A 128,587-nucleotide genomic window follows, 5' to 3' on the forward strand; every position below is an offset into this window, starting at 1 on the left:
AGAATTTCGCGAACCCAATAGCTATGATTAACGCTTCCATCGATATGCTAGAACACCTCGGTCACCACTTCCATGCTGACCTGATAAGACGAGCTGTTAATAAGACAATCAACGTTGACAAGGTCCTCACCTCGGACGTGGGTGGTACAGCCTCATCGACGGAAGTGGTCAACCACATTATGGGTAATATTGGACGTTGCTAAGTATTTAATTGGTGTTTATCATGATAATTTATATTACATTTGGATTTTAAGTTTTAGAAGGAAATGACCAAATGTCTCTTCGTTCAATGCATAAACCAAATTGGATTATATTCAATAAATTTTATACATAAAAAGTAAATGTTTTAAGATTTCTGAACTGTAATATATATATATATACTAAAAAGGATTTATTATCATGATAATTATTATTATTTAATTGGCTTCCCCTGTTTTCTAAATACCCCGTAGCTAGTATCTATCGCAGAAATCAGTTATTATTGATAAAAATAAATTGAGAAGGAACTAATTGTTACATTTCTTTTTAAAATTTTAATTTATAAATGTAAATTTGATTTCAAAGAATGGATTTATAAAAAAAACAATATGTCAATTATGATTTTAAAAATGGAACCAATTTAAAAATTTAATGTAAAAACAGATGCACAATTAATTTTAATAACAGTTTCCTGATGATTAATATAATATATAAGGTTTATTCAGATATGAGCGCCAAAGCGATTGTCTTAAGCGATATTTCGCTAAACATTTTATTTAGTATGTACATTATATGAACATATATATATAGTATGTACATTATATGAACACTCAAATTTACTATTTATGACGTAATTAATGTTGCCATTATCATATGATTAAATAAATGAACGCAATCATATTGATTAGTGATATGTTAACCGCTTACATCTGAATCGTATCCGAGCGGCTGTCGATTAACATCGCTTATCTGAACCTACCTTTATATTGACATATTTACACTTCACTAAGACTTTAATTTTTGCTAAATCATATTGAAAAATGGTCTTACAAGTGTAAATAAATGAATTTATAGTATTATTTTAAATTTCAACCAAATAACTAGTTTTTTTTAATCTGTAATAATGTTATAGTCGCCAACTGTAGTCTGTCCGATTAGTATTTATAGTTTTCGTTGTTTAACCATAGATTATATAAAAGCTTTTTAAAGTCGATAAGTAATTGCAGTAGAATTGAAATTGAGATTTTATTTTTTTTATTAAATTGTATATTTAATGAATCGGACTCTTTCTAGCGCCGTTTAAATCATTAATGTACTTCATTTTACAATATGTATTATAATTAGACGAATTTTGTATATATTATCTGTAATTTTAAGTGTGATTTTTTTTTCTGTGCAAAAATATGTCGTAACAAAGTTACCCGAGTATTCTGTTAAATATTTATTTTAGTTTGTAAACAAATAAATACAAAAAATTTAGACGGTCGTTTTATTATTGTTGTCGTATTTTCGTATTTTTTCAATAGATTTTTATATAAATTCGATAAGTGTGTATTTGCCGTAATTAAAGTAAAACATTGGGCGTCTTTCGGGGACTATTGCGTCGCTATCGCTAAGCTTAGGGTATAGATGTAATTGCACGCGTTTTTTTACAAAGCTTTTTTTTAATTTCACTTGTTAGTATGTGTGACTCGCGCCTAACTAAATTTTAAGCTAGTTCCAGACAAGCGATTGGACGTAACCTTGCAAACACCTTTGTTACTTTTAATATCTTTTACATATATATTTAAAAATCTATTGAAATAAACGAAAAGCTATAAGCGAGTTATAACCGCTTCTGTAGTTATAATTTTTTTTTTTTTGTTACAATTGTTTTTAATTGTATGACTTGATAAAATAGTCGATTGTAAATAAATATAATAAATAGTGTGATGGTAAGTGTTCACCTCTTGAGTTATATTGGCAGTATGCTACCAAATGACTGCCTCGTTGGTATAGTGGCTAGATATGCCGCAGCCCCCGAGGTCTAACCCCAGGTAAGGCTGATAAAAAGTTACTGGACTTTATGTCGAAAAATCTCAGTAGCAGCCCGGAGTCTAGAAAATGGAATTGTGTACACTCCCGTGCCTCGGAAAGCACGTAAAGCCGTTGGATCTGCACCTGAACTCTTTCCGGTCGTGTCGGATTGTCGTCCCATCGGATTATGAGAGTGAGGAAATAGAGAGTGCACCTGTGTTTGTGCATACACTTGTGTCCTATAAAATGTCCCGCGCAGTTGGCTAATCTCTTAAGATCAATAAGAAAGTATATTATGTGTTCCATGAGCCGCTTAGTATAGGACCGTTTGAAACTGCGATATATGGCAGTGTAGCGTCAGAAGAACAATGATAAAAAATTTTTTTTTTATGAAACTTGGATTTGGTATTCGTTGATGTTCATACAGGACTTTGTAACCTCCATTACACGTCTGAATAGGGTTAGTATTTTTTTGTGAGATTGGTATGCGTTTTTAGAACAGGACCCTAAATAAAAAATTACAACTGGAATTAGAAAAAGTCCTATGTCAACCACATGAAATTAAATAAAATTTTTACTAGATTTAGACTTAGCAGTTTTGTGCAAACCCGTCTGGGTACCAAATAGCAATACTTATTATTATTGTGTTGAACTTAAAGAAAGGTTATTGCTTCTTACAGTACCAATATCTATATGGCGGTGGTGACCACTTACCGTCCGGTGGCAATTATATCTACTTCAAACACTCGCTTACAAGTCTTTCAGATAAATAAAGCAATGGCTTTACCGATGCAAAGCTACACCTGTTTGACCCTTTCGTGTATTTAGTTTATATGTGTGAAGAGTTCGAGCGTCAGATGACGTCAGCGTAAGATTTGTTATTGTGAGTGTGTTAATGTGTGCGTGAGATCGGTACACGAGCTCGCATGCTTACACATCAACTCTCGTGTACCTTGGCACTCCCACTATTTTTATTTTTTTATTTCTCTAGTTAAAGTAAATCCCGGCTTAAATAGTTCAAATTAAGCCCGATTTTCTCCAATTTTAAGATAGTGACGTAAAATTCTTAAGTTAATCTAGTAATAGTTTTAATTAAAGTACTTTTTTTCTATTTCCAGCCAACATTATACCCGTCGCTAAAGAAAGGGAAGCTATCGTATTATAAGCTATAAATTTTTTATCTGTTTTTGTTAAATGTATGGAAAATATTTAAATTTAGTTTAGTTTTAATGAAAATTGGTGGTTAATATATGGTGACTTCATAGACCATTAATATTCTGTGACGTCATAGTATTTTTGTTTTGTTTATTTAACTATCGACTATTTACGTATAGTCACAGAGTTATGATGGCTAGACCCCACTCACACGTAACCTTGTGACGTTCTGTCAATACTATATAAACAAAGATATTAAGATGACACCATAGACAATTAAAAATATAAATATAAATTTGGTACTTTTATATACATGTATGGACTATAATCTAACTTCTAGAAGTCAACAAGTGTTGGGATTATAACATAAAAATTATATATTATCTATGTGATTTTTAAAGAACTGCCTCTTTTTAAATTAATATAGCTATTTGTGAGTTACAAGCTATTTAAATATTTTATGTGTATAATTCAAATACGCATTGTGAAAGATGAAATGCAGATTTTGAAGAATTTTCGTCACAAACTGAATTCCAAGATGGCGAGGCCGCAGCTTCTGCTAGTATATAATAAATCCATATAAATCTGACGATCCGGTTGGCGTGATTAGTGGACGCTTGCCTTTCACGCCGAAGGTTGTGGGTTCGATTCCCACCCAGGACAAATATTTTTGCGCATGAACATGTCTGTTTGTCCTGAGTCTGGATGTAATTATATATACAAGTATGTATTTACAAAAGTTGTAGTATATCAGTTGTCTGGTTTCCATAGTACAAGTTCTGCTTAATTTGGGATCAGTTGACCGTGTGTGAAAAATGTTTCAGGATATTATTATTATATAAATCTTTATAGAGCTATTCTGGATGGAGAAATTCGTAAGTCACCGCAGAATATCGTGAAATGTCAGGTATACGACATCCTGTTATAATAATAATAATTTAAGTTATCCCTGTTAAAAGGGAAACATAAAAAATAGATTTAAAAAAATATATATTTTATTTATTTCTTCACAAAAAGTTTACAAATTGACATTTAACATTTAAATATCAATTATAAACGTGAAGACTGGTGCTTGCAATAGATAAGCTGTTCTACAAGACACCAGGCCGCCACTCCCGTTTATATGAATGAAACAATGAAAGAAAAATAAATGTATAAAGTAAGAAGTAAGAAATAATAAAAATAAAAAATGGAACAAATATGATGTCCATGGTTATGTATGCGTGCACGCAAGTATATGTGTGTGTGTTGAATTTTTTTTTATTAATGTGTAAATTTGTTTATTTTTTCAAGCTTGTTGAACGACTCCACCGATTGTCATTTATTAGATTTTGCATACACGTTGTCACGGGTATGACATATAGAAAAGGACGTAGGGTATCAACACCTACCAGAACCGCCCCCCCCCTCCCTATTCGGGCGGAAACTATTTGGCTATAATGATTATAACATTTAATTAAGCGTGTCCTACACGAGTGACGTACGTAGTGTCTTTTTAAAGAATAGTGTAGCTCTGTATTCGGTTATTATATAATTACGTATTTGTAGTCGTTCTTATGTAATAGAAAAAGCCGAGATGGCCCAGTGGTAAGAACGCGTGAATCTTAACCGATGATCGTGGGTTGAAACCCGGGCAAGCACCACTGAATTTTCATGTGCTTAATTTGTGATTATAATTCATCTCGTGCTTTACGGTGAAGGAAAACATCGTGAGGAAACCTGCATGTGTCTAATTTCACTGAAATTCTGCCACATGTGAATTCTACCAACCCGCATTGGAGCAGCGTGGTGGAATAAGCTCCAAACCTTCTCATCAAAAAGAGGAGAGGAGGCCTTTAGCCCAGCAGTGGGACATTCACAGGCTGTTACGGATACGGATTATGTAATAGTGTTTTATTATATTATGTATTAAATGTTTATCATTCATGTTGTTTTATTTATTATTATATTATTTATTATATTGGGTTGGTGAAATACACATGTGGCAGAATTTCAGTGAAATTAGACACATGCAGGTTTCCTCACGACGTTTTCCTTCACTGTCAAGTGCGAGATGAATTATAAACACAAATTAAGCATATGAAAATCAGTGCTGCTTGCCTGAGTTCCAACCCTTGATCATCGGTTAAGATTCTAACCACTGGGCCATCTCGGCGACAAATGTTGACATATCCCTAACAAATAGTTTTTGTCTTACATTACTTTATATTTAACGATCATATATTTTACGGTCCAGTGGACATACTTGTGGCAAATTACAATCGAAATCTTTATCAATTAATAAGATTTATTCGCTTATTTGGTCTTGCAAAATCGGGACCAAATACTGTGGATGCCATAAAACAGAGTTTTCACATGACCATGTATCGCAAAGTACCAATTTAAAATAATACAAATAAGTACTTACAAAACATGACAACAACAAAATATATAAACTAATGACAGCCGACGTCAGTTTAAATAACCCGTACAAGTACAATGGGAGTACTATATAATGTACTATTCTCAACACCGACTGCTTCCATAAGGCGTAACTTCTGTTCTCCATGTCTTCTTTTACGATATATTTTACAACTCCGTAACACCAAACTAAAACGAATTCCTTCATGTCTACAGATGAAATATCACAATTGTATATTACTTTGTCAGTTTCCGATAACTTGTTGTGTAGACTCAGAGTGTTCGCGTCGTGGAAGTTCCATTCATTGTTTGTGAAATACGCTAACGCCGACGAAAGGGATCGCACCAAATTGTGTACCTTAAATAACCTGAAAATTTAAAAAAAAACACATTATCTAAAATCGTTCCCCTAATTTGTATGACACAATCGCTCCGTTTTTGGTCTAGTGGTTAGCTTTTAAGATTCCAAAAGTATTTCTTGGGTTTTTCTGTCGAGAACTTCGCTTCACTTCTAATAGTTTGGAGTTAGCAGTGTGTACACTCCTGTATATAAATTTCGCTCTGCGTCTGAATGATTTCCGTTCGGATTTGCCGTCCCATCGGCTTATCACTCATAAGCCGATGGCACTTTGCGTACACATGCCTTTACTTTAATCTGTTCTGCTCAGTTGGCTAGTCCAACAAAATGTCCGTGTGGCCGAAATCATTCAAGAAACCATCAACAACAAAGGATCAAGCGATTTTTTTTTTTATCAATTTGGCTCTATGTTTAAAGTCTTACAAACGTATTAATAATACCTTGCTTTTTGTCCAATCAACAAACAGCATCCATCAATTATAACAGCAGGAATGTAATGTAATATCAATGTTAGTATTAAGTAGAGAAACTTATATGGGGTATCAAATGTGCCGCAGTACCATAATGCTTTTGTAGGTACAAGAGCCCTTGATTCATTTTTCATAATATTCACGAGTTCCCCTGTAATGCGGATATTATATTTTATACGATTTGGCTCAATTTTTTTTTATTATGTAGGCAGGTGGACGAGCATCTGGGACTTGGATGGAGCACTTACCTGATGGTAAGTGGTTATCACCGCTCATAGACATTGGCGATGTAAGAAATAATAACCATTCCTATTATCGCCAATGCGCTACCAACCTTGGGAACTGAGATATTCGGTCTGTCAGTTATATCATTATAAAATTTATATTGCTTACAAAAACTCAAATAAAATAAAATCTTAAGTACAAGTATTTCTAGCATGAGTAAATCATAGCAGTTCTATATAACTTTCAAAATTGGGGATAAAAAATATGTTACAGATCACAAAGATTTGGTACTTAGAAGAAATCCTTATAACACGAAAATAATTATTGGGCAATTCGCTTCATACAATACTTACCGAAAATCAGTGGATTTCTTTTGCCACTAACTGTATAAACAATTGGCTGTTGGTTTCCTGCTATAGATCTGTCGTGGGTCTCCACCGCTGCAGTTATCATTGTATTGGTTACGATATCCACAGGTACGAAATCGATTTTATTTTCAAATTATTCCAAAACACACGTACAACGCCTAGAGATACTCCAAGAATTACCTAAAAATTTAAAAGTAGTGTAACGATAGAACTTGCAATCAACTTCGGGCTCTAGGCAGTAGACGTGAAGAAGGAGGGAGAAGGTAAATGAGGAGAATTCCTTGTAATTTCATTACCAGTTTGGTAAACAATTTCTCAATATCTCAACATTTTTCGACATTTTTATATTACATAATATTTCGTTTTCGTAACGGTAGAAGTTAGCTCATCGGCTCTTCTCCAATATGAGTTTTATAATAGGATTAATTTTATGGTAATTACGGCTGCTCACAGAATGAAATCCAATGATCAATTCAAGGTCAAAGTTTATTTTAATTCCTGCCATTGGAATAGACTTGAGCGTGGCCACATGTCTATGGTACGGAGCCGACCGCCGTGTAACGGCACGCTGCCGCGCCGGAGGACGGAGATATTAACACATGCAAACTAAGCAACAGCAATAAATTGCGGTGCACCGTACACGGCACCGCGTTGCGGCACGACGCCGCGCCGTACTGTAGACATGGGGCCACGCCCTTAAGGTAGTTTCTGCAATTATTTTGTTGTGATTTCTTGGCTTTCTTATTGTTACGCATATTTTACCGATTGCTGGTCGAGAGATACAAATAGGCAAGCCTTCTCCCATGACTCTGACGAGCTCTTCAGCGACTGCTTTTGTGATTGCATAACTATTTGCCCATTGATCCATAAATCTTAAAAATGAAAAATAAAAATATGAATACTTATTATATTGATATATTTTATTTCACCATGGAAATCCTATAAGCTATATCTTTGCCTTTTGCCAAATTGGCAATGAGCATAACGACTAACGCTGATATTTAATAAATCGTTTCTTAAATATTGTAACCAGACATAAATCGAAACGACGTTAGACTATCGAAAGTGCTAAATAGAAGATGGAAAATACTTTTTGATACATTTGGACGCAGTAAATAGTAATTTTATACGATCTTGTACTCACGGTTCGATCATGGCATCAAGTTTATCATCATCCACACATTCTGCGAGTTGTATCATTGTTTGTTGGTATAGGACTCTGGTAAAAATCCTCTTTAACATCTCCTTTAATACGATTCTTTATGGCGTGGGAGTACGCTGTAGAGACGTGGACAACCGATCTACGAACATAGGTAATAATAAAAAAAATGTAATAATTGCAGCACAAAGTTATATTATAGTTTTTTATAAGACGAATTGACGAATTAAAGAAGTAGTTAAAAGCTCCTTCCTCAGTTTTGAAATTAATTATATTCAAAGTGATTTTAATTTTATTAGGTACATTTTCGATTTTGTTATTTATGTTCCAGAGAAATGACTCAATGAATAATTTGAAGTAAGCACTAATTCTAATATTTATTGAAAGGGTTAGTACAATTACTTTGTTTAACATTATAAAGTATATAATAGTATAAATATTAACTAACTTTAAGTGTTTGCAAACTTGAGCTAATTTAAGCATCTCTCTGCAACGTGAAATATTACGTTGACCTGAAATAATAGTATAAAATTAAACAAATAAAAATGTTGTATTATAACGGTTGGGTTGAAACATTTCTGTCCAACGCGGTCCATTTCACCTCTTACTCTGCGTTAAAGAAAAAAATATTTAGGAAACCTGCATATGTCAAAGCCACATATGCTTCTACCAACCAATAGTGCAGTAACCCTCAATCCTTATCCTCAAAAGGAGAGGAGATTTAAGAGCCTTAGATAAACAGTGTGAGATTCACAGGCTGTTAAGCCTTAATATTAACATGAAATGTACCCGTCCAAATATTCTTTATTTATTCAACAAAAAATGTCATCGTTACCTCATCACTCAGCCTCGCCCAAGTCTTCACATCAATACCGAGGTTATCTTCGCTAGAATCGCCTTCAACAATCTCGAGTTTATTAACAAAGTTCGGTTGTTCCATAAAAAGTTCCTCGAAAAGCTGAAATTAAAATATTTTACATAATAAATATAAAAAATACATTTTTAAAAATATAAATGAGAAAATATTTATAAATACTGCATAATATTAAGGGAATCGAACGAGTGATGCCGAGATGTTAGACGTTAAGAACGCCTGAATTTTAACCGCTGATATCGGGTTACCCAGCCTAGCATCACTGAATTTTTTTATGATTAATTTGTTTTTATAATTTATCTCGTGCTCGGCGGTGAAGGAAAACATCGTGAGGAAACCTGTATGTGTCTTATTTCAATGAAATTCTACCACATGTGGATCCTGTGGCATATCAACCCGAATTAGGGCAGCGTGGTGAAACAAGCTCCAAACGCTCTCCTCACGATGTTTTCTTTCGCCGTCAAGCACGAGATGAATTATAAACACAAATTAAGCACATGAAAATTCAGTGGTGCTTGCCCGGGTTTGAAGCCACGAGCATCGGTTAAGATTCACGCGTTCTAACCACTAAGCCATCTCGGCTATTTTCTTAGATAAATTTATTTTATTCTACGTAATCGATAAATTAAATCAATTCTACAGTTCCGAAAGGCATTTTGAAGTCGATTTTGCTTTTATAAAAAAAAATCTAACCAATATTTAGGCAAAGAGGGTACTGAATGAGAAACTTACCTTACGGATTCGATCCTCGAAGCTAAATAACGAATGCAATTGACGTTAACAATAAAACGAATATATTTTTCATTTCCTTTTATATCAGTAAAATACGAGGCAAGTTTAAGTTTACATATCAATATAATGTTCCGTGAGATTTTAAATCAACAAAAACCCAATACATTACAATACACCCAATCTTTCATGTTATTACATGAAAGATTTTGTACATCTGCGAAAACTGGATTTATTATGAATATGTCATATTAAAAAAGTATTTAACTTTCCAAATATCTTTGATAAGATCGAAGAAGAAGTGAGTACTTAAATAAGCAAGACAATCGGACAATTTCAGCCATGGCGGCCAATCTCAAAAGAGATTAGTCAACTACGAAGGAGATATTATAGTGCACAAGTTTGTGCGCAAACACAGGTGCACTTTCTATTCCCTTACTCTCATAATTCGATGGGATGGCATTACGACATGACCGGAAAGAGTTCAAGCGCAGGACCAACGGCTTTACGTGCTTTCCGGGCACGGGAGTGTATACACTTGAAACTTCCAGACTCCGGGCTGCTACTTAGAGACAGAAAAATTCAATAACTTTTTATTGGCCCGACCTGGGGTATATGGACCTGGGCTATGGGTAATCCAGGACCTCCGCGTCTGCGGCCTTATTTGTGACTACAAAATTAATATATAAATAGACCAACGAGGCTGTTAATCAATCTCTATAAAAATGCTTAAATAAAAAAAGACGCAAGTCAAATCTCCGAATCACCATTTTGTTTCTGGTTCTCAAACGATAAGTAGGTTATGTCGCGATTTGTGATTTGTTAAAATTTAAAATATATACTTTATTCATAGAGACTGTCGCAACTTTTGACTCGTCATTTTACAATTTTAATTTTATAATAAAGCTCTCTCTCCACTAATCTAATCTGACTAAGATTACCTCCTTCCCGACGTCGCGCCCTTAGGACACGCATATTCTAAGCCCTTGTGGACTCCCAACATCCAGCTGAGTATCTTAAAGACTTCATCTTTCTTCCAGATAATCAGAATTTCGATTACACTGGAAAATATATTCTTAAATTTGTACCGAGATGCCTAGCGGATGTGAAACATTGAAATTAACGGTCTTTGAAAGAATTTTAATTAAGGTTTGCTTAAATGCATTGCATTGCATTAAATGGGTCATAAAATTAATATATATTTCTTATTAAATTATAATAATATATTAGGAACGAAGTGAGTATGAGTATACATATATGCGTAACGCACACACAAGAGATTAGAGAGTGGTGGTGGAGAGTGGACATGAGGCAAGAAAGCAGTTTTAATTAATGACATTCAAGAAAATTGTAATACGTATGTAATATGCAGTACTTGAATTGAAGGGGTAGTTAGCCAGTGTAATTACAGGCACAAGGGACATAACATCTTAGTTCCCAAGGTTGGTGGCGCATTGGCCATGTAAACGATGGTTAACATTTCTTACAACGCCAATGTCTATGGCCGTTGGTGACCACTTACCATCAGGTGGCCCATATGCTCGTCCGCCTTCCTATACTATAAAAAAAAAAAAAATCACACGGAACTTTACACCCTCTACTTCCTTGTGTTGAAATAATGGTATCAACTAAAAAGAGAACCAGAAAAAAATCTAAAACGATAATATATGTATATAATCTTTCAAAAGTCAGATGGTCCGAAAGAAATTTAACCAAAAGAAGTACTTTCTTCTCGCTTGAAAAACGCCTTTCGCGTGTCCCCCATGAAGTGGGGGAGAGGTGGTCGTAAAACTCGAGCGTCACGGAATAGCTTGCGCCTCGACGGTTTGCTTCCTACCCGGTCTTTTTCAGCAAAGCGAGTCAGTTGAGGCACTCTCGTCGTGCACCTGGCCCGCAGCCTCCTTCGGCGACATGACGTTTCGAAGGAGACCATCCTCTTACAACACCTCTCGCTACCCAGCATATCTCCGCCCCTAACAATCTATGTCTGTTGTGAAAGCATTCTCCTATCTAGACGATAATATATATATATATAACATTGTATTGTGTTTTGGTCTATTTCAAATGTGACGGAACATTGTTTTCATAATTAAACTTAACTATATCGATATAAAAGGGGGCAAAAATTAAATTCGGTTTATTGTTAACGTCTCTCGCTTTCTAATTTCGAGAATCAAGTGCGACGTCGTTGGAAAGGTAAGAATGATATCCATTATTCTGTATTTGGCTAAATATTGATTAAAAGAAACGTTATGTTGGAACCGACTTCAACAACCTGCAGGGACCCTATAGACTTGACTTTTCCTTTGGACTCATTTCGAGAAAAAAACCGCGATATAATTTTGTAACCATACACGATTTCGCGGACGATTTAAGTTGAATCAATGGAATATCAGGGACCATGTCTGCGGTTGAGGCTTTATAGTCCAATATGAGAACGGCAACATCTTCTACACTTTGTGCACTTGTTTTTGCAACATGGCATTAATTCTTATGAAAAATATCATGATTAGATCATAGACAGTTTTAAGTACCTTTTTATAGTTTTGTGATATTTCAACAGGTAGTTAATAGGTAGTTTGAAAACACTCGTACTTAAGCATTTGTTTTCGATTTGTAAATAATTTTGTAAATAAAGTTTATAGGTTAGGTAGGTATTTCATTACGTCGCCTCATATATTTTATTCTCATTGTTTTGTTAAATTTATAATTAGTTAGTTACTTCATAATAAGTACTTTTTTTAATTCACAAATTTAACTTTAAGTTTTAAGAGGATACAATTTCCTGGGAAGGTATCGTTTGCAGTCACAGTAAATAAATCACAGAGACAGAAATTCAAGTATGTTGGAATAGGGACTAATGTTTTTCTCATGGCTAATTTTACAGCTAGTTATTATACAGTTAGTTATTATATCATAAATATTTTTGTCATATTATTGTTTTAGACAAGATGAGGATCATCGAAGCTATTCAAGAAGAAGCGCGAGCAACGAATGACGCAATTAAGAAGGCAATTTCAAGCGGAGACTCTTCAGTCCAAAAGTTTTACGACAACGCTGTGGTCTTTGTTACTGGCGGGTCAGGATTTGTTGGCAAACACATGATCGAGAAAATCTTTAGGTATTTAGAGTTTTAATTTCTTTTTTTGAATAATTCTATTTGTTTTAATGGTACTGCATAGTAAGGTCCTCCAGATCGATTTCGGCCACAACAGCCTAAAGAGAGATTAGCTAACTGCGCAGGAGATATTATAGTGCACAAGTGTGTGCGCAAACATAGGTGCACTCTCTATCTCTAGCTCTCATAATCCGATGGGAAGGCTATCCGACATAACCGGAAAGAGTTCAGGCGCTAGTCGTTCAGAAAGAGGTTTCCGAGGTACGGGCGTGTACACACTTCATAACCCCGGGCTGCGGACTGAAAATTTTCTAACAGAAAAACCAAATAATTTTTTACCAATAAAAATCCCAGGTCAAGTTGGCCCGATTGAACAAAGGACCTCCAGGTCAGCGGTCTTATATCTAGCCAGTAGACCAACGAGGCAGTCAACCTGCATAGTACAGTACATATATATAGTAACTTATTTGTGGGGCAATGACGGTTTTAGAACAGGATCCCTGCCTCTGTTGCTTGGCAATAAAATAAATGCCATTCATTCGTCAACTTTATACAATATGTATGTAATGTTTGCAAAGTTTGCCCTTATCCTGAGAGCAATTATTTTTTTCATTAGATCATCTAATGTTAGAAAAGTCTACATGTTGCTCCGAGTAAAGAAGGGGAAAGCTGTCCAAGAAAGACTTAAAGCTGTTTTGGATGATCCGGTATGTTGCGATGCGAATATGAATAGATATTATAAATGTTAAAGTTTGTATGTTTGTTATTCAATTACGGACAAAATCAGCTTGACGGATTTGGTTATAATTTGGAATAGCCTGCTATTGCTAACACACCCCCTCACCGTCTCACGAGGCGAAGCAGTGGGAAAAAACTAGTGTTAGTATAATCTCAGATCAGCATTGCTTAAAAGCAACATGCTGCGGAAAATTTGAAGCATGTCTTTTGGAGTTTGTGTAATTTAGACACACATACACACACATGCAAGAGAAACAGAAACACAGATAATCAGAGAGCCTCTGCTTGCTGTAAAGGTTTTAGTAGCACACTGAGCCCATTAATTTAATTTTAGTTTTAATTTTATTATAGTGATCCTTATTATGTGCGGCCGTAAATAGTTTTATTTTTATTAATAAATACGAATATAGACTATTAAGAGACTAGACACAGAGACTAATAAAACTCTGCTATTCAAGCTAGCCACTTGACTAACGACGCAGAAGACAATAGTATTTATTACGTAAAATGTTTTCATTTTAGCTTTTCGAAGAACTACTTAAGGAACAGCCAAACTTTGTTAACAAACTCGAGATTGTAGAAGGTGATTCTAGCGAAGATAACCTGGGTATTGATGATAAGACCTGGGCGAGGCTGAGTGATGAGGTAACGAGCGATTTTACTAAGGTTCTCTATCAGTCAGCCAATAACGTGAATTCCATGGACCATGGTAAAAAATCTAACTAATAGGCTAAGGTATCTTCGTTTTGAGGAAATGGTTAGGACCTTACTCTACCACACTACTCCAGGGTTGGTACACATGTAGCTCTGACACACGTAGGTTTCCTCAGATGGTTTTCTTTACCGGCTAGCACGATATTAATAGCAACGTGTTGTGCAGAAATGTGCCAACTGAAACAATATATATTATTTTAAAGACATTCCATAGTGTTATGTGACAACGTTCCTGTCTGTAAAAATGGATTCCACTTTAAAATCTTAATCACTTTTATTGGTATGTCTGTGTCAATTGTAGATTAATAACTGTTTATTTTTTTATTATTATTTCAGGTCAACATAATTTTTCACGTTGCAGCGTCCGTAAATTTTCGCGAATCTCTTAAAATAGCGACTTTCACCAACATTAAAGGGACCAGAGAGATTCTAAAATTAGCTAAGGCTTGCAAGCATTTAAAGTTAGTATTTAATATAATATTTTTATATTATTATCTACTCTATAATTTTCACACTTGAGTCGCTTGGGTCGCTGGGTGGAATGGAATCACGGCATACTCACATTCAGGGTGAAACATAATCGGGGGTTAAGGATTTTAAAACATCGTGAGTCAGTTGTTCATCAATTCCATCGCGAACAAAGAAATTTGGTAACTCCTTTCTTTGTCGCACTTCCGAAAAATGGAATTCCTTACCAGCTCACGTCTTCCCCTCCTCTTACAACCCGGGTTCCTTCAAACGAGGCGTGAAGCGGCATCTTGCGGGCCGGCAAGGCGAAAGCGGCTAGTGCAGAACGTTTTTCCCGTCTGTACTGACCGTCGTCGCGTTTGGACTCTACTACCACTTACCATCAGGTGGAGTAGAGTCATTTGCCCTCACGGCGAATATAAAAAATAAAATAAAAAACAATATATGACTTTGTAGTTCTATAGCTTTTAATCCAACGCATACGTTGCCACAATTCAGTTGAGGAAGAAGTTTGATTCAATGACGAACAATATTTATGCCACGAAATAGAATCAGCTTTTCGAATTTTTGTAGTTGAGATATTTTTTTTTTTGTAGAACATCGAGAATACTTGCTGGTGGGTTTTTTTCTAAAGTTAGTAAGAGACAGTCGACGTTCTGCAACTAATTTTGATAATTTACTATTCCAATATGGTTTCGGGGTAAAATTACGTGTTGGATTTTGATTTATGTAACTATTTGGAATATACGTATCCGCTGCTTCATTTAAATATGATATAAAAAATACGTAAGCCTGTTGAGGATTTTTTGGTAATCTTAGGTCGGAGAATATGCGATCAAGATATTCCCGATAACATGGCCAGTTCGCTTTTTTAAAATTTCGTTTTTTAAGAGGTTAATATGGCGTTAATAACAGTTGTCATTTTGATAATAAGGTGATCACTTCCTGATGTCTCATTAGTCACTTTCCAATGAAATTTCTCAAACACGTTAGATAATACTATTGATATATCCGGAGAAGACTCTTGTAGAATGCCGTTAACCAGTCTAACACGAGTTGGCGATGAATCGTTTAATGTTGCAAAATTACTATCTAATATAGATTTATATATTTGAATACCTCGTTGATCAACCCTATTAGACCAATTTTGAACTCCCAGAATTAGTGTGTTTTTATCAACTAAAGAAAATAAATGGTCCCAATCACTCTGACTAGTTCTTACGGAGGAAGGACAGTATACTACAATTATATTATTAATATGTGAACAATTATACATTTTTACAAAAATTATTTCAATGCCTAAATTAGGTCTAGAATTTAAATGTATCATTTGAGCTTTAACAGAACGATGAGTAAGAACTGCAACGCCTTCTCTTGTCTATCCACTCGATAATTGATATATTTATTAATTGTAAGGTTCGTTTCTGAGTCTAGCGACGTTTCACATACAGCAGCAATATGAATTTTCTCTTATGCTAAAAACTGACGGAATGCACCTAGCTGCCCTTTTATACTCTGAGCGATATTTCTAAAGCCTTTTTATACGTACAATTAAATTCAGTCATGATTTCACGTATTTTTCTTTCTTTTCTGAATATAGGGTAATCCCTGCTCAATGGTAGATGAGATCCTAAACAATTAACACATTTAAGATTTATTAACTCACAGTTAGCATGATTAGATCCAAACTTAGGACATATCATATAAGCATATATATATATATATATATATATATAAATATATATGGGGGTAAAGATGAATCTTTAATCCTAATCGAACTGCTTCACTCGTTAACCAGTCCGATTCGCCATTTCTCCGCATCAATCGTTTTACAGATAGTAAATCTCTGTCACTAGTAATATTTTCTTTGATATATTCTTCGCTTAACTCAATTTCTACATTCTTTATGAAACCATATAATATTCCTACTTCATATCTATTGTGCATTCTCCATCCTATTTCTATTAAGTTATTACATGACATTAATTTTTTTGCACTGTCTTCTTCAAATTGAATTAAAATTTCATACGGGCTTACATATTTTATTCGAGATATGTTTAATATATTTTCTTTCTTTAGTAGTTTTGCTAATTAAAATTGTTTAGGCATTATGTCTTTCGCATACACACGAATTTCTATTAAATCTTCTTCAAAGACAACTACAAAAAACACGACTGCACTACTAAGAAGTATCGTGCGAACTGTTATTAGCCTATTTTAATATAAGTTAATATAAGGGGGTAATTTGTTTATAGAAATGAGCATCAACGTTTAAATTCTTATTTTGTGAATACTTTTAGTGATGTTCAGATACAAATACTGTGTCGTGTGTGATAGTGTTGGTTTATTATAAATTATCGGTGACAATTCAAATAAAGCTTGCGAATAGATTTATTCGGTTCATTTAATTAGTGAATGCACAAATAGAAAACGAATAAAACTGATATATAACGAAATCCGTTTTTGTTTTTGCTTATAACTACTATATAAAATGTCTTTAATTAATAAATGTCATCAAATGCATTTCAGTTTGACCATAAATGACTGATTATTTTAATTTCTTGAAATCAATTCCTTTAACCGTTGCTAGGACTTTATGCTGGTAGACTGGGATATTGGATCGAATCGATCACGATTAATCTATTGTCAAATAACTCGTTGAGCCAGTGTAATAACAGACACAGTGGTGACATATTGGATCCCGTGATGAGCTTAAATCTTAATACCGAAATGATAATAGTCGAGATGGGTCAGTGGTCATATGATCTTTATACAATATCCTTATTAGTTAGCTAGCTTCATTATTAAAAATATGCTGCCAATGTTTTGGCCTAGTGGTTAGAACGCGTGAATCTTAACCGATAATCGTGGGATCAAACCCGGGCAAGCACTCCTAACTTCTCATGTGCTTATTTTGTGTTTATAATTCATATTGTGCTTGACGGTGAGGAAAAACATTCAAATTTCACTGAAATTCTGCTACATACGTATTGTACCAAACCGCATTTCTTGTGGATATTTTTAATCATTATTCATTAATTACAGCTGACTCAGAAAGGAACGTTTATGGATATTTAAGAAATAAACAAATTCTCGGATTAAAACAAAAGAATTTCAGAAATTATCTCCTTTTGAGGACAATTAATGAAGCGATATATATAGCATTAGAAGAGACGAAGATAGTAGACGCGATTAATCTAGCTAGAACTAGTTTAAAAGAGCAGGAATACGAGCAGAATATAGGAGATTATAGTGACCCACAGACGTGTGAAAGAACTTGCTCAGAAGTATGTTTTTATGGGCCTGGTTATTAGAATGAAAAAGGAAAATATTATACAGCCTAAAAATACATTTTAATTAAATTCTTGAATCGCTGCACTAACAGTTGCCCCGGAGTTAGTCTATATTGTTGTTAACATTATATAAATTGTCATAAAATAAATTATTGAGTAAAACTTTTAAAATAAAATATTTTGAAATACTTTCTTTTGTATTAAATTGTTCTTTTTTTCAAATTTAAGTACCTATTTTATTTATAATCAAAATAATCAATAGTCTCCCTAAATACAGGCTAAATAACCTAAAATGATTAATCATATAATATAAACATAATGTAAATATTTAATGTATAAAATATGTCTATCTAGAGAGTCGGTGCTGGGGAAATTAAACATTAAACCAACTTTCACAGACTATCTATAAATATGAAAAAGTGACTGCATCGTATAGTCGAGTGTCCGTAAATCTTCAGCTAAATAATATGTTCGTTAGAAGTGGTTTAAAAAGTTGCAATAAGCACACACATACTTGTGATTTTATTTTTAAAATTGGAATCATTGTAATTTAATCTTAGAACCGAATGGGAATAGTTTCCTAAATGATTTTCTATTCGAGATTATTATTTCATTTTAATTAAATTAAATTTAACAAGGATCACACGTGTATCACAAATGTACTCGCTTCGGCGGTACATATACTAAAACGTGTATCACAAATCTTCGTAAGGAGAACCGCGGACGTTGTAGAAATGATCACAAACCTGAATAAGAAACATACTGTTATATGTATATTGATAGGTACCTAGTAAATTAGCGGCTGTTTAGTTAAACAATTTATCTCTTTCTATCATTATTCTTTTGATATTCGAATGAAGAAGACAACATTGTTAATGTAATTACCAGCTGAGCAACATTTATAAGTAAGACCGTAAATATTCGTATTAAAGTAACGATGTACTACTAGAGCTTTAATAATAAATTTGGTTTTATTGTTTTTTTTTAGAATATATTTCTTGGTAATTTTTTAGTTAAACTAACAACCAAATTCAGTTAAAAAAATATATCTATTACAATTAGTTTTTGTCTAGCGGAGACAGTTAGTTGCCTAGAATTGGTACATATATCATTTTTTTTATAGAATAGGATGGCTGACGAGCATATGAACCACCTGATGGTAAGTGGTCACCATCACCCATAGACATTGTAAGAAATGTTAACCATCGCTTACATCACCAATGCGCCACCAACCTTGCGAACTAAGATGTTATGTCCCTTGTGCCTGTTATTTATATTATATTACACTGGCTCAATCACCCTTGAAACCGGAACACAACAATTCCAAGCACTGCTGTTTTGCGGTAGAATATCTGATGAGTGGGTGGTACCTACCCAGACGAGCTTGTACAAAGCTCTACCACCAGTATATATATTTCTTAATTGTTTCGAATTATCAAGTATTTTACATATGTACTGATGATGTGCCTTTTCAAACAAAATAAACTGTTTTCTTTACCTGAAACTGTTCATTGAACAGCGTTCCATTATGAAATGAATATATGAAATGAAATGCCTGGAATGATTCATTAATCGTATATAAAAAAAATGCACGTGACAGAATTGAAACTTAGAATATATATAATCTCTCACTTTCGACGTCATATCTTTCTTCTCTCTCATGTAACTATGTTCCTAAGAATTTTCACTTCAAAATGATATGACTTTTGCAAGTATTCTATGAGATGAGATGATGAAAAAGTTACTTAATCGAATGAACTATGCTATATGATATTGAAAAAAATGAGGTTGATTTCTTTTTCTATTTATTTCATTCTCTAGTTACCTGACAGCCGCTGTCAACCTTCGCAAGTAAGGTGCGTTGGTGGTGCCTTCTCGAACACGGGATGGAGTGGCGGGTCATGAGGTAGATGCAACATGTGGTAGTCTGAGTATTACCACATCTTGCATCTACCTCATCCTCCATCTTTGGGATGCTGACTAACGACGGCAGTTAACGCTGCAAAAGTACGTATTTTGTAAAATCAATCTGCAAATAGGCAACGAAGTTCCCACTGCATAGATTTGTAATAGTGTTTACAATAGAAATAAATAAAAATCATATGTAATAGCCGTGGACTTGCCATGTAAACGGTACGTAATAGTATCCTTACTTTTTTCTTTTACCCACCTACGACAATGTTAAATTATAACAAACTAGATTAAGAAATTACTAATACCCACTTGTTCCATAATTTTTGTATCTACTTATATTAATAACGTGTATTTCTCATATTAAGTGAATTGTATTCTTTTTTGAGAAATAAATGTCTTAAACCATAATATTAGGTTACATCATCAATGCGCAATCGACCTTGGGTGCTATGATGTTATGTTTTGTGCCTGTAATTATTAATAATAATAATTTTATTTAAAAACCATCATATCAGATCAGAAAAAAAATGTGAACGATAATTACTGCTATTGTGTACAATAACACTGGTTACCTCACCCTTTAAGCCGGAACACAACAATATTAAGTATTGATGTTTGGCGGTAGAATATATTTGTCTGTTAATCCTTAATTCTTATGGGTGTTTTTTATTGCGCCCTGGCGCGTAATCTTTAATACGCTACTGAAATATTGAACCGCTGTGGTTACTAAGCAACATATATTTTCCAATGTAATCATTCATATAATATTTCCAAATAAAATTAAAATTCACGGTATTTTTTTAATAAAAAAGGCAATACTGTGTATATATAAATGACAGAAGAGCACGGAGTAAGTTTTCGTTGATGTTTGTACTGTATAATAATAATAATATCCTGGGGCATTATTCACATACGGCCATCTGATCTCAAACTAGCAGAGCTTGTACTATCGAAACCAGACAACTGTTATACTACATATACTACTTTTCTTTTGTAAATACATAATGAAACAGACATGTTCATACACACGAATGTCTGTCCTGGGTGGTAATCGAACTCACAACCTTCGGCATAAACAGCAAGTATCTACCAACCACGCCAACCGGCCCGTCGAATATATAGATTCTAGTATATATAGATATAACTGTATATGATTGTTCCATGACATTTTTTGGCTGTTAAAAATACTAACTTTTAAGAGTTTCTTGCCGGTTCTTCTCGGTGAAAATTACGTTCTGAACCGGTGGTAGTTTTATATTAAAATTGTTTAATGACGATTCAAACGTGCTTCTCGAGCTTCTTGAATAAAGTATATTTTGATTTTGACCTTGACGAAGCAACAAAAAAGAGCCTTAAGAGATTAGTTATCTTTAGGTCTTTATATTGTAAGGTTCACTCATTCATACTCACATACTGGTGACTGTGAACTCATTTACGAAGTTCGTTTTCATAGAGACTTAAATGTGATAAAAGTATGAGGAAACTAGTTGTGCCCGCGGTTTCTCCCGCGTATTACGTAAAGAAATCACTAAAAGCAGACTAATCATATTTTAGTATAGGTACACAACATTTTTAGTTTTATTTTCGAAGGATATTAATATTTATTGGTTATTACCCGGATCTAGAAAGGACAACATAAGGTTGGCCTTGAAGAAACAGCATTCCCTTGAATCTATTCCGACATATTTGAATGTCCCTTCAATTTTCACAGAAAATTGTGTCTATTTAAACTGAGTATATTAAAACTGAAATTTAAATTTGTATATTTAAACAAGTTACTTAACCAGCTGTTGAAATATTTCAAAACTATAAAAGTACTAAAAACTGTCTATAATTTTACCTCGGTATATTTCGTAAGGATTAATGCTAGGTTTATTAAACTGACATCGCAAATAATGTATTATTTTTAAACAATCCTGATTACTATAGAAAAGGTAAGTTAACCTTAAAAGATAGACGTATGCTATCGCAGTTTTTTTTTAGAACAACTTCATTTAATTTTTTTCTTTCAAGAGTGTAACTGTTTACGCAGCGCACGCAACGCAAGCTCTTAAAATGTATACATTTTCTTGTTTTTGCAACATTTTTAATTGTGCTCCACTCCTATTGGTCGTAGCGTGATGTATGTAGATTTATTTTATTTTCCTATCTTCTTTGCCAGCTAGGTTTTCTAAATGATTTGTTTTGATGGTTGTTTTGTGTTGAGAATGTCATTCTTGCTCCGTTACATTTAGCAGCTGTCCATGCGGCACAGTAAATTATTGTCTGTAGAATGATAAAATCAGTATCAGTGTTTACAAATTTTGTCAGTATCATCGTATGTATTTCATTATTAATGAAAACTTTTTAGAAGTCATTTGTTTAGGAATGTATGGTCTGCTAGTTGGTTCAGTATCACGAAAATGTTCTAGAGCATGTACGAATGTGTTCTCTATTTCAGTGTTTACTTCTAAGGTAGTATTAAGCATTGATTGCGTGTTGTTGAGGTGCTCCATATCATGATCGTGGGTGATACTTTCTATGTTTTGTTCATCAATAGGGGTTGATATAACGGAATCAGTGCATGTAACTGTAGTGTTTTGCATTTTCTTAGCTTGTGAGTTTGTTTTTGAATTAGAATTGAATGCATCGTAGTGTGTCATATCACTTTGTTCTGTTGTTTGTAAATGTTCATTATCTGTGTCTTCCGTTAGTGTATGAAATACATTATAGTATTTCATCTGCTACTTGTTGTTTAATCAGTGTTAATCTATCTTGTTTAATATATTTATTATTTATTATTGCCCTTCGTTGATCCGCTAATCTTTGCTCTGTAATGTGTGTAAACTCTGGGTATAAGTTTATAAACTCTTCATACAAACGTTTTCTATAAGCGGTCTTATTAGTCTCTAATTGTGTCATTTTGAAATAAATACTAATAATTGCTTCATTGCATTCATTTGTCCATTTCATACGTTTTCCTGTTAGTGTGTTAAGGGATGTTTTAAGATTTGTAGCGTTTTGTTGTAACTGAGTTTGGATTACTTGCAATTCTGATCTAACTTCATCGTAAATCTGATCAATGGTTTCTTGTGATAATAATTTCTTTTGTATAATATAATATAATATAATAGCTCTACGTCAGTCAGCAATTCTCTGTCTGCTTACTTCCATATGTGGATATTTATCTATAAATTTTATATGTAATGAAGAAAGATATGAATTTGTGTCTGATTCTAAATTTGTAAGATATAGGTAGGTACGTAGGATGAACTTATTCATTTCCATACTCCACTTTTTACGTTTTTTTACACCACTGGCGGTGGGCACAGGTTCACTGACAAAATTTGTCTCCTGTGCAACATCTGCCAGTTGAGCACCGGTTAGTGATGAATTTGGTGAAGATGCATACAAAATTGGTGATGAAGAGGGTATTAATGGGAATAAAGATTTGGAGGATGAATTAGAAGTCTGCGTGGACTCTTCTTCTAACGATGGCACGTTAGCCTGTATATATTTTTTTGTTTTGGACCTAGTTATCATATTATTTCCACAAGTAGCTAGGGACATAAAAGTCAATCACAGCAGAGCCCTGCATTCACTGTGATAAGGGTAAATTAAATTAGAGGTCCCCTTGTCTCTAAAGTTCGCATACTAACGACTAAGCACCCCCTTAGTCATGGAGCCCTCGGCGTACGCTGTTCCACCTTGGCTTGGGTTGTATCTCTCTTGGTCTGTCTTCTCATCTTAGGCCAATCCAACATGAGTAGCTCTATTGGCATAGCCCTAAGAATCATTGAAGCGCAAAAGCCCCACCACGTCGGCAACGTAAAGATACGTCGGTGGGGATATTATTATTACATAACATCTCAGTTCCTAAGCTTAGTGACACATTAAAATTGTAAGGATTGATTAATATCTCTTACAGCAGGCAATGTCCATGGGCGTTGGTGATGTTTCACCATCAGCTGATCCATTTACGTGCCTACCATTTTTTGTTTACGTTGTACTATTTGCCTTTACTAAATAAACGTTTCTTGTTTCTCAATTATTCAGGTAACGACAGTTCACAAGGCGAATATTATGAAGCTCTCTGATGGCCTGTTCCTAGAAACCTCGCGTTGGCTCGCACAGGAGTATCCAGAGATTGAACACAACGACATGATTATCGACAACTGTTGTATGCAACTTGTTGCTAGGTAAGATTATAAAATAATATATAATACATGTAGCATACAGAAGTGAAACTGATTTTATAAAAACCTCGAATTGGTCTTTTTAAATATTGATATAAATAACTCACTAAATTACTTCGAACACATTCAACAAATCACAAGTCGCGCCAATGATGAATAATTTACCTCACTCTTTTGTCCCCAAACAAAATGGCGGTTTTAAATTAGCGTGCGTTTTTTTAGCGCTGTTGTAGAGATCAACTATTCTTATAACATATATATACATACATATCAGCAGTGAATCTTAACTGAAGGCTGTGGGCTTAATCCGAGCTCCGCTGGGCTTTATCTCCTGCTCATCTGTGAAGGAAAACCTACATGACTCTGATGATATTCCGCCTTCCTATTCTATAAAAAAAAATCCTAGCACCAAGAAGAGGTGTAGCCACTAAACCACATTAGAGCAGCATTTGACATTAACTAACTTTATATTTTTTGTTCTTTTGAATCTTTCCAGGCACAGCGATAGCTGGCAAGAATGTCGCGAACCCAATAGCTATGATTAACGCTTCCATCGATATGCTAGAACACCTCGGTCACCACTTCCATGCTGACCTGATAAGACGAGCTGTTAATAAGACAATCAACGTTGACAAGGTCCTCACCTCGGACGTGGGTGGTACAGCCTCATCGACGGAAGTGGTCAACAACATTATGGGTAATATTGGACGTTGCTAAATATTTAATTGGTAATTATCATGATAATTTATAATACATTTGGATTTTAAGTTTTATAAGGAAACGCCCAACGGCTTAACTCTTCGTTCAATGCATAAATCAAATTGGATTATATTCAATAAATTTTATATATAAAAAGTAAATGTTCTATGATTTCTGAACTGTTATATATAAAAATAATTATATACTAAAAAGAATTTATTATCATGATAATTATTATTATTTAATTGGCTGCCCCTGTTTTCTAAATACCCCGTAACTAGTATCTAGTATCTATCGCAGAAATCAGTTATTATTGATAAAAATAAATTGAGAAGGAACTAATTGTTACATTTCTTTTTAAAATTTTAATTTATAAATGTAAATTTGATTTCAAAGAATGGATTTATAAAAAATAAACAATATGTCAATTATGATTTTAAAAATGGAACCAATTTAATGTAAAAACAGATGCACAATTAATTTTAATAACAGTTTCCTGATGATTAAGTAATTTATATAAAACCTTATTTGTTTACAAATAAATGGTATTATCTGTAGTAATTATTTGTTGTTGTCAGTACATCGTTGCTATTTTAATTTATCTGTAGTTGTATAATATATAAGGTATATTCAGATATGAGTGACATTCGCTAATACCATAGCGATTGTTTAAGTGATATTTCGCTAAATATTGTATTTACAACTAACTCAAATTTACAACTATGGGACGTTTATGAGAGAGACTCAAGGTCGATTTTGACCCCATAGGCTATTGTGTTCAAGGCCTAGCACTAATTTGCCTAGCTATTCAGGGAAACCTGGATTAAAATTACATAAAGAATTGGCAAATGGTCATTTTAGTGAGTCCAACTACAAACTTATGGGATATATATAACATTTTGGATCACATAATTGAAAAAAAAAACATTTGTCAACACTGGCAATTAAATGTGAATACAGATAAGTGTATTTATTTTTATGATGTAATTATTGTTGCCAGTATCAAATGATTACATATATGAACGCAATCATATTGATTAGTGATATGTTAACCGCTTACATCTGAATCGTATCCGAGCGGCTGTCGATTAACATCGCTTATCTGAACCTACCTTTATATTGACATATTTACACTTCACGAAGACTTTAATTTTTGCTAAATCATATTGAAAAATGGTCTTACAAGTGTAAATAAATGAATTTATAGTATTATTTTAAATTTCAACCAAATAACTAGTTTTTTTTTTAATCTGTAATAATGTTATAGTCGCCAACTGTAGTCTGTCCGATTAGTATTTATTATCTGTCATTGTTGATAGTTTTCGTTATTTAACCATAGATTATATAAAAGCTTTTTAAAGTCGACAAGTAATTGCAGTAGAATTGAAATTGAGATTTAGTTTTTTTTTACTAAATTGTATATTTAATGAATCGGACTCTTTCTAGCGCCGTTTAAATCATTAATGTACTTCATTATACAATATGTATTAAAATTAGACGAATTTTGTATATATTATCTGTAATTTTAAGTGTGATTTTTTTTTTCTGTGCAAAAATATATCGTAACCAAGTTACCCGAGTATTCTGTTTAATATTTATTTTAGTTTGTAAACAAATAAATACGAAAAATTTAGACGGTCGTTTTATTATTGTTGTCGTATTTTCGTATTATTTCAATAGATTTTTATATAAATTCGATAAGTGTGTATTTGCCATAATTAAGTAAAACATTGGGCGTCTTTCGTGGACTATTGCGTCGCTATCGCTAAGCTTAGAGTATATAATTGCACGCGTTCTTTTTACAAGCTTTTTTTTAATTTCACTTGTTAATATGTGTGGCTCATGCCTAACTAAATTTTAAGCTAGTTCCAGACAAGCGATTGGACGTAACCTTCCAAACACTTTTGTTACTTTTAATATCTTTTACATATATATTTAAAAATCTTTTGAAATAAACGAAAAGCTATAAGCGAGTTATAACCGCTTCTGTAGTTATAATTTTTTTTTGTTCTTGTTACAATTGTTTTTAATTGTATAAGATTTGATAAAATAGTCGATTGTAAATAAATATAATAAATAGTGTGATGGTAAGTGTTCACCTCTTAAGTTATATTGGCAATATTGGTAGCACCAAATGACTGCCTCGTTGATACAGTGGCTAGATATGCCGCAGACCCAGGTTAAGCTGATAAAAAGTTACTGGACTTTATGTCAAAAAATCTCAGTAGCAGCCCGGAGTCTAGAAGTTGGAATTGTGTACACTCCCGTGCCTCGTAAAGCACGTAAAGCCGTTGGATCTGCGCCTGAACTCTTTCCGGTCGTGTCGGATTGTCGTCCCATCGGATTATGAGAGTGAGAGAATAGAGAGTGCACCTGTGTTTGTGCACACACTTGTGTCCTATAATAAGTTTCGCTCAGTTGGCTAATCTCTCTTAAGATCAATAAGAAAGTGTATTATGTGTTCCAGGAGCCGTTTAGTAAAGGACCGTTTGAAACTGCGATATACGGCAGTGTAGCGTCAGAAGAACAATGATAAAAAATTATATATTTTTTTGAAACTTGTATTTGCTATTCGTTGATGTTCATACAGGACTTTATAACCTCTATTACTCTTCTAAATAGGGTCAGTATTTTTTTGTGGGATTGGTATGCGTTTTTAGAACAGGATCCTAAATAACGCTTAAAAATTTTCAACTGGAATTAAAAAAAGTCCTATGTCAACCACATGAAATTAAATAAAATTTTTACTAGATTAAGACTTAGCAGCTTTGTGCAAACCCGTATGGGTAGGTGCCAAGTAGCAATAATTATTGTTATTGTGTTACAAGTTCAAGTATGAGTGAGCCAGTGTAACTACGTACACAAGGGACATAACATCTTAGTTACCAACGCGGCGCATTTGCGACTTAAAGAAAGGTTATTGTTTCTTACAGTGCCAATATCTATATGGCGGTGGTGACCACTTACCATCAGGTGGCAATTATACCTACCTACTTCAAACACACTTGCTTACAAGTAATTCTGTTAAATAATGCAATGGCTTTTTCGATGCAAAGCTACACCTTTTTGGCCCTTTCATGTATTTAGTTTTGATGTGTGAAGAGTTCGAGCGTTAGATGACGTCAGCGTAAGTTTTCGAGCGTCAGATGACGTCAGTGTAAGATGTGTGATGTGCGTGAGATCGGTACACAAGGTCGCGTGTTTACACATAAATTTTCGTGTACCTTGTCACTCCTACCATTTTTTTTATTTCTGTAGATAAAGTAAACCCCAGCTTATTAAGATCAAATTAAACACGATTTTCCCCAATTTAAAGATGGTGACATAAATTCTTAAGTTAAACTAGTAATAGTTTTAATTAAAGTACTTTTTTTCTATTTCCAACCAACATTATACCCGTCGCTAAAGAAAGGAAAGCTATCGTATTATAAGCTATAAATTTTGAATTTTTAAAAAAATTTATCTGTTTTTGTTAAATGTATGGAAAATATTTAAATTATTTTAATTTACTTTAGTTTTAATGAAAGTTGGTGGTTAATATACCATATATTAACAACTTCTTAGAAAATTAATATAAATATATATAGACAATTGGTTTCCATAGTACAATCTCTGTTTATTTTGGGATCAGATGGCCGTGTGTGAAAATTGTCCCAGGATTTTATTATTATTATTATTATATAAATTTTTATAGAGCTATTCTGGTTGGAGAAATTCGTAACTCACCGCAGAATATCGTGAAATGTCAGGTATACGACATCCTGTTATAATAATAATAAATTAAGTTATCCCTGTTAAAAGGGAAATATAAAAAATAGATTTAAAAAAAATTATAACATTTAATTAAGCGTGTCCTACACGAGTGACGTACGTAGTGTCTTTTAAAAGAATAGTGTAGCTCTGTATTCGATTATTATATAATTACGTATTTGTAGTCGTTCTTATGTAATAGTGTTTTATTATATTATGTATTAAATGTTTATCATTCATGTTGTTTTATTTATTTTTATATTATTTATTATATTGGGTTGGTGAAATACACATGTGGCAGAATTTCAGTGAAATTAGACACATGCAGGTTTCCTCACGATGTTTTCCTTCACCGTCAAGTGCGAGATGAATTATAAACACAAATTAAGCATAAGAAAATCAGTGGTGTTTGCCTGGGTTCCAACCCTTGATCATCGGTTAAGATTCTAACCACTGGGCCATCTCGGCGACAAATGTTGACACATTCCTAACAAATTGTTTTTGTCTTACATTACTTTATATTTAACGATCATATATTTTACGATCCAGTGGACATACTTGTGGCAAATTACAATTGAAATCTTTATCAATTAATAAGATTTATTCGCTTATTTGGTTTTGCAAAATCGAGACGAAATACTGAGGATGCCATAAAAACAGTTCGACAGAGTTTACACATGACCATGTATCGCAAAGTACCAATTTAAAATAATACAAATAAGTACTGACAACAAAAAATATATAAACTTAATGACAGCCGACGTCAGTTTAAATAACCCGTACAACTACAATGGGAGTACTATATAATGTACTATTCTCAACACCGACTGCTTCCATAAGGCGTAACTTCTGTTCTCCATGTCTTCTTTTACGATATATTTTAGAACTCCGTAACACCAAACTAAAACGAATTCCTTCATGTCTACTGATGAAATATCACAATTGTATATTACTTTGTCAGTTTCCGATAACTTGTTGTGTAGACTCAGAGTGTTCGCGTCGTGGAAATTCCATTCATTGTTTGTGAAATACGCTAACGCCGACGAAAGGGATCGCACCAAATTGTGTACCTTAAATAACCTGAAAATTAAAAAAAAAAACACATTATCTAAAATCGTTCTCCTAATTGGTATGACGCAATCGCTCCCTTTTTGGTCTAGTGGTTAGCTTTTAAGATTCCAAAAGTATTTCTTGGGTTTTTCTGTCGAGAACTTCGCTTCACTTCTAATAGTTTGGAGTTAGCAGTGTGTACACTCCTGTATATAAATTTTGCTCTGCGTCTGAATGATTTAAGTTCGGATTTGCCGTCCCATCGGCTTATCACTCATAAGCCGATGGCACTTTGCGTACACATGCCTTTACTTTAATATGTTCTGCTAAGTTGGCTAGTCCCACAAAATGTCCGTGTGGCCCAAATCATTCAAGAAACCATCAACAAGATAGCGTCGAGCGTTTTTCTTTACATAAAGCAGAATTTCATTGTTTATAGTACGGCACTCTTACAAAAGTAATAGTAATACCTTGCTTTTTGTCCAACCAACAAACAGCATCCATCAATTATAGTAGCAGGAATGTAATGTAAAATCAATGTTAATATTAAGTACAGAAACTTGTATGGGGTAACTTTCTCACTCGAGAACCTTTCTGCCCCAGCGACCGTCGGTTCTGCGAGCAATGTGCCCCGCCCACTGCCACTTCAATTTAGCAATTCTTCGGGCTATGTCGGTTACTTTGGTTCGCCTGCGGATTTCATCATTTCTGATTCGATCTCGCAGAGAAACTCCGAGCATAGCCCTTATTCCAGGTCGGGCCAACCCGACCTGGAATTTTTATGGGTAAAAAGTTATTGGGTTTTTCTGTCAGAAAATTCTAAGTAGCAGCCCGGAGTCTGAAAGTTGGAAGTGTATTTGCTCCCGTACCTCGGAAAGCACGTAAAGCCGTTAGTCCTGCACCTAAACTCTTTCCGGTCGTGTCGGATTGCCGGTGTCTAACAGTAATGTGTGTAAAATAATTATTCTAAGGAGTTCTTATACTAAATACATTATATATGTCAGAAGCTGTAGACTGACATTGTACATTTAAAAATAATAGTGTCAAATTTATTTTTTAATAAAGCGTGTCTTCTCCTCAAGTAAAGTGTGGTTTAATTTAACAAAACGCGTAATAGTAGTGAACAGCCGTCCTATCGGATCATGAAAGCTAGGGAATAGAGAGTGCACCTGTGTTTACGCACACACTAGTGCACTATAATATCTCCTGCGCAGTTAGCTAATCTTTCTTGAGATTGGCCGCTGGGGCCGAAATCGATGTGGAGGACCTTACGATACAGTACCATTAAATCAAATATAATTCTTGATAGACATTCTTTAAAAATAAATTAAAACTCTAAATACCTAAAGATTTTCTCGATCATGTGTTTGCCAACAAATCCTGACCCGCCAGTGACAAAGACCACAGCGTTGTCGTAAAACTTCTGCACGGAAGAGTCTCCGCTGGAAATTGCCTTCTTAATTGCGTCATTCGTTGCTTGCGCTTCTTCTTGAATATCTTCGATGCTCCTCATCTTGTCTAAAACAATAATATGACAAAACAATTTATTACCCGCGTATAACTTAAAGAAATCACTTATAATATTTGATTATTTACGATATTTTTACGATTTTTTTTTTCATGGGATGTTAGTATTTATTGGTTTATTTATATAACCGATAGGACAATATACAATTAGCCATGAAAAAAACATCAGTCCTTTAAAATTATTCCGACATACTTAAATTTCTTTCTCTGTGCTTATTTACTTTGACTGCAAACGACACCTTCCCAGGGTATTGTAACCTTTTAAAACTGAAAGTTAAATTTGGGTATTTACAAAGAAAGTACATATTATCAAGTAACCGACTAATTATAAATTTCACAAAACAATGAGAAAAAATTATATGCGGCGACGAAACGAAATACCTACCTAACCTACAAACTTTAATTTACAAACCGAAAACAAATGCTTAAGTACGAGTGTTTTCAAACCATCTATTAACTACCTGTTGAAATATCTCAAAACTATAAAAAGGTACTAAAAACTGTATGATCTTATCACGATATTTTTCATAAGAATTAATTTCTGTAATACAGGAGCCTAGCTCAGAAATCAGGAACTTCATTATAATTTGTAACTTTTAATGTCAATAAAGATTATTTATTATTATTATTATAATTAATGCCATGTTTATAAAAACGAAAAAATAATGCATTATTTTAGAACAAATTGCATACAATACAAAAAGTTTTTTTTTTTTTTTATAGAATAGGAAGGTGGACGAGCATATGGGCCACCTGATGGTAAGTGGTCACCAAACGCCCTTAGACATTGGCATTGTAAGAAATGTCAACCATCGCTTATAGCCAATGCGCCACCAACCTTGGGAACTAAGATTTTATGTCCCTTGATTATAGATTATAGTGAGTCAACCTCAAAAGATAGACACATGCTATCGCGTACTTCTTTTAGAACTTTTTAAGAGGAACAATTTCGTCACACATGATTGTCATGTAACTTTAACCGTTTACACAGCGCGTGCAACGGAAGCTCTCAAAAGGTATAAATTCCCATTTTTGCAACATTTTTCATTGATGTTCCGCTCGTATTGATTGCAGCGTGATGTTATATAACCTAAAACCTTTCTCGATAAATAGGCTATCCAACTGAAAAAAAAAACAATTCGAACTAGTAGTTCCTGAGATTAGCGGGATCAAACGAATAAACTCTTCCCCTTTATATACTAGTGTAGATTAGTGTAGACTTATATATACACATTACTGTGTGATAACATCGCAAGACTCGTGTGTTGTGTGTCTATAATTTATCTTTGATTAGTTTGTACTTTGCACACCTTGGGAATGAAACGATCGCCTCCAGTTTATTTTGTATGTTACTTACTAGCTGACCCGTGCCCACTTCGTTGGGCTGTAAACATTTTACTTGTGATCGATTGGCCGAACATTAATAAAATTGTCTCGCGTATTTGATATTTTAAATTATCTCTTAAACTATGCAACCAAAAAAAAACTGCAAAAATGAATTTTATTGAAACAAAATGTCCTTGGTAATAATTTGTTTCTAATTAAATTGACGTGTTGTATATGAAAAAACCGTCTAATAGAAATATCACTCAATAGATTACAACACGGTGGCTTTTCCATCAATCAATCAATCAACAGCCAATCATTGTCCACTGCTGAACATAGGCCTCTCCCAAGGTGCGCCAAAGCTCCCTGTCCTCCGCCTTCCGCATCCAGTTGGTGCCCGCCACCTTTTTAAGGTCATCGGTCCACCCGGCTGGAGGGCGCCCTACGCTGCGCTTGCCGATTCGCGGTCTCCACTCTAGGACTCGTCTGCTCCAACGACCATCGGTCCTACGATATACGTGACCAGCCCACTGCCACTTCAGCCTACTAATTTTGCAAGCTTTGTCGGTGACTCCGGTTCTTTTCATTTCTGATCTTATCCTTCAAAGATACTCCGAGCATAGCTCGCTCCATAGCACGCTGAGCGACTTTGAATTTGTGGACTAGTCCCGCAGTTAGTGTCCACGTTTCGGCACCGTATGTCATGGCAGGTAAGACGCATTGGTTGAAGACTTTCGTCTTCAAACATTGCGGTATAGACGACTTGAGGACTTGACGAAGGTTGCCAAATGCTGCCCATCCCAAGCGAATTCTTCGATCGGCTTCCTTCTCTAAGTTGTTCCTACCGACTTGTATTATCTGTCCTAGGTATATTCACTAACAACTTCGAGAGGTTTCCCCTCGACGTATATCGGTCCCGGCACGACATGCCTATTGAACATGACCTTGGTCTTGTCCAAGTTCATACCGAGACCGACACACCGGGAAGACTCGCCTAGGCTACGCAGCATTTCGGTGAGTTGTTCCAGCGACTCTGCTATGATGACGATATCATCGGCAAATCGAAGGTGTGAGATGTACTCGCCGTTTACATTAACTCCATACCCAGTCCAATCCAGCGTCTTGAAAACGTCTTCCAACGCGTTGGTGAACAGTTTCGGGGATATTACACCCCCTGTCTCACCCCTCTGCGCAGTTGGATCGCCTTTGTTTTACAGTCCTGGATGTGGACAGTCATTGTAGCAGCATTGTACAGACATCTCATTACCTCGATATATCTCCAGTCGATATGACATCTCTGCAATGAGTCGAGCACTGCCCAGGTTTCGATGGAGTCGAAGGCTTTCTTGTAGTCCACAAATGCCATAGACAGCGGCTGATTGTACTCTTCGGTCTTCTGCACAAACTGCCGAACAGTATGGATGTGGTCCACGGTGCTGTAGCCTGATCGAAGACCGGCTTGCTCTGGGGGCTGGAACTCGTCAAGTCGTCTGGCGAGACGGTTCGTGACGACTCTTGAGAACAGCTTATACACGTGACTCAGGAGAGAGATTGGTCTGTAGTTTTTCAAGAGGGTTTTATCACCTTTCTTGAAAAACAGTACCACCACACTCCCACTCCACGTTTCCGGGGTCTTGCCATGTTGGATGACGGAATTAAAGAGTCTTGCTAGCTCTTTCAGGACCGGAGTCCCGCCTGCCGTAAGCAACTCTGTTGTGATTCCGTCATCTCCCGGAGCTTTGTTGTTTTTAAGCTGTTCTAGAGCCGCCCTAATCTCTCCTTGGTCAACGACCGGGAGCTCCTCGGAGTAATGGCGCATAAGAGGGGCGCGCTGGTCATCAATACTGATTCCCACGGGTTTATCCGATCTTGAAGAGAACAACTGCCCATAAAACCTCTCTACTTCTCCGACAATCTCAGGCCTAGAGGTAACGACCCCACCATTTTCAGTTTTAAGTTTTGTCAGATGCGGCCTCCCAAACTTGCGAGCGAACACTTTCGATCCCCGATTTTGCTCAATCGCAGCCTTGATGGCACGGGTATTGGAGCATCGGAGATCGCGTCGCGTCCGCGTTTTTGTTGTTCGGTTTAAGGCCTTATATGACAAAAACGATGGTAGTTCTCGTCGTTTTCTCATGAGCTCGAGTGTCTCAGCAGAGAGTTTTGGTGCGTTGTCTCTTCTCTGTGGCGGAAAACACTTGCGGGATGTGTTTTGCAGTATTTTGACCAGCGTGTCGGTTTTCTCATCAATGCTGCTTACGGTTTCCAACGCAGTGAATTGATTTTGAAGTTCCATTTGGAACTTTTCGGAGCCTTGAGCAGTTTGGAGCATGGTAGGTCGGAGAGTAGACCTCGTCTTTCTCGATCTTTCGGCTTTGAAGTCGATATTTAGAGTGCCTCGAACCAAGCGGTGATCACTTACGGTATTAAACCTGTTGATCACTGAAACATCTCTAAATATGTGCCTTTTATTCGAAATGATAAAGTCTATCTCGTTCCTTGTCACGTTATCGGGGCTTCGCCAGGTCCACCTCTTCTGAGGCTTCTTTTGAAAAAAAGAATTCATCAAAAAGAGCCCCTGCGCTTCGAGAAAGTTTACCAGCATTTGCCCCCTGTGATTTCTGCAGCCCAAGCCGTAAGGTCCGACTTTCGATTCACCGCTGTCTTGTACTCCCACTTTAGCATTAAAGACGAGCAAAAAGATGTCGAACTTGATTCACGAAATTAGTAGAAATTAGAATGCGACAGACGTTAACAATAAACCGAATATATTTTTGCCTCCTTTTATATCGATATAGTTCAAGGCAAGTTTAAATTTAATTATGAAAACAATGTTCCGTGAGATTTAAAATAGACCAAAACACAATACAATACAATATATACGAGTATATAAATATCGGAATCAGTAAAAGTATTTATTTAAGTAGGCTTTTATCAGAAATAAAATTTGTCATTTTCCATGATTATATCAATGTTAAAACTCGGAGAAGATTCGACAACAAATTTCGTAGTTACTAATTTTCATCATCATATTGTATCCTATATGAAAATTACAGTACAGTACAGTAACAGCCTGTGAGTGTCTTTCTGCTGAGCTAAGGCCTCTCCTTTTCTAGAAGGTTATTCCACCACACTTGTCCAATGCGGGTTCGTGGAATACACCATTATCAATGAAAATTAATGAATATATGTTCTTAGAGAATTTGCAATAAAATAGTAGATGAAATGTATAGAGTGCCTCCACTGTCTCACTACGCTGAAGAAGACCGAGGTTGAGGCCAACCATATACGCAAGGCGCATACGCAAACTATTCAGTGACGCTCGAGTTCCACACCGCACTCCGCTGCCCCCCACACTTCATGGGCGACACGCAATAGGCGTTTTTCAAGCGAGAAAAAAGTACTTCTATTGGTTAAATTTCTTTCGGATCATCTATCTGACTTTTGAAAGATTATATATATATATATAATAGTTTTAGAATTTTTTCTGGTTCTCTTTTAAGTTGAGACGATTATTTCAACACAAGGAAGTAAAGGGTAGCGGGGGAGAGGGGGCATGAAGTGACTGTATAGGAGAGCGACACGCCGTTTGCCGTCACGGCTTACGAGTCGGTCTTGCCTCCCAAGTGCGCCAATTATATAAAACAAACTATTTGACTTATTGCTAGTAACGGAACGCTAACTATAATAAATATGTTAACGGAAGTTTTTATAGGTATGTAATGAAAATCTAGTTTTATTAAATACTGTATGCTTTGAAATGACATTGGGTCGTATTTCTATTTCCATCCGATTTTAATTTAAATATTTTATGTGCAATTCAAATGAGCATTATGTACACTAGCATTCTAGACTTAAAGGTTTTTCGTCACAATTTAATTTCACGCTTGTTTTGCTATTATTTTATAACATTGATATAATAGTACTTATGTTTAATTTTATGCAATCACAAAGAAATATATATAAATACAAAGGTTAATATTAATTTAGGTATCGTGCTAGGGAATCAAATTAGTAACTAGTGAGTTTGTTGTCAGTTCTCCTCGGAATTTTAATATTAATATAATCTTGGAAAATGACGAATTTAAGTTTTAATAAAATCCTTTTTTAATATATATTTCCGATATTATTTGTAGTTATTTAGTTTAAGTCGACCGAACGATATCGAACTCAATTCTCGAATCTAGATTATGACTGAAAGTGACGTTGATTGCAATAAATCAAATATGCCTTACCTTTTATATAAATAAAGTCTGGCAAGTTTATGATTAACATTTAAGATAATGTTCCGTGTGATTTTTTTTATAGAATAGGAAGGCGGACGAGCATATGGGCCACCTGATGGTAAGTGGTCACCAACACCCATAGACATTGGCATTGTAAGAAACGTTAACCATCGCTTACATCACCAATGCGATACCAACCTTGTGAACTAAGATGTTATGTCCCTTGTGCCTGTAATTACACTGGCTCACTACCCCTTCAAACCGGAACACAACAATACCAAGTACTGCTGTTTAGTACAAAACATATTATAGTGTTGTGTTGACAATGACATATTTTTTTATTTTATATATTTACTAAAAATTATATATACAAATTTTGAGGCATTTATTCACGCAGGCTTTTAATAATCATAATTATAATATTATGTTCAATTAAATTTATTTATTCTATATAGCTGAGATGGCCCAGTGGTAAGAATGCATGAATCTTAACCGATGATCGTGGGTTCAAACCCGGGCAAGCACCACTGAGTTTTCATGTGCTTAATTTGTGATTATAATTCATCTCGTGCTTAACGGTGAAGGAAAACGTCGTGAGGAAACCTGCATGTGTCTAATTTCATTGAAATTCTGCCACATGTGTATTCTACCAACCCGCATTGGTGCAGCGTGGTGGAATAAGCTCCATACCTTCTCCTCAAAAATGGAGAGGAGACCTTAGTCCAGCAGTGGGGCATTCACAGGCTGTTACTATACTATATGTAAATTAATTTACACTAAGTTTTCGGTCAGTCTATTTTATCATATTAAAATATTGTACAGATCAATATACCTTATTTATTATTCATTCTCAACATGAGCAACATAACATGATAAATGGAAATTATTTACGGGTTTTCGAGTGGGTCTTGCCCCCTAGGAAATAATATAAAACAGAATCCTATATGACTTATATATATTACATTTAGAACTCAACCCTAAATATTATAAATATTTTAAATTTCCTTACCGAAAATGGTAATAAGTATGTAACGAGAATTTAACATTGCTTTGTATGGTAATTAGCCATTGAAAGGACGTGAAGTCATAAACGTATATTAAATAATTATATTTATTATCATAAAGAAAAATAAAGATGTAAAAATTATATGATAGGTTATGTTTCAATCGAACTTGAAATATATGCGCGGCACACTCGTCATGTTGAATTTTAATTTCAAGTAATTCTCTGAGCAGGGGTTTAAGGATCACGTAAGATCACATAGGATGATTAAGGAGCATATGTCACAGCTAACTGAAACAATAAAGACAGTCACTTATATACAAAGTCGGACATGACGAAACACGATAACAAAAATGTCCTCCGGATCGAGTTCTACCACAGCGGCCAATCTCAAGAGAGATGAGCCAACTGCGCAGGATATTATAGTGCGCAAACACAGGTGCAGTATATTCCCGAACTCTCATAATCCGATGGGACCAATCGGACACAACCGGAAAGAGTTCAGGTGCAGAAACAACGGCCTTACGTGCTTTCCGAGACACGGGAGTCTACACACTTCCAACTTCCAGACTCCGGGCTGCTCCTGAGAATTTTATATAGAAAAACCCAATAACTTTTTATTAGCCTGACCTAGGATTTGAACCTAACCCCAAATTTTCACCCTCCTAACCCATCATCCCATTTTGTAATCACTATTTTAGTATTTTTGTATGAACAATATCAAAATAATTACTTTTAGTGAACCTCATTACCTCAAGCTTTCGTCTACGTCATTCACGAGAAGCGTCGCGTCGTTTTGACATTTAAAAATTTGCAAAATATTTAACGATTTATTTAATCGATAAGAAATACAAACAAGTTTTATGATATTGAAAAGGTTGGTAAAATACTAAAAGATTGAAGATTTGTATGTATGTGTTACAGTTAAAAATGCCAGCAAGACGCAAGGGGGCCCATTTGAGCCGACGAACTAATAAAGCATCAAGCATGCGTAATAATAGAGCAAAGCAAAATAACGAAAATGTGCGTGTGAGCATGTCACAATTGAACGGTTTGCTCATCGGCACTTATCCAGTAGCAAGGCTGTTCCTGAAGTCCATTCGCACACGAAAAAATATCGCAAAGGACTTCGTTCCTCCCCGGGTCTCTTCTTCCCCAACCTTTGTACATTGTTTTTTTGTTATCATTTTAATTTACACGGGACTATATTGTGTCTTCATCGCAATTATATGGAAGAAGTGCAAATAATGCCATCTTGAAAAATAAATGAAAAAATCATGTAAATTAATTCAAGTATACATACATTACATACATTCAATATAGACATAATTCGAGTGTTTACTATTGACAGTATAATCAGAGAAATGATAGTATAATCATAACTCAGCTCAGCCTCAAAAAAACTATTATTTATCTAGCTATTATAACAATATTTAATTTATAGTAGACTCTGTTTTGATTGTTTGAAACTTTTAAAGACACTTTTAATTTTTAATTTATTGTTAAAGGGTTTAAATTACTTTGACAACATTCAAAATAAAATCCTTTAGAAACAATATCATTATTCTGAGTCAAATTTAATTATTTAATGCAATAAGTTAAACTTAATTCGATTTGAATTCTATTAGCAGCGCCACCTTTGAAAAGACTATGTTTGTTTATATATAAATATGATTAAAGGCACTCGACAGTTTAATAATAGGCATAAGGAAAGTAAAAACTCAACACGACCCACCTGAAATTAGATGGACCTGCCAAACTAGTCTTCCTTTCTGAAAAGTTGACCCCGAATACCTATCGTATATACTATCTGGCCCTGGTTGTTTGCCCTTTGCAATTAATTATCTGTTACGTTTGATATGCCTTTTTAATGTTAAGCTTAATTTACTCATCACATTATGTCACTGTAACAACCCCTCTGTTTTTATTTTATATATACTGTTCCACAAAGTATCAGTACACATATTTCACTCACATGTACCTCGACTAACTTTTATACACATACACACAATAATATGTTTCACAAATAGCAATCTCAATACAGATTTATTACAATTAGCATTCCTAGTTCTTACAAAGCATGTATTCTTTAACATTCTATTTTGTACCAAATTAATACCCGTCATTTGCAATGATTGATTCAAATGATATTATCTCAACGGATATAGATAACATTAATGTAGCATCTGCGTATTTATGTGATACACAAACTTGCAACTTATTAAATATAGGTTCTGCTTAAATGTTTTGTCACCTTAAGATGTTTTGTCAAAATATTCGTAGTATATATAAAAATTTCGATCATTTAACACTTCAGTTGTCGCGCTTCAAGTTTGACAGTGACATTATAATATTAACGGAATGCTGGTTAAATAGTCACAAACCTAATCCTATAATTGCTAACTATGATTATTATTACTCGAGTAATTGCCTTAATCAAAACGATGGTATAGTCATATACGTGAAAAAAGACATAAAATGTTCTATAACGGAACCCGAAGCAATAGGAGGCAACTTTTTACTTATTAAAACTGAACCAGACATATTCATTTTGGCTATTTATAGATCCCCGTCCATACAATGCACAGACAGTTTTTTAAACTCTATTGATAATATTATTCGTCTTATTAACCCGAGAAATAACTTGATAGTTGCCGGAGATATAAACATAGATATTAAAGCCTGTTCTATTGATAGGAACTGTGCAGCTTACCTAAATGTAACCGCTGAACTGGAACTATTGCCTGGGCACACATATCTTACTAGGTTGCACAACTGTCTAGACCATATTATGCTAAAAACAGTATTTCGAGCATCAGTATTTGTAGTTGATTCTACCATAACGGACCATGACTCAGTACTGCTCAGCATTGACCTCGCCCCCTCTAAGTCTAAAAACCAACCTCTTACAAAGAATTAATTTTGATGCCTGCATTAAGTAGTAAGAGACAGTAGACTTCTCTTTTATCACTCCCTCTTGCGATGCTAATGAAACAGCATCAAGGTTTGTTGATATACTGTCTAGTTCTGTTAAGCGGAACTCTGAAATTAGCCGTATACCTAGTAAAAAAATAACACTTAAACCATGGATAACCACTGGACTTCTACGTTGTATCCGGAATAGAGATAAGCTACACAAAAATGAACCAAATAACGTAATTCTCGAGGTTACATATAAGCGATACCGGAACTTTTGTAACTCTCTGTTGAGAAAGCTTAAAAGAAACTTTGAGAAAACGCTTTTATGTAATGCAAAAACTAATAAAGAATCTTGGAATGCAATCAAATCAATTATAGATTATACAAAACAGAAAACGTCAGCTGAAAATCTTTTAAGTCCTAACAATAATATAAATAATAGCATAGACTCTGTAAATAATTAATTTTCTAGTATACGGAGGCAGCTTGCCGTAACTGCAACTGCGTATAATGAAAATAACACTAATTCATACAATTTCACGTTTCCTCCAGAGTGTAATTCGGCCTTTGACTGAAATTGAGGAGTTCTATGGTCAAGTTGAAACTATCTTGCAATATACCAAAAAACATTATTTAAATGTAATAATGGGCGACTTCAACGCTAAGGTTGGTTCCATGTCTGTACCAGGGGTGACAGGGGTGACAGGGCTGTCAACTGTGTAATAATCATAGTTAGCAATTATAGGATTAGGTTTGTGACTATTTAACCAGCATTCCGTTAATATTATAATGTCACTGTCAAACTTGAAGCGCGACAACTGAAGTGTTAAATGATCGAAATTTTTATATATACTACGAATATTTTGACAAAACATCTTAAGGTGACAAAACATTTAAGCAGAACCTATATTTAATAAGTTGCAAGTTTGTGTATCACATAAATACGCAGATGCTACATTAATGTTATCTATATCCGTTGAGATAATATCATTTGAATCAATCATTGCAAATGACGGGTATTAATTTGGTACAAAATAGAATGTTAAAGAATACATGCTTTGTAAGAACTAGGAATGCTAATTGTAATAAATCTGTATTGAGATTGCTATTTGTGAAACATATTATTGTGTGTATGTGTATAAAAGTTAGTCGAGGTACATGTGAGTGAAATATGTGTACTGATACTTTGTGGAACAGTATATATAAAATAAAAACAGAGGGGTTGTTACAGTGACATAATGTGATGAGTAAATTAAGCTTAACATTAAAAAGGCATATCAAACGTAACAGATAATTAATTGCAAAGGGCAAACAACCAGGGCCAGATAGTATATACGATAGGTATTCGGGGTCAACTTTTCAGAAAGGAAGACTGGTTTGGCAGGTCCATCTAATTTCAGGTGGGTCGTGTTGAGTTTTTACTTTCCTTATGCCTATTATTAAACTGTCGAGTGCCTTTAATCATATTTATATATAAACAAACATAGTCTTTTCAAAGGTGGCGCTGCTAATAGAATTCAAATCGAATTAAGTTTAACTTATTGCATTAAATAATTAAATTTGACTCAGAATAATGATATTGTTTCTAAAGGATTTTATTTTGAATGTTGTCAAAGTAATTTAAACCCTTTAACAATAAATTAAAAATTAAAAGTGTCTTTAAAAGTTTCAAACAATCAAAACAGAGTCTACTATAAATTAAATATTGTTATAATAGCTAGATAAATAATAGTTTTTTTGAGGCTGAGCTGAGTTATGATTATACTATCATTTCTCTGATTATACTGTCAATAGTAAACACTCGAATTATGTCTATATTGAATGTATGTAATGTATGTATACTTGAATTAATTTACATGATTTTTTCATTTATTTTTCAAGATGGCATTATTTGCACTTCTTCCATATAATTGCGATGAAGACACAATATAGTCCCGTGTAAATTAAAATGATAACAAAAAAACAATGTACAAAGGTTGGGGAAGAAGAGACCCGGGGAGGAACGAAGTCCTTTGCGATATTTTTTCGTGTGCGAATGGACTTCAGGAACAGCCTTGCTACTGGATAAGTGCCGATGAGCAAACCGTTCAATTGTGACATGCTCACACGCACATTTTCGTTATTTTGCTTTGCTCTATTATTACGCATGCTTGATGCTTTATTAGTTCGTCGGCTCAAATGGGCCCCCTTGCGTCTTGCTGGCATTTTTAACTGTAACACATACATACAAATCTTCAATCTTTTAGTATTTTACCAACCTTTTCAATATCATAAAACTTGTTTGTATTTCTTATCGATTAAATAAATCGTTAAATATTTTGCAAATTTTTAAATGTCAAAACGACGCGACGCTTCTCGTGAATGACGTAGACGAAAGCTTGAGGTAATGAGGTTCACTAAAAGTAATTATTTTGATATTGTTCATACAAAAATACTAAAATAGTGATTACAAAATGGGATGATGGGTTAGGAGGGTGAAAATTTGGGGTTAGGTTCAAATCCTAGGTCAGGCTAATAAAAAGTTATTGGGTTTTTCTATATAAAATTCTCAGGAGCAGCCCGGAGTCTGGAAGTTGGAAGTGTGTAGACTCCCGTGTCTCGGAAAGCACGTAAGGCCGTTGTTTCTGCACCTGAACTCTTTCCGGTTGTGTCCGATTGGTCCCATCGGATTATGAGAGTTCGGGAATATACTGCACCTGTGTTTGCGCACTATAATATCCTGCGCAGTTGGCTCATCTCTCTTGAGATTGGCCGCTGTGGTAGAACTCGATCCGGAGGACATTTTTGTTATCGTGTTTCGTCATGTCCGACTTTGTATATAAGTGACTGTCTTTATTGTTTCAGTTAGCTGTGACATATGCTCCTTAATCATCCTATGTGATCTTACGTGATCCTTAAACCCCTGCTCAGAGAATTACTTGAAATTAAAATTCAACATGACGAGTGTGCCGCGCATATATTTCAAGTTCGATTGAAACATAACCTATCATATAATTTTTACATCTTTATTTTTCTTTATGATAATAAATATAATTATTTAATATACGTTTATGACTTCACGTCCTTTCAATGGCTAATTACCATACAAAGCAATGTTAAATTCTCGTTACATACTTATTACCATTTTCGGTAAGGAAATTTAAAATATTTATAATATTTAGGGTTGAGTTCTAAATGTAATATATATAAGTCATATAGGATTCTGTTTTATATTATTTCCTAGGGGGCAAGACCCACTCGAAAACCCGTAAATAATTTCCATTTATCATGTTATGTTGCTCATGTTGAGAATGAATAATAAATAAGGTATATTGATCTGTACAATATTTTAATATGATAAAATAGACTGACCGAAAACTTAGTGTAAATTAATTTACATATAGTATAGTAACAGCCTGTGAATGCCCCACTGCTGGACTAAGGTCTCCTCTCCATTTTTGAGGAGAAGGTATGGAGCTTATTCCACCACGCTGCACCAATGCGGGTTGGTAGAATACACATGTGGCAGAATTTCAATGAAATTAGACACATGCAGGTTTCCTCACGACGTTTTCCTTCACCGTTAAGCACGAGATGAATTATAATCACAAATTAAGCACATGAAAACTCAGTGGTGCTTGCCCGGGTTTGAACCCACGATCATCGGTTAAGATTCATGCATTCTTACCACTGGGCCATCTCAGCTATATAGAATAAATAAATTTAATTGAACATAATATTATAATTATGATTATTAAAAGCCTGCGTGAATAAATGCCTCAAAATTTGTATATATAATTTTTAGTAAATATATAAAATAAAAAAATATGTCATTGTCAACACAACACTATAATATGTTTTGTACTAAACAGCAGTACTTGGTATTGTTGTGTTCCGGTTTGAAGGGGTAGTGAGCCAGTGTAATTACAGGCACAAGGGACATAACATCTTAGTTCACAAGGTTGGTATCGCATTGGTGATGTAAGCGATGGTTAACGTTTCTTACAATGCCAATGTCTATGGGTGTTGGTGACCACTTACCATCAGGTGGCCCATATGCTCGTCCGCCTTCCTATTCTATAAAAAAAATCACACGGAACATTATCTTAAATGTTAATCATAAACTTGCCAGACTTTATTTATATAAAAGGTAAGGCATATTTGATTTATTGCAATCAACGTCACTTTCAGTCATAATCTAGATTCGAGAATTGAGTTCGATATCGTTCGGTCGACTTAAACTAAATAACTACAAATAATATCGGAAATATATATTAAAAAAGGATTTTATTAAAACTTAAATTCGTCATTTTCCAAGATTATATTAATATTAAAATTCCGAGGAGAACTGACAACAAACTCACTAGTTACTAATTTGATTCCCTAGCACGATACCTAAATTAATATTAACCTTTGTATTTATATATATTTCTTTGTGATTGCATAAAATTAAACATAAGTACTATTATATCAATGTTATAAAATAATAGCAAAACAAGCGTGAAATTAAATTGTGACGAAAAACCTTTAAGTCTAGAATGCTAGTGTACATAATGCTCATTTGAATTGCACATAAAATATTTAAATTAAAATCGGATGGAAATAGAAATACGACCCAATGTCATTTCAAAGCATACAGTATTTAATAAAACTAGATTTTCATTACATACCTATAAAAACTTCCGTTAACATATTTATTATAGTTAGCGTTCCGTTACTAGCAATAAGTCAAATAGTTTGTTTTATATAATTGGCGCACTTGGGAGGCAAGACCGACTCGTAAGCCGTGACGGCAAACGGCGTGTCGCTCTCCTATACAGTCACTTCATGCCCCCTCTCCCCCGCTACCCTTTACTTCCTTGTGTTGAAATAATCGTCTCAACTTAAAAGAGAACCAGAAAAAATTCTAAAACTATTATATATATATATATAATCTTTCAAAAGTCAGATAGATGATCCGAAAGAAATTTAACCAATAGAAGTACTTTTTTCTCGCTTGAAAAACGCCTATTGCGTGTCGCCCATGAAGTGTGGGGGGCAGCGGAGTGCGGTGTGGAACTCGAGCGTCACTGAATAGTTTGCGTATGCGCCTTGCGTATATGGTTGGCCTCAACCTCGGTCTTCTTCAGCGTAGTGAGACAGTGGAGGCACTCTATACATTTCATCTACTATTTTATTGCAAATTCTCTAAGAACATATATTCATTAATTTTCATTGATAATGGTGTATTCCACGAACCCGCATTGGACAAGTGTGGTGGAATAACCTTCTAGAAAAGGAGAGGCCTTAGCTCAGCAGAAAGACACTCACAGGCTGTTACTGTACTGTACTGTAATTTTCATATAGGATACAATATGATGATGAAAATTAGTAACTACGAAATTTGTTGTCGAATCTTCTCCGAGTTTTAACATTGATATAATCATGGAAAATGACAAATTTTATTTCTGATAAAAGCCTACTTAAATAAATACTTTTACTGATTCCGATATTTATATACTCGTATATATTGTATTGTATTGTGTTTTGGTCTATTTTAAATCTCACGGAACATTGTTTTCATAATTAAATTTAAACTTGCCTTGAACTATATCGATATAAAAGGAGGCAAAAATATATTCGGTTTATTGTTAACGTCTGTCGCATTCTAATTTCTACTAATTTCGTGAATCAAGTTCGACATCTTTTTGCTCGTCTTTAATGCTAAAGTGGGAGTACAAGACAGCGGTGAATCGAAAGTCGGACCTTACGGCTTGGGCTGCAGAAATCACAGGGGGCAAATGCTGGTAAACTTTCTCGAAGCGCAGGGGCTCTTTTTGATGAATTCTTTTTTTCAAAAGAAGCCTCAGAAGAGGTGGACCTGGCGAAGCCCCGATAACGTGACAAGGAACGAGATAGACTTTATCATTTCGAATAAAAGGCACATATTTAGAGATGTTTCAGTGATCAACAGGTTTAATACCGTAAGTGATCACCGCTTGGTTCGAGGCACTCTAAATATCGACTTCAAAGCCGAAAGATCGAGAAAGACGAGGTCTACTCTCCGACCTACCATGCTCCAAACTGCTCAAGGCTCCGAAAAGTTCCAAATGGAACTTCAAAATCAATTCACTGCGTTGGAAACCGTAAGCAGCATTGATGAGAAAACCGACACGCTGGTCAAAATACTGCAAAACACATCCCGCAAGTGTTTTCCGCCACAGAGAAGAGACAACGCACCAAAACTCTCTGCTGAGACACTCGAGCTCATGAGAAAACGACGAGAACTACCATCGTTTTTGTCATATAAGGCCTTAAACCGAACAACAAAAACGCGGACGCGACGCGATCTCCGATGCTCCAATACCCGTGCCATCAAGGCTGCGATTGAGCAAAATCGGGGATCGAAAGTGTTCGCTCGCAAGTTTGGGAGGCCGCGTCTGACAAAACTTAAAACTGAAAATGGTGGGGTCGTTACCTCTAGGCCTGAGATTGTCGGAGAAGTAGAGAGGTTTTATGGGCAGTTGTTCTCTTCAAGATCGGATAAACCCGTGGGAATCAGTATTGATGACCAGCGCGCCCCTCTTATGCGCCATTACTCCGAGGAGCTCCCGGTCGTTGACCAAGGAGAGATTAGGGCGGCTCTAGAACAGCTTAAAAACAACAAAGCTCCGGGAGATGACGGAATCACAACAGAGTTGCTTACGGCAGGCGGGACTCCGGTCCTGAAAGAGCTAGCAAGACTCTTTAATTCCGTCATCCAACATGGCAAGACCCCGGAAACGTGGAGTGGGAGTGTGGTGGTACTGTTTTTCAAGAAAGGTGATAAAACCCTCTTGAAAAACTACAGACCAATCTCTCTCCTGAGTCACGTGTATAAGCTGTTCTCAAGAGTCGTCACGAACCGTCTCGCCAGACGACTTGACGAGTTCCAGCCCCCAGAGCAAGCCGGTCTTCGATCAGGCTACAGCACCGTGGACCACATCCATACTGTTCGGCAGTTTGTGCAGAAGATCGAAGAGTACAATCAGCCGCTGTCTATGGCATTTGTGGACTACAAGAAAGCCTTCGACTCCATCGAAACCTGGGCAGTGCTCGACTCATTGCAGAGATGTCATATCGACTGGAGATATATCGAGGTAATGAGATGTCTGTACAATGCTGATACAATGACTGTCCACATCCAGGACTGTAAAACAAAGGCGATCCAACTGCGCAGAGGGGTGAGACAGGGGGTGTAATATCCCCGAAACTGTTCACCAACGCGTTGGAAGACGTTTTCAAGACGCTGGATTGGACTGGGTATGGAGTTAATGTAAACGGCGAGTACATCTCACACCTTCGATTTGCCGATGATATCGTCATCATAGCAGAGTCGCTGGAACAACTCACCGAAATGCTGCGTAGCCTAGGCGAGTCTTCCCGGTGTGTCGGTCTCGGTATGAACTTGGACAAGACCAAGGTCATGTTCAATAGGCATGTCGTGCCGGGACCGATATACGTCGAGGGGAAACCTCTCGAAGTTATTAGTGAATATACCTAGGACAGATAATACAAGTCGGTAGGAACAACTTAGAGAAGGAAGCCGATCGAAGAATTCGCTTGGGATGGGCAGCATTTGGCAACCTTCGTCAAGTCCTCAAGTCGTCTATACCGCAATGTTTGAAGACGAAAGTCTTCAACCAATGCGTCTTACCTGCCATGACATACGGTGCCGAAACGTGGACACTAACTGCGGGACTAGTCCACAAATTCAAAGTCGCTCAGCGTGCTATGGAGCGAGCTATGCTCGGAGTATCTTTGAAGGATAAGATCAGAAATGAAAAGAACCGGAGTCACCGACAAAGCTTGCAAAATTAGTAGGCTGAAGTGGCAGTGGGCTGGTCACGTATATCGTAGGACCGATGGTCGTTGGAGCAGACGAGTCCTAGAGTGGAGACCGCGAATCGGCAAGCGCAGCGTAGGGCGCCCTCCAGCCGGGTGGACCGATGACCTTAAAAAGGTGGCGGGCACCAACTGGATGCGGAAGGCGGAGGACAGGGAGCTTTGGCGCACCTTGGGAGAGGCCTATGTTCAGCAGTGGACAATGATTGGCTGTTGATTGATTGATTGATGGAAAAGCCACCGTGTTGTAATCTATTGAGTGATATTTCTATTAGACGGTTTTTTCATATACAACACGTCAATTTAATTAGAAACAAATTATTACCAAGGACATTTTGTTTCAATAAAATTCATTTTTGCAGTTTTTTTTTGGTTGCATAGTTTAAGAGATAATTTAAAATATCAAATACGCGAGACAATTTTATTAATGTTCGGCCAATCGATCACAAGTAAAATGTTTACAGCCCAACGAAGTGGGCACGGGTCAGCTAGTAAGTAACATACAAAATAAACTGGAGGCGATCGTTTCATTCCCAAGGTGTGCAAAGTACAAACTAATCAAAGATAAATTATAGACACACAACACACGAGTCTTGCGATGTTATCACACAGTAATGTGTATATATAAGTCTACACTAATCTACACTAGTATATAAAGGGGAAGAGTTTATTCGTTTGATCCCGCTAATCTCAGGAACTACTAGTTCGAATTGTTTTTTTTTTCAGTTGGATAGCCTATTTATCGAGAAAGGTTTTAGGTTATATAACATCACGCTGCAATCAATACGAGCGGAACATCAATGAAAAATGTTGCAAAAATGGGAATTTATACCTTTTGAGAGCTTCCGTTGCACGCGCTGTGTAAACGGTTAAAGTTACATGACAATCATGTGTGACGAAATTGTTCCTCTTAAAAAGTTCTAAAAGAAGTACGCGATAGCATGTGTCTATCTTTTGAGGTTGACTCACTATAATCTATAATCAAGGGACATAAAATCTTAGTTCCCAAGGTTGGTGGCGCATTGGCTATAAGCGATGGTTGACATTTCTTACAATGCCAATGTCTAAGGGCGTTTGGTGACCACTTACCATCAGGTGGCCCATATGCTCGTCCACCTTCCTATTCTATAAAAAAAAAAAAAAACTTTTTGTATTGTATGCAATTTGTTCTAAAATAATGCATTATTTTTTCGTTTTTATAAACATGGCATTAATTATAATAATAATAATAAATAATCTTTATTGACATTAAAAGTTACAAATTATAATGAAGTTCCTGATTTCTGAGCTAGGCTCCTGTATTACAGAAATTAATTCTTATGAAAAATATCGTGATAAGATCATACAGTTTTTAGTACCTTTTTATAGTTTTGAGATATTTCAACAGGTAGTTAATAGATGGTTTGAAAACACTCGTACTTAAGCATTTGTTTTCGGTTTGTAAATTAAAGTTTGTAGGTTAGGTAGGTATTTCGTTTCGTCGCCGCATATAATTTTTTCTCATTGTTTTGTGAAATTTATAATTAGTCGGTTACTTGATAATATGTACTTTCTTTGTAAATACCCAAATTTAACTTTCAGTTTTAAAAGGTTACAATACCCTGGGAAGGTGTCGTTTGCAGTCAAAGTAAATAAGCACAGAGAAAGAAATTTAAGTATGTCGGAATAATTTTAAAGGACTGATGTTTTTTTCATGGCTAATTGTATATTGTCCTATCGGTTATATAAATAAACCAATAAATACTAACATCCCATGAAAAAAAAAATCGTAAAAATATCGTAAATAATCAAATATTATAAGTGATTTCTTTAAGTTATACGCGGGTAATAAATTGTTTTGTCATATTATTGTTTTAGACAAGATGAGGAGCATCGAAGATATTCAAGAAGAAGCGCAAGCAACGAATGACGCAATTAAGAAGGCAATTTCCAGCGGAGACTCTTCCGTGCAGAAGTTTTACGACAACGCTGTGGTCTTTGTCACTGGCGGGTCAGGATTTGTTGGCAAACACATGATCGAGAAAATCTTTAGGTATTTAGAGTTTTAATTTATTTTTAAAGAATGTCTATCAAGAATTATATTTGATTTAATGGTACTGTATCGTAAGGTCCTCCACATCGATTTCGGCCCCAGCGGCCAATCTCAAGAAAGATTAGCTAACTGCGCAGGAGATATTATAGTGCACTAGTGTGTGCGTAAACACAGGTGCACTCTCTATTCCCTAGCTTTCATGATCCGATAGGACGGCTGTTCACTACTATTACGCGTTTTGTTAAATTAAACCACACTTTACTTGAGGAGAAGACACGCTTTATTAAAAAATAAATTTGACACTATTATTTTTAAATGTACAATGTCAGTCTACAGCTTCTGGCATATATAATGTATTTAGTATAAGAACTCCTTAGAATAATTATTTTACACACATTACTGTTAGACACCGGCAATCCGACACGACCGGAAAGAGTTTAGGTGCAGGACTAACGGCTTTACGTGCTTTCCGAGGTACGGGAGCAAATACACTTCCAACTTTCAGACTCCGGGCTGCTACTTAGAATTTTCTGACAGAAAAACCCAATAACTTTTTACCCATAAAAATTCCAGGTCGGGTTGGCCCGACCTGGAATAAGGGCTATGCTCGGAGTTTCTCTGCGAGATCGAATCAGAAATGATGAAATCCGCAGGCGAACCAAAGTAACCGACATAGCCCGAAGAATTGCTAAATTGAAGTGGCAGTGGGCGGGGCACATTGCTCGCAGAACCGACGGTCGCTGGGGCAGAAAGGTTCTCGAGTGAGAAAGTTACCCCATACAAGTTTCTGTACTTAATATTAACATTGATTTTACATTACATTCCTGCTACTATAATTGATGGATGCTGTTTGTTGGTTGGACAAAAAGCAAGGTATTACTATTACTTTTGTAAGAGTGCCGTACTATAAACAATGAAATTCTGCTTTATGTAAAGAAAAACGCTCGACGCTATCTTGTTGATGGTTTCTTGAATGATTTGGGCCACACGGACATTTTGTGGGACTAGCCAACTTAGCAGAACATATTAAAGTAAAGGCATGTGTACGCAAAGTGCCATCGGCTTATGAGTGATAAGCCGATGGGACGGCAAATCCGAACTTAAATCATTCAGACGCAGAGCAAAATTTATATACAGGAGTGTACACACTGCTAACTCCAAACTATTAGAAGTGAAGCGAAGTTCTCGACAGAAAAACCCAAGAAATACTTTTGGAATCTTAAAAGCTAACCACTAGACCAAAAAGGGAGCGATTGCGTCATACCAATTAGGAGAACGATTTTAGATAATGTGTTTTTTTTTTTAATTTTCAGGTTATTTAAGGTACACAATTTGGTGCGATCCCTTTCGTCGGCGTTAGCGTATTTCACAAACAATGAATGGAATTTCCACGACGCGAACACTCTGAGTCTACACAACAAGTTATCGGAAACTGACAAAGTAATATACAATTGTGATATTTCATCAGTAGACATGAAGGAATTCGTTTTAGTTTGGTGTTACGGAGTTCTAAAATATATCGTAAAAGAAGACATGGAGAACAGAAGTTACGCCTTATGGAAGCAGTCGGTGTTGAGAATAGTACATTATATAGTACTCCCATTGTAGTTGTACGGGTTATTTAAACTGACGTCGGCTGTCATTAAGTTTATATATTTTTTGTTGTCAGTACTTATTTGTATTATTTTAAATTGGTACTTTGCGATACATGGTCATGTGTAAACTCTGTCGAACTGTTTTTATGGCATCCTCAGTATTTCGTCTCGATTTTGCAAAACCAAATAAGCGAATAAATCTTATTAATTGATAAAGATTTCAATTGTAATTTGCCACAAGTATGTCCACTGGATCGTAAAATATATGATCGTTAAATATAAAGTAATGTAAGACAAAAACAATTTGTTAGGAATGTGTCAACATTTGTCGCCGAGATGGCCCAGTGGTTAGAATCTTAACCGATGATCAAGGGTTGGAACCCAGGCAAACACCACTGATTTTCTTATGCTTAATTTGTGTTTATAATTCATCTCGCACTTGACGGTGAAGGAAAACATCGTGAGGAAACCTGCATGTGTCTAATTTCACTGAAATTCTGCCACATGTGTATTTCACCAACCCAATATAATAAATAATATAAAAATAAATAAAACAACATGAATGATAAACATTTAATACATAATATAATAAAACACTATTACATAAGAACGACTACAAATACGTAATTATATAATAATCGAATACAGAGCTACACTATTCTTTTAAAAGACACTACGTACGTCACTCGTGTAGGACACGCTTAATTAAATGTTATAATTTTTTTTAAATCTATTTTTTATATTTCCCTTTTAACAGGGATAACTTAATTTATTATTATTATAACAGGATGTCGTATACCTGACATTTCACGATATTCTGCGGTGAGTTACGAATTTCTCCAACCAGAATAGCTCTATAAAAATTTATATAATAATAATAATAATAAAATCCTGGGACAATTTTCACACACGGCCATCTGATCCCAAAATAAACAGAGATTGTACTATGGAAACCAATTGTCTATATATATTTATATTAATTTTCTAAGAAGTTGTTAATATATGGTATATTAACCACCAACTTTCATTAAAACTAAAGTAAATTAAAATAATTTAAATATTTTCCATACATTTAACAAAAACAGATAAATTTTTTTAAAAATTCAAAATTTATAGCTTATAATACGATAGCTTTCCTTTCTTTAGCGACGGGTATAATGTTGGTTGGAAATAGAAAAAAAGTACTTTAATTAAAACTATTACTAGTTTAACTTAAGAATTTATGTCACCATCTTTAAATTGGGGAAAATCGTGTTTAATTTGATCTTAATAAGCTGGGGTTTACTTTATCTACAGAAATAAAAAAAATGGTAGGAGTGACAAGGTACACGAAAATTTATGTGTAAACACGCGACCTTGTGTACCGATCTCACGCACATCACACATCTTACACTGACGTCATCTGACGCTCGAAAACTTACGCTGACGTCATCTAACGCTCGAACTCTTCACACATCAAAACTAAATACATGAAAGGGCCAAAAAGGTGTAGCTTTGCATCGAAAAAGCCATTGCATTATTTAACAGAATTACTTGTAAGCAAGTGTGTTTGAAGTAGGTAGGTATAATTGCCACCTGATGGTAAGTGGTCACCACCGCCATATAGATATTGGCACTGTAAGAAACAATAACCTTTCTTTAAGTCGCAAATGCGCCGCGTTGGTAACTAAGATGTTATGTCCCTTGTGTACGTAGTTACACTGGCTCACTCATACTTGAACTTGTAACACAATAACAATAATTATTGCTACTTGGCACCTACCCATACGGGTTTGCACAAAGCTGCTAAGTCTTAATCTAGTAAAAATTTTATTTAATTTCATGTGGTTGACATAGGACTTTTTTTAATTCCAGTTGAAAATTTTTAAGCGTTATTTAGGATCCTGTTCTAAAAACGCATACCAATCCCACAAAAAAATACTGACCCTATTTAGAAGAGTAATAGAGGTTATAAAGTCCTGTATGAACATCAACGAATAGCAAATACAAGTTTCAAAAAAATATATAATTTTTTATCATTGTTCTTCTGACGCTACACTGCCGTATATCGCAGTTTCAAACGGTCCTTTACTAAACGGCTCCTGGAACACATAATACACTTTCTTATTGATCTTAAGAGAGATTAGCCAACTGAGCGAAACTTATTATAGGACACAAGTGTGTGCACAAACACAGGTGCACTCTCTATTCTCTCACTCTCATAATCCGATGGGACGACAATCCGACACGACCGGAAAGAGTTCAGGCGCAGATCCAACGGCTTTACGTGCTTTACGAGGCACGGGAGTGTACACAATTCCAACTTCTAGACTCCGGGCTGCTACTGAGATTTTTTGACATAAAGTCCAGTAACTTTTTATCAGCTTAACCTGGGTCTGCGGCATATCTAGCCACTGTATCAACGAGGCAGTCATTTGGTGCTACCAATATTGCCAATATAACTTAAGAGGTGAACACTTACCATCACACTATTTATTATATTTATTTACAATCGACTATTTTATCAAATCTTATACAATTAAAAACAATTGTAACAAGAACAAAAAAAAATTATAACTACAGAAGCGGTTATAACTCGCTTATAGCTTTTCGTTTATTTCAAAAGATTTTTAAATATATATGTAAAAGATATTAAAAGTAACAAAAGTGTTTGGAAGGTTACGTCCAATCGCTTGTCTGGAACTAGCTTAAAATTTAGTTAGGCATGAGCCACACATATTAACAAGTGAAATTAAAAAAAAGCTTGTAAAAAGAACGCGTGCAATTATATACTCTAAGCTTAGCGATAGCGACGCAATAGTCCACGAAAGACGCCCAATGTTTTACTTAATTATGGCAAATACACACTTATCGAATTTATATAAAAATCTATTGAAATAATACGAAAATACGACAACAATAATAAAACGACCGTCTAAATTTTTCGTATTTATTTGTTTACAAACTAAAATAAATATTAAACAGAATACTCGGGTAACTTGGTTACGATATATTTTTGCACAGAAAAAAAAATCACACTTAAAATTACAGATAATATATACAAAATTCGTCTAATTTTAATACATATTGTATAATGAAGTACATTAATGATTTAAACGGCGCTAGAAAGAGTCCGATTCATTAAATATACAATTTAGTAAAAAAAAACTAAATCTCAATTTCAATTCTACTGCAATTACTTGTCGACTTTAAAAAGCTTTTATATAATCTATGGTTAAATAACGAAAACTATCAACAATGACAGATAATAAATACTAATCGGACAGACTACAGTTGGCGACTATAACATTATTACAGATTAAAAAAAAAACTAGTTATTTGGTTGAAATTTAAAATAATACTATAAATTCATTTATTTACACTTGTAAGACCATTTTTCAATATGATTTAGCAAAAATTAAAGTCTTCGTGAAGTGTAAATATGTCAATATAAAGGTAGGTTCAGATAAGCGATGTTAATCGACAGCCGCTCGGATACGATTCAGATGTAAGCGGTTAACATATCACTAATCAATATGATTGCGTTCATATATGTAATCATTTGATACTGGCAACAATAATTACATCATAAAAATAAATACACTTATCTGTATTCACATTTAATTGCCAGTGTTGACAAATGTTTTTTTTTTCAATTATGTGATCCAAAATGTTATATATATCCCATAAGTTTGTAGTTGGACTCACTAAAATGACCATTTGCCAATTCTTTATGTAATTTTAATCCAGGTTTCCCTGAATAGCTAGGCAAATTAGTGCTAGGCCTTGAACACAATAGCCTATGGGGTCAAAATCGACCTTGAGTCTCTCTCATAAACGTCCCATAGTTGTAAATTTGAGTTAGTTGTAAATACAATATTTAGCGAAATATCACTTAAACAATCGCTATGGTATTAGCGAATGTCACTCATATCTGAATATACCTTATATATTATACAACTACAGATAAATTAAAATAGCAACGATGTACTGGCAACAACAAATAATTACTACAGATAATACCATTTATTTGTAAACAAATAAGGTTTTATATAAATTACTTAATCATCAGGAAACTGTTATTAAAATTAATTGTGCATCTGTTTTTACATTAAATTGGTTCCATTTTTAAAATCATAATTGACATATTGTTTATTTTTTATAAATCCATTCTTTGAAATCAAATTTACATTTATAAATTAAAATTTTAAAAAGAAATGTAACAATTAGTTCCTTCTCAATTTATTTTTATCAATAATAACTGATTTCTGCGATAGATACTAGATACTAGTTACGGGGTATTTAGAAAACAGGGGCAGCCAATTAAATAATAATAATTATCATGATAATAAATTCTTTTTAGTATATAATTATTTTTATATATAACAGTTCAGAAATCATAGAACATTTACTTTTTATATATAAAATTTATTGAATATAATCCAATTTGATTTATGCATTGAACGAAGAGTTAAGCCGTTGGGCGTTTCCTTATAAAACTTAAAATCCAAATGTATTATAAATTATCATGATAATTACCAATTAAATATTTAGCAACGTCCAATATTACCCATAATGTTGTTGACCACTTCCGTCGATGAGGCTGTACCACCCACGTCCGAGGTGAGGACCTTGTCAACGTTGATTGTCTTATTAACAGCTCGTCTTATCAGGTCAGCATGGAAGTGGTGACCGAGGTGTTCTAGCATATCGATGGAAGCGTTAATCATAGCTATTGGGTTCGCGACATTCTTGCCAGCTATCGCTGTGCCTGGAAAGATTCAAAAGAACAAAAAATATAAAGTTAGTTAATGTCAAATGCTGCTCTAATGTGGTTTAGTGGCTACACCTCTTCTTGGTGCTAGGATTTTTTTTTATAGAATAGGAAGGCGGAATATCATCAGAGTCATGTAGGTTTTCCTTCACAGATGAGCAGGAGATAAAGCCCAGCGGAGCTCGGATTAAGCCCACAGCCTTCAGTTAAGATTCACTGCTGATATGTATGTATATATATGTTATAAGAATAGTTGATCTCTACAACAGCGCTAAAAAAACGCACGCTAATTTAAAACCGCCATTTTGTTTGGGGACAAAAGAGTGAGGTAAATTATTCATCATTGGCGCGACTTGTGATTTGTTGAATGTGTTCGAAGTAATTTAGTGAGTTATTTATATCAATATTTAAAAAGACCAATTCGAGGTTTTTATAAAATCAGTTTCACTTCTGTATGCTACATGTATTATATATTATTTTATAATCTTACCTAGCAACAAGTTGCATACAACAGTTGTCGATAATCATGTCGTTGTGTTCAATCTCTGGATACTCCTGTGCGAGCCAACGCGAGGTTTCTAGGAACAGGCCATCAGAGAGCTTCATAATATTCGCCTTGTGAACTGTCGTTACCTGAATAATTGAGAAACAAGAAACGTTTATTTAGTAAAGGCAAATAGTACAACGTAAACAAAAAATGGTAGGCACGTAAATGGATCAGCTGATGGTGAAACATCACCAACGCCCATGGACATTGCCTGCTGTAAGAGATATTAATCAATCCTTACAATTTTAATGTGTCACTAAGCTTAGGAACTGAGATGTTATGTAATAATAATATCCCCACCGACGTATCTTTACGTTGCCGACGTGGTGGGGCTTTTGCGCTTCAATGATTCTTAGGGCTATGCCAATAGAGCTACTCATGTTGGATTGGCCTAAGATGAGAAGACAGACCAAGAGAGATACAACCCAAGCCAAGGTGGAACAGCGTACGCCGAGGGCTCCATGACTAAGGGGGTGCTTAGTCGTTAGTATGCGAACTTTAGAGACAAGGGGACCTCTAATTTAATTTACCCTTATCACAGTGAATGCAGGGCTCTGCTGTGATTGACTTTTATGTCCCTAGCTACTTGTGGAAATAATATGATAACTAGGTCCAAAACAAAAAAATATATACAGGCTAACGTGCCATCGTTAGAAGAAGAGTCCACGCAGACTTCTAATTCATCCTCCAAATCTTTATTCCCATTAATACCCTCTTCATCACCAATTTTGTATGCATCTTCACCAAATTCATCACTAACCGGTGCTCAACTGGCAGATGTTGCACAGGAGACAAATTTTGTCAGTGAACCTGTGCCCACCGCCAGTGGTGTAAAAAAACGTAAAAAGTGGAGTATGGAAATGAATAAGTTCATCCTACGTACCTACCTATATCTTACAAATTTAGAATCAGACACAAATTCATATCTTTCTTCATTACATATAAAATTTATAGATAAATATCCACATATGGAAGTAAGCAGACAGAGAATTGCTGACTGACGTAGAGCTATTATATTATATTATATTATACAAAAGAAATTATTATCACAAGAAACCATTGATCAGATTTACGATGAAGTTAGATCAGAATTGCAAGTAATCCAAACTCAGTTACAACAAAACGCTACAAATCTTAAAACATCCCTTAACACACTAACAGGAAAACGTATGAAATGGACAAATGAATGCAATGAAGCAATTATTAGTATTTATTTCAAAATGACACAATTAGAGACTAATAAGACCGCTTATAGAAAACGTTTGTATGAAGAGTTTATAAACTTATACCCAGAGTTTACACACATTACAGAGCAAAGATTAGCGGATCAACGAAGGGCAATAATAAATAATAAATATATTAAACAAGATAGATTAACACTGATTAAACAACAAGTAGCAGATGAAATACTATAATGTATTTCATACACTAACGGAAGACACAGATAATGAACATTTACAAACAACAGAACAAAGTGATATGACACACTACGATGCATTCAATTCTAATTCAAAAACAAACTCACAAGCTAAGAAAATGCAAAACACTACAGTTACATGCACTGATTCCGTTATATCAACCCCTATTGATGAACAAAACATAGAAAGTATCACCCACGATCATGATATGGAGCACCTCAACAACACGCAATCAATGCTTAATACTACCTTAGAAGTAAACACTGAAATAGAGAACACATTCGTACATGCTCTAGAACATTTTCGTGATACTGAACCAACTAGCAGACCATACATTCCTAAACAAATGACTTCTAAAAAGTTTTCATTAATAATGAAATACATACGATGATACTGACAAAATTTGTAAACACTGATACTGATTTTATCATTCTACAGACAATAATTTACTGTGCCGCATGGACAGCTGCTAAATGTAACGGAGCAAGAATGACATTCTCAACACAAAACAACCATCAAAACAAATCATTTAGAAAACCTAGCTGGCAAAGAAGATAGGAAAATAAAATAAATCTACATACATCACGCTACGACCAATAGGAGTGGAGCACAATTAAAAATGTTGCAAAAACAAGAAAATGTATACACTTTAAGAGCTTGCGTTGCGTGCGCTGCGTAAACAGTTACACTCTTGAAAGAAAAAAATTAAATGAAGTTGTTCTAAAAAAAAACTGCGATAGCATACGTCTATCTTTTAAGGTTAACTTACCTTTTCTATAGTAATCAGGATTGTTTAAAAATAATACATTATTTGCGATGTCAGTTTAATAAACCTAGCATTAATCCTTACGAAATATACCGAGGTAAAATTATAGACAGTTTTTAGTACTTTTATAGTTTTGAAATATTTCAACAGCTGGTTAAGTAACTTGTTTAAATATACAAATTTAAATTTCAGTTTTAATATACTCAGTTTAAATAGACACAATTTTCTGTGAAAATTGAAGGGACATTCAAATATGTCGGAATAGATTCAAGGGAATGCTGTTTCTTCAAGGCCAACCTTATGTTGTCCTTTCTAGATCCGGGTAATAACCAATAAATATTAATATCCTTCGAAAATAAAACTAAAAATGTTGTGTACCTATACTAAAATATTATTAGTCTGCTTTTAGTGATTTCTTTACGTAATACGCGGGAGAAACCGCGGGCACAACTAGTTTCCTCATACTTTTATCACATTTAAGTCTCTATGAAAACGAACTTCGTAAATGAGTTCACAGTCACCAGTATGTGAGTATGAATGAGTGAACCTTACAATATAAAGACCTAAAGATAACTAATCTCTTAAGGCTCTTTTTTGTTGCTTCGTCAAGGTCAAAATCAAAATATACTTTATTCAAGAAGCTCGAGAAGCACGTTTGAATCGTCATTAAACAATTTTAATATAAAACTACCACCGGTTCAGAACGTAATTTTCACCGAGAAGAACCGGCAAGAAACTCTTAAAAGTTAGTATTTTTAACAGCCAAAAAATGTCATGGAACAATCATATACAGTTATATCTATATATACTAGAATCTATATATTCGACGGGCCGGTTGGCGTGGGTTGTCTGGTTTCGATAGTACAAGCTCTGCTAGTTTGAGATCAGATGGCCGTATGTGAATAATGCCCCAGGATATTATTATTATTATACAGTACAAACATCAACGAAAACTTACTCCGTGCTCTTCTGTCATTTATATATATACAGTATTGCCTTTTTTATTAAAAAAATACCGTGAATTTTAATTTTATTTGGAAATATTATATTAATGATTACATTGGAAAATATATGTTGCTTAGTAACCACAGCGGTTCAATATTTCAGTAGCGTATTAAAGATTACGCGCCAGGGCGCAATAAAAAACACCCATAAGAATTAAGGATTAACAGACAAACATATACCATATATTCTACCGCCAAACATCAATACTTAATATTGTTGTGTTCCGGCTTAAAGGGTGAGGTAACCAGTGTTATTGTACACAATAGCAGTAATTATCGTTCACATTTTTTTTCTGATCTGATATGATGGTTTTTAAATAAAATTATTATTATTAATAATTACAGGCACAAGACATAACATCATAGCACCCAAGGTCGATTGCGCATTGATGATGTAACCTAATATTATGGTTTAAGACATTTATTTCTCAAAAAAGAATACAATTCACTTAATATGAGAAATACACGTTATTAATATAAGTAGATACAAAAATTATGGAACAAGTGGGTATTAGTAATTTCTTAATCTAGTTTGTTATAATTTAACATTGTCGTAGGTGGGTAAAAGAAAAAAGTAAGGATACTATTACGTACCGTTTACATGGCAAGTCCACGGCTATTACATATGATTTTTATTTATTTCTATTGTAAACACTATTACAAATCTATGCAGTGGGAACTTCGTTGCCTATTTGCAGATTGATTTTACAAAATACGTACTTTTGCAGCGTTAACTGCCGTCGTTAGTCAGCATCCCAAAGATGGAGGATGAGGTAGATGCAAGATGTGGTAATACTCAGACTACCACATGTTGCATCTACCTCATGACCCGCCACTCCATCCCGTGTTCGAGAAGGCACCACCAACGCACCTTACTTGCGAAGGTTGACAGCGGCTGTCAGGTAACTAGAGAATGAAATAAATAGAAAAAGAAATCAACCTCATTTTTTTCAATATCATATAGCATAGTTCATTCGATTAAGTAACTTTTTCATCATCTCATCTCATAGAATACTTGCAAAAGTCATATCATTTTGAAGTGAAAATTCTTAGGAACATAGTTACATGAGAGAGAAGAAAGATATGACGTCGAAAGTGAGAGATTATATATATTCTAAGTTTCAATTCTGTCACGTGCATTTTTTTTATATACGATTAATGAATCATTCCAGGCATTTCATTTCATATATTCATTTCATAATGGAACGCTGTTCAATGAACAGTTTCAGGTAAAGAAAACAGTTTATTTTGTTTGAAAAGGCACATCATCAGTACATATGTAAAATACTTGATAATTCGAAACAATTAAGAAATATATATACTGGTGGTAGAGCTTTGTACAAGCTCGTCTGGGTAGGTACCACCCACTCATCAGATATTCTACCGCAAAACAGCAGTGCTTGGAATTGTTGTGTTCCGGTTTCAAGGGTGATTGAGCCAGTGTAATATAATATAAATAACAGGCACAAGGGACATAACATCTTAGTTCGCAAGGTTGGTGGCGCATTGGTGATGTAAGCGATGGTTAACATTTCTTACAATGTCTATGGGTGATGGTGACCACTTACCATCAGGTGGTTCATATGCTCGTCAGCCATCCTATTCTATAAAAAAAATGATATATGTACCAATTCTAGGCAACTAACTGTCTCCGCTAGACAAAAACTAATTGTAATAGATATATTTTTTTAACTGAATTTGGTTGTTAGTTTAACTAAAAAATTACCAAGAAATATATTCTAAAAAAAAACAATAAAACCAAATTTATTATTAAAGCTCTAGTAGTACATCGTTACTTTAATACGAATATTTACGGTCTTACTTATAAATGTTGCTCAGCTGGTAATTACATTAACAATGTTGTCTTCTTCATTCGAATATCAAAAGAATAATGATAGAAAGAGATAAATTGTTAATTTACTAGGTACCTATCAATATACATATAACAGTATGTTTCTTATTCAGGTTTGTGATCATTTCTACAACGTCCGCGGTTCTCCTTACGAAGATTTGTGATACACGTTTTAGTATATGTACCGCCGAAGCGAGTACATTTGTGATACACGTGTGATCCTTGTTAAATTTAATTTAATTAAAATGAAATAATAATCTCGAATAGAAAATCATTTAGGAAACTATTCCCATTCGGTTCTAAGATTAAATTACAATGATTCCAATTTTAAAAATAAAATCACAAGTATGTGTGTGCTTATTGCAACTTTTTAAACCACTTCTAACGAACATATTATTTAGCTGAAGATTTACGGACACTCGACTATACGATGCAGTCACTTTTTCATATTTATAGATAGTCTGTGAAAGTTGGTTTAATGTTTAATTTCCCCAGCACCGACTCTCTAGATAGACATATTTTATACATTAAATATTTACATTATGTTTATATTATATGATTAATCATTTTAGGTTATTTAGCCTGTATTTAGGGAGACTATTGATTATTTTGATTATAAATAAAATAGGTACTTAAATTTGAAAAAAAGAACAATCTAATACAAAAGAAAGTATTTCAAAATATTTTATTTTAAAAGTTTTACTCAATAATTTATTTTATGACAATTTATATAATGTTAACAACAATATAGACTAACTCCGGGGCAACTGTTAGTGCAGCGATTCAAGAATTTAATTAAAATGTATTTTTAGGCTGTATAATATTTTCCTTTTTCATTCTAATAACCAGGCCCATAAAAACATACTTCTGAGCAAGTTCTTTCACACGTCTGTGGGTCACTATAATCTCCTATATTCTGCTCGTATTCCTGCTCTTTTAAACTAGTTCTAGCTAGATTAATCGCGTCTACTATCTTCGTCTCTTCTAATGCTATATATATCGCTTCATTAATTGTCCTCAAAAGGAGATAATTTCTGAAATTCTTTTGTTTTAATCCGAGAATTTGTTTATTTCTTAAATATCCATAAACGTTCCTTTCTGAGTCAGCTGTAATTAATGAATAATGATTAAAAATATCCACAAGAAATGCGGTTTGGTACAATACGTATGTAGCAGAATTTCAGTGAAATTTGAATGTTTTTCCTCACCGTCAAGCACAATATGAATTATAAACACAAAATAAGCACATGAGAAGTTAGGAGTGCTTGCCCGGGTTTGATCCCACGATTATCGGTTAAGATTCACGCGTTCTAACCACTAGGCCAAAACATTGGCAGCATATTTTTAATAATGAAGCTAGCTAACTAATAAGGATATTGTATAAAGATCATATGACCACTGACCCATCTCGACTATTATCATTTCGGTATTAAGATTTAAGCTCATCACGGGATCCAATATGTCACCACTGTGTCTGTTATTACACTGGCTCAACGAGTTATTTGACAATAGATTAATCGTGATCGATTCGATCCAATATCCCAGTCTACCAGCATAAAGTCCTAGCAACGGTTAAAGGAATTGATTTCAAGAAATTAAAATAATCAGTCATTTATGGTCAAACTGAAATGCATTTGATGACATTTATTAATTAAAGACATTTTATATAGTAGTTATAAGCAAAAACAAAAACGGATTTCGTTATATATCAGTTTTATTCGTTTTCTATTTGTGCATTCACTAATTAAATGAACCGAATAAATCTATTCGCAAGCTTTATTTGAATTGTCACCGATAATTTATAATAAACCAACACTATCACACACGACACAGTATTTGTATCTGAACATCACTAAAAGTATTCACAAAATAAGAATTTAAACGTTGATGCTCATTTCTATAAACAAATTACCCCCTTATATTAACTTATATTAAAATAGGCTAATAACAGTTCGCACGATACTTCTTAGTAGTGCAGTCGTGGTTTTTTGTAGTTGTCTTTGAAGAAGATTTAATAGAAATTCGTGTGTATGCGAAAGACATAATGCCTAAACAATTTTAATTAGCAAAACTACTAAAGAAAGAAAATATATTAAACATATCTCGAATAAAATATGTAAGCCCGTATGAAATTTTAATTCAATTTGAAGAAGACAGTGCAAAAAAATTAATGTCATGTAATAACTTAATAGAAATAGGATGGAGAATGCACAATAGATATGAAGTAGGAATATTATATGGTTTCATAAAGAATGTAGAAATTGAGTTAAGCGAAGAATATATCAAAGAAAATATTACTAGTGACAGAGATTTACTATCTGTAAAACGATTGATGCGGAGAAATGGCGAATCGGACTGGTTAACGAGTGAAGCAGTTCGATTAGGATTAAAGATTCATCTTTACCCCCATATATATTTATATATATATATATATATATATATATATATATATATATATATATGCTTATATGATATGTCCTAAGTTTGGATCTAATCATGCTAACTGTGAGTTAATAAATCTTAAATGTGTTAATTGTTTAGGATCTCATCTACCATTGAGCAGGGATTACCCTATATTCAGAAAAGAAAGAAAAATACGTGAAATCATGACTGAATTTAATTGTACGTATAAAAAGGCTTTAGAAATATCGCTCAGAGTATAAAAGGGCAGCTAGGTGCATTCCGTCAGTTTTTAGCATAAGAGAAAATTCATATTGCTGCTGTATGTGAAACGTCGCTAGACTCAGAAACGAACCTTACAATTAATAAATATATCAATTATCGAGTGGATAGACAAGAGAAGGCGTTGCAGTTCTTACTCATCGTTCTGTTAAAGCTCAAATGATACATTTAAATTCTAGACCTAATTTAGGCATTGAAATAATTTTTGTAAAAATGTATAATTGTTCACATATTAATAATATAATTGTAGTATACTGTCCTTCCTCCGTAAGAACTAGTCAGAGTGATTGGGACCATTTATTTTCTTTAGTTGATAAAAACACACTAATTCTGGGAGTTCAAAATTGGTCTAATAGGGTTGATCAACGAGGTATTCAAATATACAAATCTATATTAGATAGTAATTTTGCAACATTAAACGATTCATCGCCAACTCGTGTTAGACTGGTTAACGGCATTCTACGAGAGTCTTCTCCGGATATATCAATAGTATTATCTAACGTGTTTGAGAAATTTCATTGGAAAGTGACTAATGAGACATCAGGAAGTGATCACCTTATTATCAAAATGACAACTGTTATTAACCCCATATTAACCTCTTAAAAAACGAAATTTTAAAAAAGCGAACTGGCCATGTTATCGGGAATATCTTGATCGCATATTCTCCGACCTAAGATTACCAAAAAATCCTCAACAGGCTTACGTATTTTTTATATCATATTTAAATGAAGCAGCGGATACGTATATTCCAAATAGTTACATAAATCAAAATCCAACACGTAATTTTACCCCGAAACCATATTGGAATAGTAAATTATCAAAATTAGTTGCAGAACGTCGACTGTCTCTTACTAACTTTAGAAAAAAACCCACCAGCAAGTAATCTCGATGTTCTACAAAAAAAAAAATATCTCAACTACAAAAATTCGAAAAGCTGATTCTATTTCGTGGCATAAATATTGTTCGTCATTGAATCAAACTTCTTCCTCAACTGAATTGTGGCAACGTATGCGTTGGATTAAAAGCTATAGAACTACAAAGTCATATATTGTTTTTTATTTTATTTTTTATATTCGCCGTGAGGGCAAATGACTCTACTCCACCTGATGGTAAGTGGTAGTAGAGTCCAAACGCGACGACGGTCAGTACAGACGGGAAAAACGTTCTGCACTAGCCGCTTTCGCCTTGCCGGCCCGCAAGATGCCGCTTCACGCCTCGTTTGAAGGAACCCGGGTTGTAAGAGGAGGGGAAGACGTGAGCTGGTAAGGAATTCCATTTTTCGGAAGTGCGACAAAGAAAGGAGTTACCAAATTTCTTTGTTCGCGATGGAATTGATGAACAACTGACTCACGATGTTTTAAAATCCTTAACCCCCGATTATGTTTTGCCACTCAAGCCCTATTTTGATATTCACAACAGCAGTTTAAAAATTCCTATCTCTATGCAAGAGATTTTATTAGCTATTAAGGCTACTGACACGGCTCCTGGTTGTGATGGTATATCATACACAATGTTAAAAAATTTACCAGAAAAAGGTATTCTCATTTTGCGCTATTTGAATTTCGTATTTTTAACAGACTCCAAGAGTGCTCTTCAGCATTTGACTAAATGACCACCAGTTATCGGGGTATTTCAATAGCCTACACTATCCTAGATCAAATTGATAAATTAAATAAAACCACAAAATCTGTGTCTTTTCAGTAGATACCATCACATATTGAAATAACTGGCAATGAGATAGCGGACCAACTGGCATTAAACTCAATTGCGTATTTACTTTAAAAACTACGTTAACTATTGATAAATGTATAACTTTTATGACATTTTCTAACAGCAATGAGGCGAAAATATTATACAAATTAACCAACAAATGTTTACAATTAAGGAAATAAGTGTATTGTATAACTAACAGCGTCATAGTCACAAATGGTGACTGATCTCTTAAAAAAAAGGCGAATAAGGCAACGCTTATATTAAAATACTAGCTAATCTGTTTAGCTTCACACGATAAGAAGAAAAAAGTATTACGGATAGGATTGGCGTAAAGTCCGTTCTTAATGAGCGTCTACGTCAAAGAGTAAATATGACAAATTTCAAAAAATATTTGTTTTTTTTTTTACTTTTTATTGTTTTTATAATAAACGTAATTGATCACTCCTCAATAATACATACTTATAATTAAAAGATTAAATCTACCTCACCATCGATATAACTGCCACCCACAATCAGATACACAGTCACGCTTAACAATGAACTTGTTCTGTAAAACATTTTACAAATAAATTACAACATAAAATGTGTTATAACCGCAAACGTCGTAAAGGTAAAGTGTTCTAAATATTACAAACGCGTAAACAATTGATAATGGTTCCAATTATAATATATATATATATATATCAGAGATAATAAATTTAAGCGGGAATACGACGTCACTTATTAGAATAGCAACACCACACAACGTGATGTATGTGATGATGATATGTGTCTTGTAGGTTGGTCGGTTGTCAGACGTCAAGTGTGAAAAATATAAGACTGGTGCCTATTTTATTATGTAGCCGACTGATGGAAATATAAAATATAAAGGAATATGTCAGTAGCGCGTGTAATCATTTTGTCGAGCGACCCCCTTGGTCTCTTGGTCTCTTGCTCTCAGGACTGCGCCAGCGCCGGACGTGCGCACTGACTGATTTAATAAATCCAAAAATTTAATAAATTATTGGACGACAATTGCGGCCATTAAATGGCGATCCATTTGAATCCGCGACACATATATATATATATATATATATATATATATATATATATATATATATATATACGTATATAAACAACTCATTATTATTAGAATTCAGTGGATCACTTAGTGGTTTAAAACCCAGTGTGGGTATCACCCACTTATGGCATGTTCTACCGCCTACAATACCGAATGAGTGAGATAGTGTACAGACACAAGGGATGTCACATAGTTCCTAAGATTGGTGACGCATTGGTGACGTAAGGGATTGTGAATATTTCGTACAATACCAATGTTTTTAGGCGGTGGGGACCACTAACCATCAGGTGGACCATATGTTCGTCCGCCTACATATTCTTTAAAAAAAACTTAAATATGTCTATTTAATTTTTAATTAATGATAAATAACTTGAACACGACGTTCAAAAATAACTTATTAATTTATAACGACATATTTAAAAAATATGTTCGGAAATCCTTATTACATCCTTACATAAATAACATAAAACGTAGCTAACCGTTAACGTTGTAGTTTTTAAAACAACAACTTTTTTTCTGCTGACAGTATATTTTGCATTTATAAGAACGAAACTTGAAATATGCATGTATAATACTCACGCTCATACGCAAGCACGAATTATCAATAAAAAAAAAACAGTTCGATTAATTCAAAACGATTTATCATCGATAAATATCGACAGTAAATCAAACATTGACAGTAAATCAAATGATATACTGTCAATAAGGACAATAGTAAACAATTAATTAGTAAACTTTTCTTTTTCCCATTAGTTACACACACGTTCGTATCATTCAATTGAGCACAATTTAATTCACTTTCAGAAACTGAAGGTTGAGCAGTAACAGATTCCGTATTTCTAACACCAGTACGTCCGCCATTTTGTTCAATCATGTCTAATCTTGCAAAAATTACGTCTAACGAGCGTTGTAGCTTTTCCGTTTTAGAACGCTTTTTACGCGACCTATGCACCACCGGTGCCCGTGACCTTGTTCGTGAACGGGGTTTATCACTATCACTGGACTTGTCACAAGAATTTCGGCGAGTTCGGCTACGAGAACGAAGACGCCGCGGTCTACTCGACATATTAAAACAAACACTGGTGCAAAACACGATACGTGTCAAGAATTACAAGGATAGGAACCAGAAGTGGATTTTAAAATAACGGAAATTAAAAGTTAAATAAAGAAACAAAGGAATTAAATTAGTAACGGAAAATGACTGTTTAACATTAACAGAGAAATATACCACTACGACACAGCTTAGGTGGGTGAAATTAGAGTTCCAATCTTCAGGAACAAAATAGGCCCATCATGGCGAGAGGGGTTCTTTTATAGCCCGGTGCCCCTTTGTTGCCGGTCTTTTCGACTGACTCTACAATATAATAATTTTGTACTAAATACTATTGTTAAGTATTTATGTAATTTGAACGCCAAGTTTATAACTTTGTAAAGTTTTGATTTGAAGTCTTAATTGTATTGTCGCAAATAATTAATATTTGGGACATGCTATATGCTAGCTATGACGGATGGAGATGATAAAATGACTTTAAAACCTTCTACTTCTAATGACTTAGTAGACTTGTCGACAGACTTGCAACAATTCTTTAATAAAACTTTATCTATGAGCAATTATAAACAACCTCGGGTTTATAGGTTCTTATATTCTAATAATTGGTCATGGATTGTGTTCATCTGGTATATTTTGTTTATCTAATATTAATTATGAACGAATTAATAGACGAAGTTTATTTTTAAATATAGTAATAATAACTTTTATACCTTCTATAAGTATATGATGATTTTATTTATATCTTCCAATATAGCAGCTCCTCCATCTTTGAATTTACTTGGTTTAATAAATAGTTTAGTAAGATGATCTTGGTTAAGAATATTTATGTTAATAGGAATTTCATTTTTTAGTGCAGCGTGCCTGGCCAAGTTACTTTCGTTTCATATCGAATCTCTTTCTACAATGGTTAGCGCCTCAGCGTAAGCGAATTTATAAAACGATAAGTGGTAGCCAAATTGACACGAGTAAGTCGATCGCTCACTCTACAATGAACTTAGAAAAAACCTACACTTTAGTCTATGGTGAGTGTTCCTACAAACGTCAAACTAACGTCAAAGTCGCAAATGTGTAGTTTGTGCGCGGGCTGAACTTTTGGTTTGAATTGAAGTTGGAAAAATATTTGTATTAAGTGATAAAATAGTAAGTAAATGAAATAAGGTTCTAGGTTCAGCACTATATATTAGAATGGAATAATTATATGTATTATTCAATATGTGATCCAGTAACGATCAGTATTGTTTCATAGGATTAAGTTATATTGTATATTAAGTATGATTCAATATCTGCATCCAGCATCGGGCAGTATTGTATCTTGGGATTAAGTTAAATATAATATTTAGTAATTAATTAAAGTGTTAGTAGAAACTTTGGTTTTTCTCAAATCCTCCGGCTATCGTAAACGTAATTTACATCAAAACATAGCCGGGTTATTAAATAAACTAGATTTGATTGAATTGTATTTAAATGAATTATAAAATAGCTATTTTCATGTCGATGCACTTTGTTTTACTGAAACGTTTATTAAAGAAGGTGAGGAACACAATATTAGTCTACGTAACTATAATATAGCATCAACTTATTGTAGAAAACTGGAAAAGCGTGGGGGAGTCTGTATACTATTAAATAAAAACTTAGAATGCAAACTAATACAACTATGCCGTGATATGTCAACAGAAAAAATATTTGAATGCTGTGGTGTAGATATACCTCTCCTGAAATATCAAATTATTTGCTTATACAGAACACCTAACTCAAACATAAATATATTCTTTAATAAACTTAACTCATTTTTAAGTAGGCTTACCAAACAAGATAAAAAATCTATAATTTTGGCAGGTGATTTTAACATTAATGTATTAAAAAACAATAAAATCACAGAAGAATTTAAAAACATTCTATTAGAATATAATCTTAGATTAAGCATAAATGAGCCAACACGACAAAAATCTTGCATAGATAATATTGCAACGAATATTACCAAAGCTGAAACAATCTCGAAACAGTCTAATCTTTCAGATCATGATACATGCCAAATAATACAAATATCTTTAAACAATCCAATTCAAAAAAATAATTCCTGGTACATATTTAGACGCAACAATTATTGTAAAGAAAATATTCAAAAATTCATTACAAAGTATGGCTTGGTCGGAAGTTTTTGAAGCAGATGATAATTTGAACTTAGCTTTTAATAATTTCCATGAAATATTTAGCATGTTTTACTTTCTCTGCTTTCCCTTACAAAAAATTAAAAATTAATTTTAACGTTGCAAAATTAAGATGGATAACAAAGGATATTAGGAATTCTTGAATATATAAAAGAAAGTTAAGATTCTTATCCTATAAATAAAAATCAGCAGGTCTAAAAAAGACATATGATAGTTATTCTAAAATACTAAAATCATGCATCAATTGTTCAAAAACTAAAGATAATAATAAATATATACAAACTGCAAATAACAAAAGTAAAGCGACATGGGACATAACAAAAAATAAAAAATATTGTAAAAATATTTGTATGAATTTACCGACATTATCTTTAATAACAAGAAAATTGATGACGCATTGGAAATCGCAAAAAATATTTAATGAGCACTTTATAGATATCACAAAAAATAGAAATTTAGCAAATAATAAACCAAAGCATTCTTTTGCAATAAACGACGTTAGTGCTAGCATATTCTTGTATCCAACATCAAATGTGGAATTAGTGAATATAATAGGTAAACTCAAAAACTCTTAATCTGTAGACTATGACTAGAATAGTGAATATATATATAATATAGTCGAATCAGTGTTGTCTTGGGTAGAATCAAATGATTTATGCGCCAACATATCAAAAACGCGATTTGTCCAATTTTCAAATTTTAAAACAAAAAAATAAAACTAAAAATTGGTTATTGTGGAAAACAATGATGTAAAATTCCTTGGTGTAAAATTGGATCATCATTGTGATTGGAAACTGCATATAAGTAATCTTACTTCTAGAATAAATAAGTTTGTATATGCTCTTCGCAAACTACAACGTACTGTTGGCAAAAATGCTGCTCTCACTGCATATTATGGATATGCTGTTTCTTTATTAAATTATGGCTTAATTTTATGGGACAATTCTACTAATTTTAATAATGTTTTTATCTGTCAGAAAAAGTGTGTACAGGCAATTTTTGGAATTCAACCTTTAGATTAATGTAGACCGATTTTTAAAGTTAACAAAATCTTAACACTAGCCGGATTGTATATAATGGATGTAGTCATGTTAGTAAAAAAATATCCACATTTATTCGAAAAAGCAGGTGAAAGAAGCAAGCTTGGATTAAGAGATCCTACTAGGTTATTGATACAACGTTGCCACTGTGCTCTTTCAAAAAAATTCCTACATAATGTGCATCAAAATATTTAATAATATACCAAAAAGCTTAAAAGAGTTACCATTAAAGTTACTCAGGTCTAAACTTAAAAAATGGTTAATAGATAAAAAAAAATTATGAATATTTAAAAATCCAAGAATGTATTGAATGAATGAATAATTAATGAATTTGATGATTCATTCAACATTAGTAAATGGATAATTTTGGGTAACTTTATTTTTTATTAAGTTAGAAATATCAGTGTTTACAAAAACTTTATCCCCAAAGTATGGTTAACTAGGGATGCTTTTAATATAAGTGAATTAATTTCCTTGTCGGTTCTCGATCGAAAATACAGTCTTAAGGGCGAAAGTTAGAGCTCATAAAGTCTCCGTTATACCTAATGCAGTTGATGCCTATACCTTTACACCAGACCCAAGCCAAAGAGACCCAAATGTCATAACCATTGTTATAATTTCAAGATTAGTTTATAGAAAAGGTGTGGATCTAATGGCTGCTGTCATTGCTGCATTGTGTCCAAAATATCCTAATATCAGGTTTATAGTTGGAGGTGATGGTCCAAAAATGTGGTTACTACAAGAAGTAAGAGAGCAAAAAGGTTTTCAACATTGTGTTACATTGCTAGGTAGTCTTAAGCATTCGGAATTCGGAAGTTAGGGATGTTTTAGTCAAAGGTGACATTTTTTTAAACACTTCTTTAACTGAGGCTTATTGTATGGCAATTGTGGAAGCAGCGTCATGTGGATTAAAAGTTGTGTCGACAAAAGTAGGGGGTATACCTGAGGTCTTACCTCAAAACATGATATACTTAACAGAACCTGATGTAACAAGCATTGTAGAAGGAATAGAAATGGCTATGAAAGATTTAAAGGATGGCAAAATTTTATGTCCCTATGAATGTAATAATTTGCCGTGGAGTACCGGCTTAGAATAGTACTCCCCCAATCTCATCCCGTGGGTGTCGTAAGAGGCGACTGAGGGACGGGGAAAAGGGGGGATGGGCATGGGGCGCGGTGAATTGATTTTGAAGTTCCATTTGGAACTTTTCGGAGCCTTGAGCAGCTTGGAGCATGGTAGGTCGGAGAGTAGACCTCATCATTCTCGATCTTTCGGCTTTTAAGTTGATATTTAGAGTGCCTCGAACCAAGCGGTGATCACTTCCGGTATTAAACCTGTTGATCACTGAAACATCTCTAAATATGTGCCTTTTATTCGAAATGATAAAGTCTATCTCGTTCCTTGTCACGTTATCGGGGCTTCGCCAGGTCCACCTCCTCTGAGGCTTCTTTTGAAAGAAAGAATTCATCAAAAAAAGCCCCTGCGCTTCGAGAAAGTTTACCAGCATTTGCCCCCTGTGATTTCTGCAGCCCAAGCCGTAAGGTCCGACTTTCGATTCACCGCTATCTTGTACTCCCACTTTAGCATTAAAGTCTCCCATAACAACATTGTAGTGGGCCTTCGAGGTGTCGTTGAGGGCCTTTGCGATGTCCTCGTACATCGCTTCGAACACCTCATCAGAGTATGTCGAAGTTTGCGCATATACCTGTACGACCTTCAGGGAGTACCTGTCGGAAAGTTTTAGGACAAGGTACGCTACCCAGTTCGACACACTACTGATTTCCACAATGCTGTTAATGAGATCCTTTTTGACTAGAAAACCAACACCACCCTGGGAGAGGTTATCACCTTCGCGGAAGTAGAGTAAGTTACCGGACTCTAGAGTTATCGTGTCCTCCCCCTGTCTTCGGACTTCAGATAACCCCAGTATATGCCAGTTTATATGACTTAACTCTACTTCTAATTCGGCGAGGTGATGGTCCAGCCTCATCGAGCGTCCATTATACGTTGCCATGTTCAGTCGTTTTATACGGTAGCCTGCCGTGAACCGGTGATTCTTAGCACCCCCTGCCCTGCCGATACCGCGACCGCTACCTTGGTCGGGCCTAGCGGGGTTGCCGGTAACTGGGGGCCTTTTTTTGGGCGCATCTGCCATTAATGGAGGGGTTTGCCCATACTCGCCGCGCTGGGCAGGCGTGTTGGCGAGCGCAGTAGGGGGGGTAAGATGTTTATGGGAGGGAAGGCATCTGTGCATACAGCGCAGCACAACTTTCCGGTGCAGGTATCTGTCTTGTGGCCTTCGACACCACACCGGTAACAAAGTCCCCCTCGTTCCGCCTTAGATGGGCAGAGCGCCTTAGTGTGACCAAGGCCCATGCATTTGAAGCAGCGCAAAGGGCGCTGCTCCAGCACGCACACCTTGACCGAGCTCCACCCAACCAGGAAGCGACCAGCTTCGGACAGCCTTTTCGCTGCTGTAATGGGGCACGTCACCCGGACCATCCCCATATAACCGGGACCACGTTGCATATCCCTACACCTAACCTCCTCTAGGGAGCAGTCCCCTGCGCGTGCTACTGCGGCCACCACCTTCTCTTTTGTGACGGAGTCATCGAGACCCGTCATCTTGAGGTCCACCCGCTTCACAGGCCGCACAACGTTGGCCACTCCATCCAGCACAGTGCGGAGCTTCACGGCTAGCTTCTCCGCCTGCTCTGTTTGTGCCTTCGGGAGTTCCAAGACCCTGGCTCCCGTTGCCGACCTTCTGACCTTGAGTCCACCGCAGATCCCTAGATCCTGGAGCTTAACGCCTTGCTCGGCCCGCTCCAGGATGTGGGCGTAAGTCACGCCCTTTTCCTGCGCCTCCGGCTTCAATGTGACGATTACTGCAGCCGTGCGAGGTGCTGCCAGCTTAGGTTTGACCACCTGTAGCACCTTGGACACTGTCGGTGTGGCTGAGGCGGTGACTTCTGCCGGAGTAGCAGTCTTCTTCCCCTTCTTTCCCTTTTTAACCACTGTGGACCAGGACGTCTCCTGGACCACTTGTGGCGGAATCCTTTTCGGCACAATCATAGCGCTCGATGGGGCAACGATCGATGCCTGCGTGGCGGCTGGAGTCACCCGCTTAGGTGCCGGTGCGGGTTTCAGCAGAGGGGCCAGGTGGACCGCCTGTGCGTAGGTTGGTGCTGTATTCTGCATCACAACAGGCCTTTTATCCGCCGCTAGAGGTGGACGAAGAATCTTTGCAGGGGGGAGGCGCTCCTCAATCCCTGCTAGCCGAGCGTTAAGCATAACCCCGATTGACGAAATAATCGAGGCTTTGAGCTCCTCCACAACCTGCGAGTCACTTAAATTACTTGCCGACCCATTTGCTGCTGCGTTAAACTCGCGGCGATGGGCCTTCAGTTCTGACCTAAGGCCCTCTAATTCCTTACGAAGACGGTTATTGTCGGCGCGAAGCCGACGGGTTTCCTCCGCCTCGGTTCTTAAAGCCAGAGCATCCACAATGCTCTGAAGAGAAGCTGCCGATTCCTTCAACTTCTTGATGAAGCCACCTATCAAATTGCGGCTGATACCTCAGTGTCGACATCCATTGCCGAAAACAACAAACAAAAATCGAAATCGAACGACGCAAAAAAAAAAAAAACAACCAACTATAACAAAAAACAAGGTCTATAAAGACCTAATTCAAAACAACAAAACCAATCAATACGCGAAACAAAAGTCCATATACCAAGCAAGAATGTCCATATGTGTCGCATTAGAGATAACAAAACCAGTTTACAAAGCCAGATGTCGTTTATTCATCAATTCGAACAATCTTATCGCAGAAAAAAACACAACCACGCTCAACGACGTCCGAAAGGCGAATCTAAGGATGTCTACCTATTTTAAATAAAGTAAATGTATATTTTATTATTAATTATGTAACTATGCACTTAAATGTATAAACTTAAGTAAATCATTTCATTTAATTAATTATTGTTAATATTAAACTAATTTTTATTTTATATACCTATCATTTTATACATATATTAATATAATTATTTTAATGAACAATTGGTATGATCTATGAATATTTTTGCGTGCCTATCGTGGGCGAAATGTATGAGATGAGAGATTCTTATAAAGAAATCAGAACATCTGTAAAACTATGTTTCATGCAAATAAATTACGATTATTATTATTATTATTTCTATTAAACTTTTAAAGTTTCTCTTCTTTCGAAGGGTTTAAACCTAAAACGCGGGCTGCAGACAAGCGTTATAAAGTGGATGATGATATAAACTTTCGGGTGATACGGCAGGTGTTAAGGATTACGGCTTTTTGAAGTATATGGAGGATATATGTTGGCATTTGTAAGGTGTTCAGACTTTCTGTCAAGGATTTTGGCACGATGGCTGTGGATGATAGGACTATTGGGACTATGTTTACTGTTTGTGCTTTCCATTGCGTTTTGCCAACATTTGTTTTTGTGTACTTATGATATGTTCGTTTACTTGAATGTTTTTGTCATGTAGGTTTAATGGTGTAAGCTTTTTGTTTATTTCTGTTGCGTGTCTATGTAGAGGTGAGTGCTCGGATTTATCATGGAAGTATGCTCTGAGTGAGAGTATCTGCTTATTGTGTAAATTTTGTATGTCTATTAATCCCCTTCCTCCTTCTTTGCGTGGTAGTGTGAGCCTTTGAATTAAAGATTTTGGATGATGTTTCCTATATTTAGTGAAGTGAGTGTTTATAGTTGGCTGCAATTTTTTTATGTCACTTTTTGACCATTGTATTATTCCGAAAGAGTACGTAAGTAAGGGTATGGCAAATGTGTTAATAGCTTTTATTGTGTTTTTAGAGTTAAGGTGTGTCTTTAATACGAGATTTAATCGGTGCAAGAATTTTGTAAGCAGTTCTTGTTTTGTCGTAGTTTGTAGTATATGCCTAGATTGTTTAAAACCAAGGTATTTATATGTGCTTAGTTCATCCATTGGTTCAATTTGTTCACCAGTTTCGAGTGTGTAGCTATCATTAAGGATTTTTCCTTTCGAGATTGACAGAATTTTGCACTTTTCGACTCCGAATTTCATATGAATATCTTTTGAGAACTGTTCCGTAATGCTTGCTTACTCAAGCAGCGTGTTTTTGTCAGTGGCGTAAAGTTTTATATTATCCATGTACATGAGGTGTGATAAGTTATATTGGGTGTTATTACCGTAAAGTGTGAATCCTGTATGGGTTTTATTTAACAAGAGTGAAAGAGGATTTAAGGCCAAGCAAAACCAGAGGGGGCTTAGAGCGTCTCCTTGAAAAATTCCTCGTTCGATACGGATTGGTTCAGTAGTTAGAGATTTCATGAACGATTGTTTTGCCAGTTTTGCATCGAATTTTGAAGAAATGATATGAGGGTTGGGTTTATTTTATACAATTTTAAGACATACAATAACCAGCTATGCGGGACTGAATCAAAGGTTTTTTGATAATCAATAAACATAGTATGGATATCTTTTTTTGATTTTACCGCACTAATTAAAATGATTGCATCAAAAGTAAGCTGCTCCTTACAACCTTGGCTATTTTTTCTACACCGCTTTTGCTGTTCGGCTAATATATTATGTTTAGTTGAATGATTGTATATTTCTTCACTTATGCAAGCTGATAAAATTTTATATATGGTTTGTAAGAAAGTTATTGGTCGGTATTTATCTGGATTTGTGTTATCATGTTTATCTTTAGGTACTAAGTATGTGATTCCATGTGTTATATATTTCGGTAGTAAATGTGGTGATTGAATGAATGTAAAGTACTTATGTATGTATGAGTGTATGCTACTAAATTTCTTGTACCAATAGTTGTGAATATTGTCTGAGCCTGGGGATTTCCAATTGTGTATTCGTTTGATGACATTTATAAATTTTTCTATTGGTATGAATTTGAACTCCATCTCTGGAATATGTATAGTTATTTCGTTATCCCAGTCTGCAAGTTCATTATGTTCTATGGGGTTTTCCCATGTCTTAGCCCAGAATTGTCGAAATATTTCAGAGGTAGGTATTTCTAGATTTTGCTCATTATCTTTGCATTAGATAATAAATTTCTATAGAAGATTTTTTCATTGTTAGCAAATGTTTTGTTTTCTATTTTACGGGCAGTACACCTCAAATATCTCTTAAGTCTACTGCTGCTGCTGCTGCATTGAGTTTCTATTTTAAGGTATCTAAGAAGTGTTCTATATGCGTGTTTGTATTTTCATATTGTGCGTATGATTGATATTGTGTCTTTATGAGTTCTACTGCAGCTACTACTTTTCGGTTTTTATTTCCTCTAATAAATTGCGTTAACCTGCCTATATTGACTCGAAATTTCCTTATTTTATTTTCTTATCTTCTTTGCCAGCTAGGTTTTCTAAATGATTTGTTTTGATGGTTGTTTTGTGTTGAGAATGTCATCCTTGCATTTCTAAATAATTTGTTTTGATGGTTGTTTTGTCTTGAGAATGTCATTCTTGCTCCATTACATTTAGCAGCTGTCCATGCGGCACAGTAAATTATTGTCTGTAGAATGATAAAATCAGTATCAGTGTTTACAAATTTTGTCAGTATCATCGTATCTATGTATTTCATTAATAATGAAAACTTTTTAGAAGTCCTTTGTTTTTTTTTTTATATGCGCCGGGATGGCAAATGACTCTACTCCACCTGATGGTAAGTGGTAGTAGAGTCTAAACGCGACGTCGGCCAGTACAGTCGGGAAGAATGCTCTGTACTAGCCGTCCCCGCCTTGCCGGCCCGCAAGATGCCTCTACACGCCTCGTTTGAAGGAGCCCGGGTTGTAAGAGGAGGGGAACACGTGAGCTGGTAAGGAATTCCATTTTTTGGAAGTGCGACAAAGAAAGGAGTTGCCAAATTTCTTTGTGCGCGATGGAATTGATGTCACAGTTAGGCGGTGACATCGAGAACCAGCTCGCGTGGACTTAAGAAGGAAGGGGGAAGCAGGAATTAGAGAGAATAATTCCTCAGAGCACTCGCCGTGATACTGTCGATAGAAAGCGCTCAGTGCTGCTATCTCGCGACGCAATTGTAAAGGTTCAAGGGTGTTTGTGACCTTTACGTCGCCAATAATGCGTACTGCACGTCACTGCAACCGGTCCAAGGCCTCCAGTAGGTACTTAGCGGAGCCATCCCAAAGGTGCGAGCAATATTCAATGCAAGACCGTACCTGTGTTTTGTATAACAGGCACAGTTGTTGTGGCGTGAAAAAACGCCGCACCTTGTTCAGAACTCCGAGTTTCCGTGAAGCTGTTTTTATAATAGCCTCGATGTAATCCCTTGGACTAAGGTCGCAGCGAACGTCCATCCCCAGCATGGCGATTTTGCTTTGTATCATCAGCGGTGTGCCACAGAGGGAGGGATGAGGGTAAAATGGTGACTTTTTCGCTGTGAGAGCGCATACCTGTGTTTTCTTGGCATTAAACTCAACAAGATTATCAGAACCCCATTTGGCGATGAGCTCTAACGTCCTATCGAGTTCAATGACAAGATTCTCCCGCCTCTCCTCAGTTTCCGCCCGCCCAGCCACTGCGCGTCCGTGGTATCCACCATGCACTGTACTATCATCTGCATAGCAATGTATGTTCCCAAGGGAGAGCATATCATTGATATGCAAAAGAAAGAGTGTGGGAGATAGCACAGATCCCTGGGGGACCCCAGCATTCACTACATAGAATTGTGAAGCGCAACCATCTACTAAAACTCGAAGGCTACGCTTGTGTAGGAAGCTGGCAATCCAGGTGCATAGCTGAACAGGCAGACCATATGCCGGTAGCTTGGAGAGAAGACTTCTGTGCCAGACCCTGTCGAAAGCCTTGGAGATATCGAGGCTGACAGCCAACGATTCTCCATGCTTGTCGATAGCTTCACCCCAGAGGTGTGTTACGTACGCTAGAAGATCACCTGTGGACCGTTTTGGTCGAAACCCGTACTGACGATCATTAATTAGACAGTGATCTTCTAGGTAATGGATCAGTTGGTTGTTTAAAATCCGTTCCATCACCTTACAAAGTACTGAGGTGATAGCTATTGGCCGATAATTTGCCGGGTCAGACCGATCCCCTTTTTTGGGAACCGCTTGCACATTAGCTCTTCTCCAAGCCTCCGGCACACTTCCCGAAGAGAGAGAAAGTTGGAACAGGCGCGTTAACACAGGAGACAGCTCCGCTGCGCACTTCTTCAGCACTATGGCTGGTATTCCATCGGGACCGCTAGCTTTCCGTACATCAAGTGATTGCAGCTCCGCACGCACATCACGTTGCCTGATTTTAATGTCAGGCATCGTATGGCCACATGCAGGTATTGTAGGTGGCAGTGCACTACAATCATCGATGACGGAATTGTCGGCAAAGAGTTTAGCCAGGAGATCAGCTTGCTCTTGCGGACTGTGAGCTAGCGATCCGTCCGGATTTCTGAGCGGTGGCAGCGAAGGTTGGCAGAAATTATTTTGCACAGACTTGGTCAGACGCCAGAAGCTACGGGAGCCCCTAGGATGCGAAACAAGGTCATGACCAATCTGTACAATGCGCTGTGCATCCGCTCTCGTGTATGCCTTTCTACAGGACTTGGAATTTTTATTATAGTTTGCTTTCAGTGAGTCAATGTTAGATGCCCCGCTAATGCAGCCGTTGATCCACTTGCGATATGCCGCCTGCTTAGCTGATACAGCATCGGCACATTCACGAGTGAACCAACGGTTACGCGTACTCCTACTGACGAGATCTGAGCTAGGAATGTAGTATTCCATTCCCAGCATGATCTCGCCAGCAACAGCAGCGGCACTAGCTGTCGGGTCATTCCCACTGAAGCAACGTTCCTTCCAAGGGACCGACGCATAGTAATCGCGCATACCGTCCCAATCCGCCGACCTATAGTGCCAAACGCGACGTTTGCATACCGCTAGTGGCGGCAGCTTGGCCTGTGGCACTCTGGTAGAAATAAGGCTGTGATCCGAAGAGCCAAGAGGAGCCTGAACCACAACCTGATATTCCACCGGGTGAGAAGTCAGCAGAAGGTCCAGTAGAGAAGGTGCTTGCCCATCAATGTCTGGGATCCTGGTGGGCTGATCAACCAGTTGGGTCAAGTCATGTGTGAGATCAAAAGCATGAGCAGTCCTTCCAGCATGGTCAGTTTTGAGGGATTTCAACCAGGATTCGTGGTGAGCATTAAAGTCCCCCAAAAACACCAATTCCGCGTTAGGAAATTGCTCTTGCGCAGCATCTGCCACCCGACTAAGATGGTCAAATAATCGGCTTGTCTCCAAGTCACCATTGTGGGATCTGTAGAGGCACACGTAGACTCGGCTCTGACGAACCAGGTCCACACGTACCACCAACATGGAGAAGGAGGGGTCCTCCAAGCAGCGCAGTCGGTGACAGCAAACATCCGTCCTGACGAACAAGCATACTCCGGCTTTCGCTTTGAAGGATTCTTCAAGCGTGTAGCCGGGATAATTAAGGTAGCTGGTATCGGCAGGACGGAGTATTTGTGTCTCCGTGAGAAACAACATTGCTGGCCGTGCTGTCTCGAGATGGTGGTGGACAGCGTTGAGGTTAGTGTGGAGTCCTCGGATGTTAGAGAACTCGACCTCAAACAGCGAGGGTATGGTGGGGGTGAGCACCGCTGTACGACCGTTATTTCTTTTTTGTTGCGCCATTTGGGAGAAATTAAATGGAAAAGAGACGTGAAGCGAGCGATGTATTGCCACGATAGGGATGGGCAAAGTGTGGAGGCGTGTTTCCCCAAGTGGTTGCCAAAAGGAAAAATACACTGACCCGCCGGACGGAAGGGCCCCCGAACCCCCTCGGAAGTGGCCGCCGGGACCCCACCTACCGGTCACCAACCGGCACGACGGTCCACCCCGAGATTATGCGTGGCCTGGTGGGGCAGCCTCACGAGCTGGTTAGGCACGCTCGGGCCCCTGTACTATGCCACGGGCGGCCAGCGGAACAGCCGTTTCTTCGGGTCTCCCTGACCGGCAGGTCAATACAGTTTCCCCCGGCATTGATTCAACAGCCGTCTCCAACCGGACCAACACCCATCGCGGCAATACTCGCTCGGGCTCTGGCTGTACGCTGGCTGACCTCGAAACGCGGCTGCAAGCCACTTCACGAGTTTTTCACCATGCGTACGGTGGTAACAAGCCAGGCGGATGTTAGCATCCTACCACCAGATGAGCAGATGGTCGCTCAGATATCCCTTAGTCGCCTCTTACGACACCCATGGGAAAGAGAGGGGCAGTGAAATGTATTCTTTCTCCGTCACTGCACTACGCGTCCGTGGTATCCACCATGCACTGTACTATCGTCTGCATAGCAATGTATGTTCCCAAGAGAGAGCATATCATTGATATGCAAAAGAAAGAGTGTGGGAGATAGCACAGATCCCTGGGGGACCCCAGCATTTACTACATAGAATTGTGAAGCGCAACCATCAACTAAAACACGAAGGCTACGCTTGTGTAGGAAGCTGGCAATCCAGGTGCATAGCTGAGCAGGCAGACCATATGCCGGCAGCTTGGAGAGAAGACTTCTGTGCCAGACCCTGTCGAAAGCCTTGGAGAAATCGAGGCTGACAGCCAACGATTCTCCATGCTTGTCGATAGCTTCACCCCAGAGGTGTGTTACGTACGCTAGGAGATCACCTGTGGACCGTTTTGGTCGAAACCCGTACTGAAGATCATTAATTAGACAGTAATCTTTTAGGTAATGGATCAGTTGATTGTTTAGAATCCGTTCCATCACCTTACAAAGTACTGAGGTGATAGCTATTGGTTGATAATTTGCCGGGTCAGACAGATCCCCTTTTTTAGGAACCGCTTGCATATTAGCTCTTCTCCAAGTCTCCACACATCCCGAAGAGAGAGAAAGTTGGAACAGGCGCGTTAACACAGGAGACAGCTCCGCCGCGCACTTCTTCAGCACTATGGCTGGTATTCCATCGGGACCGCTAGCTTTCCGTATATCAAGTGATTGCAGCTCCGCACGCACATCACGTTGCCTGATTTTGATGTCAGGCATCGTGTGGCCACATGAAGGTATTGTTGGTGGCAGCGCACTACAATCATCGATCACGGAGTTGTCGGCAAAGAGTTTAGCCAGGAGATCGGCTTTCTCCTGCGGACTGTGAGCTAGCGATCCGTCCGGATTTCTGAGTGGTGGCAGCAAAGGTTGGCCGAAATGTTTTGCACAGACTTGGTCAGACGCCAGAAGCTACGGGAGCCCCTAGGATGCGAAATAAGGTCATGACCAATCTGTACAATGCGCTGTGCATCCGCTCTAGTGTATGCCTTCCTACAGGACTTGGAATTTTTATTGTAGTTTGCTTTCAGTGAGTCAATGTTAGATACCCCGCTAACGCAGCCGTTGATCCAAACGCGCGATATTCCGCCTGCTTAGATGATACAGCGTCGGCACATTTACGAGTGAACCAACGGTTACGGGTACCCCTAATGATGAGATCTGAGCTAGGAATGTAGTATTCCATTCCTAACATGATCTCATCAGCAACAGCAGCGGCACTAGCTGTCGGGTCATTCCCACTGAAGCAACGTTCCTTCCAAGGGACTGACGCATAGTAATCGCGCATACCGTCCCAATCTGCCGACTTATACTGCCAAACGCGACGTTTGCATACCGCTGATGGCGGCAGCTTGGTCTGTGGCACTTTGGTAGATATAAGGCCGTGATCCGAAGAACCAAGTGGAGCTTGAACCACAACCTGATATTCCACCGAGTGAGAAGTCAGCAGAAGATCCAGTAGAGAAGGCGCTTGCCCATCAATGTCTGGGATCCTGGTGGGCTGATCAACCAGTTGGGTCAAGTCGTGTGTGAGAGCAAAAGCATGAGCAGTTTTTCCAGCATGATCAGTTTTGAGGGATTTCAACCATGATTCATGGTGAGCATTAAAATCCCCCAAAAACACCAACTCCGCGTTAGGAAACTGCTCTTGCGCAGCATCTGCCACCCGACTAAGATGGTCAAATAATCGGCTTGTCTCCAAGTCACCACTGTGGGATCTGTAGAGCCACACGTAGACTCGACTCTGACGAACCAGGTCCACACGTACCACCAACATGGAGAAGGAGGGGTCCTCCAAGCAGCACAATCGGTGACAACAAACATCCGCCCTGACGAACAAGCATACTCCGGCTTTCGCTTTGAAAGATTCTTCAAGCATGTAGCCGAGATAGTTAAGGTAGCTGGTGTCGGCAGGGCGGAGTATTTGCGTCTTCGTGAGAAACAACATTGCTGGCCGTGCTGTCTCGAGATGGTGGTGGACAGCGTTGAGGTTAGCGTGGAGTCCTCGGATGTTAGAGAACTCGACCTCAAACAGCGTGAGTATGGTGGGAGTGTGCACCGCTGAACGACCGTTATTTCTTAGTTGCGCTACCATTTCGAAAAATAAGGAAAAGAGACGTGAAGCAAGCGACGTATTGCCACGATAGGGGTGGGCAAAGTATGGAGGCGTGTTTCCCCAAATGGTCGCCAAAAGGGAAAATATACTGATCCTCCGGACGGAAGGGCCCCCGAACCCCCCCCCCCTCGGAAGTGGCCGCCGCGACCCCACCTTCCGGTCACCAACCGGCACGACGGTCCACCCCGAGATTATGCGTGGCCTGGTGGGGCAGCCTCGCGAGCTGGTTAGGCACGCTCGGGCCCCTGTACTATGCCACGGGCGGCCAGCGGAACAGCCGTTTCTTCAGGTCTCCCTGTCCGGCAGGTCAATACAGTTTCCCCCGGCATTGGTTCAACAGCCGTCTCCACTGGACCAACACCCATCGCTGCAATACTCGCTCGGGCACTGGCTTTACGAGTCGAGCCACTTTACGAGTTTTTCACCATGCGTACGGTGGTAACAAGCCAGGCGGATGTTAGCATCCTACCACCAGATGAGCAGATGGTCGCTCAGATATCCCTTAGTCGCCTCTTACGACACTCATGAGAAAGAGAGGGGCAGTGAAATGTATTCTTTCTCTATTTGTTATGTGTTTAATTTTAATTTTAAAAAGGTTTAAAGATAAATTTTTAAGTACGGATCGAAACCTTCAGAATCCAGATGTCTCTGATGGATTTCTTCCATATGAACTGCGTCAGACGCAAACAAGGTCGTGTCGTCGGCATAGCGCAAATTTGTAATCTTGCGCCCACCAACTGCAACACTGTCACTCCAGTCCTCAAGCGCAATGCGCATTACCAGTTCTGTGTAAGCATTGAACAAGAGCGGTGATATTATGCATCCTTGGCGGACTCCAGCGCTGGGATGAAAGTCTTCAGATAAAACATCACCGCCCGCACGGATGCAGTCCCATCTTCGTAAAAACGCCTAAGAAGATGAACTAAGTGTTTCGGTGTACCCATGTCCAGTAACACCCTACATAGCTTGGGCCATTTTACTGAGTCAAATGCCTTTGAGAAGTCAACAAAGCAAATATAAGTAGGCTTGTTAAACTCTCATGCCTTCTCTATTATCTGGCGAACAATGAGGATCTGCTCACGTGTACCCCTTCCTTTTACAAAACCAGCTTGTTCTGGTGCTATTTCTTTGGACAGAAAGTTCTTCAGTCGTTCATTGATTATGTGTAGCAGGATTTTACTAGCATGAGATATGAGGGCTATAAGGTGGTAGTTGCTACACTTCTTAGTTGAACCCTTCTTGTGCAAAGGAACGAAAACCGTGTGAGACCATTCTGTTGGCCATGTTCCTGAATACCATATCTTGTTGCATATGTTGTGGAAGATATTGACACCTATGTCGCCTAAGGATCTTATAGTTTCGATCGGTATAGCATCTCTTCCTGTGGCTTTCCCCTTCTTTAGATGCATAATGGCGGCTTTTACTTCCGATCGAAGAATGTCTGGCTCTTGGTTTTTATTTCCGGGCTCTGTATCAGGAAAGTTTTTCGACTGGTTGTCCTGGAACAAGGACTGGCAATATCTCTTCCAAACGTCAGTTATATGGTTTAGCTCATTGACTACTCTACCATTACTATCTTCAATGGCCCAGGTCTTGGAAGGAAGTGTCTTTGTGATGGATCGAATTTTATGGTAGAGATCTCTAGACTCATGTCTATTTGCATGAGCATCGATTTCCTGACATATTTTGCAAAGATTTTGCATTTTTCATTATAATCCTTTCTGCAACCTGCTTGAATTTGTGCCGACAGTTTGTTTAAGTCATTAACGCCTGCACCTGTTGACTTTAGCGTGCGTCTCCGTTCGACAAGTTTTAAGTTATTATCTGACATCCAGTGCTGTCGCTTGTATGTTGCAGCTGAAGATCCAGAGATCGAAGCAGACTCTATTATTAGTTTTTTGGTTCGGTTCCACAAGCTCTCATTGTTGTTGTTTCGACGTGTTTAACTAATAAAATAATAGGTAACGTTAAAATGTAGACAATATGTGTTTAATTCTAATTTTGTATCAATAAATTTACAATATATTTCAGACTATTTTATAATAATTATGTTCTACGTGATATATCGATATCGAAATTATCCGACAATAGTTTATTTTCTTTTTTCTATTCTTCCCTTGGGTAACAATTTTAGAGGATGATACTTCAGTACTTTTTCGTAATTAAGTAAACACTGGAAGAACACAAAGTATACTTACTATGATACTATTTATTTCATAATATCTGGAGCAATAGTTGGACGGGAATTAAGGATTATCAAAGGTATTATATTACGTATCTATTGCAGCAGCTATTAAATTTGACAATATGTCCATTTTAAATCAGTGACAGTGGTGCACTGTCAAATGTAGAGACTCGTAGACAGAGATTTGTTTCTTAGTCTACGAGAAAACTTATGAAAAAAAATAGGTAGGTACGATGATCCCATAGATAATTATTATTTTTTAACTGGTTCGAAATCTTCATAACAAGAATTTCAGAGGGACAGATTTTTTATTTTTCACACAATTTTCACAACACCATGTATCATCAAGTTACAATTTAAAATAATGCAAGTAGGTATTTACAAAATACAACAATAACAAAATATGTAAATATAATAACAGTCGACGTCAATTTAAATAACCCGTACAAGTACAATGGGAGTACTATATAATGTACAACTCTCAACACCGACTGCTTCCATAAGGCGTAACTTCTGTTCTCCATGTCTTCTTTTACGATATATTTTACAACTCCGTAAGACCAAACTAAAACGAATTCCTTCATGTCTACAGATGAAATATCACAATTGTATATTACTTTGTCAGTTTCCGATAACTTGTTGTGTAGACTCAAAGTGTTCGCGTCGTGGAAGTTCCATTCATTGTTTTTGTAAATTGTCAAAACCGAAGAAAGTGATTGCACCAAATTGTATACCTTAATTAACCTAAAAATTAAAAAACATATCATTTAACATCATTCTCCTAATTTATATGATATAATACGTAACAATACTGTACTCGTACATACGTATAAAAAGACAACAATTATACTTTGCAACAAGAATTTACAATAATCTCAATAATCTATGACTTCAATTACAAATAAATGAAAATAGTAAGAAATATTTGTATATTGTTTATGTTTGTGTCCGTATGAACAGTGATACATAGGAGACTATTATTGTACTATATATGCTTGGTAAAACAAAGCACATAGGTATAGTATGTTCTTTGTTTTGTTTATTTAACTATCCACTAGACTAGGCATTGACTACTTAAACGTAGACATTTTTTTAACGCTATTATTGTTACTATTGGTATGGTGGTATGGTAGCACCATGTGAATGTCCCACTACTGCGCTAAGGCCTCCTCTCCCTTTTTGAGGAGAAGGTTTGGAGCTTATTCCACAAGGCTGCTCCAATGCAGGTTGGTGGAATACACATGTGGCAGAATTTCAGTGAAATTAGGCACATGCAGGTTTCATCACGATGTTTTTCTTCACCGTAAAGCACGACATGAATTTTTATTACAAATTAAACACATGAAAATTCAGTGGTGCTTGCTCTGGTTTGAACCCACGGTCATCGGTTAAGATTCATGCATTTTTACTCTGGGCCATCTCGGCTTGATACTATTAGTTTTTTTGTTTTTTTTTTTTATTCCACTATATATTATTTACGTGATAATTGTGACTGACATAGACCCTACTCACACGTAGCCTTGTGGTGGACTGTAATCAACGATATTGGAATGAGACCATAGACAATTTAAATTTTTTATACTTTTGACATATTCCTCACAGAGATCTTTTTTTTTTATAGAATAGGAAGGTGGACGAGCATATGGACCACCTGATGGTAAGTGGTCACCAAACGCCCTTAGACATTGGCATTGTAAAAAATGTCAACCATCGCTTATAGCCAATGCGCAGCCAACCTTGGGAACTAAGATTTTATGTCCCTTGTGCCTGTAATTACACTGGCTCACTCACCCTTCAAACCGGAACACAACAATATCAAGTATTGCTGTTTTGCGGTAGAATATCTGATGAGTGGGTGGTACCTACCCAGACGAGCTTGCACAAAGCCCTACCACCAGTAAAAAGATAAAAAGATCATAGATAATTTGCTAATTTTTAAAGATTTTATATATCACTAACAAAATCGGTCAAGAAGAAAATCATAGCGTCAACGGATTTTTTCTTCATCGAGTCTTTTTTATTATAAGAATGACACTCGTACATTAGTAATAATAATACCTTGCTTTTTGTCCAACCAACAAACAGCATCCATCAATTATAGCAGCAGGAATGTAATGTAATATCAGTGTTAGTATTAAGTACAGAAACTTGTATGGGGTAATAAATGCGCCACAATACCATAATGCTTTTGTTGGTATAAGAGCTCTTCCTTCATTATTCACGACATCCACAAGTTCCCCTGTAATATGGAAAGTACTCTTTTTATGTTATAGGTAGGCGGACGAGGAAATGGGCCCCCTGATGTTAAGTGGTCACTACCGCCCATTGACATTGGCGATGTAAGAAATATTAATCATTCCTTACATCGTCAATTCGCCACCAACCTTGGGAACTAAGATGTTATGTCCCTTCTGCCTGTAATTACTCTGGCTCACTCACTCTTCAAACCGGAACACAACACTACCAAGTACTGCTGTTTTGCGGCAGAAGAAGAAAAACCCAGACGAGCATGCACAGAGCCCTACCACCAGTAAATATATAATAATAAGTGTTATCAATTTTAATAGGTATTTTTAAGTTAATTTTAAACATGGTCTTACAAAATTTACACAGTTAAAAATTTGATTACAAAATTTAATAAAAGAAAAAAAAATAGCAACAAGTCGTCATTCATTATTGCGATATAATTCGTTTTCCTAAAATACTCACAGAAAGTCAGTGGATTTCTTTTGCCACTAACTGTATAAATAATTGGCTGTTGGTTTCCTGCTATATATCTGTCGTGTGTCTCCAACGCTGCAGTTATCATTGTATTGGTGACGATATCCACGGGTACAAAGTCGATTTTTATGTTATCAGCCAATAAAGTCCGTATAACGCCTAGTCCAAGTCCAAGTATTATCTGAAAAATAGTTATTTTTTTTATGTCGTAGGTAGACGAACGGGCAAATAGGTCACCTTATGAAAAGTGGTCACCAACGCCCATAGACATTGGCGATATTAACCATTCCTTACATCGCCAATGCGCCACCAACCTTGGGACCAAGATGTTATGATATTATGTCCCGTGTGAATAGACTGGCTCACTCACCATTCACACTGAAACGCAACAATACTAAGTCGATATTTAGCGGTAGAATATCTGATGAGTGGGTGGTACCTACCCAGACGGGCTTACACAAAGTCCTACCACCTAGTAAAATTAAATAAGTAGAATAATGATAGAACTTCTAGGCATATATTTTTGGGCTTCGCAGGGCAGATGTGATCGTTATCACTAATAGGCTTTCATGGGTGGAGGAGGCAAATTGGGGAAATCCATCGTTAATAAAACTTATTCTCAGAATTGGTAAAAAAGATTGGTCTTAAATATTTTGAGGAAAAATTGAAGTTGAGATAAAATATCAGCAACCGACTATTATCTAGAAAATCGATGTGGACATAAGTTAAGCGTATTGATCAGAAATGGGTGCAATCTAGCGGCGTGTTATAACAATGTATAATATAGGAACTTTCTCAATAAAATTACAATAAATTAAATTAAATTTTATTAAATGGCAAGACAACTTGCCGGTGAGGAACAGTCCGGGTTATGGGGCAACTCCGAGGCCGGTACCCAGACTGGCCTAGGCCAGTCAGGAGGAACCAGCTCTCTCTCTCAATGAAAAATACATGTACATGCAATTTTTAAGTGACCATTAAAACGGTGTCGAAGTCTATTAATTTCAACAAGATGCACCAACATCTATTTATATAGATTTGTTTTTGGCACATCAGATCTAATCTAATATAAGCTTTAATTATAAGACTGTTAGTATATATAAACGGTGGCTGCTCACCCCGCTTGGTCCATACGCATTTTTAACGTCAACCCATCCAAGCTTTGGTTCCCTGTACGCAGATACCACTGGAAGAAAAAGGCATGTTTTTGTTAGGAATATTTGGTTAGTAAAATATTAAATAATTAATTGTCTGTGATAAATGAAGAGTTAGTATATAAACATATTTGGCAGTACGCTAGTTGTTTGTGTTAGTAGAGTCTATGCCGATTGCCTGATTGCATATATGAGGTAAAATATGAGCAAATAACTAAGAATTAAGTCATATTTTACCAAATTAATTATGTTAATTAAAATTCTCTGCTTTTGCGTATTAGAAAACCACAAAACAATAAAACAAATTCCGTATGATTCATGATGTACAGATGTACGTTTTAACTTGAAAACTAGTATATACGACTAAATTGAGTGTATATACGGATATTCTTTAACCTCTTACAAGGAATGTATCGTATTTCCTATCGGATAATACAGGATAACTAATGAAACAGAAGCTTCAAACGCTGATCAAATAATTTAATCAAATCCCAGTAATATGTGGAATGCAACAAGCTTTGGTAAATAACGTTGTTGTTAAGTTCGTTATCAGTAATTATAAAGGCTAAAGATAACAGAAAGCAATCGCTGAACTATTTGAATAAACATTCGGAAATATATATTGTGATGATAATTACGAAATATGCTTCTTATCCACTATGAGTATTTCGTTTACTATATTCCAATGCCAGGAGTATAAAAATTTAGATTTATATACTTCATGCGATTTGATAATTGTTCTACTATATTATGTACTGTAATCAGTTATTTATTAATATATTTTTATGTATAAAACAACACGATTTTAGGGAACTGTTTATATCTATTTTAATTCGAAAGTTCTGATAACAACGCTTATATTCAAAACGTCATTTATCCATAATGAATACCGCAGATAATCTTAGATCTTGGCCAATGATATCAAATGATCAATTCATGGTCAATGTTTATTTTAACTCCTGCCATTGGAATGGACTTGAGCGTGGCCACATGTCTATGGTACAGAGCCGACCGCCGTGTAACGGCACGCTGCCGCGCCGGAAGACGGAGATATTAACACATGCGAACTAAGCAACAGCAATAAATTGCGGTGCACCGTACACGGCACCGCGTTGCGGCACGACGCCGCGCCGTACTGTAGACATGGGGCCACGCCCTTAAGGTAGTTTCTGCAATTCTTTTGTTGTGATTACTTGGCTTTCTTATTGTTACGCATATTTTACCGATTGCTGGTCGAACGATGCAAATAGGCAAGCCTTCTCCCATGACTCTGACGAGCTCTTCAGCGACTGCTTTTGTGATTGCATAACTATTTGGCCATTGATCCATAAATCTTAAAAGTGAAAATAAAAATGTAAATAGTTGTTCTATTATTTATGAAACATCAAAACAAACCTTTAATTGGAAGGTCATGCCCAACTTATAATATAAACGCGTTTTAATTTAACCGAGCTGAAGCTAGTCATTTACGATCAATAGAAAATGGGACACAGTATTTTTGATACATATGACCACAGTAAATAGCAATTTTGTGCGATCATATACTCACGGTTCGATCATGGCATCAAGTTTATCGTCACCCACACTTTTAGCGAGTTGTATCATTGTTTCAGGAGGTATTGGACTCTGGTAGAAATCATCTTTAACATCTCCTTTAATACGATCCTTTGTGGCGTGGGAGTACGCTGTAGAAACGTGGACAACCGATCTAGGAGCATAGGTAATAATTAAATAAATATGGGAATTAAATAATTGCAATGCAAAAAATAAAACATGTATTTACATTACAATTATTTACATTTGGTACATAAATAAAATGCGTATATTCAAATAAAAAATAGCTACTGTAGAAATAATGACGGCGTGGTAGCAAAAATAACGGGGCATTTGCTCGTTGAATCGCAATTTTAATCCTCTCGCATGTGCTATATAAATGTGCTATTATTTAAAATCTTTAGCGCACAAACGTTCGTCCATTCATTATTTGTTCATGTTATAAACATATTTAATTTCAGCCATAAAACCAATAATAACGACAATAAATGATAAGTCATTTACATGACCTGATGGTAGGGCTTTGTACAGGCCCGTCTGGGTGGAGTAGTACTCCCCCACTCACTTATCAGATATTCTGCCACTAAGCAGCAATACTTAGTATTGTGGGGTACAGAGACCCCTAGCCCCGGCGGTGGCCACTTACGGCGGGAGGAGAAGTTGTTAATAGCGCCAACGTTTTCTCACGCTCCCGCTCCGCGGCCTCCTTCTGCGACATGACATATTCGCAGAAAGAGACCATCTCCTTCCAGCACCTCTCGCTACCGATCATGACGTTTATCACGCTCGTCAGCGAGAGGTCTCCACCTACAATGGCCGCCAGGGAATGGTGCAGAGGCCCTCATGTAGCACACTCAATCAGGGTGTGACGCGCTGTGTCCGAAGGCGGGCCGCTCTCGTAGCAGGAGGGTGTCACCTCCCGCCTCGCTATCCGGTGCAGGTAGCTACCGAAGCAATGCGTGTATGGTAAGTATCTACGTCACCCTGAATGTGAGTATGCCGTGATTCCATTCCACCCAGCGACTCAAGTGTGAAAATTATAGAGTAGATAATAATATAAAAATATTATATTAAATACTAACTTTAAATGCTTGCAAGCCTTAGCTAATTTTAGAATCTCTCTGGTCCCTTTAATGTTGGTGAAAGTCGCTATTTTAAGAGATTCGCGAAAATTTACGGACGCTGCAACGTGAAAAATTATGTTGACCTGAAATAATAATAAAAAAATAAACAGTTATTAATCTACAATTGACACAGACATACCAATAAAAGTGATTAAGATTTTAAAGTGGAATCCATTTTTACAGACAGGAACGTTGTCACATAACACTATGGAATGTCTTTAAAATAATATATATTGTTTCAGTTGGCACATTTCTGCACAACACGTTGCTATTAATATCGTGCTAGCCGGTAAAGAAAACCATCTGAGGAAACCTACGTGTGTCAGAGCTACATGTGTACCAACCCTGGAGTAGTGTGGTAGAGTAAGGTCCTAACCATTTCCTCAAAACGAAGATACCTTAGCCTATTAGTTAGATTTTTTACCATGGTCCATGGAATTCACGTTATTGGCTGACTGATAGAGAACCTTAGTAAAATCGCTCGTTACCTCATCACTCAGCCTCGCCCAGGTCTTATCATCAATACCCAGGTTATCTTCGCTAGAATCACCTTCTACAATCTCGAGTTTGTTAACAAAGTTTGGCTGTTCCTTAAGTAGTTCTTCGAAAAGCTAAAATGAAAACATTTTACGTAATAAATACTATTGTCTTCTGCGTCGTTAGTCAAGTGGCTAGCTTGAATAGCAGAGTTTTATTAGTCTCTGTGTCTAGTCTCTTAATAGTCTATATTCGTATTTATTAATAAAAATAAAACTATTTACGGCCGCACATAATAAGGATCACTATAATAAAATTAAAACTAAAATTAAATTAATGGGCTCAGTGTGCTACTAAAACCTTTACAGCAAGCAGAGGCTCTCTGATTATCTGTGTTTCTGTTTCTCTTGCATGTGTGTGTATGTGTGTCTAAATTACACAAACTCCAAAAGACATGCTTCAAATTTTCCGCAGCATGTTGCTTTTAAGCAATGCTGATCTGAGATTATACTAACACTAGTTTTTTCCCACTGCTTCGCCTCGTGAGACGGTGAGGGGGTGTGTTAGCAATAGCAGGCTATTCCAAATTATAACCAAATCCGTCAAGCTGATTTTGTCCGTAATTGAATAACAAACATACAAACTTTAACATTTATAATATCTATTCATATTCGCATCGCAACATACCGGATCATCCAAAACAGCTTTAAGTCTTTCTTGGACAGCTTTCCCCTTCTTTACTCGGAGCAACATGTAGACTTTTCTAACATTAGATGATCTAATGAAAAAAATAATTGCTCTCAGGATAAGGGCAAACTTTGCAAACATTACATATTGTATAAAGTTGACGAATGAATGGCATTTATTTTATTGCCAAGCAACAGAGGCAGGGATCCTGTTCTAAAACCGTCATTGCCCCACAAATAAGTTACTATATATATGTACTGTACTATGCAGGTTGACTGCCTCGTTGGTCTACTGGCTAGATATAAGACCGCTGACCTGGAGGTCCTTTGTTCAATCGGGCCAACTTGACCTGGGATTTTTATTGGTAAAAAATTATTTGGTTTTTCTGTTAGAAAATTTTCAGTCCGCAGCCCGGGGTTATGAAGTGTGTACACGCCCGTACCTCGGAAACCTCTTTCTGAACGACTAGCGCCTGAACTCTTTCCGGTTATGTCGGATAGCCTTCCCATCGGATTATGAGAGCTAGAGATAGAGAGTGCACCTATGTTTGCGCACACACTTGTGCACTATAATATCTCCTGCGCAGTTAGCTAATCTCTCTTTAGGCTGTTGTGGCCGAAATCGATCTGGAGGACCTTACTATGCAGTACCATTAAAACAAATAGAATTATTCAAAAAAAGAAATTAAAACTCTAAATACCTAAAGATTTTCTCGATCATGTGTTTGCCAACAAATCCTGACCCGCCAGTAACAAAGACCACAGCGTTGTCGTAAAACTTTTGGACTGAAGAGTCTCCGCTTGAAATTGCCTTCTTAATTGCGTCATTCGTTGCTCGCGCTTCTTCTTGAATAGCTTCGATGATCCTCATCTTGTCTAAAACAATAATATGACAAAAATATTTATGATATAATAACTAACTGTATAATAACTAGCTGTAAAATTGGCCATGAGAAAAACATTAGTCCCTATTCCGACATACTTGATTTTCTGTCTCTGTGATTTATTTACTGTGACTGCAAACGATACCTTCCCAGGAAATTGTATCCTCTTAAAACTTAAAGTTAAATTTGTGAATTAAAAAAAAGTACTTATTATGAAGTAACTAACTAATTATAAATTTAACAAAACAATGAGAATAAAATATATGAGGCGACGTAATGAAATACCTACCTAACCTATAAACTTTATTTACAAAATTATTTACAAATCGAAAACAAATGCTTAAGTACGAGTGTTTTCAAACTACCTATTAACTACCTGTTGAAATATCACAAAACTATAAAAAGGTACTTAAAACTGTCTATGATCTAATCACGATATTTTTCATAAGAATTAATGCCATGTTGCAAAAACAAGTGCACAAAGTGTAGAAGATGTTGCCGTTCTCATATTGGACTATAAAGCCTCAACCGCAGACATGGTCCCTGATATTCCATTGATTCAACTTAAATGGTCCGCGACACCGTGTATGGTTACAAAATTATTTCGCGGTTTTTTTCTCGAAATGAGTCCAAAGGAAAAGTCAAGTCTATAGGGTCCCTGCAGGTTGTTGAAGTCGGTTCCAACATAACGTTTCTTTTAATCAATATTTAGCCAAATACAGAATAATGGATATCATTCTTACCTTTCCAACGACGTCGCACTTGATTCTCGAAATTAGAAAGCGAGAGACGTTAACAATAAACCGAATTTATTTTTTGCCCCCTTTTATATCGATATAGTTAAAGGCAAGTTTAAGTTTAATTATGAAAACAATGTTCCGTCACATTTGAAATAGCAAAACACAATACAATGTTATATATATATATTATCGTCTAGGTAGGAGAATGCTTTCACAACAGACATAGATTGTTAGGGGCGGAGATATGCTGGGTAGCGAGAGGTGTTGTAAGAGATATATATATATATATATATATATATATAACTTTCCGATATTATTTGTAGTTATTTAGTTTATGTCGACCGAACGATATCGAACTCAATTCTCGAATCTAGATACTGAATGCAAGTGACGTTGATAAATATAGTCTGGCCAGTTTATGATTAACATTTAAGATAATGTTCCGTGTGATTTAATTTTTTTTTATAGTATAGGAAGGCGGACGAGCATATGGGCCACCTGATGGTAAGTGGTCACCAACGGCCATAGACATTGGCGTTGTAAGAAATGTTAACCATCGTTTACATGGCCAATGCACCACCAACCTTGGGAACTAAGATGTTATGTCCCTTGTGCCTGTAATTACACTGGCTAACTACCCCTTCAATTCAAGTACTGCATATTACATACGTATTACAATTTTCTTGAATGTCATTAATTGAAACTGCTTTCTTGCCTCATGTCCACTCTCCACCACCACTCTCTAATCTCTTGTGTGTGCGTTACGCATATATGTATACTCATACTCACTTCGTTCCTAATATATTATTATAATTTAATAAGAAATATATATTAATTTTATGACCCATTTAATGCGTTTGCTTAATTAAAATTCTTTCAAAGACCGTTAATTTCAATGTTTCACATTCGCTAGGCATCTCGGTACAAATTTAAGAATATATTTTCCAGTGTAATCGAAATTCTGATTATCTGGAAGAAAGATGAAGTCTTTAAGATACTCAGCTGGATGTAGGGAGTCCACAAGGGCTTAGAATATGCGTGTCCTAAGGGCGCGACGTCGGGAAGGAGGTAATCTTAATCAGATTAGATTAGTGGAGAGAGAGCTTTATTATAAAATTAAAATTGTAAAATGACGAGTCAAAAGTTGCGACAGTCTCTATGAATAAAGTATATATTTTAAATTTTAACAAATCACAAATCGCGACATAACCTACTTATCGTTTGAGAACCAGAAACAAAATGGTGATTCGGAGATTTGACTTGCGTCTTTTTTTATTTAAGCATTTTTATAGAGATTGATTAAAAGCCTCGTTGGTCTATTTATATATTAATTTTGTAGTCACAAATAAGGCCGCAGACGCGGAGGTCCTGGATTCCCCATAGCCCAGGTCCATATACCCCAGGTCGGGCCAATAAAAAGTTATTGAGTTTTTCTGTCTCTAAGTAGCAGCCCGGAGTCTAGAAGTTTCAAGTGTATATACATTCGCTTGCCCGGAAAGCACGTAAAGCCGTTGGTCCTGCGCTTGAACTCTTTCCGGTCATGTCGTAATGCCATCCCATCGAATTATGAGAGTAAGGGAATAGAAAGTGCACCTGTGTTTGCGCACAAACTTGTGCACTATAATATCTCCTTCGTAGTTGACTAATCTCTTTTGAGATTGGCCGCCGTGGCTGAAATTGTCCGATTGTCTTGCTTATTTAAGTACTCACTTCTTCTTCGATCTTATCAAAGATATTTGGAAAGTTAAATACTTTTTTAATATGACATATTCATAATAAATCCAGTTTTCGCAGATGTACAAAATCTTTCATGTAATAACATGAAAGATTGGGTGTATTGTAATGTATTGGGTTTTTGTTGATTTAAAATCTCACGGAACATTATATTGATATGTAAACTTAAACTTGCCTCGTATTTTACTGATATAAAAGGAAATGAAAAATATATTCGTTTTATTGTTAACGTCAATTGCATTCGTTATTTAGCTTCGAGGATCGAATCCGTAAGGTAAGTTTCTCATTCAGTACCCCGTTTGCCTCAATATTGGTTAGAATTTTTTTTATAAAAGCAAAATCGACTTCAAAATGCCTTTCAGAACTGTAGACTTGATTTAATTTAAATAACTTTAAATAATATTTATCAATTACGTAGAATAAAATAAATTTATCTAAGAAAATAGCCGAGATGGCTTAGTGTTTAGAACGCGTGAATCTTAACCGATGCTCGTGGGTTCAAACCCGGCAAGCACCACTGAATTTTCATGTGCTTAATTTGTGTTTATAATTCATCTCGTGCTTGACGGTGAAAGAAAACATCGTGAGGAGAGCGTTTGCAGCTTGTTTCACCACGCTGCCCTAATTCGGGTTGATATGCCACAGGATACACATGTGGTAGAATTTCATTGAAATAAGATACATACAGGTTTCCTCACGATGTTTTCCTTCACCGCCGAGCACGAGATAAATTATAAAAACAAATTAATCATAAAAAAATTCAGTGATGCTTGGCTGGGTAACCCGATATCAGCGGTTAAAATTCAGGCGTTCTTAACGTCTAACATCTCGGCATCACTCGTTCGATTCCCTTAATTATGCAGTATTTATAAATATTTTCTCATTTTATTGTATAGACAAGATGAGGAGCATCGAAGCTATACAAGAAGAAGCGCGAGCAACGAATGACGCAATTAAGAAGGCAATTTCAAGCGGAGACTCTTCCGTGCAGAAGTTTTACGACAACGTTGTGGTCTTTGTTATTGGTGGGTCAGGATTTATTGGAAAACACATGATCGAGAAAATCCTTAGGTATTTAGAGTTTTGATTTCTTTTTCTTTTCTTTTAAGTATTTCGTCTATTTATTTTAATGGTACTGATTTGATTCAGTAACTCTTCAGTGAGCCAATAACGTTTTTATAACAGTTTCCCAGAAATCGTTCAAATTGCCGGAATTGCTCAATTTAAAATAATCGCTGTGTATAATTATTACTTGATATGACTTTTGTCATATTTATTTATTTCATTAAGACTTCAACGTTATATATTTAGAAATATATTTTCTTATTCAGCATATAAAAATAGTGTTACAAAATCTATACCAATTATAGGCTAAATTAACATTAAAAAAACTACTAATTGACGTAAACGAATATATAATTGAATATTGACATTAACATGAAATAGTAAATAGCAATGTGATCTTAATTTATATAACAAAAGTAAGTAGATTATATTGGTACCTATCATCGTTCATATGTTTGGATATTTTCCATAATAGCCTGTCTCAGTTCAAACGCAACGTTTTGAATTTCATAAATAGTTGCCCTCTTTGAACTGTCTTTCAATCGACCCAATTTTACTTATTATTCACTAACTTATATAGAATTGACATTTTTTTTGTTTTTTTGTTCTTTAAAATTGATTTGTTTTTCTTTTGTTCTCATTTTTTTTTCTCTAAATTAATATGTAAGTTTATATAAATATTCAATCGTAAATTTAATAATAATTTCAAAATATTTTTAATAATTTTAATGATGTTAATGTATTTGTATTTTTATGGACTTGCAATTTTTAACTAAAAACTTTATTTAATGACTATGTATAATGTAATGTTTTTACGAATGATGTGATTACCTATAATTAGTAGAACATTTGTCAAAAAATCTTTTAAACCTCTATTTAAGTGCCTGTCTAATGTATCTATTGTTGGTTGTCCAAAATAAATAAATTTGTTTAACTTACGTGCTAATTATGACAAAGTTATTCGGCAAAAACCTTTCACCCTTCTCACGTAGTATATGGCGTTATATCAAAAACTGTCAAGCCATTTAAGCCTTATTTTTTTATTTAAGGAAGGTTGGGTCCGACTTCACCGGGTCTACTCGACTTTCTCTGTTACGTTTTGTGACTATTAGGACAGACAGACTAGAGTTTATAAACTAACTTATTATTTAAGACATCTAGCACCAACTAACTGATATTTTTGGAAACGTAGCAACGAATTCACCAGTTTGTCAATTTTATATTTATATAATGTCATCATTAGAGGAATGAGACTGAGAGGAATACGGTCCTATTTATTTGTAATTAAAATGTGACGTTTTTATTATTAGATCGTCTGTTACAAAAGTCTACATGTTGCTCGAGTTAAGAAGGGGAAAGCTGTTCAAGAAAGGCTTAAAGCTGGTTTAGAGGATCCGGTATGTTGCAATCTAATTTATAAATTTAACAATATTTTGTTTGTTATTCAATTGTGCTAAAACAGCGAGATGGAATTGGTTAAAATTTATAATAGGGACAGCTTATACCTTGTCTTAGTACATAAGCTAACTAACAGCTATCATAACGCCTCCATCCCTGAAACTTTTTCAGAAGCTACTGTAAGTATGATCTCAGAAATGACAGCTTTTAAGATTAAACAGATACAAATAACAGCTACTATTGATTATTTTAATTGGATGTTATTCCTTTTCATAATCACAGTAATTTATGAATGTATTGAATGCTTCTTTGGTCTCGCGGCTAATTATATGCTTGATCCCTAGGAACTGCTTCTTCGTGTCAATAAAAAGTATTTTTTATATTTATTATGTAAAATATTTTCATTTCAGCTTTTCGAGGAACTTTTTATGGAACAACCGAATTTTGTTAATAAACTCGAGATTGTTGAAGGCGATTCTAGCGAAGATAACCTCGGTATTGATGTGAAGAGTTCGTCGAGGCTGAGTGATGAGGTAACGATGACATTTTTTGTTGAATAAATAAAGAATATTTGGACGGGTACATTTCATGTTAATATTAAGGCTTAACAGCCTGTGAATCTCACACTGTTTATCTAAGGCTCTTAAATCTCCTCTCCTTTTGAGGATAAGGATTGAGGGTTACTGCACCATTGGTTGGTAGAAGCATATGTGGCTTTGACATATGCAGGTTTCCTAAATATTTTTTTCTTTAACGCAGAGTAAGAGGTGAAATGGACCGCGTTGGACAGAAATGTTTCAACCCAACCGTTATAATACAACATTTTTATTTGTTTAATTTTATACTATTATTTCAGGTCAACGTAATATTTCACGTTGCAGAGAGATGCTTAAATTAGCTCAAGTTTGCAAACACTTAAAGTTAGTTAATATTTATACTATTATATACTTTATAATGTTAAACAAAGTAATTGTACTAACCCTTTCAATAAATATTAGAATTAGTGCTTACTTCAAATTATTCATTGAGTCATTTCTCTGGAACATAAATAACAAAATCGAAAATGTACCTAATAAAATTAAAATCACTTTGAATATAATTAATTTCAAAACTGAGGAAGGAGCTTTTAACTACTTCTTTAAAACTTTGTGCTGCAATTATTACATTTTTTTTATTATTACCTATGTTCGTAGATCGGTTGTCCACGTCTCTACAGCGTACTCCCACGCCATAAAGAATCGTATTAAAGGAGATGTTAAAGAGGATTTTTACCAGAGTCCTATACCAACAAACAATGATACAACTCGCTGAATGTGTGGATGATGATAAACTTGATGCCATGATCGAACCGTGAGTACAAGATCGTATAAAATTACTATTTACTGCGTCCAAATGTATCAAAAAGTATTTTCCATCTTCTATTTAGCACTTTCGATAGTCTAACGTCGTTTCGATTTATGTCTGGTTACAATATTTAAGAAACGATTTATTAAATATCAGCGTTAGTCGTTATGCTCATTGCCAATTTGTTAAAGATATAGCTTATAGGATTTCCATGGTGAAATAAAATATATCAATATAATAAGTATTCATATTTTTATTTTTCATTTTTAAGATTTATGGATCAATGGGCAAATAGTTATGCAATCACAAAAGCAGTCGCTGAAGAGCTCGTCAGAGTCATGGGAGAAGGCTTGCCTATTTGTATCTCTCGACCAGCAATCGGTAAAATATGCGTAACAATAAGAAAGCCAAGAAATCACAACAAAATAATTGCAGAAACTACCTTAAGGGCGTGGCCCCATGTCTACAGTACGGCGCGGCGTCGTGCCGCAACGCGGTGCCGTGTACGGTGCACCGCAATTTATTGCTGTTGCTTAGTTCGCATGTGTTAATATCTCCGTCTCCCGGCGCGGCAGCGTGCCGTTACACGGCGGTCGGCTCCGTACCATAGACATGTGGCCACGCTCAAGTCTATTCCAATGGCAGGAATTAAAATAAACTTTGACCTTGAATTGATCATTGGATTTCATTGTGTGAGCAGCCGTAATTACTATAAAATTAATCACACAAGTCCCAGATGCTCGTCCACCTGCCTACATAATAAAAAAAAATTGAGCCAAATCGTATAAAATATAATATCCGCATTACAGGGGAACTCGTGAATATTATGAAAAATGAATCAAGGGCTCTTGTACCTACAAAAGCATTATGGTACTGCGGCACATTTGGTACCCCGTATAAGTTTCTCTACTTAATACTAACATTGATATTACATTACATTCCTGCTGTTATAATTGATGGATGCTGTTTGTTGATTGGACAAAAAGCAAGGTATTGTTAATACGTTTGTAAGACTTTAAACATAGAGCCAAATTGATAAAAAAAAAATCACTTGATCCTTTGTTGTTGATGGTTTCTTGAATGATTTCGGCCACACGGACATTTTGTTGGACTAGCCAACTGAGCAGAACATATTAAAGTAAAGGCATGTGTACGCAAAGTGCCATCGGCTTATGAGTGATAAGCCGATGGGACGGCAAATCCGAACGGAAATCATTCAGACGCAGAGCGAAATTTATATACAGGAGTGTACACACTGCTAACTCCAAACTATTAGAAGTGAAGCGAAGTTCTCGACAGAAAAACCCGAGAAATACTTTTGGAATCTTAAAAGCTAACCACTAGACCAAAAAGGGAGCGATTGCGTCATACAAATTAGGGGAACGATTTTAGATTATGTGTTTTTTTTTTTAATTTTCAGGTTATTTAAGGTACACAATTTGGTGCGATCCCTTTCGTCGGCGTTAGCGTATTTCACAAACAATGAATGGAACTTCCACGACGCGAACACTCTGAGTCTACACAACAAGTTATCGGAAACTGACAAAGTAATATACAATTGTGATATTTCATCTGTAGACATGAAGGAATTAGTTTTAGTTTGGTGTTACGGAGTTATAAAATATATCGTGAAAGAAGACATGGAGAACAGAAGTTACGCCTTATGGAAGCAGTCGGTGTTGAGAATAGTACATTATATAGTACTCCCATTGTACTTGTACGGGTTATTTAAACTGACGTCGGCTGTCATTAAGTTTATATATTTTGTTGTTGTCATGTTTTGTAAGTACTTATTTGTATTATTTTAAATTGGTACTTTGCGATACATGGTCATGTGAAAACTCTGTTTTTATGGCATCCACAGTATTAGGTCTCGATTTTGCAAGACCAAATAAGCGAATAAATCTTATTAATTGATAAAGATTTCAATTGTGATTTGCCACAAGTATGTCCACTGGACCGTAAAATATATGATCGTTAAATATAAAGTAATGTAAGACAAAAACTATTTGTTAGGGATATGTCAACATTTGTCGCCGAGATGGCCCAGTGGTTAGAATCTTAACCGATGATCAAGGGTTGGAACTCAGGCAAGCAGCACTGATTTTCATATGCTTAATTTGTGTTTATAATTCATCTCGCACTTGACAGTGAAGGAAAACGTCGTGAGGAAACCTGCATGTGTCTAATTTCACTGAAATTCTGCCACATGTGTATTTCACCAACCCAATATAATAAATAATATAAAAATAAATAAAACAACATGAATGATAAACATTTAATACATAATATAATAAAACACTATTACATAAGAACGACTACAAATACGTAATTATATAATAACCGAATACAGAGCTACACTATTCTTTAAAAAGACACTACGTACGTCACTCGTGTAGGACACGCTTAATTAAATGTTATAATCATTACCCCTGACAATGTGTATGCAAAACCTAATAAATGACAATGGGTGGAGTCGTTCAACAAGCTTGAAAAAATAAACAAATTTACACATTAATAAAAAAAAAGTTCAACACACACACATATACTTGAGTGCACGCATACATAACCATGGACATCATATTTGTTCCATTTTTTATTTTTATTATTTCTTACTTCTTACTTTATACATTTATTTTTCTTTCATTGTTTCATTCATATAAACGGGAGTGGCGGCCTGGTGTCTTGTAGAACAGCTTATCTATTGCAAGCACCAGTCTTCACGTTTATAATTGATATTTAAATGTTAAATGTCAATTTGTAAACTTTTTGTGAAGAAATAAATAAAATATATATTTTTTTAAATCTATTTTTTATATTTCCCTTTTAACAGGGATAACTTAAATTATTATTATTATAACAGGATGTCGTATACCTGACATTTCACGATATTCTGCGGTGAGTTACGAATTTCTCCATCCAGAATAGCTCTATAAAGATTTATATAATAATAATATCCTGGGACATTTTTCACACACGGTCAACTGATCCCAAATTAAGCAGAACTTGTACTATGGAAACCAGACAACTGATATACTACAGTAACAGCCTGTAAATGTCCCACTGCTGGGCTAAGGCCTCCTCTCCCTTTTTTTTTTTTTTTTGAGGAGAAGGTTTGGAACTTATTCCACCACGCTGCTCCAGTGCGGGTTGGTGGAATACACATGTGGCAGAATTTCAATGAAATTAGGCACATGCAGGTTTCCTCACGATGTTTTCCTTCACCGTAAAGCACGAGATGAATTATAATTACAAATTAAGCACATGAAAAGTCAGTGGTGCTTGCCCGGGCTTGAACCCACGATCATCGGTTAAGATTCACGCGTTCTTACCACTGGGCCATCTCGGCCCATATATGATATACTACAACTTTTGTAAATACATACTTGTATATATAATTACACCCAGACTCAGGACAAACAGACATGTTCATGCGCAAAAATATTTATCCTGGGTGGGAATCGAACCCACAACCTTCGGCGTGAAAGGCAAGCATCCACTCACCACGCCAACCGGATCGTCAGATTTATATGGATTTATTATATACTAGCAGAAGCTGCGGCCTCGCCATCTTGGAATTCAGTTTGTGACGAAAATTCTTCAAAATCTGCATTTCAACTTTCACAATGCCTATTTGAATTATACACACAAAATATTTAAATAGCTTGTAACTCACAAATAGCCTTATTAATTTAAAAAGAGGCAGTTCTTTAAAAATCACATACATAATATAATTTTTTTATGTTATAATCCCAACACTTGTTGACTTCTAGAAGTTAGATTATAGTCCATACATGTATAGTCGATAGTTAAATAAACGAAACAAAAATACTATGACGTCACAGAATATTAATGGTCTATGAAGTCACCATATATTAACCACCAATTTTCATTAAAACTAAACTAAATTTAAATATTTTCCATACATTTAACAAAAACAGAAAAAAAATTTTTGCTTATGATACGATAGCTTCCCTTTCTTTAGCGACGGGTATAATGTTGGCTGGAAATAGAAAAAAAAGCACTTTAATTAAAACTATTACTAGATTAACTTAAGAATTTTACGTCACTATCTTAAAATTGGAGAAAATCGGGTTTAATTTGAACTATTTAAGCCGGGATTTACTTTATCTAGAGAAATAAAAAAAATAAAAATAGTGGGAGTGCCAAGGTACACGAGAGTTGATGTGTAAGCATGCGAGCTCGTGTACCGATCTCACGCACGCATTAACACACTCACAATAACAAATCTTACGCTGACGTCATCTGACGCTCGAACTCTTCACACATATAAACTAAATACACGAAAGGGTCAAACAGGTGTAGCTTTGCATCGGTAAAGCCATTGCTTTATTTATCTGAAAGACTTGTAAGCGAGTGTTTGAAGTAGATATAATTGCCACCGGACGGTAAGTGGTCACCACCGCCATATAGATATTGGCACTGTAAGAAGCAATAACCTTTCTTTAAGTCGCAAATGCGCCGCGTTGGTAACTAAGATGTTATGTCCCTTGTGTACGTAGTTACACTGGCTCACTCATACTTGAACCTGTAACACAATAATAATAAGTATTGATATTTGGTACCCAGACGGGTTTGCACAAAACTGCTAAGTCTAAATCTAGTAAAAATTTTATTTAATTTCATGTGGTTGACATAGGACTTTTTCTAATTCCAGTTGTAATTTTTTATTTAGGGTCCTGTTCTAAAAACGCATACCAATCTCACAAAAAAATACTAACCCTATTCAGACGTGTTATAATATAATGGAGGTTACAAAGTCCTGTATGAACATCAACGAATACCAAATCCAAGTTTCAAAAAAAAAAAATTTTTTTTATCATTGTTCTTCTGACGCTACACTGCCATATATCGCAGTTTCAAACGGTCCTATACTAAGCGGCTCATGGAACACATAATATACTTTCTTATTGATCTTAAGAGAGATTAGCCAACTGCGCGGGACATTTTATAGGACACAAGTGTGTGCACAAACACAGGTGCACTCTCTATTCCCTCACTCTCATAATACGATGGGACGACAATCCGACACGACCGGAAAGAGTTCAGGCGCAGATCCAACGGCTTTACGTGCTTTCCGAGGCACGGGAGTGTACACAATTTCAACTTCTAGACTCCGGGCTGCTACTGAGATTTATCGACATAAAGTCCAGTAACTTTTTTCAGCCTTACCTGGGGTTAGACCTCGGGGTGTGCGGCATATCTAGCCACTATACCAACGAGGCAGTCATTTGGTAGCATATTGCCAATATAACTCAAGAGGTGAATACTTTTTTTTTTTTTTACGCTGGAAAAACGCATTACGCGTTTCCCCCACGGAAACAGTGGGGGGGTAGTGGGGCTTGCCGATGTCCGAGGCGCCGAGAGCGCCCCGAACAACGGAATACCCACTAAAAAACCAGCGGTACCCTTTCCGTCATAACGAGGAGCGCCACGGGATCGCTTGCGCATGCTACCGCGACGCTCTGACGGGTGGCCTGCGTATGCAGGCCGCCATTCTCTATGGGGTTTACCAGGGTACTGAGAACCCCCTAGTCCCAACGACGCCTATTGCGGCGGAGGGAGAAGGTGCGCATAGCGCCTCATTCTTCTCTCCAGTCTTCTTCGGCGGAAGAAGACTGGAGAGAAGAAAGAATGACCTCCTTCTGCGACATTACATTTTCACAGGAGACCATTTCCGACCAACACTCATCGCTTCCGAGCATCGCGTTGATGATGCTCGGCAAGGAGAGGTCTCCGCCGACAACTGCCGCCAGAGAAAGCCTCTGGGGCACCCACGCGACACACTCCGTCAGGGTGTGTTGCGCCGTGTCGGTTGGCGCACCACACTCGTGGCAGGAAGGTGACATTTCCCGCCGTGCTATCTTGTGCAGGTACTTACCGAAGCAGCCGTGTCCGGTAAGTACCTGCGTTAACCTAAACGAGAGCGTGCCTCGTTTTCTTTTGAGCCAGCGATTTAAGTGGGGACGTACCGTCTCCACTGTCGCCAGGCCCGCTGTGGGGGACCTCAGATCTTCCTCCCATCGGGCTATCAGGGCTTGCTGGGCTAGAGCCCTGATCCGCCTAACATCCGCCGACCCTGGACGGTCGCCGCGGTCTCTCGCCTCGGCCCGGAAGCGGTACACCTCTGCGAGTACCTCCGCCTGGAGTTCCCAGGGCGGATCGCCCGCGAGGAGCGTCGCCGCAGTCCAAGACACCGTACGATACCCTCTTATCGCTCTTACCGCTATGACCCTCTGTGGCCTTCGCAGGAGGGCCCGGTTGTGAGCAGTGAGCGCATCGACCCATATCGGGGCACCGTACAGTGCCATCGACCGCACTACGCCAGCATAGAGGCGCCGACATAGCGATCCCGGTCCTCCCACGTTGGGTAGGAGGCGACCCAAGGCGGCAGCTGTGTTGATGAGCTTCGGGCCGAGTTGCACGAAGTGCTGTCTGAAGCTCCATCGCCCGTCCAGGATCAAGCCCAGATACTTCATCTGGGCCTGCACCTTGATCACCGTCCGTCGTGGACGGTGATACTTGCCCCCCGAGGGGGGCCTCTCCGTGGACCGTGGAAGAGGAGAGCCTCCGTTTTGGATATGGAGACTCTCAGGCCCAGCATTTCCATTCGGTCCACGGTCAAAGTTGTTCCAACTTCGGCCAGGCGGGCCGCCTCCCCAAAGCTCCGTCCCATCGCGGTAATGAGGGTGTCGTCCGCGTACCAGAACACCCCCCTACCGGGAAGGACGGGTGCCTTCAGAAGCCAATTAAAACCGACGTTCCACAGAATTGGGCCGAGGACCGACCCCTGTGGAACGCCGCAGCCTACCCGACGCCGGACCAACTTTCCGTCGCCTCCTGCCCATACGACCTCCCTGTCCTGGAGGTACGCCTCCAACAGTCTCCTCAGATAGATCGGCACCCCTTGGTATCGGAGTGCCTCTGTGATCGTCTCGAATATTAAACTGTTGGAGACTGTTAAAGGCGTTTGCAACGTCTAACGACACCGCCAGGACCACTTGCCCCTGGGCCACTGCTTCCGTGGTCCGAGTCTTCAGGGCGTTCAAGGCGTCGATCGTTGAACGGCCCGCCCTGAACCCGAACTGAGCCTCCGAGAGACCCGGACCGGCCTGGTTGAGGTGTTGAACGAGACGAGCTGCAAGAATCTTCTCAAACAATTTGCCCGTCTCGTTCAGCAGCACTATCGGCCTATATGCCGAAGAGGAGCCTGGTGCCCGCCCCTCTTTTGGCAAGAGCACCAACTTCCCTTGCTTCCAAGGCTTCGGAAACTGCCCGCTGCGCAGACATTCGTTGAACTGCTCCCGAAGCCTTGTACCTAGGTATTCCAGGGCATCGCACAGAACATCGTCCGGACCCGGCGCCGTGTTTTTGGTCCTCAAGCGGCCGAGGGCCATCTCCATTTCTCGCATCGCAGACCTCTTTGAGGGCACGGCTAATGCGGCCCGCCAGCTCTTCCACGCTGGCACCCTCCCTCCGTCCCGCGGAACCCCACCGTTGCACAATGGCGGCCTCCTTGACTAGCTCGCGGTCTAACTGGCCAAGAGACCACCTCGGCAAAGTGGTCGGCACCCTCTGGAGTTCCGCCAGCCTGCGAGTGGTAGAGATCTCGAATCGGATGTAACGGTGGTCCGACAGAGTCTCCACCTCTTCCTCTACCCTCCATTCCGACACTCTGCGTGCTACGACAGGTGTGGCGAAGGAGACGTCCACCACGGACCCCTCGTTATGGCGCACGCAGGTGTGAGCCTGCCCCTTGTTCAGTAGGGATAGGCCGGAGAGTAGTGCCCACACTTGGACAGCCCTTCCTCGCAGGTTCGTGGCGGGGTTGCCCCAGGCGCGTGACTTCGCGTTTAAGTCGCCGAGAACCAGAATAGGTTTCATCGACTGTCTGGCCACCGCAGCTCTGAGCGATCCAAGATATGTCTCGAACTCTACCAAGCTGCGGTTAGGGGAGAAGTACGTTCCCACAACTACGTACTCTCCCCACTCCGCCACTACGTAGCCCGAGCCCCTCTCAATGAGTGAGAGGGGAGGACCTGTTCCGTTGCGAGTGAGGACCGCCACGGTGTCGTCCAAGTCGCCTGCCCAATGAGGTAGGGGAGGGACGTAGTAGGGCTCGCAGGCCACAGCCAGGTCGATCTCCCACTCCGCCATGGACTGCAGCAGTAGGTCTTGAGCCCCGGCGCAGTGGTTTAGGTTCGTCTGAAGGAAGCTGAGTTCTGCATGACGACATTGCAGCTTCCTTCTCGGCCTGGTGCCGTCCGACATTGGAGGTGGTCTGTGTGCCTAAGACCACCTTACCCTTCGTGATGGGTGGGATGCACTCCCTCGACCCCATCATGTGCCCGGAGGGCTTTCCAGCGTCCGCGCACACTGCGCAGCGCAGCTTCCCCGTGCAGCCCACCGATTTGAGGCCATCGACGCCGCACCGGAAGCAAAGTCCCGCACGTTCAGCCCTAGATGGGCAGAGTGCCTTGGTGTGGCCAAGACCCATGCACTTGAAGCAGCGCAAAGGACGCTGCTCCAAAACGTGTACCCTGGCTGAACTCCATCCAACCAGAAGACAACCGCTGTCAGACAGTTTTTTCGCCACCGCTATCGGACATGTCACACGAGCCATACCCATGTATCCGGGTCCGCGTGACATCTCTCCGCACTTAATCGCCTCAACGGGGCAACTCCCCTCACGAGCGACAGCGGCGATTAACTTTTCCCTAGTGACGGAGTCGTCTAGGCCCGTCACCCTTAAGTCCACCTTCATTGTAGGGCGGACAACGTTAGCCACCCCATCCAAAACAGTGCGGAGCTTCTCGGCAAGCTTTTCTGCTTGGTCCGACTGGGCCCTAGGCAGCTCCAGGACTCTGGCACCCGTCGCAGAACGACGGACTTTAAGTCCGCCACAGATACCGAGGTCCTGAAGCTTTACACCCTGCTCGGCTCGCTCCAGGACGTGGGCGTACGTGACACCCTTTACTTGCGCCTCCGGCTGCAATGTTACCACTGCAGCCGTGCGAGGGGTAGCCAACTTCGGTTTCGGAGCTTGAGGTGCTATTGGCTCCATTGGCGCAGCTGCAGTGGGTACAAAAGCTGTGGGGGAAGGTTTCTTTCCCTTCCTCCCCTTCTTTACTACGGTAAAGAAAAATAATAATAATAATAAAAGAATAGATAATAAGAGATGAATGATATGATAGAATGATAGATAATAATAAGAGGTGAATACTTACCATCACACTATTTATTATATTTATTTACAATCGACTATTTTATCAAATCTTATACAATTAAAAACAACTGTAACAAGAACAAAAAAAAATTATAACTACAGAAGCGGTTATAACTCGCTTATAGCTTTTCGTTTATTTCAATAGATTTTTAAATATATATGTAAAAGATATTAAAATTAAAAAAGGTGTTTGCAAGGTTACGTCCAATCGCTTGTCTGGAACTAGCTTAAAATTTAGTTAGCGCGAGTCACACATACTAACAAGTGAAATTAAAAAAAAGCTTGTAAAAAAACGCGTCCAATTATATACCCTAAGCTTAGCGATAGCGACGCAATAGTCTCCGAAAGACGCCCAATGTTTTATTTTAATTATGGCAAATACACACTTATCGAATTTATATAAAAATCTATTGAAAAAATTCGAAAATACGACAACAATAATAAAACGACCGTCTAAATTTTTCGTATTTATTTGTTTACAATCTAAATTAAATATTTAACAGAATACTCGGGTAATTTTGTTACGACATATTTTTGCACAGAAAAAAAAATCACACTTAAAATTACAGATAATATATACAAAATTCGTCTAATTATAATACATATTGTAAAATGAAGTACATTAAACTCACATTTAATGCACATATCAACCATGCTGTTGCAAAGGCTTATCGGGTGCTTGGATTTGTACTCAGGATTGGCAAAGACTTCAGAGGCTTGGAAACTTTAATTATTTTATATAATGCATATGTTCGCTCAATTCTCGAGTATGGGTCCGTGATCTGGAATCCTCAATATAATATCTACACTGACAAGTTAGAGAAAGTTCAAACAAAATTTGTTAAACACCTTGAGTTTAAAGTACAACAAAGTGCTTCCTATTCTTGTTCCTATAATTTATCACCTTTGGCCGACAGACGCATATTGAGAGATCAGGTTTTCTTATTTAAAGTTATAAGGAATCTAGTTGACTCCCCTTACCTTTTATACAACATAAATTTTAAATGTCCCAGACTAAGTTCTCGCCACCAGTGTCTATTTGATGTACCTACTACAAGAACCAAATTCACACAAAACAGTTTTATATTCCGATCTTGTAGGAACTATTGACTTATTTGTAACCTCACTAAATTATTTTAGAAAATTAATTAAAAATGTTTTAGATAATCGTAATTAGAGTTACTTTTAAAGAGGATGTAATTTGATGTATTTTTATTAATTTATTATTGTTAACATTATTTTATTTTAATTAAATGCTTTTCTCTTCAGATTTTATATTAGGTTAGATTAGTTAATTAATATATTTAATTAAATTCATATCATTGTATTCAAATTGCTCTAATTCTGTATTATTTGTAAGTGGAAACTTAATTGGTATCTGTATTATCTTTTTCAATCATATATTTGTGTATTATGTTACTGTTTGTTTCCCAAATAAAATAAATAAATAAAATAAAAAAAATTAATGATTTAAACGGCGCTAGAAAGAGTCCGATTCATTAAATATACAATTTAATAAAAAAAAATATCAAAATCTCAATTTCAATTCTACTGCAATTACTTATCGACTTTAAAAAGCTTTTATATAATATATGGTTAAACAACGAAAACTATCAACAATGACAGATAATAAATACCAATCGGACAGACTACAATTGGCAACTATAACATTATTACAGAATAAAAAAATATCTAGTTATTTGGTTGAAATTTTAAATAACACTATAAATTCATTTATTTACACTTATAAGACCATTTTTCAATATGATTTAGCAAAAATTATAGTCTTAGTGAAGTGTAAATATGTCAATATAAAGGTAGGTTCAGATAAGCGATATTAATCGACAGCCGATCCGATACGATTCAAATGTAAGCGGTTATCCTACCGACATATCACCAATCAATATGATTGCGTTCATATATTTAATCATATGATAATGGCAACATTCCGTAACAGCCTGTGAATGTCCCACTGCTGGGCTAAAGGCCTCCTCTCCTCTTTTTGAGGAGAAGGTTAATGGCAACATTAATTACGTCATAAATAGTAAATTTGAGTGTTCATATAATGTACAATTAAATACAATGTTTAGCGAAATATCGCTTAAGACAATCGCTTTGGTATTAGAGAATTTCGCTCATATCCGAATAAACCTTATATATTATATTAATCATCAGGAAACTGTTATTAAAATTAATTGTGCATCTGTTTTTACATTAAATTTTTAAATTGGTTCCATTTTTAAAATCATAATTGACATATTGTTTTTTTTATAAATCCATTCTTTGAAATCAAATTTACATTTATAAATTAAAATTTTAAAAAGAAATGTAACAATTAGTTCCTTCTCAATTTATTTTTATCAATAATAACTGATTTCTGCGATAGATACTAGCTACGGGGTATTTAGAAAACAGGGGAAGCCAATTAAATAATAATAATTATCATGATAATAAATCCTTTTTAGTATATATATATATATATATTACAGTTCAGAAATCTTAAAACATTTACTTTTTATGTATAAAATTTATTGAATATAATCCAATTTGATTTATGCATTGAACGAAGAGACATTTGGTCATTTCCTTCTAAAACTTAAAATCCAAATGTAATATAAATTATCATGATAAACACCAATTAAATACTTAGCAACGTCCAATATTACCCATAATGTGGTTGACCACTTCCGTCGATGAGGCTGTACCACCCACGTCCGAGGTGAGGACCTTGTCAACGTTGATTGTCTTATTAACAGCTCGTCTTATCAGGTCAGCATGGAAGTGGTGACCGAGGTGTTCTAGCATATCGATGGAAGCGTTAATCATAGCTATTGGGTTCGCGACATTCTTGTCAGCTATCGCTGTGCCTGGAAAGATTCAAAAGAACAAAAAATATAAAGTTAGTTAATGTCACATGCTGCTCTAATGTGGTTTAGTGGCTACACCTCTTCTTGGTGCTAGGATTTTTTTTATAGAATAGGAAGGCGGACGAGCATATGGGCCACCTAATGGGTAGTGGTACCCAAACGCCTTTAGACAATGGCATTGTAAGAAATGTCAACCATCGCTTACATAGCCAATGCGCCACCAACCTTGGGAACTAAGATAACCCCTCGTGCCTGTAATTACACTAAAGCTGGATAGTTGAAATGATTATGCTGTGTTGTGTGTGTCAGCTTATGCCACTATGCTAATCCAATGCATGTTATTGGATGTGACACATTTGACAGAATATCATCAGAGTCATGTAGGTTTTCCTTCACAGATGAGCAGGAGATAAAGCCCAGCGGAGCTCGGATTAAGCCCACAGCCTTCAGTTAAGATTCACTGCTGATATGTATGTATGTATATATATGTTATAAGAATAGTTGATCTCTACAACAGCGCTAAAAAAACGCACGCTAATTTAAAACCGCCATTTTGTTTGGGGACAAAAGAGTGAGGTAATTAATTCATTATCGGCGCGACTTGTGATTTGTTGAATGTGTTCGAAGTAATTTAGTGAGTTATTTATATCAATATTTAAAAAGACCAATTCGAGGTTTTTATAAAATCGGTTTCACTTCTGTATGCTAAATGTATTATATATTATTTTATAATCTTACCTAGCAACAAGTTGCATACAACAGTTGTCGATAATCATGTCGTTGTGTTCAATCTCTGGGTACTCCTGTGCGAGCCAACGCGAGGTTTCTAGGAACAGGCCATCAGAGAGCTTCATTATATTCGCCTTGTGAACTGTCGTTACCTGAATAATTGAGAAACAAGAAACGTTTATTTAGTAAAGGCAAATAGTACAACGTAAACAAAAAATGGTAGGCACGTAAATGGATCAGCTGATGGTGAGACATCACCAACGCCCATGGACATTGCCTGCTGTAAGAGATATTAACCAATCCTTACAATTTTAATGTGTCACTAAACTTAGGAACTGAGATGTTATATAATAATAATATCCCCACCGACGTATCTTTACGTTGCCGACATGGTGGGGCTTGTGCGCTTCAATGATTCTTAGGGCTATGCCAATAGAGCTACTCATGTTGGATTGGCCTAAGATGAGAAGACAGACCAAGAGAGATACAACCCAAGCCAAGGTGGAACAGCGTACGCCGAGGGCTCCATGACTAAGGGGGTGCTTAGTCGTTAGTATGCGAACTTTAGAGACAAGGGGACCTCTAATTTAATTTACCCTTATCACAGTGAATGCAGGGCTCTGCTGTGATTGACTTTTATGTCCCTAGCTACTTGTGGAAATAATATGATAACTAGGTCCAAAACAAAAAAATATATACAGGCTAACGTGCCATCGTTAGAAGAAGAGTCCACGCAGACTTCTAATTCATCCTCCAAATCTTTATTCCCATTAATACCCTCTTCATCACCAATTTTGTATGCATCTTCACCAAATTCATCACTAACCGGTGCTCAACTGGCAGATGTTGCACAGGAGACAAATTTTGTCAGTGAACCTGTGCCCACCGCCAGTGGTGTAAAAAAACGTAAAAAGTGGAGTATGGAAATGAATAAGTTCATCCTACGTACCTACCTATATCTTACAAATTTAGAATCAGACACAAATTCATATCTTTCTTCATTACATATAAAATTTATAGATAAATATCCACATATGGAAGTAAGCAGACAGAGAATTGGTGACCAACGTAGAGCTATTATACAAAAGAAATTATTATCACAAGAAACCATTGATCAGATTTACGATGAAGTTAGAACAGAATTACAAGTAATCCAAACTCAGATACAACAAAACGCCACAAATCTTAAAACATCCCTTAACACACTAACAGGAAAACGTATGAAATGGACAAATGAATGCAATGAAGCAATTATTAGGATTTATTTGAAAATAACACAATTAGAGACTAATAAGACCGCTTATAGAAAACGTTTGTATGAAGAGTTTATAAACTTATACCCAGAGTTTACACACATTACAGAGCAAAGATTAGCGGATCAACGAAGGGCAATAATAAATATATTAAACAAGATAGATTAACACTGATTAAACAACAAGTAGCAGATGAATTACATTATACACACACACTAACGGAAGACACAGATAATGAACATTTAAAAACAACAGAACAAAGTAATATGACACACTACGATGCATTCAAGTCTAATTCAAAAACAAACTCACAAGCTAGGAAAATGCAAAACACTACAGTTACATGCACTGATTTCGTTACATATCCCCGCACTAGCGAATGGCCACTCTCCGCTGCGAACTTTGGATCTTAGTCCTGCAGCGGCGGACGCCCGATAGTCTGTGACACCAAACGGGTGCCCCGTAGAGGGCCATCGATCGCACGACACCGGCATAGAGACGGCGAACTTCCTCCCTCGGTCCCTCGAGATTAGGCAGCAGTCTGTGCATGTCACCCACTACCATCTCGATCCGGGGGGCTAGGCGCTCGAAGTGCTCCTCGAAGCCCCAGCGACCATCCAGTGTGGAAAATGCGACCCGCCGCCGTGACTTTAACCATGGCGGAGAGAGGGCATCGAACCCAGACGACGCCAAGCAACATGGATGTTCGACGGATTTCACCAACGTTAACGTTCTCCGCCGAACATCCTCCCGCATCTACAACAGCCGACGCGACTTCTGTTGGTGTCGCGGCATCGTCGAGATCCAAGACTCTAAGCTTGCCCGTTTTCATTGGGCGAGCTATCCTAAACTCCGTGAGGACTTCACGCATCCGCGTTGCGAGGCGGTCGGCCTTCTCATGACAAAGAAACTAATCCTAAACCATCCCAACCTAAAAAAAATTCTAATTATATTAGGTCTAATAATTAATAAAATTATAGGAAAACTTATATATCTCTTTCTATTAAAAATAACAGAAGAAGAAATTAAAGAAACAAATATTATAAATAACAAAGATATTCAACCCAATAAAATTGAAATCACAATATTTATTGAATTAAAAGAAATAATCTCCCACTCTAAAAAAAATAACTATATTATTCATAAAAAAAAATTATAAAAAATTAATTAACATATAAAAAAAACATAAAGAATATTTATTAATGATTGATTGATGATGTAATGATTTAAATTTGATATATTTGTGTTATAATGTAACTAATTCTTTCATTAGTGGTAAGCGCTAGGTTACCATAAAGTGGTTTAAGAGACCAATACCTGCTTTCAGTTATCTAATGATAATTATTAATTCTATTAATAAAATTTTTAATTGAGATTCTTTCAATTACAATGGGTATTAAACTATGATTAGCACCACAAATTTCTGAGCATTGTCCATAAAAAATTCTGGTCGATTAATGGAAAATCTAGTTTGATTTAATCGACCAGGATTAGCATCAAATTTAATTCCTTATGATGGAACAGTTCATAAATGAATTACATCGGTTGCTGTAATTAAAATACGAATTTGATTATTTATTGGTAAAGTAATTCGATTATCTACATCTAATAATCGAAAATTATTAATATTTTCTCTTGAATTCATTATATATGAATCAAATTCGATATTATTAAAATCTGAATATTCAGAACTTCAGTATCATTGGTGTCCAATGGATTTTAATGTAATTAAAGGGTTATTAAGAAGAGATGGTAGAGCGATAAAAATTAAAGTAATTGCTGGTAAAATAGTTCAAATTAATTCAATTATTTGTCCTTCTAATAATAATCGATTAATGTATGAATTAAAAAATAAATTTAATATTAAGTATGATACTATAACGGTAATTAAAATAAAAAGTAATAAGAGTATGATCTTGAAGAAAAATAATTTGTTTTATTAATGGGGAAGCTCTATTTCGATAATTAAAGTTAGATCAAGTTGTCATTTCTTACCTTACCTTATTACCTTAGGGATAACTTAAAATTTTGATCTGTTCGATCATTAAAATCTTACATGATCTTAGTTCAAACCGGTGTAAGCCAGGTCGGTTTCTTTCTATAATAAAAATAAATATTTTAATACGAAAGGATCAAATATTTGAAACAATTTCAATTAAATGAATATTAATATAAATAATGTATTAGTTATTGGGGTAATAATAGCGGTTGCTTTTTTAACTTTATTGGAGCGTAAAGTTTTAGGTTATATTCAAATTCGAAAAGGACCTATTAAGATAGGTTGTATAGGTTATATAGGTTTATTACAGCCTTTTTGTGATGCAATTAAATTATTTTCTAAAGATCAGTTTATTTTAATTATTCTAATTATTTAGTTTGTTATTTTACTCCTATTATAAGATTTATTTTATCTTTAATAATTTGGATAGTAATTCCTTATATATTTAATATAATTTCGTTTAATTTAGGTATTTTTTTTATGTTGTACAAGAATTGGTGTTTATACTTTGAAAATTGCTGGTTGAACTTGTAATTCAAATTATTCATTATTATTTCTTATAAAGTAAGAATAACTTAAATTATAATGTCAAAAATTACTTTAATTATAGATTTTAATTTGATTTATTTTTATAATAATACCTTTAAGATTATGTTTTATATCTTCTTTAACAGCAGAAACTAATTGAACTCCCTATGATTTTGCTGAAGGTGAAAGAGAATTAGTTTCTGGATTTAATATTGAATATAGAAGAGGTGGATTTGCTATAATTTTTTTAGCTGAGTATTCTAGAACTTTATTTAAAAGATTATTATTTATTATTATTTATATTTTAGGGGTTATGATTTATCTTTATTTTTATGTAAAAATAGTTTTTATATCTTTTTATTTATTTGGGTTCGGGGAACTTTACCTCGTTATCGTTATGATAAATTAATATATTTATGTTGAAAAATATATTCACCTATTTATTTAAATTTTTTAATATTATATATAGGCTTAAAAATATTTTTAGGCTATTAAATCATTTTAGTATAATTTAATCAATTAATAGAATAATTATTTTTTCTTAAGTTTTCAAAACAAATGCTTAGTTAACAAGCTCATTAATTAATTTAAAAAAAAATATCTCAAAATTTATTTAAAATTGGATTAATAATAAAATATGAAAATATATAAAATAGTTAATATTTGTCCTGTAATAATATAAGGAGCTTCAACTGATCGTGCTCCAATTCAAGTTAATACAATAATAATTGAAATTAAAAATCAAAATAATATTTGATTAATAGGATAAAATTGAGTTCCTTGAGAGCCTAGATGGCCCAGTGGTAAGAATGCGTGGTAAAATTGCCCTGAATTTTCATGTGCTTAATTTGTGATTATAATTCATGTCGTGCTTTACGGTAAAGGAAAATATCGTGAAGAAACCTGCATGTGTCTAATTTCACTGAAATTCTGCCACATGTGTATTCTACCAACCCGCATTGGAGTAGCGTGGTTGAATAAGCTCCAAAACCTTCTCCTCAAAAAGGGAGAGGAGGTCTTTAGCCCAGCAGTGGGACATTCACAGGCTGTTACGGAATTCCTTGAATTTTTTTATTAAATGTAAAAGGTAAAATGATTAAAATTAAAATTGATATTACTAAAGCAATTACTCTCCTTAATTTATTAGGAATAGATCGTAAAATTGCATAAGTAAATATAAAATATCATTCAGGTTGAATATGGATTGGGGTAATTAATGGATGAGCTGGAATAAAATTATCTGGATCTCCTAGTAAATAAGGATTAATTAAAGATAATGGAGTTAATATTAAAATAAAAATAATAAATCCAATTAAGTCATTAAATGTAAAAATGGATGAAAAGGAATTTTATCTAAATTTCTATTAATCCCTAATGGGTTATTTGATCCTGTTTGATGTAAAAATAATAAATGGATTATAGTTAATAGTAAAATAATAAAAGGAAATAAAAAATGAAAAGTATAAAATCGAATTAAAGTGGCATTTTCTACAGCAAATACTCCTCAAATTCAATTTACTAATAAAGTTCCTAAATATGGGATTGCGGATAATAGTAAATTAGTAATTACTGTTTGCACCTCAAAAAGATATTTGACCTCAAGGTAATACATAGCTTATAAATGCTGTAGCTATTAATAAAAATAAAATAATAACTCCTACTATTCAAGTATATTTTAAGTTAAATGAGTCATAATAAATTCCTCGTCCAATATGTAAATAAATATAAATAAAGAAAAATGATTCTCCGTTAGCATGTAAAGTTCGAATTAGTCAACCATAATTTCAATTTCGGCAAATGTAATTTACTCTATAAATTGCTATATCAATATTAGCTGTATAATATATAGTTAAAAAAAATTATCATTTATTACGTATCATAAAGACAAGTGATATATAATTTGTCATGGCGATCAAACGATATACAAATTGACGTGTCGCAGCGCCATCTAGCGGCGAGATACAGCATTGTTAGTAATATAAAAATCACAATAAAAATTATAGACAGCCTTTGGGTCACTGAGACCCTGGCCCTTTGGGCCAGAATGAAATGACGCGACGGTCAAGACCGTCGAGGAGGAGCAGCCCGGGTAGGGGGGGCAACCCCGAGGCCCGTACCTTGACTGGCCTAGGCCAGCCAGGAGGACCGAACTCTCTCACAATAAAAAATTCTATATGTGTCAATTTTCATGGTCTCTCTCACACTCTCTTAAATCTGATATGTAATTTTGTATTTAAGTTAAATATTTAGCTTGTCCCCACATATATATTAATGTTGTATGAACTTGGTCTTCGCTTATCTGTGAACCCTTAAATTTTTGTTAAAAAAAAAAACTTATTTTACGTATGTGACAGTGCTCGAATATTATTGTAATGTAGTGTGTATTTATGTGTGTACAGGGATGTGTTAAGTTTATTTTATCTGTTAAAAAATACTTACAGCGTGGACATCCTTATTTTTGGCCGTCGCTCTTTCTAGATTCCTATTGGCTGCTTCATATGACTTCATAGACACCTAAAACAAATAAATATAGGCGTAATATATTATTCATTTGTTATTTACTATCTATTTTACAACTTAGAAAAAAGAAAAATTTTAAATCCAATTTTAAATCGGACTCTCGTAAAGACTGGTAGGACTCTCGTAAGGACGTTGTCACCGCCAATAGACATCGGCACTGTAAGATATCTAAATCATCCCTTATATCATCAAAGCGCCACCAACCATAGGAGCTGAGACGTAATGTCTTATTCGTTGAAATAAACAAAAGTATCCGAGTCTCCCACCTCAGTCTCTGCACGAGCACGGCCTTGGCTGCGTGCGCGTCCCGCATGTAATACCGGAGCGTGTCAGCCAACTTCAAATCCTGGTCCGAAGTCATTCGACCTTCGATTTTCTGAAAAGATTATTGATAGCTACTTAATCTTATTCATTTATTTATTCTTTACTAACAAAAATTAGTCTACGATATATATCTTAAAATAATCTATATATATCCAAATCTACATCTATATATATATATATATATATATATATAGATTTGGATTTGCACTTATATAATAAAATTATATAAGTGCGTATTATCAATTATTGTTGTGTTAAAAATACATATATATGTGTAATTCATTTGTGATAATGTTATCCAAACGGATTACCCAGAGATGACGACAAAAAGGGACGTTCAAATATACATATGACGTGACGAAGACTTAACAAAATCAAAAATTGATAATTAAATCGCTAAACCTTTGACCTTCCTAATGACATGAAAACGAACAGTTGAACCACACGTGAAGACGAGGGGAGGTGAAGGAATTAAATTAATAAGTACAATTGGTGTTGTTATAAAGGAGTGATAATAAATGTGTGGGTGGCCTGAACAGAACTTTATAAACTACCCAACGAATCATCAAGAGCTTAAAGATTCAATTGCTAAATTTCACAATGCCACCTAGTGCTGCGTTTATTCAACTGGAAAGAGTTCAACCCGAGCGGAACACAAACAGTTTAAAATTTCAAAACTTTGTTTGACATTTTAATAATTTCATTATATATATATATTATTTTTTAATTTAATATTTTAAAATGTAATTTTCACATTCAAAATCAATGATATTATTATAATATTGTAAAACATGAGTTTTCTAAGGTTAACATGTCCTCATTGCCCCAGTTCGGCGCGAACGTTTAACTCGCATGGGCTTAAAATACATAAAGGGCATAAACATAAGGATGTGGCTCGTTTCCCTGTCGGGACCGCTAGCGCGCAGCAGTCCCATCAACCCGACGACGACGGTATAAGTGCACCATCTCTGGGTTCACAGCCTCCTATCAATGTCCTTGATGGTCTAGCTTCACTCAGGAGATCTGTAAGGGTGTTAAGGCATGTTCCTAAGGGAGTGAGGAACCTAGCGGCCGGTAGACTGTGCGACATTATAAGAAGGTGTATTGAGACCAATGGAACAACCAGTTCATTTAAAAGAGCTGATCACGAATTTTGCAGGGGACAACGGGCAACATTTGCTTGAATCTTTGGTTGATTTGTGTAACTTCCTTCTTAGTGGGCAATTAAATCCGGAAGTTTGTCCATATATGTACGGGGCGAGTCTGTGCGCGCTGTCAAAAAAAGATGGGGGCATTAGACCAATTGCAATGGGGAGCATCTTTCGTCGTTTAGTGGCTAAGCTAGGGTGTCGTGCTATTAGAGAGGATATGGCCAAATACCTCCAGCCGCACTAGTTGGGGTTCGGAACCCAAATGGGGTGTGAGGGAGCAATACACGCAACACGTACATTTGTAGCAGAACCAGGGAACGCAGATTGTGTAGTGATAAAATTAGATCTTAAGAACGCGTTCAACTCAGTGGAAAGGGACGTACTCCTTGAAGAGGTCAGTAGAAACATTCCTTCTCTTTATCCATTTCTTTAACAGGTCTATCAGTTCCCTTCTAAGCTCTTCTTCGAGAATTCCCTAATACTTTCCCAAGTTGGTGCACAGCAGGGGGATCCGCTTGGACCACTTACTTTCAGCCTTGCAATCCATAAGGCAATCTTGTCCTTAAAATCTCCTCTTAATATATGGTTTATATGGAATATATGGTTTATATGGAATATATGGAATTATTATGGTATATATGGAATTAGAAGTAGAGTTAAGTCATATAAACTGGCATATACTGGGGTTATCTGAAGTCCGAAGACAGGGGGAGGACACGATAACTAGAGTCTGGTAACTTACTCTACTTCCGCGAAGGTGATAACCTCTCCCAGGGTGGTGTCGGTTTTCTAGTCAAAAAGGATCTCATTAGCAGCATTGTGGAAATCAGTAGTGTGTCGAACCGGGTAGCGTACCTTGTCCTAAAACTTTCCGACAGGTACTCCCTGAAGGTCGTACAGGTATATGCGCCAAGTTCGACATACTCTGATGATGTGGTCGAAGCGATGTACGAGGACATCGCAAAGGCCCTCAACGACACCTCGAGGGCCCACTACAATGTTGTTATGGGAGACTTTAATGCTAAAGTGGGAGTACAAGATAGCGGTGAATCGAAAGTCGGACCTTACGGCTTGGGCTGCAGAAATCACAGGGGGCAAATGCTGGTAAACTTTCTCGAAGCGCAGGGGCTCTTTTTGATGAATTCTTTCTTTCAAAAGAAGCCTCAGAGGAGGTGGACCTGGCGAAGCCCCGATAACGTGAGAAGGAACGAGATAGACTTTATAATTTCGAATAAAAGGCACATATTTAGAGATGTTTCAGTGTCCGGTTTAATACCGGAAGTGATCACCGCTTGGTTCGAGGCACTCTAAATATCGACTTCAAAGCCGAAAGATCGAGAATGATAAGGTCTACTCTCCGACCTACCATGCTCCAAGCTGCTCAAGGCTCTGAAAAGTTCCAAATGGAACTTCAAAATCAATTCACCGCGTTGGAAACCGTAAGCAGCATTGATGAGAAAACCGACACGCTGGTCAAAATACTGCAAAACACATCCCGCAAGTGTTTTCCGCCACAGAGAAGAAACAACGCACCAAAACTGTCTGCTGAGACACTCGAACTCATGAGAAAACGACGAGAACTACCATCGTTTTTATCAGATAAGGCCTTAAATCGAACTATAAAAACGCTGACGCGACACGATCTCCGACGCTCCAATACCCGTGCCATCAAGGCTGCGATCGAGCAAAATCGGGGATCGAAAGTGTTCGCTCGCAAGTTTGGGAGGCCGCATCTGACAAAACTTAAAACTGAAAATGGTGGGGTCGTTACCTCTAGGCCTGAGATTGTCGGAGAAGTAGAGATGTTTTATGGGCAGTTGTTCTCTTCAAGATCGGATAAACCCGTGGGAATCAGTATTGATGACCAGCGCGCCCGTCTTACGCGCTATTACTCCGAAGAGCTCCCGGTCGTTGACCAAGGCGAGATTAGGGCGGCTCTAGAACAGCTTAAAAACAACAAAGCTCCGGGAGATGACGGAATCACAACAGAGTTGCTTAAGGCAGGCGGGACTCCGGTCCTGAAAGAGCTAGCAAGCCTCTTTAATTCCGTCATTCAACATGGCAAGACCCCAGAAACGTGGAGCGGGAGTGAGGTGGTACTGTTTTTCAAGAAAGGTGATAAAACCCTCTTGAAAAACTACAGAACAATCTCCCTCCTGAGTCACGTGTATAAGCTGTTCTCAAGAGTCGTCACGAACCGTCTCGCCAGACGACTTGACGAGTTCCAGCCCCCAGAGCAAGCCGGCTTTCGATCAGGCTACAGCACCGTGGACCACATCGCAGTCGCTGGAACAACTCACCGAAATGCTGCGTAGCCTAGGCGAGTCTTCCCGATGTGTCGGTCTCGGTATGAACCTGGAGAAGACCAAAGTCATGTTCAATAGGCATGTCGTGCTGGGACCGATATACGTCGAGGGGAAACCTCTCGAAGTTGTTAGTGAATATACCTACCTAGGATAGATAATACAAGTCGGTAGGAACAACTTCGAGAAGGAAGTCGATTGAAGAATTCGCTTGGGATGGGCAGCATTTGGCAACCTTCGTCAAGTCCTCAAGTCGTCTATACCGCAATGTTTGAAGACGAAAGTCTTCAACCAATGCGTCTTACCTGCCATGACATACGGTGCCGAAACGTGGACACTAACTGCGGGACTAGTCCACAAATTCAAAGTCGCTCAGCGTGCTATGGAGCGAGCTATGCTCGGAGTATCAGAAATGAGATTATCCGGAAAAGAACCGGAGTCACCGACATAGCTTGCAAAATTAGCAGGCTGAAGTGGCAGTGGGCTGGTCACGTATGTCGTAGGACCGATGGCCGTTGGAGCAGACGAGTACTAGAGTGGAGACCGCAAATCGGCAAGCGCAGCGTAGGGCGCCCTCCAGCCAGGTGGACCGACGACCTTAAGAAGGTGGCGGGCACCAACTGGATGCGGAAGGCGGAGGACAGGGAGCTTTGGCGCACCTTGGGAGAGGCCTATGTTCAGCAGTGGACAACGATTGACTGTTGATTTGAGACCCAGAACAAACAGACATGTTCATGCACACAAATGCCTGGCCTGGGCGGGAATCAAACCCACAACCTTCGGCGTGAAAGGCAACCACGCCAACCGGCTTGTCAAATTGTAAATATATATTTTAAACATATTTTCTCAATTTATATATAAACCACCAAAAGCACAATGTACATACCCTGCACTTGTCAAAGGTCTCGGCCGCTCGCGTGAGGAACCACTCCGTGGAAGGCTGTTCCCTCGTCGCTAGCTGAGTGATGCAGGACTAACTTTGATATGAGCGTCCGCTACATCTGAAACGTTATCATGCATACGAGCGTGAATTGTCTGAGAATTAAATAATATTCGGAAATATATGGTACTTCTATATAATGTTCCACTTCTTATACAAAATAATTATAAATGAGCCTCTTCTCATGGGGTGGTTTGGATTCCACCATGCTGATCTAAGGGGCTGGTGAATACACATGTGGCAGACATGATTCATACATCACAATTTGATTCTTCACCACTGATCACAAATTGAATTATAAATATAAATGCCGCATTTATGAAATTAAAATTCGAGATTTATTAACCACACTATCATTCGACTGTTTAACTGACAAATATCAGACTTATATATATATATACAATATCATACCAACCAATAAGCTATTATCAGCTAGAGAGACATTCTCATTCGGTTTCTTCTTTTCCGGTTTGATGTCACCGCTGGAGGGTGTCGATATGGGCACCGACAGGGGATCATGGTTGCTTTCTTCTACACAATCCTGGAAATATTACATTATCATAGTTAGTGGAAATAAATACTTATAATAGAACTGTAAAATAACTAGTTGATATTATCTCATTTTTACCATAGAAATTGCAACTATGAAACACCATTAGAGCCCCATCAACAATGGGAAATAATTGTTTACATTAATTGCAAGATTCTGATACTTAGAATGCAATATTTAATGTTTTGTTTAAATATTGTAATCTATTAATTTTATGGTGGTAGGGCTTTGTACAAGCATGTTTAGGTAGGTACCACCCACTCATCAGATATTATACCACCAAACAGCAGTAGTTGGTACAAGTAAGCCAGTGCAATTACAGGCACAAGGGACATAACATCTTAGTTCCCAAGGTCGGTGGCGCATTGATGATGTAAGTGATGGTTTACATTTCTTACAATGCCAATGTCTATGGGCATTGGTGACCACTTACCATCAGATGGCCCATATGATCGTCCACCTACCTATTCTATAAGAAAAAAAAATTAAATACAATTCATTTTTACATAGTCTGTACATGTCAATCATTGATGTGCAGTTTATATAAATGTAATATTAATTAGAATTGGCTATAGATATGCTTGAACCAAATTCATATAACACTACAGTAGTCTTAAATAGTTCATAAACTTAGATTAACTGAAGAATTATATTGTAAATATACAAATATAATTACATATACTACTTATGCTTCTTAATTTTCATATATTGTTTTTATAACTAACAATGGAACAGGTTTTGTTTCATTCATTTCTGTTTTCATATCATTACAAATACCTTTCCGACCGAAATATGAAAAGTTGTTTGCAAAATATTCTTACTGAAAGAATTTTAGCGTAAAAATATTGTTGGAATCCTATTAGGATACGCCCCCCGGTATAAGTAAAAATAAAAAATAAAACAATAAGAATTTTAACAACTTACCATCATATTGGTTTAGGAAGGTATTGTTAAGTTTATTCCTCGGTTGATACTAACACAATTGAAGTAAATATTAATTTGTTTAAGCAAATCGGCGACACTTAACGACAATCACAAAACAAATTGTCAAATAATCAATTGTCATTTGTCATGCTATGTCAAATAATCAAATTGTCAATATTGTAAATTGTTATGGCACTTTATAAGATTTATGTTGGTACTCATAAAAATATATCTATCATAGCTAGTTAAGCTTAACAAAAAAAAAGATTGTGGGTTCGGTGCGTTTTTTTTAATTTTTAAGTACTTAAATATAGTTATATTCCATTTTTTATATTATGCTATTTACGCTTCTAAGTTAAACATAATTTGCAATGGTTAGCTTTAATTACTTTTCTAGTAAGTTGACTTAAAAAATTTTTTATGAAAAATAACCATTAATATTTTAAATGTTTAAATAAAGTTTTTAGTTTATTAGGTAAGCAGTTATTTATATGAAAAATAAAAATTAGAATATTTGTTTTCAGCTAATTATATTTTCTATTTTATTCATAATCAATGAAATGTTCTACTTACGAGTAAACCATTAAAATTAATATTCTACTGGTTAGTAGAGTATTAATATATGTACTACACAATAATCGTCTTTTGAATGTAATTTTCGTAGACCGAGAAACTAATAAACGCAATGACGATTTCCTTCTCACTTACATAAGAAAGAGAACGAAAATAACGTTACAAATGGTTTAGACAGAGATAGAATATCAAATCTTTTGTCCCTTATCACGTAACCAGTTTTGGTGTTTATACAAAATCTCATGATGATCGGTTGAATAGTTAATACTACTACATTAGTACACAAACAAACAAACTCACTTTCGCATTGATAATATTAGTTATGTTTAGGATATAATACAATTTATCTTATAAGATCACACAATGTGGAACACACAAGTATGGAATGAGAAAAAAAAAAAAATATATATATATTTCGCTACTCAAGTAGCGAAACAAACTTGACAGTTGGTGCGTTCATAGTGTTTATTATTCAATTTTCGCTAATTTTTATGTTAGAAAACGATTCTAATTCAGTGAAAAGGCCGAGAAACAATCCTTATATAATATCGAATGTTATACAATAACGCATTGTCGTATTATTTCATGTTGAAGCGATATCAAGAAGAAAATTGCCGGCGTGTGTTTTCACGTGTAAGTACGACTATTTTGTCCCTAAATATAGTTTCTCAGTGATGTTTATTTATGCCATAGCACGACGGAACCTTATATTGCATTAAAATCCTAAAGATAATAGGATTTTCCAGTTTTTATCATTCATAACCTATAATTATTTATCATGTTAGTGCTGCCAGCGTCAGCTAAAAAATTTTCGATAAAAAATATCAACTCGTCGACAATGTAAACAAATAAATACGGAGTCCAATAATAACCTAAAGTGCTTCGTTATATGTAAATATGTTATTTTAATTTATTCGTTCTCCTATTTATAATTTCCTAACGACAATATCATTTAACATTCTTCATGAATTTATAATATTATTA

General features: G+C 36.5%; 1 protein-coding gene and 1 pseudogene across 1 annotated transcript; both read right to left on the bottom strand.

The window, feature by feature from the left end:
• Nucleotides 1-5,445: 5,445 nt before the first annotated feature.
• LOC126778742 (fatty acyl-CoA reductase wat-like) lies at nucleotides 5,446-94,597 on the bottom strand. Its single transcript, XM_050502365.1, has 10 exons — nucleotides 94,532-94,597; nucleotides 93,856-93,978; nucleotides 93,326-93,450; nucleotides 92,239-92,397; nucleotides 91,913-92,022; nucleotides 90,654-90,721; nucleotides 89,524-89,716; nucleotides 88,873-89,053; nucleotides 5,601-5,918; nucleotides 5,446-5,476 (listed from the first exon to the last, which is right to left on the bottom strand). Exons 1-10 carry the CDS (start codon nucleotides 94,595-94,597, stop codon nucleotides 5,446-5,448), a joined length of 1,374 nt encoding a protein of 457 aa, XP_050358322.1.
• A 22,719-nt stretch (nucleotides 94,598-117,316) lies between these two features.
• LOC126778743 (cytochrome b-like) lies at nucleotides 117,317-127,036 on the bottom strand (annotated as a pseudogene).
• Between the last annotated feature and the right edge of the window lie 1,551 nt (nucleotides 127,037-128,587).

Source organism: Nymphalis io, chromosome 27 (assembly GCF_905147045.1).
Source record: "Nymphalis io chromosome 27, ilAglIoxx1.1, whole genome shotgun sequence".
Lineage (NCBI taxonomy): Eukaryota > Metazoa > Arthropoda > Insecta > Lepidoptera > Nymphalidae > Nymphalis > Nymphalis io.

Bases quoted from the DNA above. Each gene is read 5' to 3' on its own strand.
- LOC126778742 (XM_050502365.1), bottom strand. From the start codon at position 94,597: ATGTTGCTCCGAGTAAAGAAGGGGAAAGCTGTCCAAGAAAGACTTAAA. The intron at 93,451-93,855 runs GTAACGAGCGAT...TTATTATTTCAG, and splicing joins GGGCGAGGCTGAGTGATGAG to GTCAACATAATTTTTCACGT. The intron at 89,717-90,653 runs GTGAGCAGCCAC...ACTATTTTTCAG, and splicing joins ATGCGTATGGACCAAGCGGG to ATAATACTTGGACTTGGACT.